The sequence below is a fragment of the Lampetra fluviatilis genome, chromosome 58 (assembly GCF_964198595.1).
Source record: "Lampetra fluviatilis chromosome 58, kcLamFluv1.1, whole genome shotgun sequence".
NCBI classification, from domain to species: Eukaryota; Metazoa; Chordata; class Hyperoartia; order Petromyzontiformes; family Petromyzontidae; genus Lampetra; species Lampetra fluviatilis.
This window is the reverse complement of record NC_136332.1, coordinates 8,711,121-8,855,299: the sequence shown is the minus strand read 5'-3', so window position 1 is coordinate 8,855,299 and position 144,179 is coordinate 8,711,121. Positions and strand designations below refer to the sequence as shown.

General features: G+C 49.1%; 4 protein-coding genes and 1 pseudogene across 5 annotated transcripts; 3 read left to right on the top strand and 2 right to left on the bottom strand.

The window, feature by feature from the left end:
• Positions 1-7,443: 7,443 nt before the first annotated feature.
• On the bottom strand, positions 7,444-15,507 carry NDUFC2 (NADH:ubiquinone oxidoreductase subunit C2). 2 transcript variants are annotated; one of them, XM_078880638.1, is made up of 3 exons: positions 14,832-15,507; positions 10,129-10,302; positions 7,444-7,928 (listed from the first exon to the last, which is right to left on the bottom strand). In XM_078880638.1, exons 1-3 carry the CDS (start codon positions 14,968-14,970, stop codon positions 7,879-7,881), a joined length of 363 nt encoding a protein of 120 aa, XP_078736764.1. In that variant the 5' UTR covers positions 14,971-15,507; the 3' UTR covers positions 7,444-7,878. The 2 variants fall into 2 exon arrangements, with proteins under 2 accessions (XP_078736764.1, XP_078736765.1); XM_078880639.1 differs by having other exon boundaries at positions 10,129-10,272; positions 14,832-15,503.
• A 305-nt stretch (positions 15,508-15,812) lies between these two features.
• Positions 15,813-26,944, top strand: ZNF330 (zinc finger protein 330). Its single transcript, XM_078880637.1, has 9 exons — positions 15,813-16,100; positions 17,624-17,643; positions 18,621-18,691; positions 18,931-19,010; positions 20,345-20,471; positions 21,786-21,890; positions 23,049-23,095; positions 23,552-23,669; positions 24,090-26,944. Exons 1-9 carry the CDS (start codon positions 15,981-15,983, stop codon positions 24,470-24,472), a joined length of 1,071 nt encoding a protein of 356 aa, XP_078736763.1. The 5' UTR covers positions 15,813-15,980; the 3' UTR covers positions 24,473-26,944.
• An 18,308-nt stretch (positions 26,945-45,252) lies between these two features.
• Positions 45,253-96,536, top strand: XPNPEP2 (X-prolyl aminopeptidase 2). The gene is made up of 21 exons (XM_078880636.1): positions 45,253-45,476; positions 51,085-51,203; positions 53,773-53,889; positions 54,719-54,782; positions 68,140-68,241; positions 69,059-69,145; positions 70,902-71,048; positions 74,190-74,291; positions 75,565-75,646; positions 76,230-76,425; positions 77,041-77,130; positions 78,572-78,681; positions 82,127-82,204; positions 83,788-83,859; positions 84,464-84,524; positions 84,851-84,920; positions 85,725-85,829; positions 90,792-90,854; positions 91,005-91,081; positions 93,241-93,339; positions 96,309-96,536. Exons 1-21 carry the CDS (start codon positions 45,419-45,421, stop codon positions 96,534-96,536), a joined length of 2,127 nt encoding a protein of 708 aa, XP_078736762.1. The 5' UTR covers positions 45,253-45,418.
• A 7,271-nt stretch (positions 96,537-103,807) lies between these two features.
• Positions 103,808-108,676, top strand: LOC144950569 (carbohydrate sulfotransferase 9-like). Its single transcript, XM_078880706.1, has 3 exons — positions 103,808-103,985; positions 105,046-105,485; positions 108,245-108,676. The coding sequence occupies exons 1-3, from the start codon at positions 103,808-103,810 to the stop codon at positions 108,674-108,676; spliced, it is 1,050 nt and encodes a 349-aa protein (XP_078736832.1).
• A 2,756-nt stretch (positions 108,677-111,432) lies between these two features.
• LOC144950568 (galactosylceramide sulfotransferase pseudogene) lies at positions 111,433-112,497 on the bottom strand (annotated as a pseudogene).
• Between the last annotated feature and the right edge of the window lie 31,682 nt (positions 112,498-144,179).

Here is a 144,179-nt window from a genome sequence, read left to right as displayed (position 1 = left end):
GAGGTAACTTCTTTATTACAACACAACACTCCAACAGTCCTGATACTCTGTTACAGCCTAGGTACACAGCCTAGGTAAACAGCCTAGATACTCTACTCTGGATATGCTCATGAACTCACCCTCACAAGGTCGTCGAGTCGGGAGTTCCAGAGTCCCACCACTGGCTCTCACATCGTCCCAGGGTCCTCAGATGGCTGGTCTTGGGTCTTGGGTCTTGAGCTACGACTGGCCCTCATCGTCCAGGGAGCTCCGCTTTTATAACTAGTCCCCAACGAGGGGTGGGGCCGTGTGCGCCCCCAGATCTCCCACAGAGCACACACAGCCCCCCCCCTTTGGCGGCGCCAAGGGGATTAAGCGCCTGGGAACCCAACGCCTGACGCCAAGAGGCTTAAGCGTCTGGACCCGCCTGAGAACCCAACGCCTGGTGCCAAGAGGCTTAAGCGTCTGGCCCACCCAGGGTCCCAGAGCCCCCAGCAGCCCCTCCCTTCTTATGTCACTACATTACCCTCCTCTATGTAGCCTCCAGCTGTCCCGGCTGTCAATAATGAGAAAGTTTAAATTAACGAAAGGGAGCGAGAGAAAAAAAATACGTGAGCCTCAACAGGAAAAGAAAAGAGAACAAGAAAGCAACCATAAATACCATAACCAACCTGTACAACTCTACACTATATACAAGCATCAATCAACAAAAAAAGTGAAGCAATGACACGTGAACAAATGACCCGCGGCACACCTAGCCCTCCTCGGGATCCGCGAATTAACAACAAATATACAGATTCCGACGCGTTGGATGCACAACCAACACCGGTAATCGAACCGAAATAACACAATCACCGCATGGATGGCAGGGATCCACACCACCCTGCCACCCTCCCATCCGTCAGGTGGAGAGAAGGCGAAGACCAACATGTCGAGCATCCCTCTACACACACTAATCCGGACGTCTGTCTACATCCCGGGTCGAGAAGTCGTACTTCAGGGTCGACCCATGTACTGGGCAAAGAAGTCGCACTTCAGGGCTGCTCCAGTATCTACATTTTAAAATATATAAAATTTACATGACACAAACAAAATAAATCTGCCTGCTCCTGCCCAGAAATGGTGGCCGCACGCGCGAACCGCATCTCCAAAAGGCATCCCGTGCTTGCGTCCCAGCAGCCCTCAATGAGGACCACCACCGACATTACATGTCAACAGTTAGCACCCCCCGCCTTTCCAACGTGGCGTCTCCATCCTAAAACCGCACACGTCGGCCATATCGGGGGGCTTCAACCCAATCTCTCTCCAAGACTCGCATCGCAGCATATAGCTGTACCGACCGAGCTGAGACCCAATCTCTCTCTACAAGACTCGCATCGCAGCATATAGCTGTACCGACCGAGCTGAGACGACCCAGTCTCTCTCCAAGACTTGCATCGCAGCATATAGCTGTACCGACCGAGCTGAGACTCAATCTCTCTCCAAGACTCGCATCGCAGCATATAGCTGTACCGACCGAGCTAAGATGACCCATCGTTCATTCCCTGCACAACATGCACCCTAACAACTGAGGGATACAGTCCCAACGTAACGGGACAACTACACCTGAACACCACGAATCTCCAGCCCACTGTTTCAACGCGCCTCGGAGTGTTTCAATCTCCGGGCCGTCAGGGCGAGCCTACTGCTCCAGACGCACCACGGAGGGTCTCAACTTCCGGGCCGTCAGGTCAAGCCGTCAGCGATTCCATGACAGGACCACACTCTCCAAGCCATGTGAGCGCACAGCCCACTAGGCTAGACATGCCACGGAGTGTTTCAATCTCCGGGCTGTCACGTCAAGCCGTCAGCCATAGCATGACGGGACCACAACTCTCGTGTTAGACACGCAACACCCGCTGGCCCATCCTGGTCAGGATCTGCACCCCAAGATATTTGAGAGCCAGCCTGACAATTCCAAATCCTTGGCAGCATGTCATCATCTCAAGATAAATGCCCCATACAGTCTATAAATCGTTAACAATGACAGCACAAGCTATACATTAACAATCACGAACAAAGCTCAATACAAACCATACATTGTTAACAATTACAAGCAAAGTTTCGCACACACATTGACAACACTCCCGAGCGAATCTCCACACAGTTTATCCAACAACAGTCACGACTCCCCGACGACAACGAAGAAAATGTCAACAAAAAAATCATTAATCCGGAGCGCGTAAATGTACGAAGTGTCAGGGGCCTGGTCTCCCGACCTCCAACCTTTGGCCAGAGCAGCAAAGGCGGCGACCAGCGTGTCGGTCGATGTGCCGGCCCCGGCGCCGATTACAGTAAGAATGGCGCCCTCACTGTCCGGTCGCAGCGCTGATGACGCGGAATGCTAGGTTGAAGCCAGCTGTCGTCCGGCAGTGAAAGTCGCAGCGCTGATGACGCGGCGTTGCTAGGTTGCAAACAGCTGTCACCCGGCGGTGAGGGACGCAGCGCTGATGACGCGGCGTCGTCGGGTTGGCCCACGCTGGGCCCGGAAGTGACGTCGCTCCCAGCGGTCATTGCTCCCCCGGCAGAAGTGACGCCAAGAGGCTTAAGCGTCTGGACCCGCCTGAGAACCCAACGCCTGGTGCCAAGAGGCTTAAGCGTCTGGCCCACCCAGGGTCCCAGAGCCCCCAGCAGCCCCTCCCTTCTTATGTCACTACACTAGTAAGGAGAAAGTGGCTTGGAACAGCTTTGTCACAGTGGTCCGTGGCTTCCTAGGCAATCACAAGGTCGAAAACTATGTGGCGCTGGTTGAGACTGGTGAAGAACTAGGGCACAATGGCCTGTAAGATGTCCCTAAAAGTCCATATCCTTGATGCCCATCTTGATAAATTCAAGAACATGGGAGCGTACTCGGAGGAGCAAGGCGAGCACTTCCACCAGGATATACTGGACTTTCAACGCTGCTACCAAGGACAGTATAACGAGAACATGATGGGAGACTACATTTGGAGGCTGATTCGTGAAAGTGATTTACAGTATAATTGTGAATCTCGAAAAACGACTCAATTCTAAATCTTTTGTAGTATTTTTTGTATTATTTTAATAAAAATACATGTTAATTTTGATTCATATGTTGTTGTTTTCTGACTTCACGTGAACGAAAAAATACAAATTCGCCCGTTTTCTCATTGAAAATAGGTACATTTCTAAATATCACTATCCTGTTCACAGAAGCAATTTTGTAGAGAATAGCCATTTTCTATACTTTTTAGGAATAAGCAGTTACGAAATAACACTTACTACCCAGGAACAAAAATTGTGTTACAAAGTGTTATCTCACAATTGTGCTGTCGGTGCTGTTTTGTGAGAAACGTTTATTCAAGGTGGTTTTAAAATCGGGTTACAACCCGACTGGGTTTGACACGGACAGCCAGGGAGTTGGCATCCGTGTCTGGGGGTCAGGAATTGATGAGTTGTACCAAGATCTGGCTCATGCCACCACCGCGTTTTCGGACCGCAACGAGGTTGAACCGCGACATATTGTGGAGGTGGCTCATCCTTGTGATATTGCGGATGACCGGTGGGCCGTCGCTTTGTGCGGGGAGAATTTGTCCTTGTCTTCCGAGTAAGGGAACAATTTGTGTTCACTTCTGTGCGAGTTTTTGGATGTCTTCAGTAAGAGTGAATTTGATCTTGGCCGTACATCCCTGTTGTATCACCGTATTGGCACGAATGAGACCGGCCCTATTCGTAAACACTTGTACTGGTTGAGCAACGTGCAGATCCACCACCGCCCCGGTATGCAAAGGATAAATATAATTTAAAACGGCCTTCCATTGTAAATTATATACACAGATCAATATTTATTTATATATAACGCCTTTTTCAATAGGCCGGAATAAGTAACCTAAAATCCATATTTCAGAATTCTAGTGAAACAAACAACTATCAGAGAGCGTGAACGTATGATTACTTCTCATTAAAAACATGGTACGTTTAAGCAAATTTGTGATCTTAAAATACACAGCAACTTTAAACACAGGGACAGCTAAAGGCAATATGCAGTAAGATGACAAGACCTGAACATCAAATAAATAGTCAGAGGTCGTGTGTAAAACTTAAGATAAATAGTAAAAGATGATGCATTGTCTTCAAGTGCGAAAGCAGAATGAAATCTGCGAAACCTGCAGAAGACGGCGATTCGCAACAGCGAATTGTTACAGCTTCAGGGCTCTCGGGCTGAATGCTCTGCCACCAGGATTCTCTGCCAGTGGCACACTTAGCAAACCTGAATTTGACTGCTATGTCCTTGTCTGTCTACACTTTAGTCTTGAAGTCAATTTTGCACACCGGGATTTTATTAACATGAATTTATGTTTGCATAATATTTTCTTATGTTATAATAAGTTATGTTGATCTGATTTCCATTTGTTTCATTGCTTTACTTTATTATATTTGTTTTGCGTTTGTCATTTTGGTAAACCAGGTGAATCACTCTTGCAAATGAGAATATCCTGGTCTCTTGCCTTCTCATCTGTTTAAACAAATAAACGCGACTTGGCTTAATGCTGTGTGACCTTATTGAGCGACTTTGTACATATTGGGTCAATACATTATGTAGGTAAAATGGATCAAAGGGCATTTAGCGCTTTTTAAGTCAAAATAACTTTAAAGTCCACCCGGGGACTGCACAGGAAACCTATGTAAGAACGCTAGCAAAGGAGGGATGTGGTCAGCGGTCTGCACTCTTGTTAGAACTCTGGCAGCAGCATTTTGTATGAGTTGTCACCGAGATGTTAATCCCAGAGAATACATATACAATGTAACAAAAGCGTAACAATAATCTTGGTTTTATACAGTGCAATTTGCATAAGCCCTCAAAGCACTTTACATACAGCTTTGGTTGTGGAGAAAGCCTGCAGTACAAACAGGTGAGTTTTAAGACGAGATTTTTAAAATGTAAGACTCAGATTTCCAAATTTACCGAAGAAGGGAATGATACAATCACGGAGTCAGGCTGCAAAAAGTTCAGTCTCCGATAGAGCAGTCTGGCCTTTGGGATGAGTTCAGACCAGAATCAGCAGATCTTGTATGAGTTTTTCAGCACCTGCCAGTGAAGGAGTACATTGGCAGTACTGCATATCATAAGTGGAAAAATTATGTAATTTAGCTACATTCTTGACGTGAGGCTCGAGTGACTGATGACCACCCAGTTCTCATCTAGTTCCACGAATCAGAGGCAAACGACCTGAGATGAATTCAGAAGGGATTGTAGAAATTCACTCGTTCCAAGCTAACAACATAAACACCTGTTTCTTCCGAGTTTAACATGTAACCATGTCATCCATAGTGCCGAGAAAAATGTTGTAAACCGCAATCATAATGATGGAAATTCCAGTTTTACAATGATAGTCTTCTGGAATCAAAAGCGGTGTTTTCTTAAATATCCAATAGGATTCATATGAACAAATTCCATGTCTGTTGAAACGAAATAATGTATGAATTAAACAATTAGTAATTAAGTAAGTGAACCCTTAATTCATTAGGTGAATTAAGGGAATAATTAGAAACACGTGTTCAAATAATTTAAATGTTTAAATAGATCTTCAGGGGGTGAGTTTGGGAGGCCCCACCCGATATAAAGATAATAAACTTTGTGAGTTAGGTGTTCACCATACAGGTGTGGAAACAAGTCATGCCATGAGCAAAATAAATATCTTGAGGACCTCAGAAAAAGTTTTTGATACTTATCAGTCTGGAATCGGTTACAAACCCATTGATAAGGATTTGGGGCTCCACCAATGCACTGTCAGACAGATATTCTACAAATGGCGAAAGTTCAAGGCCACAGTCACGATTCCCAGGAGCGGTCGTCCTACCAAAAAATCACAAAGCACCCCAAAGAAACATCCAAGGATTTGCAGGCTACTCTTGCCTTGGCGAATTGGAGTGTTCATGACTCAGCAATCAGAAGACTGAATCTAAAGGTTCACATACTTTTTCATACATGGTTATTGAATGTAGAATCATTTGAGGATAAATACATGTTGAAAGAGCATCATTGTTGTGTAATTTGTTTAATCAGGTTATCTTTATTATTAGGACTTAGATTAAGATCTAATAACATTTCAGGTTTTAAATGTCAATTGTGAAAATCCTAAGGGGTTCACAAACTTTTTCTCAGCACTGTATCCTGTCAGCAAGACACAGTCAATGTATGACTGAGGTTTCACCAGACTTATTGGCTAAGTATTTAGTTAGGCTGGGATAAGAGGCCTTTTTTGTCCTAGTGCAGTAATGTCATCAGCAATAATACATTTGGGTGCAGTTTGGTGGCTTATTGAACATTAATCTCAGTAGAAAGATGCATTCAACTGTAATATCCTTGTATGTTTACATTTTCAAACAAGTCACCTAACTTTTCGATTTAAAGCTTTCGTGACTGCAGGGATTCATCTTCTTGGTTCTTTTGGTAAAGTCACGTAGAAGGAAAATAATAAAGTAATAAAAATAAAACATAATAAAATACAATTCTCACAACGTTTCGGCCACAACACAAGCAGCCGTCCTCAGGTGAAATTCCTTTGTCAAGGCGCCCTTCCTCCTCTAACCCAGCTTAAATATACGCTGCCAAGCTTGGTGGTGTTCATTCAGACGCTGTCTTTCCGACAGACCTGTTCTTCACCTGAGGACGGCTGCTTGCGTTGTGGCTGAAACGTCGTGAGAATTGTATTTGATTGTTTTATTTTTATTATTTTATTACTTCCCTTCTATATGACTTTACCGAAAGAACCAAGAAGAAGTCACCCAACATGTTTAATGTTCATTTAACTTAATTTGCAATTATATTATCAGGCCAAAAACATACCTGGCCGACTCGTGTATTTAACATTCGTTTGTGCAACATTTTCAATGCGAGTTAGTTCTCTTCTCCTTTCTATTTGCTTCATTGCCTGTATTGTTATCCTTGATCATATTGGTGACCCAGGTCAGTCTTGCAAATGAAAGGTATCCTGGTCACTGGAATTCTCACCTAATTTTAACAAAATCAACTTGAGTTTGAAGCCCGGGTGGGGAAGTGCTGTCCCCGACTATATGAAGTAGACACCACTTGCTGGGATTTCAAAAGTAGCTGTGATATCCGTTCTACGTGCCCTTCTCCAATACTCAAGGGCTGGACTCTTAATGATGTCAACATGTAATGTGCACTGTATACACTCACTCGTCGAGAGAGAATGACTCAAGGTGTGAGGAGAAACCAGACAAACAGGAAAGCAGCCATGCGGCGAGCCAACACCAACTATTGCCCAAACTCTGCAGTTCTCTATACATTAAGGTGTTATCGGCCAAATTAATAAGAACTTGCACATGCACGTTGCACATCTGCGAGTACCAAATGGATTTCTGTCGTGAAAGATGTCGATAGCACAATCTGGATAAAATATGGGCAAATATATATTTTTAAAAAAGAGCCGATATACGCAGTCTGTTCGAGTTTACTTTTAATTTCGAGCAATTTGTAGAATAACACAACACGCGTGATGGTACGAGCTGCTCGTCAAGGAAGCCACGCAGCGCGGTTTGGGGGCGAGCAGACAAGGACCGCAAATAAGCCTGGTGGATAACGGCCGTCTCAGCCCTGTGGTGCCAACAAGCACACGCCCTGCTAATCACACACAACTGGCAGGTTGTTGGGTCACAATACCACCATGGACTTTCTTCTTCTTCACCAACCTCCTAAGGCAGATGTTAAGTTCATGTTGGGATGGTGTTGGTGGTGATGTTGATTTGACATTGGTGCTGGGTTAATGTTGTACTACTACTTAGTGATGCAGGATGTATGTTGAGTTGATGTGTAGTTGATGTTGAGTTGATGTCACGTCTCGTGCTGGGGGTGCTCCAGGGGGTCGGCTGCTGCGTTTAGTAGATGGGGTGCGCAGGCTCCAGCACCTCCTTAAACTTTCTCTTCTCTGTAGCAAAAAGAACCACGGCACAGCTTGGTCATTTTCCCCTCTCAGCCCGATGAGCGTGCGAGTTCATGCGTACGGGTTCATGCGTGCGGGTTCATGCGTGCGGGTTCATGCATGCGGGTTCATGTGTGCGGGTTCATGTGTGCGAGTTCATGTGTGCGGGTTCAAGCGTGCGGGTTCATGTGTGCGAGTTCATGTGTGCGTGTTCATGTGTGCGGGTTCATGCGTGCGGGTTCATGTGTGCGGGTTCATGTGTGCGTGTTCATGTGTTACGTTAGCGCAAATAGTGAAGCACGGTGAGGTTGCGGATGAATACAGCGGAGCGTGGCGCAAGGTGGTGGGGCCACATTCAGTACAGTTTCTGTTCAATTAGTTTAATCATGGGTAGTGTTAGGGTAGATATTCGATTAAATCAAAGACTCATAGGAAGTACGGGATTTTGTCTTGATTTTGGGGGCAAATTGTGCAGTTTCCGAAATACGGGAAAATCGGGTTACGGATATTTCTTGGGAACCTAACCCTTCCGTAACCCGCGGACTGCCTGTACATTAAACCCCCCACCCCCTCTCGTCTTCGCACCCGATTGGCTCACAAGTGACGACATAACATTTATTCCTCTATTCAGACCGAAACCGGAGGATTTCTCCACAAGCGGCCGCCTGATCAGGCTGGTTGTAATTACCAGCGAAACGTCGTACTCGAATTGGAAATGTTGTGGGTTTACTCGTCAACACACCGGTGTGCTGAACTAGTAACAAAATAGCGCGTTTTGTTTAATTGACAAACATTACTAATTGGCTGTGTCGGTGTTGGTGGCGGGTATAACGATGAATTTATATTTACGTGATCTAACCCAAAAAATATCTTCTGGAAAATATTGGTTGCTAAAGCCTATGTGTTAAACTGACATTCGTCAATACCACTGCACAGTGTACTGAAGTGCCACCTATTGCATATATTTTGTTCACTTAAGGCCACTGTTATTAACGAACATGTTGAGTGAGAATAGATTTTCCCCTTTTTTCTGGCAACAAAACAGGTGTTAAGATGTTAAAACACCAAACTGAAACCTTTCACAAGGAATCATGTCAGCATTAACCACAATACTTGTGATCAGAATGCAAACAAAAAAACATTCTCTGATAATATATGCATTGTCTTTGAAACTGATTGGTCCACACTAGAGACAGCTTTCTTTTGAGCCTAGTCTCAAACGGTGTTAGACCAGAGGATGCCAAAAGGCCAGAAAAAAGGGGAAAACCTATTCTCTTATTTTGGTACTGGCAAAGGAGGTCCCATGATGAACGTGTTGAGTGTTTTTATTATCTGCGCCACTGCCAAAGCAGTAGCAAGCAGCAGAATGATGTTCACTGGATGTTTAACATCCACTGTAATTCAGACGACGTCATTTTATGGTTCGTACACCTGCAACCATATGATGTCAATGTGTTAAGCGCTGCTGCACAGTATTCACGCACTCTTGTTAAGAGAAAACAATTCAAGCGGCGTGAGGAGAAACCACAGAACCAGCGGTCACATGGTGTCAACGATCTGTAATCTACTATATATGAGGGTATTATTGGCCAATTAACGATCGTTTACATGTGAGAGGAAACCAAAGTAACACCCTATCCAATAGAGACACAACAGATGGACCCCAAATCTTTGCTGTACAGCATTCTCATGGGAACGCACGGGAATAGCGCCACCTGGACGCCCACTGGAGGAAGGGCGTTTTACGACATTGGTATGATCCACCAATCCTCGCCTCTACAGTGATGGATTACAGGCCACCGCCTGCCAGGCTAAACGAGTTCATGGCTAAAGAGGTTCATAGGCAAGGACTTTCCATGTTAGATATGGGACCTATATTTTTATTTTACTTTTATTAATTAAAATTTTTTACCTACGTGACTTTACCGAATAACCTAAGAATATGAATCCTTGCAGTCACGAAAGCTTCAAATCTAAAATATGGGACCTAGTTCGACGCCGAGTTACATTATGCAAAACACGAAATTATTATCATGGAAGTTTTACGATCCAGCAACAATTTCGGCTGCCTCAACAGCGCTGAATCACAGGCAGCAGCTGCGTGCAAGCAGCAGTGTAGCCGCCACTACTACCACCTTGGAAGGGGCTTAGACCTGCAAACCTCGCCAACGGTTCGGCCGCCCCTGTGCTCGTGCGCGTGTCTCACCCTCCGGCTTGAAGTCTTGTGGGTGCTGCGCCACGTACAGAGCCACGTCGCGGTTGGCCCTGGCCTGCATGTAGTTTGCGCGCTTCTGCAGGTAGTAGCCGGCCACCCAGCACGCGGTGAACATGAACGCCTGCCGATGAAGGCCTGCCGCACCACAATCGACATCATCCGTTGCTGGATGAAGGCCTCCTACGGCCGTCAACCATCTTTCTCTCTCACACGCGATTCTGGCGATGTGAACAATAGATCTGTAGCTCTTGGACACGTACTCTCATCGCGGACGACAGGAAGGCCCCGTTCTCTGCGTTGGATGCTACTCCTTCGTTAGTCTTGACCACTGTACGTCATCCCTTCTAGCAGTAACACGTCCTGCCCAGGCCCACTCACTTTGCTTGACAATGTTACATCTTTAATTGCCCATACCGGATTCCCCAATACTGTACATGTTTTTGCGTCCTGTCCCTTGATGCACTGTAATTAAAAAAAAAAATTAACCCGTAAAAACAAAGTTTTTCACTATAAATCCTTTATATGCGTGGCGGCTAGAGTCCTCTCGTCCTCTGGCTTGAGATTGCTGCCACCTAGGGGTCAGATGATTGCCTGCCACCATTAAGCAATTGGTAATTAAATATAATTTATTTTTTCCTTAAAAGTGTACAATTTTGGAAAAAAATAATTCACGAAAATAAATTGTCACGCACAACGAGTCTGTGTGCAAAATGTCAGCTCGATTGGATCACGGGAAGTGGGTAAAAAACGACTGAAAGATTTGCACGGTCGTAAGCAAGCAAGCAAGCGCGCAAGCAAGCAAGTGAACTTAATATAAAGGATTTAAAAATGCAGATCTCTATGCTTCTTAGCGTACTTTTCAACTTGTATCCCATTCGCTTTGTTGATGTCCATGCAGATCCATGTCACAGCAGGCGATTTGTACCAATTGCAAACGTTCTGCTTGAGGCACTGCGTCAGTCACGACTTTTTTTTCTCCACCCCCACTAATGTCAAATTAAGAAATCGGCATATTGGCATCACCAGACGAATACATTTCCATTTGGAGGTTTTGGACAACAACGAACCACCATGCACACCTTGAGCATGGCCTCGAAATGTCACTCATCAATGCTTCTCTCTCTAAACTGCACGAACACATGCCCTACAAGGAGTGTTTACCACATGTCCGTCACCCACAAGGGTTTACAACATGGCTACGTGAAAATGCAACATTAAGGAGGTGACGCCTCGATAATAATTTGTCTACATTGGCATTCAAATGAGCCACAGTTCAGTTTCTTCAGCTGTCAGACAAGTACTACTGGGAGAAGTAGGCCTGTGGGAGAGGTGTCACTTGTATGCCACCGTACCCCTGACTGCTAGCTATCATGCAGCTCAGCAGTGAGTCTGACATAGTCTGGCGGCCTGCCCCATGGATTACACATCCTGCAATCTGGCCTCACTGCAGATTGCTGCTGGCTCAAGGTTTTAGCTGCCGCGGTGTTCTCTCTGTTCGTGCAGCTGCTGCCCGGACTTCAGTACTAACACTCGTCTGTACATCGGTCTACTGTTACAGCAGATGTTCAGTCGACACACTTTATATAGAGACTAGTTCACCGAGTTTTAATTGTGTTTTAAGATCATAACAGACGTGTTTTTGAATAACCAGTCAGGATGGATAACACGGTCAAGTATAAATATTGACTTAAAGCTTTTATGACTGCAGGAATTCATATTCTTTGGGTCTTTTGGTAAAGTCACGTAGATAGGTTCAAAGAAAATATTTTTTTTTTTAAAAACTACGACGTTTCCATTGCAACACAAGCGTTCGTCATCAGGATGAAAAAAAGAGGGGGAAAGCTGCTGAGGCAGACTGTTTTAAAGGTTTAAAATGGGTGTAGCCCAAGGGTCATAAACGAAGTGGGCAGGGCTAGTGATGTTAATGTGAGAGATTAGCATATTCTCAGGTTTTTTCGGTAAAGTCACGTAGGTAAAAACATTAAAATTAATGAAAGTAAAATAAAACAAAACAAAATAAAATTCACGACGTTTCGGAGGCAACACAAGTCTCCGTCATCAGGTGGGACCGTCACAGCCGAATTAGCTGCATCAAGTGAAGCAATGATTCAAGATGTAATCCCTTATAAGCAAGTTGAAGGGAGGTGGAGAGGGGGGGGAGCTTATCAGGCTGTGGTAGCCAATGAATGGAAACGTATCGGGAGGGAGGAGGAGCGGTGATCAAAGACTGCACGCAGTGCTCAACACAATGAATGGAGACGTGTCGGGACGGAGGGCGAGCGGCGATCAAAGACTGCACGCAGTGCTCAACACAATGAATGGAGACGCGCCGGGACGGAGGGCGAGCGGTGATCAAAGACATCACGTAGTGCTCAACACAATGAATGGAAACGTGGCGAGCGGTGATCAAAGAACAATGAAGAGATTACTGTTAAACACTGTGGATGTTAACACTCGGTGAAGTAAATTAAAATAGTGCCTGTCAGATAAGATGGTCCAAAAAGTGTAATTAAGTCTTTTTTGCGTGGTTAATAACATCTTTCCAGTGATTACTGAGTTTGTACCCATCATCACGGTTGAAATTATGTCTGTGTTTGTATATTTGTATGGCTTCGTGTACAAACCTTTGATGGTAGCCCGGAGGTTTGCAGAGAACCTTGGTCTCGGAAAAGACAATTTCATGAGAGCCCGCCGAGTTGTAGCAATGATCGGCAACGGCCGAAGAATCAGTTCTGCCGTGTTTCAGATCTGACTTGTGCTCGCGGACACGATCAGCAACATGACGTTTTGTTTCTCCAATGTAGCAATCACCACAAATGCAACTCAATTTGTAGACTCCAGGATACTGTAAGTCAGGAACGACATCCTTCTACCATCAAAGGTTTGTACACGAAGCCATACAAATATACAAACACAGACATAATTTCAACCGTGATGATGGGTACAAACTCAGTAATCACTGGAAAGATGTTATTAACCACGCAAAAAAGACTTAATTACACTTTTTGGACCATCTTATCTGACAGGCACTATTTTAATTTACTTCACCGAGTGTTAACATCCACAGTGTTTAACAGTAATCTCTTCATTGTTCTTTGATCACCGCTCGCCACGTTTCCATTCATTGTGTTGAGCACTACGTGATGTCTTTGATCACCGCTCGCCCTCCGTCCCGGCGCGTCTCCATTCATTGTGTTGAGCACTGCGTGCAGTCTTTGATCGCCGCTCGCCCTCCGTCCCGACACGTCTCCATTCATTGTGTTGAGCACTGCGTGCAGTCTTTGATCACCGCTCCTCCTCCCTCCCGATACGTTTCCATTCATTGGCTACCACAGCCTGATAAGCTCCCCCCCCTCTCCACCTCCCTTCAACTTGCTTATAAGGGATTACATCTTGAATCATTGCTTCACTTGATGCAGCTAATTCGGCTGTGACGGTCCCACCTGATGACGGAGACTTGTGTTGCCTCCGAAACGTCGTGAATTTTATTTTGTTTTATTTTACTTTCATTAATTTTAATGTTTTTACCTACGTGACTTTACCGAAAAAACCTGAGAATATGAATCATTGCAGTCACGAAAGCTTCAAATCTAGAGATTAGCATGTTCATGGCAGATCGCAGAGCAGCAACGGCGAGCGAGGAGGCTGTTAGTGGGAAATTTAACCTGTTAATGTAAAATCAGAGCCGAAAATAATAACTAACATCGGAAGGTGGTAGGATGGGAACATCACAGCCAGTTCTGACTTAAACTGGTTGATAACGTCATTCCAATGACTGTTCAGTTTATACCCAAAGACGAAGGTACTTTGCAAACCCACTGGTTATCAACAAAGATTCGTTCACGAAGCCATCCACATATAGACACAGACACAACTTCAATCGAGAACTAATCTCTCACAGTCACATAGCCACCTCCGCACCCTCCGATCTCACACGAACATCACCAGCCTCGCTCACTTCGTTTATGATCCTTGGGCTACACCCATTTTAAACCTTTAAAACAGTCTGCCTCGGCAGCTTTCCCCCTTTTTTCATTCTTGATGGCGAACGCTTGTGTTGCGATTAAAACGTCGTAGTTTTTTAAACATTTTTATTTTTATTTTCTTTGAACCTATCTACGTGACTTTACCGAAATACTCAAAGAATACGGTCAAGTTTAACTGTACAAAGCTGCGTGTAAAACTAGGCCTCAAGCTAGTAAACAAGAACAAAAATAAACGAATTGGTTGAGAAAGTAAAGCGGGATTAAATCCCTATATGTAGCCTGTCCGACTGGGTTCAGTCGGCGTTTGAACCTAGCGGACACTGTTACACACTCTTTGAACCTAGCGGACACTGTTACACACTTTTTCAAGGCACGACACTTAATTCTTTAATGCAGCTGGCGGTGGACGATCTGTTCGAGGGGGGGGGGGGTCAAGTTTTGACACATGTTTGCGCAAGTACTAAATGGATGGCCCCTTGCCAAACACGAGAAGCTGGTTGGAGCTGCTTGAACCACGCGTGGCCGAACTCAACCTCGACTCTGAGTCAGCACCTGCTACTCCCTACACCTGGACCTCAGCTCGGTTAGGGGGTTCCACACAGCCCTCTCATCCAGCACTTGCAGTAGCTAGTTGGCTAGTGGCTAGGCAGTAATCTCGTCTCACCACATCCACGAGTGAACTGGTGAAAGATGTTCGCAGCAGCTCACCCGAGCGCCACGCGGGCCGGTGCTGGGCCGCGTTGGCCGCCAGCGCGGAGCCCCATCCCGTGAGGCCCAGCACCAGGCTGCTCACGTTCAGCAGCGACGGCGGCTGCAGCGACTTCGCCTCGTCCGGCACCACGATCATCGCGGTATGGCGGAGGGGACGTTAGTGTATGGTGGAGGTGATGTTAGTGTATCGTGGTGATGGTGTATGGTGGAGGGGACGTTAGTGTATGGCGGAGGTGATGTTAGTGTATCGTGGTGATGGTGTATGGTGGAGGGGACGTTAGTGTATGGCGGAGGTGATGTTAGTGTATCGTGGTGATGGTGTATGGTGGAGGGGACGTTAGTGTATGGCGGAGGTGATGTTAGTGTATCGTGGTGATGGTGTATGGTGGAGGGGACGTTAGTGTATGGCGGAGGTGATGTTAGTGTATCGTGGTGATGGTGTATGGTGGAGGGGACGTTAGTGTATGGCGGAGGTGATGTTAGTGTATCGTGGTGATGGTGTATGGTGGAGGTGACGGTGATGTTAGTGTATCGTGATGATGGTGTATGGTGTATAGTGGAGGTGATGTTGATGTTTCTCGCTGGGTCGCGCTCAGAGGCCGCGCCTGCAGTATTCTCAACCTGGGAAGGTCAACATCGATTCCGAACGTCTCACAGTCATCGAGAAGGGGAATCGATTCTTTGTTCGGCTCGCCTCACTGTCCCAGTCTTACCGGAAATGACGATGGTTTAGTCTAGAATCGTAAATAAAGTAAATGGAATCGATCATAGATTCGTATTGTTTATTTACACCTGTTGACAATGTCTAACTTATAACATCGCTACTACCAGTACAGTGTACGCTACACGTTCTGTTCCGTGCCGTGTCGCCAAAGTGAATACAATCTGACGAAGCGAATAATCGAGATGTGACGCACGCTCGCGCGAATCGTGAGCATTGGAATCGATGCGCAGGAATCGACATCGCCGGCTCCTGCCTGTCGCGTGACGTCACGGGGGCCTAGCGTGGAGCGGTGCGGGCCTCGGCTAAAGTTTCTCTGGGAAATAACCACACCAGTGATCCTACTACTAGTAGTACTAATAACGATCATTATACTCGGCAGATGTTCTAACAGTCGTTAGAGATACAGCGGTGACACAGCGGCCATGCCGAAGAAGAAGACGGGAGCGCGGAAGAAGCTGGAGAGCCGCAAGCAGCGGCAGAAGGCGCAAGAACTTGACAAGGGCCGCGTGGACGTGGCGAGGCACCCTTGCAACGCGCCCATGGTAAGTCACCCACCCACCATGTCACCCACTCTAGTCACCCACCCACCCTAGTCACCCACCCTAGTCACCCACCCTAGTCACCCACCCTAGTCACCCACCCACCCTAGTCACCCCTTCCATAGTCACCCACCCTAGTCACCCACCCACCCTAGTCACCCACCCACCATAGTCACCCACCCATAGTCACCCACCCTAGTCACCCACTCCATAGTCACCCACCCTAGTCACCCACCCTAGTCACCCACCCACCCTAGTCACTCCTCCCATAGTCACCCACCCTAGTCACCCACTCCATAGTCACCCACCCACCCTAGTCACCCACCCACCCTAGTCACCCACCCACCATAGTCACCCACCCATAGTCACCCCTCCAATAGTCACCCACTCCATAGTCACCCACCCTAGTCACCCACCATAGTCACCCACTCCATAGTCACCCACCCACCCTAGTCACCCACCCTAGTCACCCACCCTAGTCACCCACCCTGGTCACCCCTCCCATAGTCACCCACCCTAGTCACCCATCCACCCTAGTCACCCACCCTAGTCACCCACCCACCCTAGTCACCCACCCACCCTAGTCACCCACCCACCCTAGTCACCCACCCACCCTAGTCACCCATCCACCCACCCTAGTCACCCATCCCATACTCACCCACTTCATAGTCACCCACCCACCCTAGTCACCCACCCCCAAAGTCACCCACCCGCTAGTCACCCACCCGCTAGTCACCCATCCCGCCAAGGCACCCATCCCATAGTCACCCATCCCATCATCACCCACCCCATAGTCACCCACCCCCATCGTAACCCACCCAAATACCCACCCAGTCACCCACCCCCTAGTAACTCTCCAAGCCACCCACCTAGTCACCCACCCAGTCATCCGTCTAATTACTCTCCCAGTCATTCACATAGTCACCCACCCAGTCACCCACCCAGTCATCCATCTAATTACTCTCCCAGTCATTCACATTGTCACCCACCCAGTTATCCATCTAATTACTGTCCCAGTCATTCACATAGTCACCCACCTAGTCACCACCCAGTCATCCATCTGATTACTCTCCCAGTCACCCACCCAGTCACCACCCCCCAGTCACCCACCTAGTCACCCTAGTCACTCACTATCTAGTCACTCACTATCTAGTCATCCACTCAGTTACCTTGTCACCCACTCATCCATCCACCTAGTCACCCACGTATTCGCCCACCCCATAGCCGTGACCCACCCAGTCACCCACCCAGTGACCCACCCAGTGACCCACCCAGTCACTCACCGAGTCACTCACTTTTCTACTCACTCGCACACTCGTTGATGAACGAATGCTCTCACCCGTACTATGGTGATGCATTCACTCGCGTTGTGACTATATCAGGAGTGGTTTTTAAAGGACCTCAAGCCACATGGGGGCGATTCTGAGGCTTGTAGAGGAGGTGCTTGGGGGTGATCGCGACCTCCTGGTTGCATTGACCACGTTGACCTCCAGACCGACTAACATTACATTTATCTTCTCTTGCAGGAATGCGACAAGTGCCAAAGGTAGGATCCAGACACACGGCCACAAACACTCAAGAGTTGTGTCAAAATCAACATGTCAATTCCACGGCTGGGTGCGGATAGACAGCATCGATGTGGGAGCATAGAAAGTGCAGTATAACAATGCTTGTGGTGGTCAGGGTACACGCTGAATGCTTTTGACGGCACTCGCATCCGCAGCGACCTGTGTAGAAGGATCCGTTGTACCTCACTGCTATGCTCCAACATCTATGCTCCCCACCTGCCAACCCAGCGTGAAGAATGGTCAAATGGTCCGCATGGTATTGGGAGGCCTTCATCTATCAGTGGGTTGAAAAAGGGTTGTACATTTGCACGATCTACACACACCACTCAAGAGGTCTGCACACACCACTCACACCTCACCTATACACCGCATAATAAAGGTTTTGTGGGTTGGATTGCGTAAATATCAATGTGTCGTTAACCGGCCACCACCCGACAGCCAATTAGTGACTACTTCAGCACACCGGTGTGTTGGAGAGTAAACCCACAACATTTACAATTTGAGTACGACGTTTCGCTTCATCATCATTGCCCATCGCATCGCGTCGTACATCACACACGTACCCTGGTAATTGGGAAAGCGTGTAACAATGCGTGAATCAAAATCCATATTAAGCAATGCGATAAATACATCCATAGAATTGTGCATGATAATCTGTTTAGGTCAATAGGACAAACACGCGTGCATTATTGGATCGGCTCATGTCTCGTCATTGAGTTGTGAGGGGGCGGTAGTCGTGCTGTTCTCAGGGTTATGTACGATTTAATCTCCCGAAGGAAACGCCCACGTTGCTGAAGATCCATGTTGCTTTTATAACGAAATGAAACGGCACCATTCAAGTGATTTTGTCCACTCGTCCCTTCCTCCGAACGCAGCTGCGGTGGTGAGACTTGTGTTGCACACGTGTCCTGTGACTAGGCGTGTTGCCTAAGTGTCGCTCTGCTTTCCCTCGAAGGCGACAGAAGAACAGGGCCTTCTGCTACTTCTGCAGCTCAGTGCAGAAGCTGCCCATGTGCGGCCAGTGTGGTAGGTGACTCACCGCCACTCCGCTACACCTAAGCTTTATATGGCTGCAACGGCATAATCTCCCCAATGTCGGTTGTCACGCTGTCAGAGAATTAAAACTATTAAACTATTTTTTATGTTACCAGGTAAGGCCCACGGAGCTATGTAGCTCTTTTTAAAACACGACCTGGCTACAAATGGTATCTCAACGAAGTGGCTTATTGCGTTGAAATCTATAACGTTGTCTCCGTGTCGCTCAGGAAAGACCAAGTGCATGCAGAAAAGCTCGGACTGTGTAGTTCGGCACCCTGGCGTGTTCAGCACGGGCCTCGCCATGGTGGTGAGTGCCTGGCCCGGGTTCTCGCACACACACAACACCGAGCGCTGCGACGTGGGTGTGTATCTGTGTGTGTATCAATGCGTGTGTGTATAATGTGGATGTGGAGAGCGGTGGTGAAGTGGTTAGCGTACTGCGCCAAGAACCATGTGACCCGAATTTGAATATCTTAGCTGGCACTGGACTTCCCCTAGGTCGACTCAGCCTCAAATTAGTACCTGGTGCAATGTATAAACATCACCACTTTGGAGACAAAGGCGGCCGGACGTGGTGCTAGCCACCAACCTTCTCATGTGCTGTGCCAGCCTTCATAGATGCTTGCTAAAAGCACTTTCCTCAACAGTCTGTTAAGGCTATACGGGGGATCTTTGTCTTTGTAACTGCATGCCTGGGTATATTGTATCATGTAACACTCCACCCCTCAACTCCTCATGAGTGATGGGGCAGTTTTGGAGAGAGTGCAAAGATTACATATTTGGGCAGTGTGCTTATGAGCAGCTCGGGTTTGGCAGCAGAGCACTCACTCCGAATCAGTTGCGCAGCATTATCTTCATCAGTTGCATAATGCTCTGTGAAAGCTACCTGGCGTGCCAATCCACACGAAGCTACAGGTGTTCTTGGCCAAAGTTATGCCCTGACCTCCCTTCTGTATACTTGCGAAACATGAACTCCTCTAATGGAGCATTTGCGCCAGTTATAAACATGCGTACAATCAATTTTTGGTTTAACCAGGCTGTAGCTCATAAATCCTTGAAAAATACGGACACGGTTCCGTTGGTGAGCTCCTCCAACAGTCAAGGCTACATTGGCTGGGTCATGTATCCCGCATGCCCAGTCACGGCATGCCCAAACAGTTTGTTTGACCCGGTTCATGGGACTAAACTGGTGGGATGCAGTACAGGAGGATATGGAGCTGAGTGGACTCGCCATAGATTGGTAACAGCGGTGTCAAAATCGGCCTCTGTGGAGGAGGCTCATGAAAGATGCTATTGGGCAGTTGGAGGCAGTCGCCCTCCAACAACAGCGGAGGGCAGAGGAGCGACACAACAACAAGTGGTGCGCCGGGCGGATAAAACGCAGCGAGTTGGCAGTGAGGAGAACTGGTGGTGCCTCTGCCAGTCATCTCAGTCAGTCAACCCATGGCACCTATGATCAGTCCCGTGACCCCCTGCCAGCGAGCCTTTGACATTTCACGTGGGCTCAAAGTGTACCTAGCCTGGCACAAGTGCCGTGATGATGTCATCGCCACTTAGTGGTGGATGGTGGCTGTTGTCGTTGTGCCCCTGTGTGTGTGTGTGGGGAGTGTGTAATGCGTGTGCCCCCACTTCTGCGTGCAGGGTGCCGTGTGCGACTTCTGCGAAGCGTGGATTTGCCACGGGAGGAAGTGCCTGAGCATCCACTCATGCCCGTGTCCTCTGGCTGATGCCGAGTGTGTGGAGTGCGAACGTGGCCTCTGGGACCACGGTGAAGCCCGCCCACGCGCACATGCGCACATACGTACACAACAACAATAACAGCCACCATTCACTACTAAGTGGTAGTGGCATTACCACAGCACATGTGCCAGGCTAAGTGCACTTAGAGGTTACGATAAGTGTGGATGTCTCTCGCTGCGGACACGAGGTCACGGTACAGATCCCCAGGTGTCATGGGTTGACTGACCGACTGACAAATGCAGCACCTTGACTCCCTACTGCCACCTTGCCGCATTTTAGTTGCCCCGGCACTCCGCTCATTGTGAGCATCGCTCTTTCGGCCTCTTCACATGTTCATGCACTGTATGCACACACACATACACTCACGTGTAGCCTACAATGCACTTTTAGCGGACATCTATTAACCCGGGGCCCATCACAGTAGATGTTAGCATGGCCAACACCATTTCTGGCCACCTTTGTCTCCCCAGTGCCAATGTTTTTCCACTGCACCAGGTACTGATTTTAGGCCGAGTCAACCTTGGGGTAGGCCCTTAGACATACACGCACAGAGCTAACCTGGATGTTTGTCATTATCTAGAGATCCTGTTATAGCCTTGTCTGCCAGTCACCTGTCTCAATTGATTGTTAAAGCCCCATCGCCTCCTACTGGCAGACTCATTCCCGCTGGTAAGTTGGTGCTGATGTACTAGTGCTGCACGTATGTATGTTGAACTTCTTTCGCACCGTACATAGCCAATAGTGCTAATAGGAGGTGCGGGGGAAGGACAACAAACTAAATACAAAAAGCGGCTCTCAAGAAATGAGTTTTCAATCTTGATGATTTAAAAGTGCATTGCTCCAGTGGCTTCCTAATATCAAAAGGGAGAGGGTTGGCCGTTATCAGGGGTTCCCATAGGCTAAAGAAAAACTGTGCTCTAAAATGTTCCATTACTTTGTGCAAGTGTTGCTCTTGATGTTGTGGTTATCAGAATCTGTATTTAGACTGGAGGAATCCGATAAGCTATGAGCTCTTTTTCACAGATATCCAGGAGGGGCAGGTCAGCAAGTTATAACAATGAATACAAAAAACGATAGAAGTGCAAAATAGGAAAAAGGTAAGCAAGTCGCTAAAAATAAATACATAAATAAGAATAAAATATATAAATTCCTGGCAATTTTTCAATACGAAATGCAAGCTCGGGCAAGGCAGTGAAACAACAACAAAACAGAGACCACAACAAGACAACACACAGTCCCGAAATAAAATTGCACATAAAAATTGAACTGTCGATACTGCACAGGTAAGAAGCCAGTGAGTAAGTGGCCATGTTCGTCTCGTCCCTCCCCCTGTGTTGTACAGGAGGCCGCATTTTCCGCTGCTCATTCTGCAGCAACTTCCTTTGTGAGGACGATCAGTTTGAACACCAAGCAAGCTGCCAGGTGCTGGAGGCCGAGACCTACAAATGTGAGGCTGTAAAGCAATAATCACAATGATGTTGAAGACTATGATTATTGTGATTTGTTTTGGATAGAGCCGCCCTGCTTTATTCATATAGCGGCGTCACTCATGCAGATCGCATCTCAAAATACTGAAGAATTTGTAATGAACAGTTTTTACAGAGAGGCACGGAAAACCACAGATGAGCGCTTGCGGAGGCAGCCATCAACTGGCGCCACCAATTGCACAAGCTCTGTGGTCCTATATTGGGATGTTGGGCAACTGTTAATGATTGTTTATACATGTGTAGTGGCCTCAAGGGGGCCACCACGGTGCAGAGACAGTGCCGTTTGTGGGGCGGTACTGTAGGGGTGGAGGACGGGTGTCGCCGTGAAGAGGGTCGCACCAGGACGTGACCGCGGGGTGAACCCGGGGGGGGACTTGTGACCGGACGAGAGGGGGCAGGGGGGCCCCAGTCGGGAGTGAGAGGATCACGTGATGGGGGATCCAGAGTCCCCACGAGGGTTCTGGAAGGGAGGCGTGGCCAGGGGCGGAGCCAGCCAGGCCACGGGGGATATAAGCGAGGTCCTGGGAGGGACCCGAGTTCAGCTCCGGGAATGAAGTCGTCGTCCTCGATTCACGGTCCTCGGTCTCCACGTGTGGACCAGGCAGCTCCTTGGCTGTCCGGGTCCGGTTATAGAATAGCGCGCGAGTATTAGTGTAGTTAGCCGTGGTGGTCACCACCCTATGTTATTATCCTGTTAAGAGTTACCCGTTGTGTTAAATACAAGTGTTGCCTCCAAGTACAAGTCTATCTAATTAGCGCACTACACATGTGTTAAAAAAGCGAGATTACCCGGATAAAACCCACGTGTGTGAAGGGGGTAACGGTACTGTACAGATTTAATCCAATTGCTGTACTGCCACCTAACCCTGAATTTCATGGCAGATGCATAATACTTGATTTAAAAATGGAAATGTTTAAAACTCAGATCTAAATGACGGAGGCATAATCACGGCGATACACTCCGCTGCTGACACAATCACCTGGCTGGACCACCTCAATGTTAATTACAGTTCTTGCTCTACATCAACATCTGCCATACGGAGAAGAAGTGCCCAGTGTTTATCTTTGTTATCGTGCTCATTGTATGAATTGTTAACAAGTCCCTGTCCATTGCCCAGGTGTATCCTGCAATCGCCTCGGCCAGCACTCCTGCCTGAGATGCAAGGTATGATCACGATCGGCAGCCTTGTTTATCCACTGCGTTTTTATGTTTGTTTGTGGTGTGTGTGCTTGTGCTGATGTTGTTAAAGACTCAAGAACGTAAGAACACGTGGTGGCATACAGATTTCATTTCTAGCCACAAATATCAGTGGCAAGTGATATCAGAACCGGTCCTGTGTCTTCTCTAGGTTGACTCAGCCTTAAATGAGTAGCTGGTGTGAACGAGAACTAGGGAAACGGGTGGCTAAGCATGGTAGTCGGCACCACTCCATTGTGTGCCATGCCAGCCTTAAAAAGGTGCTCGATATCAGCACTTGCTTTGACAGTTTTGATGGCTGTGCGGGGGATCTTTGTCTTGTCTTCGTGTGTGCTGGATTCAATGAATGTGTGTATATGTATATCTATAAGTGTATGTACATATGTGTGTGTGATGTGCATCATTTGTTCGTGTGTTGTGCAGGCGTGCTACTGTGCGGATCACGTGCGGAGTAAAGTGTTCAAGCAGGAGAAGAACCACAATCCGCCCTGCCCCAAGTGTGGCCACGAGACCCAGCAGACAAAGGACCTCAGCATGTCCAGTATGTTCTTTGTGGACGACACGCACACCATTTATCAAACTTGGACTGCGAGGCTGGCACACGATGGCATACTATTCTTAAAATTACATCACGGGGTTCTCCAACGTCTACTGGGAAGTAAATAGCACGTAATATTTCATGGTTTATATGTCCGTAGTATTAACCAGGATGGCCTGCCAGACCTCTGCAGAAAGTGGCAAACGCACTCCAGCTTAACCCCACCTGAGGACCCGGAGACTCGCGTGCAGATTTGATTGCCCATCATCTCTGCACGGCAGCGGCTTTAAATGTGGACGCCTCGTCAGTCCACAACATGATGTGTTCGGTGATGTTCAGCGGTGGGCGGACCTCCGGTTGACACCTCCGTGTCGCCCCATCCTCCCTCGTCGTGTACCGCCCCACCCCCTCCCCACCCCACAGCGCGGAGCGTGAAGTTTGGCCGCCAGTCGGGGGTGGGCGACGATGGCGGGGAGGACGACGACAGCTACGGCGGCTACGGCGGCTACGGTGGCTACGGGGCCACTGGGACCTCTGCCTGGGGAGGCTGGGGCGGGGCCACCGCCTCCCGCTCCCCTGACGATGACGACGATGAGGAAGATGACGACGACGACGACGATGACGACGAAGAGGAGGAGGAGGAAGAGGAAGAGGAGGGCAAAGCCGGTGACGGCAAGGTGGCCGACAAGGTGAAGGAGGCGATGCCCGCAGGAGGAGAGGAGGTGGAGAGTCCGTTCGGAGCAATGAACCTGGGCCGCACATACGCCAGCGGCTATGCCCACTATGAGGAGGAGCAACCCGAGTAGCAGCGATGACCGCTGTACCTGGGCTCAATTACAGTTGTAATCATGTCGTTAATCATAATGAACTGCAATCGCAGTGGCATCGCGGTCATAATTTGAGCTCACATTGCCACTGTCATTGTAATGATAATTGACCCCTAGGTCTGATTGTGGTGGCGGTCGAGGTGGTGGTGGTGGTGAAGGGGCTTGAGGTTATTCTACACGTAGCAATGTTTACAATGCGAGTCTTGCCCTCCAAGTGTGCGTGTCCTTGCTTGAATTCAGTGATTCTCATGTTGCGTTCCCATCACCAAATGGGAACCAGGCTACCCTGACCCAGGGAATGGCACCAGGAACTGTTCTAGAGCCAGGTCCACACCTGAACGATCAGTTCTGGAACGTGGTCACATCACGCAAATTACGGTCATCCTCGCAGCAGCGGCTTTTGGCTAGCCATCGAACAAAGGTGGTCACTGCATCACGCGCTTTCAGATGTGCTTCTGCGGCTACCTGGAACACTTCCAATTATAGGAAGCCACTGGAGCTACGCACTTCTAAATCTAAATTGAAAACTCATTTCTATCGAACCGCTTTTTGTGTTTAGTATCTTGTCCTTCCCCCGCACCTCCGATTAGCACAGTTAGCTACATATGGTCCGAAATAAATTATTCAACTAAATGTGCACCCACGCATGGTGAATGGTGGGGCTCCCCTTGGCCTCAGCCCTTCTCCCTGTGCTCTACCCGGTCGTTTAATGGTGGTCAGGGAAACGTTTGTTAAAAAAAAGATTCTGACACGCTAATTTAGCTACAGACGAGGTCAGACTAATTTGCATTCAAATTTATTTTTGTTATTTTTCCCCCGTATATCTGAAACGTTCATCTGAAAGGTGTTCAAAGATTTATGGATAGACATACATTCTTTGAAATACACTTGACACAAAGAGGAACGTGGATCGGAGGGAAGAGACACAAATTTGAGACAATATTGACCATTAAGGAAAGTAAATGGGTATCGACAGGACACGTCACTGTAAGGGATAATGACCAACGGACAAGACTGGCGATGGGAACGGCAGGCAAAGAGAATGTGCCTGAGAGACGGAGCAGTGAGGTCAGCAGAGCGAGATGGATTGTGGCATCGCGAGCATGAGGGAGATGGCATGGGGAGGTCTTCATCCAGCAGTGGATAGACCATGGCTGCTGATAATATGAAGCATGTCGCTGGGTTGAACACAAGCGTGTCTCTTCAGAGTTGAACTCGAGACATCACAGCTGAATTCAGGGTCGACTCGAGTCCGAGAGGTCGTGTGGTTAGAAAATGTGGCCCTGCCTCTGTCTTTGGCAACCAGTAGGATTGGTACATCGGAGAAGTTTTTTAGTTCAACAAACGGTTACTGAGCACAGGCCCATTTATGTCAAGCGATCGTCGATAACACGATTAACATAATTGTAATAGGTAAGAGTTCATATGATTCTTCATTTGGAAATACATGTTATCTGGTCAAACGCTGTTCTGGCACGGTTCCCCAGTTCTCGTGGAAATTTGACATCTCCAAGCCTGAATTTTGCCTGGAATGTTTTCGTGAAATTAAAGAAACGTCAAGCGGCGACAGAGCAATGAAATGTAACCTGAAACCAAACTGCCATTGAATGCCATCACTTGCTTAACGTGACCCAACACCTCAAAGTTCCACTTCTTCAAGTAAATTGCCATTAGTTCCTGTGATGTCATTTCTCATGATGTCACTGTCAACTCTCAGTTATCCAGGGTAATGGGAGGGAGGGGTTGCCTAGATGAAACAATACGGATAATGTAAAACAAGAAAATTACTTATTTAAATATTTGTTCACCTACATATAATGGCGGTGAGATCGGATGCCATTCATTTGTATCCAAGTAATCGGTTACTTGCTGACGTATTTACAGTTACGTGAGAACTTAATAATTAACCCGCGGGTGCATGAACATTTTTTTATTTTCTGCAAGGTTAATCTGCAACCTGGATAAGCCACCCTCGGATATCGACAATGTACTATTTCCCATTGTATAATTCCTGTGAAGGCTCTACAGTGTGGAATGAGCACACGGTTGACGGCAGAGCATTGAGACGGCTGCGACACTAAAGTCATCACTGACCAATGACGGACACACCTCCGTTGCACTCCTGTTTGCAGATTGGCACGCGATGTTACGCAGATCAACTCTTGGTGACAGTCGTTCTCTTACCATTCTGTAAACTCGCTCTGTGGTAATGAGCACACGTCAAGTGATATTTTGGGCACGTTCAGTAAAACGCTCGCAATTAACTGTTGGCCAGTGTTGTTATTTGAGCATGAAAGGCGGATATGCTGAGTGTGTCGACGGGGCAAACTGCTGAGTACAAACTAGGATTGTTTAATAAAGTTGTAATTTTGCCCAGCATTACAATAACAAATAAATCCCACCTTGTGTGCAAATGCATGTGCTTCAGTTCAATAAAGTGGATAAAATTGACAGTCATATGTAGTTTGAAATCTATTTTAACCTCATTTAAATCATGCCACTGGCATCTTATGATAAGGCAGACATCTCTTATGATGAGCAGTACACCACATTGTGCCAGAACATGACTGGAAGATGTCAGAACTACTCGCGAATTAACTTCAATACGAATGGAAATATTAACGCAGGATGGCCTCACCCCATTCTTAACGCTTCAATTCTGAAGTAATCTGTAGAAATCCACTGATGCATACAATTGAGAGCACTCAACCTGCAGAGGTCCGAATCCCACCGACCCAGCAGGAGCACGTTGACCAGCAATCGTGATTCTCCAAGCATCCTCGGCCTCTTCCCACGTGTCACCATAACCCTCTCTTGCTGAACAAGAGCAGAATTTACTTTGTGTCGCGTCCATATAATAGCTTGGACAGTTCGTTAATACAGTCGATTAATCAAAAAATTGTATGGTCTACTTATTTTGTAGTCGATTACTCAGGCCCCTTTACAAATGACGTTAATCGTGACCTCTGAAGGCAGGAACCCCTTTCAAATCCACACCTCGCGCGACGTGCTCAATTGTGCAGTGGGTACAGAGGGAGAGCGAGACTTCTTGGAGGCACACGTATTATAACTGCGAGCACAAGGGGTGGCTGCCCCTTTCACTTAGGTAACTGGGAAGATGGTCCCTCCGGGCTAACTTGCCCTAACGCGACTGGGAGAAGGGAGCCGTCAATCCGGATTCCGACTCGAGTCCTGGTCTTCACCCCAGGACTTCTTCGTTTGGAGGACGTCTTCATGACTTCAGATCAGCAACAACCGCCGGACCCGTTTAGGGGTCCGGCTTATATCCCCAGTCCCGGGGCTTCCTCCGCCCCGAGGCACGCCTTCCCTTCTCGACCCTTCCAGAGGCCCCTGGAACCGGTCCCGGGGTCCCAGAGCCCTCCTCTTTGGGGGCCCCACCCCCGGCACATCTGGCCACGAGCCCTCCGGGTTCGTCCGGAGTGCCATGGCCCCCTGTCACCCATGCGCAGCTCCCCGCGCTCTCGCCCCCTTGCCTCCGAGGGCTGACACTGCACATGGAGTGCACGTTGCACAACCGCCGTGCTGCAGGTGGTGTGAGCAGCACGGCCCGTGCTCCACACACGGGCCGGCCTAATGTGGAAAGCAGTGGCATCCCCCGATGCCACTACAATTCTACCGATAGTATCGCCAAGCCTAGCCCAGAAGCACTTCTGTGAACAGAAGTCCGGCTTTTCATCTCATACAATTGATTGAGCAATTAAACTGCTAATCTGTAGAGTATAGATTACTTAAGTGATATGATTGCCCATCTCGACCTTTTAGACATGAATACACTGCATAACGTTGAAATGTGTCGGGTTGGGGATGGATGTGGAAGAAGGGGTGGGTGATGCATAAATTAAGCAATTAACATTTGTATTAGAATTGTATATTATGCTTTTCCGGCATCAACATTGCACATAGTCTATACGACAACAAAACAAGGGCAACAGATGCAATAGAAATTGCAACCAAGCGCATCACATTAAACCCGTGTATTTAGGAGAGTTTATGGTAATTACAACCATACATCGTTACACATCTCTTACACGATGTTGCTGTCGAGAAATAAAAAGATGACAACACGCCGTGCCTTAGTGTGAATTAGGCGAACGTAGCTCTTGATCACGTGGTACACGTTACATTGCACAAAGACCCATAGAATCACATAGGGAGAGAGTAAACACGGGGCCATGACCCACAATGCGCTGAAAAGGTAAAAGCTATAATCATGAAGGTGGATGAGTTATTTTAGAATAAATAAATTACATGAAAGGCAGGTAACACATCTATTTTAAAGTGAGTTACATCAAATTACAATGAGTTTTACGTTGGGCATTAATGCAACAAACATTGGAAGCATAGGAAAGGAAATGGAGTCTCCAAAAAAATACCGAGTTACATTGATTACATTTGCGATTGGCACCGTTCTTCTCGTACAAGGCCCGCAACTGCCCAGTAGAGGGCGACATTGCTTTGTGATTAAGTTACTTGCGTGTAATTTGCACACTGGACCATGTTGTTGGACAGACAGGGCCGACTCTTTTCAAATAACGTCACGGGATCTTTAAACTCGGGCGGCCGTGGGTCTCAAATAATAAACCTCTACAGCGAGCAGTGAGCTGCTTCGGCATGTCACTGCCCCATGCCAGTGGTCCACCTACCAACTGCCTGTAACAAAGCGGATTTGTTGACCCGAGTGTGAATGACCATCATCATCACATCCATGAAAACCCCAAACAGAGCAATCGCCCACCAACGCTTGCCTTTGCCATCGAGAGGAGAAAATGCAGAGGAGTCTCTCATTGATGTTTGTCCAACGGAGTACCCGAGCCACTTCAACCAAACCCGGGCAAGCCCAGGAAAGTCTTACAAATGTAAATAATTATTATATCACGTGATGCAATTAAAAGGAATAAGTTATATTAAAAAATACTTATTTAAAAAAACACGCTTTAATGAAATGTACCGTACGAGTAATGGCAGAACTCCACGACTCCAGGAAGTGGCCAAGAGGCTTGCCATAACGTACGGGACCGTGGTGATATACAGTCAACGTGAGTTGAGCGTGGACAATTAGACCCAAGGCGAAACATAACATATAAAAAAGATGGTTTAAGATTTGTATTTTAATGATAGAATATAGTATTGTCATTAGTATGACATAAGTATACCAAGTTTGCAGTCGATACCATATTGGGAAGTGGGTTAAAATTTAGTTACAAGATTTTAGGATACGACAACAGACAGAGTTAATAGAAAGCGCGTAAAAAGATTGTTTAAAAATATATTTTTATGATAGAATTTCGTATTGTCATTTTAAAGCCACCCCACAGAGACGATCGCCCTCTCTGTACCTGTGTTACTCTCTCTATGTATCTTGGTGATATATGTCTGCTTATATGCCTGTCTATAGTTTTCTGGTTAGATTTTTTGTTGCTATTTCATTTATACCTGATGATGATTGATTGTGTTGCAATCGAAACATCGTATGCTATTATTTAATCTATTATTTTATCTGTATACGTGACTTTACCGAAAGAACCAAAGAATAATTCCTGCAGTCACGAAAGCTCCAAAATTAAGATAAGTATACGAAGTTTGCAGTCGATACCACATTGGGAAGTGGGTTAAAATTGAGATACAAGATTTGAGGATACAACAACGACAACAACGAGAATATGGATTCCTGCAGTCACGAAAGTTTCAAATCAAGATTATACCAATCAATCACTCACAAAACCACCTGCCCACCCTCTCAAGCTCTCTCACACAATAACTCATTCACCAAGCCGTGTTGGCCCTCACATGTGCTTGCTAACAGCACCTGCAGCAACAGTCTGTTAAGGCTGTCGGGGCAGATGCTGCGGGATATGTCTTTGCGTGAGCGTGTAAATGTGGGAAGCGGTAGTGTCGTGATGAACACACTTCGCCACGAAGTCGGCCAATCAGTTAGATTCCCGCTCACGGCAAAGACCAGTGACGATTGTCTGAATCGGTTATTGCCTCGCCTAGGTCGATCAATGTTAAATAGTTTTTATCGCTTTATGTTGGTGATTTTGAAATCGTTTTGGTTTAGCCATGTTTTGTTGTCGTACAGAGTTAGCCTGATAACTTTAATTTAAATTGTCTTATGGTTATTGTTTGACTTGCATCCCACTAGGATTTTGCACAGCGTTGAAATACGGTGTTTTTTTCTGGAAGACTTTGCTGTTTTTTCCTGGATTTTCTGTTGCGTGTAGTCACTTTAAGGCATATCTTTGAGCAAGATCTTCCTTTGAAGCTTTCTCCACAGACTTCTGTGCATTTGGTTGTGATTGACGAAGTGCGGCGGTCTCGCCTTGCTCCCCGCCGTGCTCTGCTTCGGGATCGGAATCCTTAGTGCCACTGTGGTGGAGTAAAATGTGTGCAGAGCAGTTGCCTGTTTGTCACTGCCACATTCCTCGCACTTGATATCTGCCTTGCAATTCCTTGCAAGGTGGTTTGTAGAAGCACAGCATTTGAAACATACTCCAAATTCTTTCAGAATGTTCTTCCACTCTTCCAATGGCTTCCTCTTGAATTCACGGTATTTCTGGAGGGAGTGAGGTTTATTATGCAATGGGCATTGCTTTTCTGGATCATCTATCTTTTTCTTTGTGGTGGTTGCCTGGACAGAGTTTGCGAATGTCATAGGAGAAACCTGAGTCTTGTGTACGGAAATTGGCACTCTTGCTGTTCCTCGTTTCGCCATTGCCCTTTCCATTTTTGGGAGATCTGGACTGGAAACCCCCGTGGTGCCAAACATAAAACTCGGGTCATTTCTGGTCTTAGTCAGGTTGCAGATAAACTTTGAGAAAAAAGAGAATGGGAGGAATGCAACTTGATGCTCAGACTTGTATCTTGAACCCGCTGTTCTCCATTTTTCCTGCACGTCAAATGGCAATTTCTCTAGGATGGGGTTCACGCCATGGTAGGTATTCAAGAAAATGAGACCTGGTAAGTAGGGGTCAGCCTGGGCTGATTTAAGCTCCATCAAAGGATCTCCAAGCTCTCGCAACCTTTTATTGTCTCGATCAGAGATTTTTGGAAAGTTCTGCAACTTCTTGAAGAGAGCCTTCTCAATGGTTTCTAGGCTACCATATCACTCCTCGAGCCTCTCCCACACCGCATGCAGGCTTGAGGCAGGGTCGCCTATGATTGCCGACCGGATCCTCTTTGCGTACTCTGCAGATTCGTTTCCTAACCATTTCACCAACAGGTCGAGTTCTGCACTTGCAGAGATGTCTGCATTTCGGATTGCATTCCTGAAGGTAGATCTCCAGGCTCGATAGTTCTCAGAGTGGTCATCAAACTTAACGAGTCCTGTGTTGATTAGTTCGCGGTGAGTCAGGTATCTAGCAAAGTCCCCTAAGCCTGCTGATCCAGGGTGTGTCCATACTGGCGCTTGTGAGGTGCCATTATTGGCTATATTGCCTTGCATGCCGTCATTCGCGATTGCTTTGGATTGTGGGCCCAAAGGGGTTCGATCATGTTGGTTTGATCCGTTTATGTGACTGTCTGGAATGTGGGTCTGACTTGATGCATGCACGTCTGACCCCACGTGTGCGACGGCGAGTCGACGACTAACTGCCAGGGCAGGATATGCATTTCTATCTAGACAGCATTCATGTTCACTCGGTGTGGAGATGGCGATGCCTGAACGTCCAGCCTTTCTTCAGTATCGTTTGGTGGAGGAGCATTGGTGCATTGTTCAGACCAGTCCAAAATATTTTTTCTGATAAGTTAATCACGGTCCTTGACAGGTATTCGAGTGCCAAACTCACTCCAATTGTCTTCCTTATCCAGATTGGCTGCTGCTTCGAGCACCTTCGCCTGGGCTTTGCAGCAGCTGCTTCCTTTAAGTTGTAGGGTGCTTAGCTTAGCATCCAGCTCAATTTTCTTCCGTGTGGCAGTAGCCACTAATATACTCTCTTGCTCTTCAAGCTCTGCTTTCCTCCGTGCAGCAGCAATTGCTATGCTTGTTTCTTCTTGTATGTGGGCCTTTTCGATTAGCATGGCTTCCTCTTCAGCCATGTAGGCGATACGGGCGTTTGCTGCTTCTGCTGCTGCACGTGCCTGAGCTGCTGCCATACTAGTAGATGATATCTGTGAGTGTGCTGAGCCTTTAGATCTTGTGGTGGAATTGGATGAGACAGAGTGCTGAGATCGTGTCTCTCTTAAGCCCTCCACATGGTCCACTGCGTCTTGTATCACTGCCTGCACATTATCATCGAGCAGTTCAAGGAAGTGCTCTTGCGTGCGCACTCCCTCAATGCCCTTATCTGTTTTCACCTTCATCAGGAGGGAGATGTATTTATTTGCCAGCAGCTTGTAGCTTGAGCTGCTCACCCTCACTCGCTGTATGGCCCGCTGAATTAAGCCCACTGTGTCTGAGGCGCTTGAATCTTCAGATATATCTGCTTCAACCCGTTCCCATGCCCTTTGTATCCTGGCACCAAGGTCTTGCTTCTCAGCATCATAGCTTTGCAAGGCCCGCTGTGTTAACCTGACCTCTCTTTGGGGCCTTGAACTCCCTTGGTCCTCTTGAGGCAGTATGGGAGGTCCTGGATTGCTTAAATCACTTTCATCAGCATTTCTCTCTGCTGAACTGTGGCTTTCCATGCTGCGATGCTTGCAACACAATTTTTAATGTAGACTCGTTGCAAAACTGGTTGCTTCCTGCAGGCTGACTGCTTGAGAGCTCCTTGCTTGCTGCAGGGCTGGCTGCTTGAGAGCTTCAAGAAGAATGTATTTTTACTGTCTTGGCCTCGCTGTGCCCTGCATTGCACTGCTTCCCGAGTAGTTAACCTCGCATCCAATAAACTCTCAGAGCCAGGGTGAACATCCGACTCCAAACGTAATTTATTCAATTGAACGAGGTAAAACTGATGGAAAACACAGCACAGATACACCATCTGTTAATACTTGGAAACATCGACACAATGCATGAACACTACAGCATCACAACATTATCCTAGATAACATATTTCTCAACAATAGATCCTGGATGGACCAGGCACCCACAACAGCACTGAACAGCTATACAAGAGAACAAGCTACTGTGTTAAACAAAGGCACATCGTGCAATCATCACACTGCACCCCAGATGTACAGCACTGCATATAACACTGCACTATGAATGAGACGTTTCGTCATCCTTGCTCTCAAGATCGCAATATAGTTACTTGGGTACAAGTTTGACTCGACTTATTCAATTACGAGTGACATTCACAATAAGGCAAGTTGCAGGCTTCGTTGTTAACTAGGCCTCGTTTTTATCGTAACAATTTAACAGCATTATAAAGACATTTACAGAGATTCGTTCATGAGGCGATCCACATATACAAACACAGAGACAATTTCAACCAAGAAGATGGATTCTGGCTCAGCAATCATTGGAAGGATGTAATAAACCATTTTGGATCTTAACTGATTGTGTTCACGTTTACGGTGACTTTCAGACCGCAGTCCACTCACTGACATTGACTATATATCTTTTATTCTCTGCAGGGAATGGATTCTTTGCTCCGCTGCAAGTCTCCTATCACCACTCTCCCATTGACATATTGCGTTGCTTCCTCTTAGTACCTTTCACGCGACGGTCAATGGTATAGTGTATAGAAGATTGTATAATAATAAATAGTATAAAAGTGTAATGTTTAATATAATGTATAAGGTAATATATAGTATCGTAATTGTATAGTGAATATACAGCATTGTGGTCTACAGTAGGGTGGTACAATAACACATAGTGTAATATTATAATGTATAGTCGAAGGTATAAGGTGGTGTATAGTAATATAGTAGATAATTTAATTTTGGGTTTGTCTATGGCAGTATAGTACGGGGTAGACCCGTGTGATGTAAGAGAAAAAAGTTTAGCTGGAGGCATATTATATTTCTTGCGACATAGAATTATAATGTATGACTTACTGTTAGTATGATAGTAGGTTTTTACCCTTTTAACTGGTACAAAACTGACACCTTTATTCAAGGCATCATGTTTGCAATGACCACAACACAAGTAGTCAAAAAAGCAAACAAAAAGAAGCAACTCTGATAAGGATGATAATATGCACTGTCCTTGAAGTTGATTGGCCCACACCCGAGACGGCTTTAGAGCCTAGTCCCCATTGGTGTAGGGCCAGATGACACCAGAAGGCGTACAACTCAAACACAGTGCAATATCAGAGTATTGAGAGCTCGGGGTAAGCATTTACACTATGAGATCTCTTTTACCAGTGGCAAAATATGATAGTAGGTTTTTACCCTTTTAACTGGTACAAAACTGACACCTTTATTCAAGGCATCATGTTTGCAATGACCACAACACAAGTAGTCAAAAAAGCAAACAAAAAGAAGCAACTCTGATAAGGATGATAATATGCACTGTCCTTGAAGTTGATTGGCCCACACCCGAGACGGCTTTAGAGCCTAGTCCCCATTGGTGTAGGGCCAGATGACACCAGAAGGCGTACAACTCAAACACAGTGCAATATCAGAGTATTGAGAGCTCGGGGTAAGCATTTACACTATGAGATCTCTTTTACCAGTGGCAAAATATGATAGTAGGTTTTTACCCTTTTAACTGGTACAAAACTGACACCTTTATTCAAGGCATCATGTTTGCAATGACCACAACACAAGTAGTCAAAAAAGCAAACAAAAAGAAGCAACTCTGATAAGGATGATAATATGCACTGTCCTTGAAGTTGATTGGCCCACACCCGAGACGGCTTTAGAGCCTAGTCCCCATTGGTGTAGGGCCAGATGACACCAGAAGGCGTACAACTCAAACACAGTGCAATATCAGAGTATTGAGAGCTCGGGGTAAGCATTTACACTATGAGATCTCTTTTACCAGTGGCAAAATATGATAGTAGGTTTTTACCCTTTTAACTGGTACAAAACTGACACCTTTATTCAAGGCATCATGTTTGCAATGACCACAACACAAGTAGTCAAAAAAGCAAACAAAAAGAAGCAACTCTGATAAGGATGATAATATGCACTGTCCTTGAAGTTGATTGGCCCACACCCGAGACGGCTTTAGAGCCTAGTCCCCATTGGTGTAGGGCCAGATGACACCAGAAGGCGTACAACTCAAACACAGTGCAATATCAGAGTATTGAGAGCTCGGGGTAAGCATTTACACTATGAGATCTCTTTTACCAGTGGCAAAATATGATAGTAGGTTTTTACCCTTTTAACTGGTACAAAACTGACACCTTTATTCAAGGCATCATGTTTGCAATGACCACAACACAAGTAGTCAAAAAAGCAAACAAAAAGAAGCAACTCTGATAAGGATGATAATATGCACTGTCCTTGAAGTTGATTGGCCCACACCCGAGACGGCTTTAGAGCCTAGTCCCCATTGGTGTAGGGCCAGATGACACCAGAAGGCGTACAACTCAAACACAGTGCAATATCAGAGTATTGAGAGCTCGGGGTAAGCATTTACACTATGAGATCTCTTTTACCAGTGGCAAAATATGATAGTAGGTTTTTACCCTTTTAACTGGTACAAAACTGACACCTTTATTCAAGGCATCATGTTTGCAATGACCACAACACAAGTAGTCAAAAAAGCAAACAAAAAGAAGCAACTCTGATAAGGATGATAATATGCACTGTCCTTGAAGTTGATTGGCCCACACCCGAGACGGCTTTAGAGCCTAGTCCCCATTGGTGTAGGGCCAGATGACACCAGAAGGCGTACAACTCAAACACAGTGCAATATCAGAGTATTGAGAGCTCGGGGTAAGCATTTACACTATGAGATCTCTTTTACCAGTGGCAAAATATGATAGTAGGTTTTTACCCTTTTAACTGGTACAAAACTGACACCTTTATTCAAGGCATCATGTTTGCAATGACCACAACACAAGTAGTCAAAAAAGCAAACAAAAAGAAGCAACTCTGATAAGGATGATAATATGCACTGTCCTTGAAGTTGATTGGCCCACACCCGAGACGGCTTTAGAGCCTAGTCCCCATTGGTGTAGGGCCAGATGACACCAGAAGGCGTACAACTCAAACACAGTGCAATATCAGAGTATTGAGAGCTCGGGGTAAGCATTTACACTATGAGATCTCTTTTACCAGTGGCAAAATATGATAGTAGGTTTTTACCCTTTTAACTGGTACAAAACTGACACCTTTATTCAAGGCATCATGTTTGCAATGACCACAACACAAGTAGTCAAAAAAGCAAACAAAAAGAAGCAACTCTGATAAGGATGATAATATGCACTGTCCTTGAAGTTGATTGGCCCACACCCGAGACGGCTTTAGAGCCTAGTCCCCATTGGTGTAGGGCCAGATGACACCATCATATTTTGCCACTGGTAAAAGAGATCTCATAGTGTAAATGCTTACCCCGAGCTCTCAATACTCTGATATTGCACTGTGTTTGAGTTGTACGCCTTCTGGTGTCATCTGGCCCTACACCAATGGGGACTAGGCTCTAAAGCCGTCTCGGGTGTGGGCCAATCAACTGCAAGGACAGTGCATATTATCATCCTTATCAGAGTTGCTTCTTTTTGTTTGCTTTTTTGACTACTTGTGTTGTGGTCATTGCAAACATGATGCCTTGAATAAAGGTGTCAGTTTTGTACCAGTTAAAAGGGTAAAAACCTACTATCATATTTTGCCACTGGTAAAAGAGATCTCATAGTGTAAATGCTTACCCCGAGCTCTCAATACTCTGATATTGCACTGTGTTTGAGTTGTACGCCTTCTGGTGTCATCTGGCCCTACACCAATGGGGACTAGGCTCTAAAGCCGTCTCGGGTGTGGGCCAATCAACTTCAAGGACAGTGCATATTATCATCCTTATCAGAGTTGCTTCTTTTTGTTTGCTTTTTTGACTACTTGTGTTGTGGTCATTGCAAACATGATGCCTTGAATAAAGGTGTCAGTTTTGTACCAGTTAAAAGGGTAAAAACCTACTATCATATTTTGCCACTGGTAAAAGAGATCTCATAGTGTTACTGTTAGTAGCTCAGCTTATTGGAGAGTATATTTAGTATATTGATGATACTGAGTTAGTTTATATTTTAGTTTTTTACGTTGTGGTTTAGCTGCTGCAGCTCCTTACTATTAAAATTCCTTCCCTTTATTACTGCTAACCCTACTCCCTCCCTTTGATGCTGTTAATCCTGCATAATGCACGGGCATAATATGACTTTGAACCCCCCCCCCCACCTCCTACGCATTCCACAAGTAGTGACTAATACCATATCTGATATGCAAATTCCTTTGTCAAGGCATTCTTCCCCCTCCAACCCAGCTTAAATATACGCTGCCAGGCTTGGTGGTGCTCATTCAGACGCTGTCTTTTCGACAGACCTGTTCTTCACCTGAGGACGGCTGCTTGCGTTGTGGCCGAAACGTCGTGAGAATTATTTTATTATGTTTTATTTTTATCATTTTATTATTTCCCTTCTACGTGACTTTACCGAAAGAACCAATAAGATGAATCCCTGCAGTCACGAAAGCTTTAAATCGAAATTTACAGCATTATAACGGTCATTATAACATTATAACAGCATTCCCAGTATTCTAAGAACATAAACGAACTTACAGACAATGCTTCTTAAAGTCCCACGACGTACAGTTACAGCTGGCTTCACTGGGACGCGATTTGTGCCGCCATCTTGAACTCTGTGTAATGGCAGACCCCCAGCCTCGTGGCTGAAAGGCTGTCAAATCGAAACTTCCTGGTCACGTGACCAAACTCAGCATCAAAATCAGGAAATTCCTGTGTACACATGCCCCCACTCCTCCCACGGAGCAAAACACCTGCCATACCCTTATCACTTCCCTTACCACTACCCAATCCCTATCATTACCCCTATCACTACCTCAACCCCTATAACTACTCCTATCAATACCATAACCCCTACCTCAACCCCTATCACTACTCCTATCACTATCCCAACTGCTATCACTACCCCTATCACTACCCCTATCACAACCCCTATCACTACCCCGACCACTACCCCTATTACTACCCCTATCACGAACCCTATCACTACCCCTCCTTAACTCAACTACACCACTTTTAACAACCCCAATATTTATATCTCCACCACTATCAGCTTTGTACAATTCTAAGTGTATAAGATAAGATAACACACTAGCAAACCGAGTACACCTCGTTATTTTGACACTCATCAACTCCTGTCTACCTTTAGATCTCCACGAACACCAACATTATTTCTTCACCAAACTAATCGCTTACAGATGTTCTTTAACACACGCCCAACGTGGTCCTGAGTCACTCATGCAAATTTTGACTTGCCTCGTCTCGTGAATTCTCACCTCGTCAAACAAAAGAGACTTGAAAACAGAACGACTGACTGTAAAAATAAAATGATGAACGGGAAGGAAGGAATATACGCGTGCATACTTACAGATGTTATATATCCCACGCAATCTTTGTCCCCATACAGCTTCAGTACGTTCGTGCCAAGGCAAGGCCACTGTAAAAAAATCTACATAACTCATGAACGCACACACACAATACATGTGTAGTAGGTTCAAATTAGGTGCACACACACGCAACTTGGAGGCAACACTATTTATTAAACGGTAAATAATATAACACTCTACATGAGGTGGTGACCACCTTCCTCAACTCACTAACACTCTGGAACACGACACAGACTGGACCAGGCAGGCAACGGCCTGCCTGGCCCAGGACGACGACTCGGGACTTGACGACCGAAGATGTCTTCACCTTGGAGTACAGTACAACAGCCGCCTCGCTCTGCGTTCACACCACGCTTATATTTGGTTTGGCGTGGCTGGCTCCGCCCCAGCGTGGCTGGCTCTCTTCAGGCCACGCCTCCCTTCCCCGGACACGCCTCACTTCCCCCACCTCTGGGAGGGTCCGGATCCCTCCACCACGTGACCCCCCAGGCACCCCCTTGGGGCCCCCAGCCTTTGTACGGGCCGACACAGTAGTGATCTTTCTCTGTCACTACATCACCCCCCCCTGTATAAACACACAGCCGTCCCCGGCTGTAACACAACTGTGAAACATTGAAAAGGTGTGCCTCCGAACCAACAATATCAATAAATGACCGGCGACCGATAAGAAATACAATCACGTAATATATACAGAATCGACGAGGGTAAAAGGGAACCGCATAGAAAACGGGGAATTAACAACAATTATACATGAAAACTGGCTAACCCACTTACGCTCCAGCTAAGCCCCCCCCCCCCCGTTAGAATCACGCATGCAATGACAGTCACCCGTTAGCACCCCCCGCCTTTCCGACGTGGCGTCACAACCAGTAGCACGCGTCGGCCATATCGGGGGGGGAATTTCCATGTTACCACCCCACCGCCTTTCCGACGCGGCGTCACAACCAGTAGCACACGTCGGCCATATCGGGGGGGGAATTTCCATGTTACCACCCCACCGCCTTTCCGACGCGGCGTCACAACCAGTAGCACGCGTCGGCCATATCGGGGGGGGAATTTCCATGTTACCACCCCACCGCCTTTCCGACGCGGCGTCACAACCAGTAGCACGCGTCGGCCATATCGGGGGGGGGGGAATTTCCATGTTACCACCCCACCGCCTTTCCGACGCGGCGTCACAACCAGTAGCACACGTCGGCCATATCAGGGGGGGGAATTTCCATGTTACCACCCCACCGCCTTTCCGACGCGGCGTCACAACCAGCAGCACGCGTCGGCCATATCGGTGGGATTTTAACCCAGTCTCTCTCCAAGACTCGCATCGCAGCATATAGCTGTACCGACCAAGCCGAGACGACCCATCGTTCACTCACTGCACAACATGCACCCTAACAACTGAGGGATACAGTCTCAACGTAACAGGACAACTCCACCTGAACCTTACGAATCTCCAGCCCACTGTTTCAACGCACCTCGGAGTGTCTCACTCTCCGGGCCGTCAGGTCAAGCCATCAGACACAGCATGATGGGACCACACTCTCTGAGCCATGTGAGCGCACAGCCCACTTGGCTAGACAAGCCACGGAGTGTCTCGATCTCCGGGCTGTCAGGTCAAGCTGTCAGACAGCATGACGGGACCACACTCTCTGAGCCATGTGAGCGCACAGCCCACTAGGCTAGACAAGCCACGGAGTGTCTCGATCTCCGGGCTGTCAGGTCAAGCTGTCAGACAGCATGACGGGACCACACTCTCTGAGCCATGTGAGCGCACAGCCCACTAGGCTAGACAAGCCACGGAGTGTCTCGATCTCCGGGCTGTCAGGTCAAGCCGTCAGCCATTGCATGACGGGACCACACTCTCCGAGCCATGTGAGCGCACAGCCCACTAGGCTAGACATGCCACGGAGTGTTTCAATCTCCGGGCTGTCAGGTCAAGCCGTCAGCCATTGCATGACGGGACCACAACGTTCATGTTAGACACGCAACACTCACTGGGCCATCCTGGTCAGGACCTGCGCCCCAAGATAGGTGACAGCCAGCAGCACAATTCCAAATCCCTGGCCGCATGTCACCATCACAATTTAACACCATCACAACACATACAATTTGAATTATGATCCCCCACAGAACTGATCCAATGCCGAACAGGTACGCACAATTTGTGACGATCCCGAATATTCAATGGGTCACAACAATACACCTCACATCCCGTATCCGTACACATCATCTCCGAGACTCGCATTGCAGCATGCAGCTGTACCAACCGAGTGGAGAGCAACGCAATTTGACGGCAATTAACGGAAACGGACCCCCGATCCATGTAGAACACAAGGAGCATTCTCGCACAAAAGACATCATCTGTGCAACAACGGACAGGAACCAACCAGTGAGTTTGAAACGAATCGAACCTGTCATTTCAAAATCTCCTTCAACATTAACCATGGGACTCAGGGCATTCGAATTTTGAGAGCAAAAAAACTATACACAAACCCCAAGAATCGCCAAATTGATTAATACAGTATATGCAGTATATGAAATTCGTACAGTGAATCATTTGGCGCAATGCTCCATCCAGTCCCCACATGGCAACACACACAATCAATACTCCAGACAATCCGTACATAGTAAATAATCACAAGCAAGTACCCAACATTCCATACACTGTTAACAATTCCAAGCAAAGCTCCATACGGTCTGTACCTTGGCAACAATGACGATCAAAGTTTCTTACAGTTACACGTGGCAATCACGAGCGAAACTCCATACAGTATACACGATAACAACGGCGATTTCGCAACAAAACGATGTAACAACACGAGTCATTAACACGGCAACATACAGGATATCAACGGAGCTCGGGACACCAACACGAATTAATCATTAACTACACCCAGAAGATACCGATCTCGACGCCGTATTTAACAACAACACTTGTTACAAGCAGAAACCCGCATGGTCGCTGCGTCACTTTATCACGTACACAACCGGACGAACACGCTCCGCAAACCAGCGAGTTAAAAAAAAACACACGCGATCGCAACCCGGCGCACGTAAGATGGGTGAAGATTATTATTATTTTTCTTGGGGCCGGGTGCTTGTCATGTCACGACTCGCCTGGCAAACTGTGAATAGCGGAGGGCGGCAAGGTGGAGCACTGGAACGGCCCGAAGAATCTTTCATGGTGAACACGGCCTGCTCTTGCGAACCCATCCACCTCTCGCGCTCGAGCAGAAGGCTGGAACTCCCCCTCTGCAGGCGTTGATGTCGGCGGGAGCGGCATTTCGGCAGCAGGAGCGGCGTTTTGGCGGGAACCGCGCCCCGACCAGCCCTCGAGTTGGCGGGAACCGCGCCCCGACCAGCCCTCGAGTTGGCGGGAACCGCGCCCCGACCAGCCCTCGAGTTGGCGGGAGCGGCGTTTTGGCGGGAACCGCGCCCCGACCAGCCCTCGAGTTGGCGGGAGCGGCGTTTTGGCGGGAACCGCGCCACGATCAGCCACCGAGTTGGCGGCCCCACCGCGTGGCCCGCATGCCTGGGCCTCCCCCCGCCAGCCCCCGCAGAGACGACGGTGTCCTCTCCCCGCGGCTCCATCGCTCCGTTCCCGATGGCGGCGAAGCAGCGGTGCGATGACAGTCCCGCCGCTCCGCGTGCAGCGCCATCTCTCTCCCTCTGTCACCGGGGCTGCCATCCCCGGGGCTGTCCGAAGGATGGTCGTCACACCATCCCCGTCGTACGAAGGCGTCCAGATGAGTTTTGTCTTTGTTTTTCGTGTGCCCATTTTACTTCCCTAGGATAACACCTAGCAATATTTATATTTCCACAACTTCTGACGCCAAATGTAGTAGGTTCAAATTAGGTGCACACACACGCAACTTGGAGGCAACACTATTTATTAAACGGTAAATAATATAACACTCTACATGAGGTGGTGACCACCTTCCTCAACTCACTAACACTCTGGAACACGACACAGACTGGACCAGGCAGGCAACGGCCTGCCTGGCCCAGGACGACGACTCGGGACTTGACGACCGAAGATGTCTTCACCTTGGAGTACAGTACAACAGCCGCCTCGCTCTGCGTTCACACCACGCTTATATTTGGTTTGGCGTGGCTGGCTCCGCCCCGGCGTGGCTGGCTCTCTTCAGGCCACGCCTCCCTTCCCCGGACACGCCTCACTTCCCCCACCTCTGGGAGGGTCCGGATCCCTCCACCACGTGACCCCCCAGGCACCCCCTTGGGGCCCCCAGCCTTCGTACGGGCCGACACAGTAGTGACCTTTCTCTGTCACTACACATGCAGCGGTGCCAAAGTCCACGAGGTGGAGTCCACCACCATAGCTCTGCCGTCACACCGTAGAGGCCCAGCCAATTCGAATTCCTTCCCATGACTGAGTAGCTATACGTGTGTATGTTGAACTTCTGCCCATTACTTAGTAGCTGCGTGTGTGTGTTTGTTGAACTTCTGCCAGTCATCTCAGTCAGTCAACCCATGGCACCTGGGTCTGTCCCGTAAGCTCCTGCCAGCAAGCCTTTGACACTTCAAAGTGCACCTAGCCTGGAACAAGCGGTGTGGTGACGTCACCGCCACTTATTGACGAATGGCTGTTATTGTTGTCGTACATGAACCGGGTTCCCCGCGTTCACATTTCTCTCCCTCGATCGCTCACCGTCGACTCCCAGCGCTCCACCGTGAAATATTCTGCCGCTCGCGCCTCTGCCCCCCCCCTGCCTTGGTCCCCCCCCCCTTGGTCCCTCTTCCCCTGGTCCCTCCCTCCATTGTTCCTCCCTCCCTTGGTCTCCCCTTCCATGACCCCCCTTTTCCTGGCCCCCTTTCCCTGGGCCCCCCTTCCCTAGTCCCCGTTTCCTGGCCCCCCCTTCCCTGGTCCCCTTTCCCTGGCACCCCCTTTTCCTGCCCCCCCTTCCCTGCCCCCCTTCTCTGGTCCCTCCTTCCCTTTTGCATCCCTGTGGTGACGACAGCCTGCCCCCCCCCCTCCTCTAGTCGAAAGGGACCGCGCTCTCTGAGTGCCACCAGCCACAGCGCCTTCTTCCTCTGGGCCCTCGCGGCAGCGTCTTCCCCATCCACTGGCCACTCTCACCCTGCGCGTCTAATGCTAGACCCTTGCCAATGAAGCTTCCACTCCCTCTCCTTCTCTGTTCGCTCTGTTTGCTCATACAGTATTCATAAAGAATTCATCCCGAGCGTAACTCTGCAGCATTGATTGCATTTAGTCCGTTGAACGTTGTCTGTCGTCCCACTGTCTTTTTGATTGGATGATGAATTAAAGAGATAAAGGAGAACAATTTAGGAGTGTTCTGAAAATCTGAACTTGATCATGAAAAGCAACTTATCAACGTTCCGAGAGAATTCACATTATTTTGTAATCGGCGCTTAACACCTTCTGCTATGGCAACACATGATGATTCAGAAACATGGTCATTGAGAAATGTAGCAAGATTAACATTAAGCACAGAACAATGGAGAGAAGAAGCGTGCTTAGAATGAGACTGAGAGCCAAAGAGAGCAACGCATGGATTAAAAACATTTGCAAACTAAGAGTCATCATACCGACTGTGCGATGATAGGCTGCTTGACATACTAAGAGTCATCATACCGCCTGTGTGATGATACGCTGCGTGACATACTAAGAGCCATCATACCGACTTGTGATGATAGACTGCGTGATATACTAAGAGCCATCATACCGACTGGGTGATGATAGACTGCGTGACATACTAAGAGCCATCATACCGACTTGTGATGATAGGCTGCGTGACATACTAAGAGCCATCATACCGACTTGGGTGATGATAGGCTGCGTGACATACTAAGAGCCATCATACCGACTGTGCGATGATAGGCTGCGTGACATACTAAGAGCCATCATACCGACTTGTGATGATAGGCTGCGTGACATACTAAGAGCCATCATACCGACTGGGTGATGATAGGCTGCGTGACATACTAAGAGTCATCATACCGACTGTGCGATGATAGGCTGCGTGACATACTAAGAGCCATCATACCGACTTGTGATGATAGGCTGCGTGACATACTAAGAGCCATCATACCGACTGTGTGACGATCGACTGCGTGACATACTAAGAGTTCTCATACCGACTATGTGATGATAGGCTGCGTGACATACTAAGAGTTCTCATACCGACTGTGTGTGACGATAGGCTGCGTGACATACGATGCACACCCCACGCACTGGGCTGAGAATACGATCGCTACCCTTTGACCTCGACCATGTATTCTGCGCGGAAAAAAAAGTCAAAACAACCTCAGCAAGAGTCCAAGGATCCTCCTGTAATCATTTACCCGGTGGGTTCTGAGACGGGGCAGCCAGCCTCCGCGCTGCGACGCGCCTTGACAAGACCGCAGAAGTTCGCACAGGGCCAGCGGCAGTAGCAGCAGCCGCAGCCGCAGCTGAACCTCGACTCCACCACGCTGATCGCGTGCGGGATGGCCGGCCACGCCGCCCTGCGGCGACTCTGCCTGCTCCTCGCCCTTCTCTTGCACGGTGAGCGCATCTGCCGCGTCTCGCACGCGCATCACACTTGTCCACGTGATAAGCCACTTTGTTGAGCTATCATTTGTGGCGTTACCTGGTAAGATCCAACTATTGTTTAGTTTTATTTGTGTAGATATTTTAAACGACGTATTGATCTTGCCTGCATTCTGCACTCCTATCGTGTTTGTATTGTTTGTTGTTGTAACGTTCTGATCCGCCCCGAATGGACATCTGTGAAAAAGAGCTTTACAGCTCATCGGATTCCTCCATTATAAATGAATAATAATGGAGGAATCCGATGATTTTGGTAAAACGCACATCCGTCTCCTCCAGCTCATCTCACCTGTATTTTTTTTTATCAGAACAAAGTTGGGGGTGCGTCTTATCATGCGGTAGGGGAGTGTGTGTGTGTGGGGAGTGGAGGGCAGAGGAGCGACCCTCACAAGAACAAGCAGAGCGTCGAGCGACTAAAACGTCGCAAGGTGGCGCAGGTCATGCAACTGCCATATCAGTCAGTCAACCCATAGCACCTGGGTTGGACCCGTAACTTCCTACCAGCATCATGCCTTCGACACTTCACGTGGCCTCAAAGTGCACCTAGCCTGGCACAAGAGCTGTGGTAGACGTCACCGCTACTTCGTGGCCAATGTCGGTTGTTACTGTTGTCGTGGGGAGTGTAGTGGTTAGCGCGCTGCGCTATGAAGCCAGCGAACAGAGTTCGATTCCCGCTCACGGCGAACGCCAGTGATGATGATCTGAACTGGCCCTGGGCTTCCCCTAGGTAGACTCAGCCGCAAATGAGTACCTGGTGTGATGTGTAAACATCGCCACGAGGAAGGGAAACGCGGTCGGGCGTGGTATTGGCCGGTTCGGTTCTGCAGAGGTGTGGCCGAACAGTACTTGTCCCAAAGGTATCTTTAAGGTTATACGGGGGATATTTATTTTCGTGGTACGATCTGCATAACTTAATCAACAATGGGCATAATTTCAGGGGTGCGTCTTATAATTGAGGTAATTCGGTATATACATATTCTGTATTTGATTGGGTAATATTTGAAAATATAATATTTTATGCTGAGAACTTTCAAAACGTCCTCTTCGTTTAGCAGTGCGCTCTACATCACGTAGGCTGCACGACCCAATTACAACATTCGAACAGCATTCAATTCAATATGTAGTGAGTTCTGACTCGACAGAGATGGCAAAATGGAGGCAACACTGTTTATTATATCACTTTAACGGGCAACGTATACAACTTTTGAAGGGGTAACGGCCCCTTCACACGTACTATACTGGGATACACCCCTCGGCTATCTGCATATCTACCTACGCTCCTAGGTCCTCCACTAAGGGCTCTAGGGGAGGCTACTTGACCTGGCCCAGCCAAGGCTCAGGTCCCGACCACCAGCCACACAGACCCGGCCCTTCGAAGGACGTCGGCTCTGAAGCTCTGGGGTCACACCGCCGGCTTGCTCTGCCCGGCCCTGAGAAGGACTGCGGGTCAGAGGAGTTCCAGGGTCGATCTAGCCGGTCTTCAGTCTTCAACTGGGTCTTCGGCTCGCGAACACTGCACGCTAGCTGTGTGTTTGTCACGTAACACCACTACAGCTGTAACCGATGTGTGTTTGTCCCGTAACACCACTACAAATGGATTTCCCTTTCTGCTCCTAATCAATGCCCTTATATCAATTCACTGTTAACAACTATAAGCCGTGCGGATTATAGGGGTTAGCAGAGGATTGGTTGACCGTACCTCATCGCGTCGTCAAGGTGGGGGGATATGAGTGCAGGAAGACAGAAGAACAGCAAAGCATCATCGAAATTTTTTCTACAATTAATTTCTGCTGTCCACCACGTGACCACCCGAACCCCGATGGTTTCCTCTCTGTGCATTGTGGTCACCCTTCCAAGCACTTTCCAGGCTCAACCTCGAGACCTGACGAGGTTGAACGATTGCTGTTGCGTCACTTTGATCGCAGATATAGCCACTTCCCTTATTTGAAGGCCCCTTGTTGCCATTGTCTTTTTACAAATAATACGACTCGTCGTGTTCATCATCAACGCTGACAACAATGCAGCACATTCCCTGGATTGGTGGTGTCTGCAGCTTTTTTTTCAAATGCATATTTCAACTTTATTTGGGTGCGACTGAGTGTGGTTTACAAAGACCGGGTGCAAGGAGGGCGACTTATATAACAACTGGTTATTATTGTTTATCATGATGCTCATTTACCCAGGAAAGCTTCACTCAGTTTCAAGACTCGTTTTAAGGAGGGTGGCAGTTGGGAGCGATGCTGCTGCTGTCTCATCCCAATTGAATGATTTGCAGCTGATATATTTCAGTATTGGAATGTTTAGGCCAATACCAGGTACATTTGATGGGATTTTATTTTTTCTATAGTAGGAAACTCATGCAGAGCAGGGAGAGAGAATAGCAACTCCACACAGAAATATTTCTCTGAACCAAAATAATGAAAACTGCGCCACATGCAGTCACATGCGAATAAAGTTGAATCAGAATAATACCGCTCGGCATTCCAAGACGCACTTTCTTTGCTGTATTTTAAAGCCAAGCTCGACGCGCGTCTCACAATGTGGTAGATGTGTGTGCGTGGTTATCCCACTGCGCTCACGAACACATTGGTGATAAATATATGAACCTGTCTTGAGTCTCCCCTAAGTCGACTCTGCCTTAAATGAATACCTGGTGTGATGTGTAAACATCAGCATTGGGGGGACAAAGGCGGCCTGGCGTATGTCGTGCCGGCATTAACAGGTTCTCACGCACAGCGCTTGCCACTACAGTCTTGTAAATCCTATATTGGGGAATATGTGTGTGTGTCTTTGAATGTGTAGATGTGTCGGAGTGTGGGTATGTGACCATATTCGTAAAACTGTATGGTCAACGAACTCACGTTTAGGGTTCGTCTTAATGTCGGGGATTCTCAGAGTCTAGAGAATGCGGTATTAGGCCGAGGTTTCCGGTAACGACTCTTTGGAACAATTGCAATACAATTGTTTGTATTGCAATTGTAATACTATTGGGTTGGAAAGCAGAGTAGAGACCCTAAACCAGAGCACGTGCCATGTCCATGGATGACTCGGACAAGATGATTGCCTCAAGCAACTCTGACGTCTTCCTGGCCAGAGCCGTAGGTCTCCACTGGCTTGCTGACCAGAATCCAAAAATTAACGTCCACGATGCAATGCGGTCAGCTGCGTCAATTCCTGCCTGCAAAGCAATTATCATTGTCATGCACGTGACAATTATGCAACCTACGTCAGCTCGGCTGATGAGCGGTAAGAACAATGACACCAGGCCACTTTGGTTAGGTAGCACACTTGACACTTGAATAATAATCACCTTCAAGACGCCTTGATGGAAATGTTGAAAATTATTCTGTCCGTAGTTTGCTTTAAAATATAGTGTGTGCGTGTGTGCAGCTCGTGATAGTTATTTGACCATACTAGACCTCGGTGCTCATCGAGCATAGATGTTGGAGCATAGTAGAGTGCAACAACGGATGTTGCTCCACCGGCATGCGCAACCCACCACGTAGCTCCTCAAGCCACTTAACGACGAGTGTAGGGCATTGAATGTGCCAGCCATCCAAGTAGAGTGCAACAACGGATGTTGCTCCACCGGCATGCGCAACCCACCACGTAGCTCCTCAAGCCACTTAACGACGAGTGTAGGGCATTGAATGTGTCAGCCATCCAAGCACAATCCAGGCCCAAGGTGGCTAAACTTGCGACATCTGACAAAACCTGACTCGCATTCATGTTGATTTGTTTCTAGGCATATGGCCTTATTCAATACGTTCAACATCTTATGCGGCAGGTTATAGATGCACTTCCAGAAGATTGTGTGACCGATGGGATGTGTAAAATTTACTTTATGTGAAGACACAATTATGGGAACGAGGCATTATTCATTTAGTGACAAAATAAATAAACAGACAATTCTCCTACTTCCCCTAGTTGTCCCTCAACAGGAAATATTTTTTTACACATCCCATTGCCCTCGCGGCCCTTCGGGAGTGATTGTTTTTTATGAGCATTTATTTAATACAGTACAGGCAACTCTCTGGACAAGTCTTGAAATTCAAGTGCCTCATCAGCTGAGCCAGGCTCGCTTGAACCAATGCTGGTAAACTGCCAAATGTCCACTGCCAAAGACCCTCTCGCTGTTCGATATGGTTGTTAGTTCCAGGCAAGGCTCTGTATTACACAACGCAAATCACTGAACCACATCAATTCCATACACCCAGTCATCAAATTCACCATGGAGGTATAAAAGGATGGTATGCTACCTTTTTTGGATGTCCTAATCAAAAAGAGACCAGATGGCTCAATGAGCCATTCTGTCTACAGGAAAGCAACCCATACTGATGTCTACCTAAAACCTGACTCCCGCCACCATCCATCCTAGAATAAATCCCTCATGAAAACTCTACACCATAGAGCTTAATGTATCTCTGACCATGAACACCTAACCAGTGAACGCAAACATATACACCAAGCTCTGAAGGCGAATGGATATTCTGACCACACAATCCGCAAAGCCATCACTCCAACCGTGAGGAAGGAGCCATCTGAGGATTCAATCAAAACCATCACCTTGTCATACATAGCAGGGGTAACCAAAAATATTCCAAAATCATGAACAAACACAAGATCCAGGTCCGATTTAACACAGTACATAAAATTCGTGATCTGATCCTATCTGTGAAGGACAAGATCCCTGACATGCAATATCCCGGCATCTACAAACTAAGCTGTATTTTCGGCAGCAGTTACATTGGGGAAAGACAGATTTGAAACACGGTAGGACCAATACTTCTGCCGTGGCTGGTCATTATTTTAATGCGGCTGGATCACACAAAATTGATTTCTTTAAGACGATTGTACTTTGCAAACCCACTGGCTATCAACAAAGATTCGTTCATGAAGCCATCCATATATACAGACACGGACACAATTTCAACCGAGAGGATGGGTACAAACTCAGCAATCATTGGAAAGATGTAATCAACCACTTTGGGTCATGACTTGATTTGTGTTTTCTTGTCAAGGGAGCACAGGTCAAGTCATGACTTGATTTGTGTTTTCTTTTTACCTTACCCCAGGTCACATATGCCGCGCCTACTTCGTTCCGCTACCGGAGCTCTTGTGCCACGCCTATTTTTTAAACCTTTAAAAACGGTTGCCTTCGGTGACCTTCCCCCTCTCTCCTCCTGAAGACGATCGCTTGTGTTGTGATCGAAACGTTGTGGCTTTTATTTTTATTCACTTTATTATTATTATATCTACGTGACTTTACCAAAAGATCCAAAGCATATCACTCTGACCATTGAACAAAGACAGTCACTGCTTCGCGTGCTTTTCAGATGCGCTTCTGCGGCTGTTTGGAACGCTCTTCCAATATTATGAAGCCACTGATGCTAAATCTACATTGAAAACACATTTTTAAGAACAATTTGTTTGTGTTAAGTTTGTTGTCCTTCCCCCGCACCTCCTATTAGCGCCGTTGGCTATGTATGAAAGAAGTTCAACATACACACACATACACTCAGTCACGTATGAGCTCACCATGCTGTGGTGTTCCCACTCACAGCCCTCTTGGGGGACGCGTCTCTGCTGCTGAGACAGCGCAGGGCCAACGAGCAAGTGGAGGCTGTTGCTGCGGCCCCCAGAGACGAACAAGACGTGCGGGACTGCACCGTCAGCCCACCAGTGAGTGAACAGCGGTGGCTCTTAACCCGTCAGTGTACCCGCGGACCCCACATGTACCCCCCCCTCCTTTCCCCATTGGAACGTGGCGCTGACGATCACCTTTAACATTCGAAATTTGCAATGCATGGTATCCATGTTGCAGCCTGCCCCTCCCCTCCAGCCCTTAAGAAGGCAGCACGCTTTGAGAAGCACTGGTGTAGAGTGAGGCTATTCGTTCGACAACCAGAAGTCAATGCAGCTCGGTGAGCACTGGACGGACATGTTCGCATCTTGTAGTATCCGTCACGACACGTGCCAATTCTTTTTTTTACACGCTGCAGTTTGGTAATGTTTTTGGCAAACGTCCGGTAGAGGAATGAGTTGCCATAATCGAGCTTTGTCAATACTACGCTACACGCAACCGTGTTGGCTATGTCACGACTCAATAGTGGTCGAATGTGTCGTAGAGCCCTGATATGAAAATTGCAGGACCTGACTATATTTTGCACATGGTGATCGAACGATATATTCTGGTTGAGTTTGGTGCCAAGATTCGTAAAATACTGAATCCTGGAGTCTGCGACCGCCATACCCAATAATCTCACAAATGTTTCCGCCTGAGCCTGAGTGGCAACCAGCAGGACCACCGATTGAAAAATAAATCGGTGTTGTAAACACTGATTTGAAAAGCCATAACATCCAACCTCGCCTGTGGGAACGTTCTATTAGGCTCTGTTCCACGGCCAATGAGGCCAGGTGGGACATCTGGGAAAGCACAAGGTGTAAACGCGGTCAGGTGTCGACTGTGACTCTATTCAGGAGGATGTCGTGGAGGAGTAGTAGCAAGGAAGTTGATCTCCAAATAAATCAGTTTAACACAAAAAAGGCTTTCGCAACAAATATCTATAATAAAGGTTTTCTTGGGTTAGAGCGCATAGATATAAATGTGTTGTTAAACCACATGACACAGCCAATTAAAGTTGTCCTTAATAGTGCAGATACAGTCCGAAGCCAATCACTTCAGAACTAGTTGTGTCACAGGGTAGTGCACTGCTTGCTTTAGGAGTTCAAACGAGGTTGCTTGCATCTCTTGACATGAACGTTCATAGCACAAAGTGTATAAAGAAAACGAGAAATCCTAATAGCCGTCATAGCCTCTTAACGGGCCTCCTCGCGTGGCCTGGTGCAATGCCAGTTTCACAACTAGTATCGAGTTCAACTCCCGGTCACCGTGTTTTAACAAGAGACTAACTCTTTGCATAATGTTTAATTGGAGCACCGCGCTGGTGAGGAACTGTATCTCCCTCGCCTGCTATGTAGGAGAACGTGGGTTCGATCTCATACCCTGACGATGCCTGTTGTACAGGGTGCCCCAAAAGTCAGGACACAAGGTTATTACATTTATTTTACCACTGGAATTATGACATTTTTATTTTGTATTCTATCTGTTATTGTAAATATAGTATCTATTATTATCGTTCATATTTTATCTATCATTAATATTTATATTTCTACTTGCTGTAGGGTCACCTCAAATCCATCGTTTATGAAACTCGACCAAGAACCATTAATGGAGACAAACAATTGTTGAATGTTATAAGATTACACCTGTAATCTTATAAAAACGTCATAAATTAATTACTAAATAGAGTTCATGCATGAATGTTAATGAAGTCAGTTTGAACATAAACAACCACCATGAAAAAGAGGTGTTATAGACTCTGGGGCTACGTAGTGTGCAGCAGAGGGCAATGAAGAAGACTCCATTTCTGTGTTGTACTATGCACGGAAGGGGGGGGGGGGGACTCATCCAGCAGTGGATTGACAAAAGTCTGTGCAAGGCACTGCACATCAACAGAGGGAATCTTTATTTTATGGAAAGACTTGCCTGCGTGCCAGCCAAAAAAACTCTGTTTTAAATATATAAAATATGAAAGCAGCCGGTTGTAGGCAAATAAAACAATGCATTAAGGTCTTGAGCAGGGGGCATGGAGTCAACAGCACGGAAGGCTGGGGGAGAGCGAGCTCCAGACGTTGTGAAGCAGCGGAGATTGAGCGATCGACTGGTGGAGCGAAGAGGAATTGTCGAGGTGGCTTCCCGTTTATCTTTGGGTAACACAATCACAGGATGCAGTTTAACGGCACAGGAGCACAGCCCAGCAGACACGTGATGTGCATCTGGCTGATGTGCGCCTGTCTCCGAGTTGCATGTGGGGAGCGGTGACGGTGTGGTTCGCACGCTGCGCTACGAACCCGGCGAACCGAGTGCGATTCCCGCTCGCGGCCAATACCATTGATGATTACCTGAACCGGTCCTGGGCCTCCCCTAGGTAGACTCAACCTCAAATTAGTACTGGTGCGGTGAGTTAAAGGTGGCCGGGCATGGTGCTGGGCACCCACTTCCTCGTGTGCCATGCTAGCCTTCGTAGGCGCTACTCGCACCTCCGATTAGCATGCTTGACTACGTACGGTGGAAAAGAAGTTCAACTTACATACAAATCTTTGCCTCAACAGTCTTCAGGCTATGCGGGGTGTCCGTGTCTTTGTGCGAGTGATGATGCCTGCTCTTCCCCCTGCCTGTGCCGCGCAGTTCCTGCCCCCCACCGTTACCATCACCCAGCAGCGCCTCCTGGGTCTGCGTCAGCTGATGAGCAATGTCTCCTACAACCTGGACGTTTACATCATCCCAGCCTCCGACTCTCACATGGTGCCAACGCTCGCGGTGTTAACCACACACACACGCGCTCACATACACACAACAACAACCGCCATTCTCCACTAAGTGGCGGTGACGTCACCACGACGCTTGTGCCAGGCTATGTGCATCTTGAGGCCACGTGAAGTGTCGAACGCCCGCTGGCAGGAGGTCACGGGGCAGACCCAGGTGCCACGGGTCGACTGACCGAGATGCATGTGTACAGTCTGAAAAGTACCCACATGGCAAATTTCAAGTTTATGGCATGTCGGGAAGTACGCTAAACATTTTGAACAGACACACATAATCACAACTTTGCCTTTTATATATATGGAAATAACCTTGTGAGCCATGCGGCTCTTGACTCGGGTGCAACCGCACCAAAACAAAACATGAACAAGAAACATCTTAAAGTGACTATACGCAACAGAAACATTCTGGAAAAAAGAGCAAAGTCTTCCAGAATAAACATTGCATTTCAACGTTGTGTGCAAAAATCCCAGTGGGATGCAATTCAAACAGTAACAACCATAAGACAATTTAAATTAAAGTTATCAGGCCAACTCTGTACTACAACAAACAAACATGGCCAGACCAAACCGTCCTCAAAAACATCGTCAGAAATGTCTGACCCCCCCCACTAGGTGCGTGACGTCATTTATGGACGGCCCCTAAGTCGACTCGCCCTAAAATGAGTACCTGGTGTGATGTGTAGACATCAGCATTGGGGAAACAAAGGCGGCCGGGCGCAATGACAGCCTTCATAGGTGCTACTCGCTAACAGCACTTGCCTCAGCCTGTTAAAAGCTACATGGGGGATCTTTGTGTTTATCTTTGACAGAGTGAATACATCGCTACCCGTGACGCACGCATGGCGTGGATTACTGGGTTCACTGGCTCCTCGGGTGAGTTCAGGACATTCATCTATGCAGCAAAGAGCTTCAATGGCACTTCTGGCACAATCCTAAACACAATTGACAATCGGCGATACATTTTTCTCCATCGATATTTTGCAGGACACCACTAGTGTGGTCGATCCCTACCACATCCAGCTCACCGAGAGAGACTCGATATGAACCTCTCGTGTGTTAATCCCTGTGATGTATCATGGGACCACTGGAGCACAGATGGCCTTCAATTATCTTCTCCATGGTAGTCTGCCACATACCAGAGGTCTCTCCAACAACACGATTCAACTTTCACAGCAATCTAGCTTGCCTATACAGGAACTTATTAAGCTATAACACACTAGCACTGGCCGCGCATTTGCATGAGATATAACCTAAGTGAGCTTCAGTTTAAATTGGCCTAGAAATGTAAAGTTCTTAGCGTTGCTATTGTTTGAGAAATATAATTTGGTGCGAATGTTTTCACCACAAATATTCGCTCTCAAATCCTGTATTGAATGCATGCTACTTAGCTGGACATGGCTTTAATTCGGGGATTTATTCAATTCGGTGAACCATGATTGTTTTTTTTAATCCTTGAAGAAGATTTGTAAAGTTAAATCGTTCATAGCAAATGGTACACGTCATAAGATCTGAATCGGAAAATAAAAAAATAGAAGGAATTCATACATTTGACACGTTCTCTATTATTTCAACCCAAATACAAATACATTGCTCCAAGGCAAATTAAATCTGACATTCTGCACAGGAATATGAAATGCAAGCTGCTATCCGTTCTAGCAGCTAGTAATCACATCACGTCCATAACAATGCACGTCTGCCTCAGTCATTCAAGCCGCAATCCGTTACACACTGCACAGCGGCGGATGAAATCTGACATGCCACGCAGAAATGTGGAATCGAAGCTGATGGTCCGTTTCCCAGTGATGCTCGCTGGCCTCAGACTTGCAAAGCACCCACGAGCGATTCCATCCGGTTTGAGAGATGCAGCGCAAGGTGCGCTCCAAGTGATATCATCGTTTATCTGCACAACTTTGATCTGCTAAGAAAACCGCGGTGGCTGCATGAGCCGCTTCACGACGGCGCCTGCACGGTCACTGGGCCCGCCACGAGCCGGACATTGAATGACGAGCCGCGGCGCGGTGACCGCGGCCACCCAAACCCACACAATGGAGCGGATTGCAAACAACCGCATTGTACTCCCGCTCTCTGGCAGACTGGACAATGTTGGTCGCGCTACTCCCTAAGCTAACGCATGGCTCACAAACTTAAACCTTGATGTAAATGTAGTGGTGGTATTGACGTGCGCCGACTGTGACAGTGATGGATCACGGGGCGGCGCGGGGTGCGGGGTTGGGCACGCGTTGTGGGCGTGGTGTGGACGCGCGCGCCGGGAGTGACAGATGACGGGGCGGCGCGGCGTGAGTGGTGAGGCACGATGAGATGTGGGAAAAGAGGATCGTAGCCAGCGCCCGGCGATTGGTCGAATAAGTGGGTGCTCGCAGCGACGTCCGCAGGTGGGGTATAAAGGGGGACGCGCGATAGCACTCGGGGAGAGTTACCCAGTTGAAGACCCGAAGACGGAGCTGAAGACTTAGTCGCTAAGTGGATGTTGGTCATCCGAGTAGTTCAGTGGCGTTAGTCGCCGAGTAGCTAAGTGGATGTTAGTCATCCGAGTAGCTCAGTGGCGTTAGTCGCCGAGTAGCTAAGTGGATGTTAGTCATCCGAGTAGCTCAGTGGCGTTAGTCGCCGAGTAGCTAAGTGGATGTTGGTCATCCGAGTAGCTCAGTGGGCGTTAGTCGCCAAGTAGCTAAGTGGGTGGTTGTCACCCGAGTACTAAGTGGATGTTGGTCATCCGAGTAGCCCAGTGGCGTTAGTCGCCGAGTAGCTAAGTGGATGTTGGTCATCCGAGTAGCTCAGTGGGCGTTAGTCGCCAAGTAGCTAAGTGGGTGTTTGTCACCCGAGTACTAAGTGGATGTTGGTCATCCGAGTAGCTCAGTGGGCGTTAGTCGCCAAGTAGCTAAGTGGGTGTTTGTCACCCGAGATACAAGTAGGTGTTAGTCACCTGTAACCAAGTTTGATAAAATAAAGAGTGTGTTACCCGTGAAGTCGTCTCCCGCCGAGTTACTACATTACAACTGGCGTCAGAAGTAAACCTGTCTTCAAGAAGTATGGACACAAGGAAGACTACCCGTACCCACGAGCGAGGTCGGGATGACGACGGCGTACCGGGGACACCGACCTCGGGAGTAGAGGACGAGGAGTTGCCGCCGATGCAGCACTTCGCGGTGATGGCCGACGCTCCGCTTGCCTCCGACACCGGCCTCCAGGACGCGCACGCCCGGTTGGCGGAGTTGCTACTCGCCGCCGCCGCTGTCTTGGCCGACATCTCCGTTCCGGCGAGCGGAAAAACGGCTGCGGGGGTCGTGGAGGAAGCGACGGTGGAGGATTCCCGCCAAAGGGCGCTTCGCGCCAAAAGTCTGGAAGTTGCCGCCGTTTTTGGGGGGCCGCCACCGATTGGCGGGAAAGACGGACGCCACGTGGCCGGACACCTCCGCGCAGCGCAGCCCACGTCATCGGCGCGCGCCGGAGCCCTCTATTTTGCGCCTGACGACCGAGCCGACATTTTACACAACTCCAGCGGAGCGCGGGAAAATCTCTCCGACGTCGACGACGATCGGGTCCTCCAGCAAAGATTGCCCGCGCTGTCGGCGTTCAAGGCGGATGGGGGCGACTGGGGAGCCTTCCAACGAAGGTTCCTCGCTCATCAGGAGATGTCGGGGTGGTCCGACACCACTGCCCTGCGTGCGTTGCCAGCGATGCTTGACGACGACGCGCTTGCAGCCTTCACATCTGCTGCAAGGTCGTCCCGCTCTACGCTCCAGGCCGCACTACACCTGATGGCGAAGGTGTTCGGGCCGCCCTCCACGTGCCGCCACCAGTTCTACGATCGGCGGAAGGTGGCTGGGGAAACGACGCTAGCCTACCGCACGGCACTGCTCGCCTTGGCGGACGCGGCTTTTCCCCGCATGGATAAGGAGGGGAAGGACGCCATGGTGACGGAGCAGCTGCTGGTGTTGGCCCACGAGTTGGGGGTCCCCATCAACGTGGCAGACGAGATGGAGATCTGCTCCCTGGCGATCGCCACGAGCATTCACGCGTACGAGGTCCTCAAACGCAAGCCGGGGGTCGTCTGCAAATGGCCGGGGAATGCGGCACTGGCCGCCACGATCGCCGAACCTCAGCCAGCTGCGGTGCAGGAGCGGGGCTTCGCTGCATCGTGTCCGGGGGAGTGGAGAACGGGAGGTCGTTCGCCCACACGTTCGCCCCGCAAGCTGGAGCAACCGAAACCTACGACGTCCGTCGTCTGCTACAACTGCGGCCTTCGGGGTCACGTCGCAGCCGGGTGCCGGGCCCCGCGTCCGCGCGCCGCAGGACCACGTCGGGACGACGACCAGGGCCACAAGTCATCCCAACAAAACCCGGCAAGTCGCGGCACCTCACACGTTCGGTCCACAAACACGGCACATTCGGGTCGCTGCTTCGCGGTGGGGGGTTCGCGGCTGGGTGCCGGGGGTTCAATTCGGCGAGGGGGGTCCGTACGCGGCCCGCAAGCAGTCGAGTGGTCCGAATTGGCCCACAGGATCGTGGCTGCGTCAGCCGGGTCGTCCGTGGTAACGGGGTTCATTGACGGGGTTGAGGTCCGGGTGCTTGTTGACACGGGTGCGTCGGCCACCATCATCTCGGACCTTATTTATAACATTCTTCCCGTCCAAAGTAGACCCCTTCTGCCAGTAGACGTGCCATTTTATGCGGCGAATGGGGGATCCCTGGGGATCATCGGCCAGATTCGGGCGACTATTTGCATTGGGGACATTAAATTAGCGGGCCCTATTTTTGTATCATCATCGCTGGCCGTTCCCTGTTTGCTAGGTACGGACTTTTTGTCAAAAATGCCCATCAAAATTCTTATTGATCAGGCCTGCATAGAGCTTCCGTCAGGTCGGCGGGTTGCCTTCTTGTCGAGCCCTATCAAAGTGCGCACGGTTTGTGCGACGGTGCAGGCGCTGGCGACTCACACTGTACGGGTACCCCCGGGATCGCAAATGTTAGTACCCCTTCGGTTCAGGAAGCCACTCGAGGTGGGTGCGGAGGCACAGGGGGTGCTGTTGGGGCCGTCAAACAGAGCCAGTAAGGGCCTCGACTTAGCGGTTGCTCAAACCGTGGTGAGAGGGGACAGTGAGCCGTTCGTAATGGTCCTGAATACGGGGTCGCGGCCGGCCGTAATTGCGCAGGGAACGGTGCTGGCTCACGCCGCGCCGCTGCCCGTTGAGGAACGGCTCGTGGCTCAAGCAGATTTTACTGTCGAGTCGCATCCTCAAAGTGATGAGGGGACTGAGTGGTTGGACTCGCTGTGTGCGGGTTCTGCTAACTTGTCCGGGGTGCAATTGGGAGCATTGAGGGGTTTGCTCATCGAGTTTGCTGACGTGTTCAGCAAACATAAGTACGATATCGGCTGCACTGACCTGTTGCGCCACCACATAGCTACAGGGGACGCGGCCCCTATTCGCCAGAATCCCTTCCGGCTCAGCCCGGCCGAGAAGGAACATGTGCAATCGGCGGTTAATGATATGTTGGCGGCCGATATCATTTCGCCCTCTTCTAGTCCGTGGGGTGCTCCTATTGTCCTAGTAAAGAAACAGGACGGGTCCTTGCGGTTTTGTGTCGATTTCCGCCGCTTAAACAAAATCTCGATGGCGGATGCGTATCCGCTCCCCAGGATGGATGAGTCGCTGGATGCCTTGGCGGGAGCGCAGTTTTTTTCCACACTCGATCTGCTTTCTGGATTTTGGCAATTGCCACTCGATAACGAGTCTAAACCTAAAACTGCTTTCCGGACACCTGGGGGCCTTTTTGAATTCAACCGTTTGCCCATGGGCTTACATTCCGCTCCCGCCACGTTCCAGAGACTCATGGAATTGGTTTTGTCGGGCCTCCAATGGGATACCTGTTTGATTTATCTTGACGATATTATCGTCTTTAGTCGGACTTTCGAGGAGCACCTCCAGCGACTGAGAGCGGTGTTCCTCAGGATGCGTTCCGCTAAGCTTAAATTTAAACCGGCTAAATGTTTTCTGCTTCGGGAATCGGTCAGGTATTTGGGCCATATCGTGAGTCGTTCAGGGATCTCGACGGACCCTGCTAAGACGCATTGCGTCAGCTCATGGCCAACGCCAACCTCGGTCACGGAGGTTCGTAGTTTCATTGGTTTTGCCTCCTATTACCGTCGTTTTGTCAAGCAATTTGCCACCATAGCCAAGCCCCTGCACGCTTTGACGGCTAAGGGTGTGAGGTTTCACTGGGGGGCAGAGGAGGAGGATGCGTTCTGCTCCCTCCGTGACGCTTTGGTGCAGGCTCCCCCCTTGTGTTACCCCGATTTCACACAACCGTTTTTGCTTGACACGGACGCCAGCAATACGGGTATCGGGGGGGTGCTCTCACAGTTGGTCGGGGGGGTTGAACGGGTGGTCGCCTACGGTAGTAGGGTTCTTTCCCCCGCGGAACAACGCTATTGCGTAACTCGTCGTGAATTGTTAGCCATTGTGTTTTTTACACAGCAATTCAGGCCGTATCTTTACGGCCGTCATTTTACGGTCCGGACGGACCATGCGGCTCTACAATACGCTATGCGCGTGGCGCAGCCATCGGGCCAATTGTCCCGATGGTTGGAGGTCCTTCAAGACTACCAATTCACGACGATTTACCGCAAGGGGTTGCGGCACTCAAACGCGGACGCCTTGTCGCGGTTGCCGCCGTGCACGGACTGCACATGTTTGTTGGGATCAACCCCCGGTCGCCGGCACCCCGGGAGTTGCGCTCGCCGCCACTGACACCCCGGGAGAGGACGCCCCCACGGGGAGGGATTCGCTGTTGTCGTTGCCCCTCATTGAGTGGGGCCGCCTCCAGATGTCCGACAGCTCCCTACTTACGCTGCGTCGGAAAGTTGGCGCTCCCGAACAAGGGGAGGCGCGGGTCGGTTCCTGGGTATGCAGACAGGGCCTGTTGATGAGGTGGGACAACATGTCCCGGCGTCACGTGCTCGTTGTGCCTGTTGCTATGCGGGGTAGGGTTGTTCTGGCAGCTCATGAACGGCTCATGCATCTGGGTTTTCACAAAACGCTCGCCCTAATCCAGCGAGACTATTATTGGCCGGGGATGGGTAACGACGTGGCGAATATTCTTAAGGGATGCGTAGGGTGCGCCAAAAGGAAACCGCCACCATTGGCAGCTAATCCACCGCTGCAATCCATTCAGGTTTCGCGTATAAACGAATTGGTAGCGTTGGACATCTTGGGGCCCTTTCCGGTTACACCAAGGGGAAATAGGTTCCTGCTGGTTGGCGTGGAATACTTCACCCGATGGCCTATGGCATGGCCGCTCGCCAACCAGTCGGCTGCGGCGGTGGCGGACGCCTTTGTCCAGGGTTATGTGTTGGACAAGGGCGCCCCCGAACGCTTGCTGACGGATCAAGGGAAGAATTTTTCGAGCGTTTTGTTGCGCGAGGTGTGCGACCTGTTGGGTACAAAGAAAGTGCGTACTTCCCCCTACCACCCGCAGACTGACGGGATGGTTGAGCGTCTGAACAGAACGATTACGTCTATGTTGTGCCAACAGGTCTGCGACGATCAGGTTGATTGGGACTTACAGGTGCCGGGGGTACTCGCGGCCTATCGAATGGCCCCTCATGCGGCGACAGGGTTTTCCCCATTTTTTCTTATGTATGGGCGGGAGGCCGATCCGGCCATGGACGTCCAACTGGGGATTTCCCAGCCACGTGCAAAATCTAAATTGGCAGACCACATCAAATTTAATATCGCCAAATTGACTGAAGCGCGGGAGGGGGCAAGGTTGAATTCGTGGTCGCGGCAAATTGCAAACGAGAAATTGCATGAGCGGAGGGTGCATACGCATGATTGGAAACCAGGCGATAAGGCCTGGCTGCATTGTCCACATGCACCGTTGGCTACGTCCCCCAAGTTGTTGAGACCTTGGAGGGGACCGGTGGAAATTGTGCGGGTTGCACGGCCCCAGAGTATACAGATTAAATGGGGGAAACGCCGTTGGTATGTGCACCCCTCCCGACTGAAGCCCTATGCGGCACCGTGTGACCCCGTTCTGTGCCGTGACGACCGGGCGTGTGATGTGACCGTCGACTCGGGGAGGGAGGTGTCGCAGGCTGATCCTCACGTGTCTCCACCTGACCCACCCCCAGGTGCCTCGGGCTTGACGGCTGCTGACCGTCGAGAGCCTGAACCCCGGGGCACGCACGAGTCCTCGATGCCTGGCCGATGTCTTCCTGAACCGCCGGCACCACCGGACGTTCAACCGCGTCTGGTGCCGTACGACGGACCGGCAAGGCGGACTCGGGCTAGGTCTCAACAATTTTCATGAGGACGGTTTTTTTGTGCTCTACACCGAGCTCGCCCGGTGTTCCCCTCTGCCGGGGTAATGTCCCGTTGTAGGGACGCTCGGGAGAAAAGGGGACACTGCACGAGTCGAAAGAAAAAAAAAAAAATTCCATTTATTTTTTTTGTATACACATTGCTATTGTCACTCGCCGGTTTGTATATATTGTTCTATTGTCGCGGTGGCATTGGTTGAGGGTTGCGGATGGTGGTGTTCGCGTCGTGTTGTGTTGTTAGCTTAGTTGTTGTTCTTGTTGTTGTGTTGTGTTACGGGGCACACAGGGAGGTGTTGTATATGTTGGGTGTGAAAATTTTGATATGTTGTATGCGTGCGTGGGTGAAATTATTATGTTGTATATGTGGGTTATGAATATTCAGTGAAAATAATAATAATCAATTGAAATTTGGCCAAATGTGTAATTATCCGGAAATATGTTAATTTATGTAATTATGCACATTTAATTATGCCAATGCGAGAGGTAATTGTAGTAATTATGCGAGTGGGTGTAATTATGATAATGCAAGTCGTTATGATAACCAGACCCCGCCTCGGTGACGAGGGTGGGTTATCGATCGGAATAAGGCAATTAATCGTATGCAGTTATGCAGGTGTGGTGTAAGTATACAAGATTAACTTAGATTAACTCGGCCTCGTTGTCTAGGTTCGTCTCATTCTCGCTTATTTAGGTCCCCGGTTCGCCCCGTTATCGCTTTAACATTTACTGAGTATGTGTTAGTGTGTTTATTAAGGTCACCAAGTTCAGATCTCAACGCAGAAGCAGATCTTATGCATAGACTTCAGGAAAGAATCACACAACCACTTCTGTATTAATCAATTTATTATTAATTCAACCTCAACTATGATATAGTATGCGAACTCTCAATCCCGGAACGTCAACACGGCATCAATACAGTATCATCAATGATTGTCTGATTTCACTTGACAACGGCACATGGATCCCGCGTAACGCGATGGTTGTTAGTGAGAGAGAGTCGTTAAAACATGCAAATACTATGCTAAGAAAACCTTAACGTTAATGAATGATTATACTTGAAAGATTATACGGCGATAAAACACAATCAAAAACAGTTATTATTCTTAAAGGCACCAATCTCAACAGATACATCGGCAGGTTATCTGACAACAGAATGCTCGGAGTAAAGGCCTGCAACGGCGCTCCTTTTCCGAAGATCTGCTGGGAATTTAAGCGATTAAGAGTACAGTCCACTAAATATTAAAGATAATACTCTTATAAATGACGGATGGCCATCACTCGGTCTCGAGTTTTTCTTCACAGCCACGGATGGCTTATGGGTTCGAGTGGGTTTGAGTGGTAAGAGTTGTCTTCAATAGTCAGTGTTCGGAGTCGGTTCTTTATGTCAAACAGACGCCGGGTGGTCGTGTGGTGAGGGGGCGGTGCGCGTCATACGTATTAGTCGCTCCTCTGTCGCCGTGGTGAATTTGGTTCGGATGTCCGTTGACACGCTGTCGTAATTCGGAACCCGGTCGGTAGGTGGCGCCCACAGCTCGCTCGCAGCGTCGTCGCCAAACCGCGATTCTCGCGGCAGCAGGGAAACCGCCGACTCGGCAGAGGTTGGCTGTCGCGGCCGAGTTGAGCTGTCAAGCGGGTCTTGCCCGCCTGCAGAGGAGATGGGGAGCCGCTTGAGTCGAGCCCCGAGAGCCGTCTGAACTCGGCTGAGTCCCAGAAGCTGAAGAGTCGAGCCGACCCGTTAGTCGCAGCTCGCCCTTGAGTCGACCCGCTCGGTCGAGCTGAAGATGAGTCGAGCCGACCCGCTCGGTCGAGCTCGCTCCGGAGCCGACCCGCTGGTCGAACTCGTGATGAGTTGACTCCTGGTCGAACTCGGCTGATGAGTCGAGCCGACCCTTCCGGTCGAGCTCGCTCCAGAGCCGACCCGCTCGGTCGAGCTCGTGATGAGTTGACTCCTGGTCGAACTGGTTTCCAATGCTCAGGGTCCTTTCTTTTATGCCGAAAAATCCCTTTGGGTCCTGCCCACAAGGCGGGGTTTTCTTTTGATTTACTGTGTCAGGATCTGTCCGTGTGTAGGTGTGTTCATGTGTGTGTCCGTACGTCCGTGTGTCCTTGTGTGCATCACCCATGGTATTTCCGTTGTCATACTCCCTCCATAAAATCCATGAGCAAACAATCAGATGTTACAAATTGCCTCGAAGTCGTCTCTCTGTCTGGGTGCAATATTATCTCTTGTCTGGCCTCCTTCATGAACCAAAACACAGACGTTACAAATCGTCTCACAGGCGGGTCTGTCCGTGTTGCACGACCTGGAGGGAGGGGCACACTCCCTCCGATCCTCACAGCACACAAAGACATGGTTAAAAAGTTTTAAATTAACACTTGTCCCTTACCATTTCCCAGTTATGATTCTGTATGTAGCCTAAGGTGTGTCGTTTCCCATCGTGGTGCTTGACCCAAGTGGAGGTGCCTCCCCGAGCACATACACACTCCCATCCCGCGCTGCGGGGATACAAAGACGGCCGGGATCTCCCTTTCTCTCCGACCCTGGGTTTAACATCGCTATTTTATTATGTATTTTATTTCGACCTAGTGGTGATTTATCCCGCTATCCTGGCTTTTCATAAGTTTTACTTTTGTCTTTCATGCATAGGCTTATTATTATTAATTTCTTTCCGATATCTTAGGTTAAGGGGTAAGTTTCTTGATCCTAGGAATTCGTATTCCTTGGTGTCTGCATGGTTATATAAGCGGAATATAGTTGACGGTGAATAGCGTTAACATTGATGTTATGTACGATATTATGTATCGTGATGTTTTTAACTTAACTTGGTCAGGGCTTTACTGACATGAAGTTGTATTTCATAGACTGGCAGTCTTTGCCTCACTCTGTCTCTGCTCGCCGGTGTTGTTGCTGTCCAGCTGACGCCGTTAACTCAAGGCCTCATTAATTTCCGTCACTCCTTGTAGGTGAGGGCGGTTGAACCTTGGAGTCAGTTCTGGTTTTTGTCTGCTTGCTTTTTCTGATGTCCCCTGACCCCGACAGTTATTATTCCTACTTTTATGGCCTGTCGAAGCCCGACTCGCTGTTGCTGGCTGGTGTCGCTGGGTTGGTGTCGTTCCCGGCTTTTGCTTACGTTTGCAGTTCGCCGCGCTCTTATTGTTCATACCCTCTTCAACCTTATATCGACTATTCGCTCCTGTCTGGGTGCGATTCAATTTTGACTTAGGAAGGTTCTGATTGTCATATGCTTTGGGTCGAGTTGTATTTTAAAGTATGGAAATAACATTTCATATTGACTTAATGATGGTGATGGTTCAGTAGGCGTAACTTGTGGCCTGGTTTAATTGGAGTGGGTGTGAATATCAATAACTTTAGCCTACCCTGTTGTTAAATTCTGATTTTAACGTTGCTTTAATAGCAATACAGAATAATTGAGCTTTTCGACTTAACTAGGCGAACACGAACTCCTGGTAACCTCCGCAGCCTTGTTATTCAGCTGAGTCTGCATCCTTGATATACAACGCTCTTATTCGTCTCACTGTGGTCATCCAACCTTCTGCTCTGGGAGTGTTATTCTTAATTTCAGGTCAAAGGCCCCCTCACAGTTCAGCCGGGCAGGGTTGTTAATCAGCTCCCTCCCCTGTGCACACAGCGTTGCTGACCCACTTCATTTGACCACTCACCCTGGATTTAATAATTTAATTCCTTAAAACCATGCAGGATGGTTGGCTTTTTGCCTTAATTATGTCTGGCGGACTCTCCCACTGTCTCTGCCGCCTGCACGGGTGACATATGCCCGTTCATCAGGCCCCCTCCTTCCTTGAAGCAAGGTTGCAAATTCTGTCATCCTAGCCCTCCTCCAGTTCATTACTTAACAACACCTGGTTTTTGCAGCCTGCTGCTTTTTGGGGTGTTTTCATTCATTATATATCAAGTAAAAAGATAATATATAAAAATATCAAGTTTGGAAGAAGGCTTAGGATACAACAGAGGGTTTGTATATTTTTGTAGCAGCCGGGGCGGCTGCGAGCTATGTGGTAGGGGGTGATGTAGTGGTGGTATTGACGTGCGCCGACTGTGACAGTGATGGATCACGGGGCGGCGCGGGGTGCGGGGTTGGGCACGCGTTGTGGGCGTGGTGTGGACGCGCGCGCCGGGAGTGACAGATGACGGGGCGGCGCGGCGTGAGTGGTGAGGCACGATGAGATGTGGGAAAAGAGGATCGTAGCCAGCGCCCGGCGATTGGTCGAATAAGTGGGTGCTCGCAGCGACGTCCGCAGGTGGGGTATAAAGGGGGACGCGCGAGAGCACTCGGGGAGAGTTACCCAGTTGAAGACCCGAAGACGGAGCTGAAGACTTAGTCGCTAAGTGGATGTTGGTCATCCGAGTAGCTCAGTGGCGTTAGTCGCCGAGTAGCTAAGTGGATGTTAGTCATCCGAGTAGCTCAGTGGCGTTAGTCGCCGAGTAGCTAAGTGGATGTTAGTCATCCGAGTAGCTCAGTGGCGTTAGTCGCCGAGTAGCTAAGTGGATGTTGGTCATCCGAGTAGCTCAGTGGGCGTTAGTCGCCAAGTAGCTAAGTGGGTGGTTGTCACCCGAGTACTAAGTGGATGTTGGTCATCCGAGTAGCCCAGTGGCGTTAGTCGCCGAGTAGCTAAGTGGATGTTGGTCATCCGAGTAGCTCAGTGGGCGTTAGTCGCCAAGTAGCTAAGTGGGTGTTTGTCACCCGAGTACTAAGTGGATGTTGGTCATCCGAGTAGCTCAGTGGGCGTTAGTCGCCAAGTAGCTAAGTGGGTGTTTGTCACCCGAGATACAAGTAGGTGTTAGTCACCTGTAACCAAGTTTGATAAAATAAAGAGTGTGTTACCCGTGAAGTCGTCTCCCGCCGAGTTACTACATTACATAAATATAAACATACACACACTTGCTGTACGCCAGAAGAATTAGGGGGCCTCTTGGATGGTCCGTGGTGATGGGTTTTTTTCTTCAAAATGTCAGGGGTCAAAAACCCGAAGTTGACATTTTGTGAAACCAAGCTACTGGAAAGGAGGCACAATGAACAATATTCCAAAACGTTACACTATCAACTTAGAAAAAACTTTTGCCTCCCAAATTTACAGGGCCCAACGGTCAAAAACTTAGATTTCATTTTTTTCTATGTGGAAGCAAAGATGTGGCTTTACTTGAAACAAATTTCATCAATTTGGCTAAGCTAAAACATCCTGATCAGTCCGTCCACCATGACTGGCCATATCTGGCACAAGGCAAACATCTAAATGCTGAAACATTTCAATGCTGAAACATTAACTGGAAATTACTTAATTGGGATTATACACACACATCAGCACTACCTCCTGCTGCTAAAATGTGGCAGGACCCTCCTGAAAGAGTCTTGAGACTCAGTGAGGCTTGCCTGGGTAAATGAGCAATATACTGCAGGAACTGATGATCCCTGTTGACTCTCCAACGAGGTCCCTGAGATCTTCGGATTTCCTTCTAAGAACTCCAAGGTCAAGGCTCCGTTCCTGGGCTGATCACGATTCTGCCACTGTGCAGTTCCTGAAATTTGGAACACGCTTTGCCTTTGCTAATAAGGCAATCAGAGTCGCTCAATAAATATTTTTCGGTCATAAAAACTCACATTTTTAAATTGGCATTTAGCCCACACCTCGTTCTGTCCATTTACCCTACTTCTGTTTATTTCCTGCGTTCTATAGACGCCACATTGGGATCAATAGATAAAATGTGCCTTACAAATGTAAATGATTATTAATATTATTAATAAAATACACATATAAAGAGCATTTATGCCCATAATGATGCAGCGATAAACGCATTTTCCATTGAACCGAGTGAGCGCGGTGCTGTCTCTGCTTCCTCCCTGGTTCCTCGAGCAGGGATAGCCGTGGTGGCCAAGACAAAAGCCGGACTGTGGACCGACAGCCGGTACTGGATTCAAGCCGAGAGGCAGATGGACTGTAACTGGCAACTGCACAAAGGTAGAACACCAACAGCAACAACAGCAGCAGCAACAACAGCAACAATAGTAATGCAAAGTTATGTCAGGTCACTGCTGGATGAAAACCTCCTCATGCCTAATTGTCTGTTATGGCCGTTGCTTGTGCATGCTTCACCATGCTGGTCTGTGCGGCTTGGTGAAGGCACGAAGCGTTCATGTGGAGGCAGTGTAGACGAGAGCAATATGTACTGAACACCACTGAGCCCCACATCCCTTTGGCAACTTGTTTTGTAGTAGTATGGTGGTGATGCTGAAATGCAACACCTCTTGCAAGACATCAAAAGGTGTCTCGCGAGCAATCGCACCAATCTCTACCCGAACCCTGGGTCAGGTCACGCCACCTCATTCGAGAAACATTCATTTTGTGAAGGATTTTTTGTGTGTGCATATTTTTGATGCGCTGCTCAACATGGTCCTGATTTAGATTCTCGATTTATACACAACATGACCAACACACGGTTCGATTGCTCCTATTGCTGCTGGGTGCACAATGGTAACCACCGGGGAGGCACACCATAGCCCCGCACCTCCGATTAGCATGGTTGGCTTATTTTATTGCATGTATATCCTCAATAGAATATAGAATGACCCCGAAAACCGCAATCCAATTCTGGAACGCACAATACATTTGTGCAGAAAGTGCTGTTCAGCACGATACATTGTGCAGTGTTTGGCGTTTTTGGTCCTTTGGGGCTGTATTCAGCAACCGTGATATATCATTATTGCAAGCAACTCAACAAATGCAAGGCTGTGAGGGAGTAGGTGGGAGCGCATCTGCGCACTCTCTTGAATTTCAGGTGGAACCTCCGACGTCGTGAAGTGGATCCTCGAGTTGACGACGAAGGGAGGCCGTGTGGGAGTGGACCCATTCGTCCTCTCCATCAGTGAGTCGCGCTGCGTGGAGGATCCGTCCTCAAGAGCTCGCTGGGCCTGCTGCCGGGTGTGGTGACCTCGCTGCTGTGTTCCGCCAGCAGTCGAGTCGACATGAATCATTCCCCCCTCCTTAATCTCATTCCGTTCCTCTTGTGAAGCATCACCTCTTATCTCCTGCTCATTCCCCTCCTCTTCCCTCCCCTCGCCTCTCCACTCCTTACCGTCCCTCCCCTACCCTTGCATGATCCCTAACTACCCTCTTTCGCTCTCGCTCATTCCTCAGTCCTTGTAGTACGCCCCTGCCATATAAACCAATCTATTGTTCTCTCACCCTTTTCTGGGCTATGTCAACCACCTTGAGTGAAGGTGCTCTATACATATAGTTTACATTAGATAGTAAACCACTGCAGTCTGCGCTCCTTCAAAGGTGGAGGACAAACAGCAACACAACACGAACTCTCGCTCTGCTGCAGCCCCTCTCATCGTGGCTAGCAGCAGCGAACCTCGACATTGGCATCATCGTGCTGCTGAACATAATGCTGCTGCTGCCATCATCGTGTGCAATATCAGAATAGAAACCAGTAGATTTGACAACACACAGAGGTGTGTAGCATCGCATGATTATAAACACCACAGTGCAATGGGGGCCCCTGGCCTATCCCCATCCCGTGACTTCATCGCCTGGCTTCTGAGCTGCTCTGGACAGCACCGCCCCGTCATTACCCTGGATAATTGAGAGGAGCCAGTTGGTTATTTTGTTATATTCTCTACGACGACGCTTATTATGATTGCGGTGTATATACAGTAATATAATAAAGTTTGTGAACCAAGATCCACATCTAACAGAGAGGGTTCTTACCAATTAACATCTGCCAGATTAGGGAAGCCCACCTCCGATGCAGAATTTTCTTGTACTCAACCAGGAGTCGCCAACCTGCGGCTCTGTACGCGCATGCGGTGGCTCTTTCAGGACTGCTTAGTGGCGTTATGTATTAAGGACCACCATCTTGTATCCACATGCATTGCGGCTCTTGAAATATTGTGGGGTTTTTGTTACCGAATTCGAAAAAAAAGCTCTTCTGGCTATTTTGGTTGCCGACCCTAGTACTAAAACAATGCTGCTCAATAAATGCACTGCCAGATGGCCGTGATGCTGATGGAATGTGTAAACAAATGTTTGTACTTCTTCTAATGGAGAGGCTGATATAGGAAGGCGTTTGTGTTGTTTGCTTATTTTGATCTCTTACTCGAGTCACTTAACCTCGCTCTGTGAGGTCGGCCCCACGGAGCAACGGCAGACATCTCTCACAACACGAGGATTCGTGCAGGCCGGAACATTGCGGTCTCCCGTGCTTTACGCGGTCGATGTGATTCCAAATTAGGGGCGCACAAAGCGAAATTGCATAAAACGAACCGAGGCACCTACCCACAATGTACCACACGAGAGCTGCCTGCTGAGAAACGCACACAGCACACAATTCACGCACAGTCTACGCACAGTACAAGCACAGTTCATGCACAGCACACGTACGCACAGTACACGCGCACAGTACACATGCAATGTTGTCCCTCGTCCGACCGCATAGTAGAGCGAATCTTGGATGGAAATAGGTTAGCCGCATATACACCATGATATCGCACAAACCGAACCCACATAAAGCGAGAGAAACCTGTTATTTTATTTGATAACAGTGATATGTACTGCACGAAGAACAGCTCTCAGCCTTGCCCACACCACTAGCATTATAACTGAATGTGTGAACACAGACCAGTGGAACAGCTTCAATACTCCGCTGTCTGAAGCCGGCCGACTGCTCATCCCTGTGGACACCAACCTGGTGGACGTGGTGTGGGGCGCCGAGCGGCCAGCAACATCCAGCACCTTAATCTACTACCTACCTGACAAGTTCACCGGTAAAGCTACCTCGTGACCCTTTTTGAGGTGAAGTAAATTGTACGCTTTATTTATAGTTCTGCCACCCCACAGCTGCATTCCGATTGTGCTTCGTGTTAGAGAACGGCCCGCAGAAGAGAGCATTGAAGAACTGCTTCTGAGATGTCGTAAAGTGAGCTCCGCTCCACACAGCAGGGGGCAGCACTTCCCCACATTCCCTGCCACTGAGAGTCAAGCGGCTGAACCGATGTTGACAATGAAACCAATATCTTAGAATATTTGTAATTTAAGAAATGTATTCAACTCAACAAAACCCCATAGAGGCAGCAGATGCAGCTTTTATATGATAAGTGAAAACTTGAGGTTTGACATTTTTAAGATTGTATGTATGTTGAACTTACGTCGTACTGTACGTAGCCAATTGTGCTAAGCAGAGATGCCGGGAAAGGACAACAAACTAAACACAAAAAGCAGTTCTAAACAAAACAGCAGATTTGTGGTGGCTATCCGGGATTTGGCCACCTAAGTGGTCATTTCTAATTTATTTTAGACAGTCCCCGAAGCCCATCCTTTTTCATCAGCCGTTACTCATTAAAAAAAAAAAACTTCTTCAAACTTCTGTTCGTCCTAAATTGGTCACGGACTGCTATTCTTCTTCCTCTACTAGGCCTAGTGATGCCGCACTAAATTCTGTCGAGCCAAGAATTTTGTGGAAACTGTACCGTGTTTTAACTCTCCCGTTTTAGAGCCGTGAATTCTGCCTAAATACGAGCCTGCCCAGGCCCAGATGTAAATCGTATACATTAACACGCTTAGTCTATTTGTGATGAGATAGTGATATCTACTGGTTGGTAAAGGGAAACACGGGTACAGGCACCATTATAAACATTATCCAATCCCCAAAGGGGAAAGTATCTACAGGGCCGGCCGAGAAACTCCGAGAACCGGCTAGAAAGTTCCACAAGAGGGCGTGGCCGGAGGCGGAGCCTAGCAGCGCCTGCGGCAATATAAGCGGAGGCGGAGGAGGACTCGGGGTTGGTGTGGGGAGTCTTGGATTCGGACTGCGTCGCTGCTCGCCGTCATCTCTCTCCGTCATTCGGCCACGTGGCGGATCTCCGGCGGAGCTCCACCGCCCTCCCCGGCATGCCGTCAGCCAGCGGCGAGACTGGGAGCGGGCGGGCAGAACCCGCCGTGTGATCGACTGTGTGTGTAGTCTGTAGAATGTAATATCTAAGTGTGTACTTGGAGAGGAAGCCGATAACGTTGGCCTGTGCTGTGCCGTACGCAGAATAAAGACGAGTACCCTCTACACATTTATAATTATTGAGTCGCTGCCAAACATAACAGAGACATTTATGCACACACAGGCACATGGCACGAACAGACAACAACATCAACAACCGCCATTCGCCACTAAGTGGCGGTGACGTCACCACGACGCTTGTGCCAGGCCATGTGCACCTTGAGTTCACGTGAAGTGTCGAACGCCCGCTGGCAGGAGGTCACGGGGCAGACCCAGGAGTGGCAGCCTCTCCTCCGCAGTGAGCATTTGAACATTCCACGTGGCCATCCGTAGTGGCTTTTCGTTGTTTCTGGAGGAGCCCCGAGGGTGAAGATTCAATCTTCTGGCTCCGCCAATTGGGGTTTGGCCAGGAGACGTCATAGACGGCTGTCCCCCCGGGGCCTCCGGCACAAGCTTATTTATTACATATTTATGTTTAATTCGTAGTTTCGTGGTAATAAATTGAGGGTGGAGGGGTTACCAGCCCCTCGCACCCATCCAGAGCCCCCGTTTAGCCACTGTGGTGGTCACAGACACCATGAGGGGAGAGGCCAATGGGCATTGGCCCTCTCCCCATAGCATTGTCCACGACAGTGTTGCCCATCTGGCACCGCGAGGAAGTAGGGGGTTGTTTTGCCGGACACGAACAGACACACAGGCATGTACACACATGGGAGCATGGACACATACACAAATGCAGACATACACACTATTATTATTGATTGTTATGACTATAATATTTGTTTTATTATAACGAATGCTATGGTGATGATTATTATGATTACGATTGTTATGATGACAATAATGAATGTGTAGTGCTCGTACCGACGCGACAGCTTCTTTGTCTTTTCTCGGTTCTTTATTCAATCATACAGTTCCACATCTCTCCCGTCGACACCGCTCAACGTTCCGCTGTACACTCCAACCCACAACTCCCCGTCAACATCACTCAATGTCCCTCCGCTCGCTCGCTGCGCTCTGCTGGCCTCGCTCGCTCTCCCCTGCTCCTCCAGCGACTCTCCTCTCCGCTCTCTCCAGCTCGGCTGCTCTTTATTAACTCCGTCATCCCACTCCGTTGTAACTCTCCGTCGTCTCTCTCTCCACTGATGCTTCCGTTACTCTGCTGCTACCCTACGATGTACTCACTCTATCCACTGCTACCCTATACTGTACTCTCTCTATCCACTGCTACATTATACTGTACTCTATCCACTGCTACCCTACGCTATACTCACTCTATCCGCTGCTCCGTCTCTCCATCCGTTCGTCTCTCGTCCCAGGCACCAACTCCCGTTTAATTCCACCATCTCACTCTTTATCCCCGAACCAATTACCCTTAATTAATTAGGTCATCCCCTGCGACGCCACTCGCCCCCAGCCCCTGGTGCCACGTGGCGTTGTTGTTCCAGACACGCCGGCGCCAATGTCAGACAACAGTCCCTCTCATCCAATCAGCGCCCTGCATCCTCAATTACTCCCGGCCACCTGCGGCCCCCTTAACTATCACGCCACCTTAATTTGTACAACAACAACGGCTAGCCAATCAGCGCCCTGTGTCCTCGTTCGCCCTCACTGTCCGCCACATGTGCGCATATCGACCCAGCGCGTGACACTTGTTTCAAGCTCTACAAATGTAAAGTCACGTAGGTAAAAATAAGGGAAAATAAATGAAATGATTTAATTTAGTTTGAATTTTTTTTTTACCTACGTGACTTTACCAAAAAAACCAAAGCGTATGAATCCTTCCAGCCATGAAAGCTACAAATCTAGAAATAATTAATGTGATGATGATTATAGTGGTAAACATGGTGATGGTGGTGATCGTGGTCTTGATCGTGGTGGTGATCGTGGTTGTGATGGTGATGACCGGCGCGTGTAGGCAGCACGTGGGTGCAGAAGGTGGAGAAGACGCGCTCACTAATGCGGGAGCACTCGCTCAAGCCCACAGCTCTCATCCTGTCCGCACTTGATGAGTGTGCCTGTGAGTGACGCACCATCATCGGCATCATCATCATAAATAACACAATCATAATTAGCATCATCAATAACACAATCACCATCATCGCTAACCAAAAATGTACACAATTATCAGCATCACTGTCATCACCATCACCACTATAATTATATTATCATCATCATCATAACCAACACCATCAACATAATTTGCATTATCATATTATCATGGTAATTAATGTAATATTTTGTCACAAAACTCATAATCATTTTTCACACAAAACAAATATTGATTGTCGATGCAACCAAGCCATTGTCAAATTTCCAGAGCAAGAACTCCAGCAGTAATGGTATGGGATGATCTCCAACAAGAACCTCCTTATCACGGAACAAAATACCAATCGATTTCCAATGGTACAGTACTGGTACATCATACCCGTGACATGTTTGTCAGATGCCACTCTCATGGCCTGGACGTTTCCGTGACCAGATCCTTTTCTCTCGAGCGCTTGCCATTTGTTGTTTGTGCCGCGAGCCTGAACAGCTTTAGGCTCGTGTGTGGAGGGCACAGGGTGATCCGGCAGTAACCACCTAGAGCTATCCACGGACATCTCCACCAGCTCGGGAAACCTGGGCTTCCTGCCCCAGCAGAGGGGTCATCGGGATCACTTGCACCCAGTCCAAGCAGATCCTGCCCAGGACCCTGAGATCAAAGGGAAGTGAGGAGGGGGGAGGAATTGCCCAGGAGATATTGGCTCCAGGAGGCTGCTGAAGTATACTTCCTCCACCTACTGGTTTTCGAACCTGGCCTAGGAGTTGGTTAACTGCATCACAAACAGGTCACTCGTGGACATCACAAACTTCTCCACAACCCGGGTTAAACATCCCCGGCTAACATTATTGGTGATTATCGGGATCGGTCATAGGCCTTCGCTAGGTTGACTTAGCCTTCACTGAGTACCCGGTGTTGTATGTAAACATCGGCAGAGGGGAAACAAATGTGGTTAGGCATGGTACTGGCTACACTACCTGCGCCATGTCATTCTTTATACGTGCTCGCCAACAAAAGTGTGTGCGTGTATGTGCATGTGTGTGCGTGTGTGTGTGGCGTGTGTGTGTGGCGTGTGTGCTTGTCTGTGTGTGTGTGCGTGCGTGTGTGCGTGTGTGTGTGCCTGTGTGTGTGGCGTGTGTGTGTCTGTGTGTGTGTGCGTGCGTGTATGTGTGTGTGTGCGTGTGTGTGTGTGTGCGTGTGTGTGTGTGTGCGTGTGTGTGTGCGTGTGCTTATCATTTTCCACAAGCAGGGCTGTTCAACCTCCGTTGCAATGACATCCCCTACAATCCGTTCTTCTTCGCTTACGCCTTCCTCACGCTCAACGAAACCAGGTAGCCACACACCGTCCTGGGTCATGATCAATCCACTGCTGGATGAAGCCCTCGCAAAGCCGTGTGTTGCTATTCGCTATGAGTGGTGCAACAAACAACGCAAACCGATTTCATGGCTTCATCTCTGCGGTGGACGAGCTCTTGGTCGCGTTCCCTCCTTTAGCTGTCGCTCTGTCGTTAGTCTCCAACGCCGACCGTCGTCAATTTTGGCTGTGCACGTCCAGCCCAAGCCCAATCAATATAATATCACTGATGTGCATTAGTTCGTGAATACTACATAATCGTATTTACGTAGTGACTAAATGGGTAAAGATAGGAAGTGCCTGATCTAATGTGCTTGTACATATTGTACGTTGAACTTATTTCGAACCGTACGTAGCCAACAACGCGAATCGGAGGTGCGGATGAAGGGCAACAAACTAAACGATTTCGGTGTCAAACTCGTAGCCTTCTCGCCGAGTACGGAGGCAGTCGTAAGCTTGAGCGCAGAAGCCACCCCAACAGTGCCACAAGTCCTGGCTTATTTTGATCGCAGTGACTCACCTCGCGTCTCCTCCTCCTCCTGCCCCCCTGCTCCCTCCAGGCTGTACCTGGACCTCCACAAGGTGGGCGACGAGCTGCATGCGATCTTCAACGACACGGAGTCTCCCGTGGGGCCGCTGAGCCTGCGGGACTACGGCGCGGTGCGCTCGGACCTGCTCACCTACGGCAAGGGCGACGTGCGCGTGTGGGCCGGGGAGGAGTTCACCACCTACGGCATCTACCGCCTGCTGCCCAAGGTCAGAGCCCACGCCGGCGTCGGGAGCGTCCAACGATCGCGCCGCTCTTCGGTCCGCTGAATGAGAACGCTTCTACGGTTCTCCTCCCCCGGAGTAAAGGTCCCACACAGGCGGAGCGGTCTCCCCAGGCAACGTCAAAGAAGTTACCAATCTCAGCTAATTTATATACTGAATTGAAACTCACTTGCACAACATTTGAAACTTTTCGGGCTACGGTGCTTCATACAAAAAAGGCAGTGTGTGCAATAAAATAAATATACGCATTTATTTATGTATTTGTTAGGTGCAATATTAATTATGAAAGTTACAGAGTTAACGTGTTTATATATGTGTCATTATGTGTTTGCTATGTGTGTGTATCAGTCTGTCAACCCATGGCACCTGGTTCTGTCCCGTGAACTCCTGCCAAAGAGCGATTGACACTTCACATGGCCTAAATGTGCACCTAGCCTTAGTAGTGAACTCACAAAATGTGGGACTTTTAATTATAGGACTAGCTGGTAACCCACACACGTGGACAACGCTGCAGCGAGACCGTCTGGGCGTGCCCTGCTGGTGATTGTGGCGTGTGCGCTGAGTCCGCCATCTCCCGTCCCTCCGGCCGTGGCACTGCAGGAGAAGCTGGTGATGGAGCAGTTCTCCCCCGTGCAGCTCACCAAGGCCGTCAAGAACCCGCACGAGCGGGAGGCTCTCAAGTCATCGCATGTGAGTCGCGGCGCCGCACAGCCGCACGCGGCGGGGTCGATGGCGCCTGCAGTTGACAACACGACGTCCAAGTGACGGAGGCCCTGCTTACATGAGCATTGGAACGGTGGTCATCTCCCCCGTTCACAACCCTAAGCCGGCGGTGGAAATTCCTCTTTCCGATGCCTGGGGCGAGTCTATCCATACAACAACCACTGTTGGCTCCCTCACCAAGTGGTACTTATTTTATCGTTCCGAGATGGACGATGGCACTGAATCAACCCCTGAATCAACGACCTCCCGATTGCGAGCCACTCGCTCTGCCGCTCATTCACGTGGCTGTATTTTATTGAGCCTCTCGGATGTCAACGCCATCGACAGCAGGGTAGGGGGACGCTGGGTAATCTGTCGTTTACTTCACAACCACTGCATCATCATCATCGTCAGCCATGATTTGTTCACTGCTGGATGAAGGCATCACCAAGCCGTCGCCATCTCTCACTGTTTGGAACTGGTCACTCAATCTCCACGGTGGACATCCTTCCGAGTTTTTCCCCGACTTTGGCTGCTGCTCCATCACTAGTCTCGACCACCAACCACCATGCCCTCGAGTGATGTCTTCTACCCACTCTCTTTTCTTAACAGTCAAGATGATGTGTTTGCTTTTGGATTTGTTCTCTGATCCACATGGTTTCTTCTGTCTCCAGTATTCTTTGTGTCCATACTGCCACGTGTATTAATTGGCGTCTTTAGTTAGCTTGGCACGATATCTCAAGTGTCATATTCAGTAATGGCTATGTTACCGATATGGCTAAAATGGCATCAACGCATTGGTCTAACTCTAGACAATGGGCAATTATCACTGCTGTACAAGACACATTAGACTGAAGTCATATCTGGGGTAGATTGTCCAGTTCCTACCTCTCTGCACTTAACATAATTCAAGGTAAAGCAGCAGTCATGCTGATTGATGATGCAACACTCACTGACTCGCTAAACTCACTCGCTCACGGGTGGATAGCCACATCCTTATCACTCTTATATTGCTACTACAATGGTTCATGACTCAGTCTAGCAGACTCTGTTTCATCTGATCTATCCTAAAGCACATGAACATGTATGCGTGTGTGCACGTGCGTGTTACAGATGCATGGGGAGCGGTAGTGTAGTGGTTATTGCCTTGCACTACAAACGCAGCAGTCTGAGTGTGATTTCCATTCATGGCCACCAACACTAGTGACGAATATCTGAAACAATCGTCAGCATCCCTAGGTCGACTCGGCCTCAAATGAGTTCCTGGTGCGGTGTGTAAATGTCGTCACTTAAGAGACGATGGCAGCAGGGCGTGGTGCTGTCCACCCACCACCTCATGCTCCGTACCGGCCTCAATAGGTGCTCACTAACAGCACTTGCCACAGCAGTCTGTTGAAGGCGACGGGGGGGATCTTGGTCTGTGTTACAGATACGCGATGCTGTGGCGGTGATCCAGTACATGGTGTGGCTGGAGGAGAACGTGCCCAAGGGGACGGTGACAGAGCTGTCGGGCCAGCTGCACCTGGACCTCCTGCGCGGGTCCAGACTCCTCCCGCGCCATCCAGACCCATCCCCAGCCCACCATCGCCACCCCCTCCACTAGCTTTTGATACGATCCTGTATCCATAGCACTGCCAGGCTGGCCTCATATTCTTACTCGGTGGGATCCAGAACGCTGCTTGGCTTGGAGTAGGGATGGTCGGCATAAGGCACTACCACAAGAATACACGGAATGCCTCATCCATTATAGTCCTGTATTATTGTATCCATATTTAGGCTGCTGTGGGCTGCATTGACAGCAAAGGGCAGGGCAACACGATCCTATGCACAGGTTTATACAGATGAGATGCTTGGACGCACCTCTGTCATCAGTATGGCTTTAGATCACGATATCTGAAATAAGTGAGGCGAGACGGAATCAGAATCAATAAAATCCCGGCACAACGGTTTGAACTATTCCAGATTAAAACGAAGCCCAGTGGCTAGAGAACCACACCCATTACCCATCAGCCACGGCCACACTCCCTCATTCAGTCTCCTCACACGCACCCACTCGCGACGAGCCAATATTGTTCAAGCGATGGAAGCCACGCAGTGCACTTCTGGTGGACGAGGACCTCCCCGTAGTACCCAGACTTTACCTCACCACGCGCGAAATGCCGATCGTAGACTAACTGTGGTGTGCCAATGTACACTGCTGGGTGGACATCGGTGCAGAAGGGGGGGGGGATTTTATAATTAAAAAAGCTTGAACCGGAATTTAAACTGCCAGGAGATGGTATCGAACCGGCGAACTCTGGGTTGCAAGTCCGGTGTGCTGATGATTACAGCACGCCAGCCTCCCGACAACATTCTTCATGTCACTGGGTTCGACGCTGCCTCTCCTCCCGGCCCGTGGTCAACTGTGAGAGGCAGGGGGCCCGAGGTAGCACGTACGGGTATCTATAGCTGATGGTAAATGCTTCGTGTTTCAGATTTACATTCTTGTGTATTGAACTCAACGTGCAGTGCCGGCCCGAGCCTCTTGGGGGCCCTAAGCAGAATTTGATTTGGGGGCCCCCCTCCCACCACGCAGACTCATCTGTGCTAGAAGATTATTGACACAAATGTCACACTATAATGTTATAGCGAATATTATAAACGAATACAGTGAGGTTATGTATTAATAAAAAATAAAAACAACACTTAAAATACTTCACTCTTTTATTAAAACTTCTGAATACAAACGGTCACAAAAAACATATTAAATAAATTATTTGCAAATGTGCATTAAATGTGCAATCTTTTAAATAAAACCAAAATAGACAAACATTAATCTAATCAAAAATAGAATGTTACAAAAAAAAAGATACTTAAATAATGAAAGCAAACATAAGAACAGCAAGGGTTCAACAATGTCAACTGTACAACAATGACCTCAAAATCGTTCCTTCCTAGCTTTTCTGGAGGCAAAGTCACTAATGACATCATTGTATGGTATTGCTTGGCCAACTTTGTTATTAATACTAATGACTGCAAGTCCACTTAGTCTTTCCTGGGCCATTGATGATCTCAAATATGTTTTTATCAATTTGAGCTTGGAAAAGCTCCTCTCTGCTGAGGCAACTGACACAGGCAGAGTGCAGGCTATCCTGAGAGCTACCCAAAGATTTGGGTAAAGCTCACACATCTCATTTTGTGAGAGGTATGTGAGAAGCTCAAAGGCAGTCATCATAGTTTGGGGAAGTTCAGGAAGACTCTCTATCTCTACTGCCAGTGCGCTACCATCAATATCAGCCTCCTCTCCACAAGAGAGTTTTTCCCCAAGAAGCTCACATTGTTCCCTCCGGACCTTTTGATCTAGCTCCCTAAAATTGAGCAGCACTCCAAAGTTCTCTTTAACCTCACTTAGAGACTTAAATCTATCCTCCAATGACAGAATACTACGGTCCACTACAGCATTAAAAAATGACACTTCCAGCCTCTTCATAGCGTCCACTATCGGCTCATCTGCAGCCTCATAGGCAAAGTGCCTTTTTGTAGAACGCAATCGCTTCTCTTTCAGCACTGCTTCTGTGTTCATCCGCTCACAAATTTCTTTAGCAGATGTCTGTGCATCACAGAAGCCTGTTTTTCGGTAACTGATAAGTTCGCCTTTGTTCTTTTTCACAAGGTTAACCGCTACATCAAGCTGCATGTTGGTTGACTGTAGAAGCTTGCTCGTGATGTTAATTTTAGACAAAATGTCACACCAGACAACACAACAAATCTGAAACCTAAATGAACCTATCTCTTCCGCAAGGGAGTTGGCTTCAACAGCCACTACAGGGTCAGTCGCTTTACTTCTCAGTTCTAGCAGGGCTTCCCTCACCTTCTCTGACTGGTAGCGCAAAGCTTCAATACTTTTTATCCGGCTTTCCCAGCGTGTCTCACTCCAGGACTTGAGGGTGATGTCAACAAACTTCCGTAAGATGGCCCACCTTTGAGTGGACCCAGCGAACAAATTGTACAGCTTCTCCACATTTCCAAAAAAACAAGAAGCATCCGTTGATGCTTTAGCCGCATCTGAAACGGTCAGATTTAGTGTATGAGAACTGCAAGGCACATAAAAAGCTCTTGGATTCTTAACTAATAGCCTAGCCTGCACACCTTTGTTTTTTCCCTTCATATTAGCCCCATTGTCATAGGACTGCCCCCGACAATCCTGAAAAGGGATGTTCAATTCCTCAAGCCTGTTAAGGATTAGATTGGACAATTATCGTGACGTACAATTGCGCGCACCTGCCCGCGCCCGCGCCCGCGCCCACGCGAATTGTCAATGAGCCGTGACATCCGTGAGCCGTGACAAAGCAGCAGTTGTCGACAGAATTTTCTTGTCTTGAATCATTTATTCATTCATTCATTAATTCATTTATATCACTTGTTTAAGTTATTTAATTGTAAAAAAAAAAACGATTCGGGGGCCCCCTGGTGGCCAGGGGGCCCCAAGCAGCCGCTTAGTTCGCTTATGCCTCGGGCCGGCCCTGTCAACGTGGAACCTCTGGAGACACGTCGTCAATCGCAGTTCCAGCAGAAAGGTCGTCATGACCACCAGGGGACCCGTTCACAACGACCACGTGGCCTGTCGCCAGTCCTCGGATGGCTAGAGATATCCACCCTTTAAGCAAAGCCTGAGTTGAACTTTGGAATACGACAAAGACAAAGATCCCCCTTATAGCCTAAGCAGACTTTTGGGACAAGTGCGCATGAAGGGAGTGGATGACCAACAATACGCCCGGCCACCTTTGTCTCCCCAGTGGCGATGTTTTTTATACCGCAGTACGTAGTCATTTGAGGCTGAGTCGAGCTAGGGGAGGCTCAGGACTGGTTAAGATAACCGTTACTGGTGTTGGTCTTAGGTCACTGCTGCACAGTAACCACAGAAGGACACAATCTCAATGTGGGGTTCCATGAGCAAGAGAACGCCGTGTTACGCTAACCGACGTGTGTTGTCATTTTGTTTCAGGAATCAAGCGTTTTCCGAGGGTCCCAGTTTTGAAACCATCTCTGCAAGTGGACTCAACGGCGCGCTGGCGCACTACAGGTGCCATTGAGGGCCAATGCTGTGCACTGCATCACCTATGGAATGGGTCACAGTAGACACGTGCAGGTAGGGAGAGTGCAGTAGGCTGTGCAGAAACACACCATCAGCGACGGGAGCACCACCGTGCAGCTAAAGTCGCAAGGTTGCATAGCCGGGTCTATGCGACGTTAACGATTGCATAGGGCTCTGGCTGGCGCCAATGCAGAGGCAGGCGGTGGGCACTGCACCTCGAGGAAATCGTCGAGGCCCCCGCGAGGGCGAGTTGGAGGAGGCTTCAAGGGCCAGGGTCTAACCAGAGGCGCGCGCAGGGGGAGCGTGGCAATGGATTGGGACAGACGCTGAAGCAGGGGAAGGGGAGAGCCCTGGGGCTGGTGGCGCGAGGCAGGTGCGGGTCCCTTCCGACTTGGAGAGGTGGGGGGAGGGGGCAGGATGGGGGGTAGACTAGAAGGGGGGGACCACGGGGAGGGGAGATCCCTAATAATAATGAAACGGGTCAACTTGTTGTGTATACTATTGCTGTTGTCAGTCGGGTACATTTGACATTTGCTCAACTCTTTTGATGGTGGCTTCAGAGGAGATGAGCCACAGTGCAGTGCTTCAGGAGCTCTGTGCATCTGTTGGTCTGTAACAGGGAGTAGAGACGATTCAATATAAAGCAGCTCTCGGCCTCTTGAGAACCGGCCACATCGATCAAAGCATTTGCTCAATTCTTGGACGTGCAGAGCACAGCACATAGGACCATGTGTAATTATACCTTGACAGCTGTCGGATTTCACACCACGAATGAAATTCTTATGAACACGTGTTGTACAGCGATACATCATTCTTGTGGGTGGCATGGTGGCAGCCGCGTAGTGGTAATAGTTTCACGTCACAGTGAAAAGGGTTCGATTCTCGCCTGGGGCACCTCCGTGTGGAGTTCGTTCTGCCCCTGTTTGACACGGGGATCCTGTGGTTTCTCCAGTTGCTTCCCATCGCTCAGCATCACGCAAGGTCACTGTGTCGGCAAAACAAATATCTCAATGCTGAAAAATCACGTTGTAAAATGACTCAATTGGGATCACAGCAGCAACAGTCGCATAAACATCGCCCCCTACTGCGACAGCTTGGCAGTACCGTCCTGCAAGAGAGTCCTGAGACTGAGCGAGGCGTTTTCAGGTAAACAAACGTCGTGCTGGTCATTGTGGTGGTGGTGGGATACAGTCGTGTCGCGGTTTTTCAGCGGGGAGCGGTAGTATAGGAGTTAGCACGCTGCGCTATGAACCTGGTGACCCGAGTTTGATTCTCGCTCATGGCCAACACCAGTGACGATTATTTAAACCGGTCCTGGGCCTCCCCTAGGTTGACTCAGCCTCAAATGAGTACCTGCTGCGGTGCGTAAAACATCGCCACTGGTGAGACAAAGGCGGCTGGGCGTGGTGCTGGCCACCCCACCCCCTTATGTGTCGTTCCGGCCTTCATAGGTGCTCGCTAACAGCACTTGCCCCGACTGTCTATAAAGGCTATACGGGGGATCTTTGTTGTTTGGTGGGGTGCACGAGTTGCCGTGACGTGTTTCAGTACCACGCGCCGTTTCATTTCAGTGCCAGCAATGAGACGAACCGGAAACTGACCGCCAGCGAGATGTACCTGTTCGACTCTGGAGGTCAATACCGGTGGGTTGTCGCTAGTGGCGTCGCTAGGCCTATGCAAACCTCAGGGGCCCCAAGCAGCCCAAGGGGTCCCAGAATTCATGAGAAATGTATAAGTGAACTAAACGTAAGCTTGAATTAAAATTCTAATCCACACAACAGATGTATCTCTCTCGTGGCTATCTTGACTATTTTCTCTCGTCACTTCATCTGTCCCCTGTCGACATATCTCATCGCACTGCATCAACTTTTGTCGACATTCCTCACTCTCGTTTATTTATTCCCCTCTGTCACCTCACTAGGAGTTTATACATCAAAAATCGAATCATTTGATTTATCCTAGCAGCACCACTGGCTAAATGGTCAGAGTAGCCGCCTGAATACAAGCGAGTTCGGGTGACCAGGAGAGAGGCCACAAGAACGTGGAAATTCCACCACTGGCTCAGAGTTGTAAGACAGGAGATACGTGCCACGCTCACTGTTCAATTGGAAAATCATCTCTCACGCTGTGGACAGCTATTCAACCACAGCTCTGACGAGCCGCCCCACCATCTTACTGCTGGCGGCCCAAAGGCCCGAGTTCTCACGTGCCCTGTGCCACACGTGTATCCCTCACACTCCCCTGCAGAGATGGAACAACGGACATCACTCGCACCCTGCACTGGGGAGTCCCGACGGACTTCATGAAGGTGGGTGCTGCCATCACCTGGTAATCCCAAGCAGCCACTCAAGCACTAAGCTCCTACTCAAGCACTCACCAGGCTCAACCCTGGCAATGTAAATACAAAATCTGTTATCAGGGGGAGGGATGAATGTATCCCACTTGAAGATAAAAACTAAAGATGCAGTCTCAGAGATAATAAAAAATAAAAATCAGAGCCAGGGAAACCCCCCAATCAAATCAAACCCCGCTTGTTAGATATACATACAAATCCACATCGAGATGTAGGCACTGCCTGCGTCTCTATCCACACGGTTTCTGTCTTAACGGTTGTGGCGCTCCACCCCGGCACAGGAAGCGTACACGCGAGTGCTGATGGGGAGCATCGACCTCAGCCAGGCCATCTTTCCCGACAACACGCTCGGTGAGTCGCCCCTTCCACACTCGCGGCCCGTCCCACTGCCGCATTCGAGCCAGCACGAGGCCCATCTCGCCACGGGTGGTTTCTCCACTGGGGCTTTTTGCCATGCCAAGCCAGCACCAAGCCGTGCAGCGCTGTTGGCCTCACAAGAAGTCTGAATCTGGCTCGGGGCCAAGCAGGGCCAGGGGCGGGGCTAATGACCTATTCGTTGCCTGTGACGTCAGTCAGTACGTGGTGAGGACGTGGTGTCACAGCACCACTTACACGAATCTCCACTCGTTAACTGCGTGCACGTTAGTAGTTCGGCTTCGCTTCTGCGGTGGAAAAACAACCTGTCGCCTCATCAGCCACCCCAGGCTGGCTCGGCACGGTTTGGTTGTACAGTGGAAAAGCGGTATAATATTGCTATTTTAGATACCACAGTGCATGACAACGAAGGGAGAGTAGTACGAGTCCTGTTTGATTTGCGAGAATGAGTTCAAAAAACCCTCTCAGCAGTGCATGAGATCAGCGCAGTGCGTGCTCACAGCCACAGGGGAAGAAGCCACCACGAAAGTCATTCAGCACGAGCCACTCACTCCACCTGTTGTTTCCCCTGGCACCGTATTCTCAGATTTTCATTCAACTCAAGTTGCCCACATTTATTTTTAGAGCCAGAATCCGTCAAGGGTTGGCAGGGCCATCTGCATCTGTCTGTATGTGCCACTACATCTCTGTGTCTGTTTCTCTGTATATCTGTATTCTCTTCATCTCTCTGTTTCTGTATATATGTGTCTGTGTGTGCCACTCTGTGTCTTTGTGCCCCAGGGGCCCGGTTGGACACGTGGGCGAGGCATGCGCTGTGGGAGGTTGGACTCAACTATGGCCACGGCACCGGCCATGGCATCGGCAACTTCCTCAGCGTGCACGAGTGTAAGAGTGTGTGTGCGAGTGTATGAGCGTGTGTGTAAGAGTGATCTGTAAGATGCCGGGTAAGGTCCTGGCAAGGATTATTCAACATCGCCTTGCTAGGCACGCTGAGGAGAGGCTTGCGGAGCCCCAATGCGGTTTCAGGAAAGGGCGGTCCTGCACAGATGCCATATTTTCTGTCCGTCTGCTACAGCAGAGGTGTAGGGAATTCCAAAAAGACCTACATCTCTGCTTTATTGACCTGGTCAAGACCTATGATACCATCAGTAGGACTGGGCTCTGGGTTGTTCTTCGTGCTTTCGGAGTCCCTGACCCTCTGCTCACGATCATTAAGGACCTTCATGATGGTGAGCGGGCCCGGGTAAAACTACGTGGCCGGGAGTCGGAGCCTTTCCCTGTACACCTTGGGGTGCGACAGGGATGTCCTCTGGCTCCCACATTATTTAACATCTATTTCGACTGCGTAGTTCGTGAAGCCTTCAATAGCTGTACCGGGGGAATTACCATTTGGTACAGATATAATGGGAGGCTGATCGACGCCCGGGTGCGATCAAGGGATGGCTCCCTATTGGTCAACCACGTTATGTATGCCGATGATTTGGTAATAGCTGCTCATTCAGAAGAGGAGTTGGAGACGCTGCTGCTGAGACTGGAGTGTGCCACTAAGAGGTGGGGCCTTACCATCAGCCCCACCAAAACTAAGCACCTGCCTGGGTATTTTGTACCATCGGGCACTCCACCCCCACAACTCCCAATCGGTGATGGGGCAGTTGTGGAGAGAGTGGAGAGTTTCCCATACCTGGGCAATGTGCTTATGACCGGCTCCAGTTTATCAGCAGAGGTCTCACTCCGAATCAGTCGAGCGGCAATATCTTTTCATCGGTTGCGTAACGCTGTGTGGAAGCTACCTGGTCTGTCGCTCCGCACGAAGCTTCAGGTCTTCTTGGCCACGGTCATTCCCTCCCTTCTCTACGCTTGCGAAACGTGGACCCCCCTAGTGGAGCATCTTCGCCGGTTGGAAACATTTAGGCTGGCCTGCCTACGATCCATCCTGGGTTTAACCAGGCTGGATTGTGTGAGGAGCTCACAAGTCCTTGAAAGATCTGGGCAAAGTCCCATCAGTGAGCTCCTCCGGCAGGCAAGGCTGCGTTGGCTGGGTCATGTAGCCCGCATGCCCAGCCACCGCATGCCTAAACAGCTTTTGTTCGGCCGGATCGAGGGGGCTAAACGGGCGCGGCACGGGCTAGAGAAGAGATGGAGTGATGTGGTACAGGAGGACGTGGAGCTGAGTGGACTTGCCGATGACTGGTACCAGCGGTGTCAAGATCGGCCTCAGTGGAGGAGGCTCGTGAAGGACGCTACTGGGCAGTTGGAGGCAGTCGCCCTCCAACAACAACGGAGGGCGGAGGAGCGACGCTCACAACAACGAGCGGAGCGCCGGGTGGCTAAAGCACAGCAAGTTGGCACAGTAGGGGGCACAGGTGGTGCATCAGCCAGTCATCTCGGTCATCTCGGTTAGTCGACCCGTGGCACCTGGGTCTGCCCCGTGACCTCCTGCCAGCGGGCGTTCGACACTTCACGTGGCCTCAGGGTGCACATGGCCTGGCACAAGCGTCGTGGTGACGTCACCGCCACTTAGTGGCGAATGGCGGTTGTTGTTGTTGTTGTTGTTGTAAGATGCGCCTGCCATTCTTCCACTCCGGTGGTGGGTGTACACCCAGAACCCCATTCAAACCCACAGTGGCCTGGTCTCAGCTAGCTGATGAAAGTTGCAAGCGAGAATTTCATCATCACTTACAGCTCCTCCTGATGCCGAGGGTAAATGTGCGAGATTTAGGACTGTGGCTCATGCAACTACAATGGCTGCTTTGGGTACACGGTCCAGACCTCCCCAGAGACCCTGGCTGACAGAGGAGGTGTTCAGGCTGGCTGAGATAAGCGACAGGCCCACTCTCACTGTCTACAGCATCCCATATCAGCCTTCGCTCGGAGGTTCGGAGAGCCGTGAGGTGCTGCAAGGATGGGTGGTGGTTGCGGTTTGCTGAGGAGATGGGGTCTGCCTCAGTAGCCCGTGATCACAAATCACTCTTTAACTCCCTTCAAAAAAGTGACTTGCAGTGCCACACCTATCACCATTATTAGGGGGGGAAAAAGTGATCCGATCTCTGGCCCCAAGGAACAGGTTTGCAGATTTGCTGAGCATTTCTGGGAGGTCTGGAGGAGGGGAAATCCCTCAGCCTGGAAAACATGGGGAAAAGTGGGCATGACCCTGGTGAGGCTGTCGTGCCCCCCTGTGAATGGCTGGTTGAGGTGCCATTTGTTGAGGAAATACAGAAGGCGATCCATAGTCTGAGACCAGGTTAAGCACCAGGCAGAAATGATCTCCCAAGCGAAATGCTGAGGGAGGGTGTGCACAGACTGCCTTACATGACATCACAATAACAGTGTGGACCACTGGATGTGTTCTGCAGGATTAGAAGGATGCCCTGGTGAGTCCCCCTCCTTTAAGAAGGGGGACTGCACAGACTGTAACAACTACAGGGGCATCTCCCTCCTCAGTGTGCCGGGAAAAGTCCTGGCAAGGATCATTCAACATCGCCTTGCCAGGCACGCTAAGGAAAGGCTTGCGGAGCCCCAATGTGGTTTCAGGAAGGAGCAGTCCTGGACCGATGCCATATTTTCTGTCCATCTGCTACAGCAGAGGTGTAGGGAATTCCAACAAGACCTACATCTCTGCTTTATTGACCTGGTCAAGGCCTATGACACCATCAGTAGGCCTGGGCTCTGGGTTGTTCTTCGTGCTTACTGAGCCCCTGACTCTCTGCTCACGATCATTAAGGACCTTCATGATGGTGAGCGGGCCCAGCTAAAACTACGTGGCCGGGAGTCAGAGCCTTTCCCTGTACACTTTGGGGTGCGACAGGGATGTCTTCTGGCTCCCACATTATTTTACATCTCTTTTGACCACGTAGTTCGTGAAGCCTTCGATGGCTGTACTGGAAGGAATTACCATTTTGTGCAGATACAACGGGAGGCTAATTTATGCCCGGGGTGCGGTCAAGGGATGGCTCCTTATTGGTCAACCATGTTACGTATGCCGATGATCTAGTGATTTCTGCTCACTCAGAGGAGGAGTTGAATGCGCTGCTGCTCAACTTTTGGAGCATGCCACTAAGCGGTGGGGCCTTACCATCAGCTCCACCAAAACTAAGCACCTGCTTGGGTATATTGTACCATTAGTCACTCCACCCCCACAACTCCCAATTGGTGATGGGGCAGTTGTGGAGAGTTTTCCATACCTGGACAGTGCTCATGACAGCAGAGGTCTCACTCCGAATAAGTCGAGCAGCATTATCTTTTCATTGGCTACGTAATGCGGTGTGGAAACTACCTGGTCTGTCGCTCCACATGAAGCTTCGGGTTTTCTCGGCCAGTCATGCTCTCCCTTTTCTACGCTTGCGAAACGTGGACCCCCCTAATGGCACGACTTCGCTGATTAGAAACATTTAGGCTGGCTTACCTACGATCCATCCTGGGCTTAACCAGGCTGTATTGTGTGAGGAGCCCACAAATACTTGAAAGATCTGGACAAAGTCCCATCGGTGAGCTCCTTCGGCAGGCAAGGCTGCGTTGGCTGGGTCATGTAACCTGCATGCCCAACCACCGCATGCCTAAACAGCTTTTGTTCGGCCGGATAGAAAGGGCTAAACGGGAGCAGCACGGGCTAGAGAAGAGATGGAGTGATGTAGTACAGGAAGATGTGGAGCTGAGTGGACTTGCTAATGACTGGTACCAGCAGTGTCAAGATCAGTCTCTGTGGAGGAGGCTCGTGAAGGACGCTGCTGGGCAGTTGGAGGCAGTTGCCCTCCATTAACAACGGAGGGCCGAGGAGCAACGCTCACAACAACGAACAGAACGCGGGTGGCTAAAACACAGCAAGTTGGTACAGTAGGGGCACAGGTGGTGCATCGGCCAGTAATCTCTGTCAGTCGACCCATGGCACCTGGGTCTGTCCCGTGACCTCCTGCCAGCGAGCGTTCGACACTTCACGTGGCCTTAACATGCACATAGCCTGGCACAAGCGCCGTGGTGATGTCACCGCCACTTAGTGGCGAATGTCGGTTGTTGTTGGGAGCGGTAGTGTAGCGGTTAGCGTGCTGCAATCAAAACCCGGTCACCTGGGCTCGATTCCTGCTCACAGTCGACACCAGCGACGATTACCTGAACTGATGCTTTGCCTCCCCAAGGTCAACTCGGCCTCAAATGAGTACTTGGTGCAGTGTATTAACATGCTCACGGGGGAGACAAATGCGGCCGGGCGTGGTGTTGGCCACCCATTCCCTTGTGTGCTCTGCTGGCCTTTCGTAGGTGCTCGCCAAACAGCACTTGCGCGAACAGTCTGTTAAGACTAATACAGGGATCTTCATCTCTGTGTGCACAGACACAGACACGAGTGTGGGTGAGAGCTTGAGAGAGCAGAACTGCTCTGCAGTTGGGCCATCACCATACAAAGTGATTTCCTTATGAAATTAGATGGTGCTTATCTCATGGTTACAGCCTTGAGCCAGTGATGGAAATTCCACATTCCTATGGCAGGGAAAGTATATCTATAGAACAAACACTGTTAACTCCCCCATAAATGGGTAGCTGTTTTATCGACCCTTGGGAGGGATGATGGGCTGAATCAACACCTCAAACAGGATTTGAACTCTCGACCTTCCAATTGGGCGCCTCTCACTTAATCGCCGAGCCACCTAAAACGGTGGGATAATGTTGTTGTTGTTTGTCTTAGGCCAGGGCTCTTGAGGAATGTATCCTATATTATTTTGCGATTTGTCTTTGTGCAACACTCCGAGGGCAGCGTCTCAATGTAGTTGGTTGTTGCTCCGTTGAGGCTGTGCCGGTGGATGTCCCCACTCGCGTGTGGCGTGCGGCTGTCGGATGTTCGGCGCTCTCTCCACACAGGGCCTGTGGGAATCGGGACATCCTACGACATTGGTCTGCACGAAGGGATGTTCACCTCCATAGGTAAGAATCACAGCGTCATTTCTTTCACGATATTGCCTGGAACGCCACTATAGGCTAGCTTGGCACACGGTACTACCCAATACACAGCAGATACTGTAGGTGATTATTAATGTTGACACTGCTCCGTGTGTGTTTGTGTTCCATGGCCAGAACCTGGCTACTACCAGGACAACGAGTTTGGAATTCGTCTGGAGAACATTGCGATGGTCGTAAAAGCAGATACAGTGGTGTGTATGCGTGCCACTCACGTGTGTGTGTGACCGTGCCTTTGTGGTGCGGTCGTGTGGCGGTGATCGGACTGCGCTGCGAACACCAAAACCAAATACGATTCTCTCTCATGGCCAATACCCGGAAGTCATTCCTCACGCCTCTGAACAGATACTGCGTGTGTTACAAGTGTAGTACCGTTGAGGACGCGTGGACACCCGAGTAGAGGCACACGTATTTATTTCACAACAGTCACTGGGGACATACAGTACTGGAGGGGGTATCGGCCCCCTCACTCGGATAGCTGGGAACACACGGCTAGCTACCCCTAGCCTGCCTCGTAATCCTCCAAATACTGGGCTAGGGGAGGCTGTCTGGCCCGACACTGGTCAGTCGGGCTACGGTACCCGGAGTCCCAGAGTCCTGGCTCTGGTTCACGGGACCACGCCGCTGGCTCGGTCCTGCGCGGCCCTGACAAGGGCGGCGTCCCAGGGGAGTCCAGGGCTCTAGCTAGGCAGTCTTCGGTCTTCAAGAGTTTACTTAAACGTTCTGCCCTGAGCTCTCCGGCTCATCCCCTTATATCCCGAACCCCCCCGCTGGGGTCAGCCCCCCCCCGGCTGCCCTGTGCGGACGTCGTTGCGAGCACCCTCCCGTGTGCTCACGAAGCCCCGCCCACTGTGCTAGTTTCCCGTGTGATCCCATACATACAGCTCCTCCGTAACACCCCTACACAAGTATAAATGATACATTATGACAAAAAACCCCATCAATTATGCACGCTAACATCGTCATAGCACCGCTAATGGTAAGGATGTGGTGGCATTGTCACGTGGGTCCCCCACCAGTCTCCCTCTCTGGATGCTCGGATGAGCCCCAACAAGATTTCAACCATGTCCAAATAGGATAAGAAAGTTATTGGTAATACTTGCATGAATGTTATGAAATATTCTTTGGGTCTTTTGGTAATGTCACGTAGATAGGTTGAAAGAAAATAACAACAAACTACGACGTTTCGATCACAACACAAGCGATCGTCATCAAGAGGAGAAAAGAGGAAAGCTGCTGAGGCAGACGGTTTTAAAGGTTTAAAATGGGTGTAGCCCAAGGGTCATAAACGAAGTGGGCAGGGCGAGTGATGTCAATGTGAGAGATTAGCATGTTCATGTAAGATCGGCGAGATTTGCGATAGGTGCAAAAACAGGTTTCTTGCGAGGAAAATTAAACAGCTGCTCATTTGGAAAGGTTATCACATATTATTTTACTTCTGTTGGTGTAACAAATAAAATGGCACCATTGAAGTTTTGCCACCTTGCGTGGTACCGATATCTGGTCTGGCCCAAGGGCTAACTCTCCTCCCCCACACTCCTCTAGCGTCTTGATAATTATCCGATTGCATGTGTATGTATGTTGAACCTCTTTCGCACCATACATATCCAACCTTGCTAATCGGAGGTGTAGGGGAAGGAGAACAAACTAAACACAAAAATAATTTCTAAAGTCTTTAGTTTTCAATCTAGATTTAAAAGTGCATAGCTGCAGTGGCCTCCGAATATGGAACTCCAGTGGCTACCTAATATGCTATATGCAGTACAACATCACATGTCCCACTCGCTGGAGACTGTGGAATAGGCAGATGTCGGGAGGAGGTGGCGGCGGCTACGCTGCTGCACGTGGCTGCTGCCCGTGATCCAGCGTGTCGAGGCAGCAGCGAGGGTTGGTGGATCACCGCACGAACATCGTGAAACTCCTTCTTCCCATCGGCGTTCAGGAGGAGCCCGTAGCCTGTCTAGCCAAGAGAAAGCGGTACAGACAATGTGGACTTCACAACTGTTCCGTCTGTATGGGATTGAGTGTTTCCCCCTCTCGTGCATTGCTTTCCTCCCACGTGTGAACACTCATTAATTTACCAATAACACTTTATACAGGACCGCAGAGCTTGGGAAATTGCAGAGAGTGAGCAAACATTGTGCGGCAATGGCGTGTTGCAAGTTGAAATTCTTATTCTATTAAAAAGTCGTATTTGTGAAAATCCATATAAAACGACAGCGAAACCGTGCAAAAACACTGGACTGGGCTGGGCGGTTCATTGGTTTACAGCAAACGCGATAACCCGCATTGCCCCGTTGTTTTGATGACCTCTTGATCAACCTCGTGTGTGTGCGCCGACTGACCGCTGCAGTACACGTTTGGAGTGAAAACATACCTGACCTTCGAGACCGTGACCCTTGTTCCGTACGAGAAGAAGCTGATCAAGTTGTCACTGCTGTCCGATAAGCAGGTAGGGGGTACGAGGAGGCCACGCGTCTCCCTCTTGACCACGACGGAACGATCGTATTACAGCGACACTTGGTTCGCGTGTCTTCTTCTCGACCCCTGGACTTTTGATCTGTTGAGACTTGACCGTTTCTCTCGCTGATATCTTCTCGTCGTGGTCACTTCTCTTCTCTCTGTTTTTTTCAACTCGGACGGTTTCCATCCTGTCCCGTGCTCGATGTCTAACGTTCATTCAGAACGTGGTCGACTCTTCCCCAGCACCTTTTCGTCGTCCTTCCATCATCACCGCCCTCTGCATCCGGGTCAAGTGTATGAAATATTTAGTGTCCTGTACAACGTTGTGTGAAAGTCAACAACGCTTGCACAATGGACAGACTCGCCCCTGTCATAGGAATGTGGCATTTCCACAACTGGCTCAGAGCTGTAAACAAGACGTGATGTCTGCCTCAATGATAATTATTTGAGCAGGAAATCACCTTGACATTTTTAGTTGATTTGATGTTATGAGTCACGATTCTTTGTTTGTTCTTTCAAGGAGTTGATTGTACATCGCATTTAATAAGAACATTTAACAAATGATGCATGTGTGGCATCGTTTTACGAGTATTAACGCGGATTTAAAGGTATGCATCTATTCCTGAGTACAGTAATGAATGCACAATCAGGTGAAAGCTGCCTTGACGGTGGGGATGCTGGGAGTATTACCTTGAGAGCCCACAGCACACGCCCAGGGTACCCGAGCGAGATTACGTAACGCACCATCGTAGGTTTGCCCAGAAGTGCAACTGACAGGTGATGCCAGCCCTTCCTGCCATAACATTTTGAAATTTTACATCTATTATATATATATTTTTTTCTCTCGCCCATTCATTTTTTTATTATACAGGGTGACCCAAAAAAAACGGGCCCCAACTCTAATTAGGCCCCGTTTCTTAGTGTTTTGTCCGAATGAAATGAAACTTTGGTCATAACTAGTTTATTATATTCAAAACATCAAATCAAAACACTAGGGTCTTTGGCCTTTTTTTCTCCGTTCTACAGCATGTGTTCTAGATGGCCTCCATTTAGCCCCGTGCATTTCTTGAGGCGCAGCACGAAGTTGTCCATGACGTTCTTACAGACTGAATTGGTAATGGCTCTCATCTCCTCCCTGATGGTTTCCTTGAGTTCCGTGATGGTTCTGGGTTTCCCTGCGTAGACTCTGTCCTTAAGATATCCCCAAAGAAAAAAATCTGGGGGGCTTAGGTCCGGGCTCTGGGGTGCCCACTCAAAATCAGTCTTGAGACTGATCACTCGGCCTCCGAAGTTCTCTTTCAGCCAATCTCGGGACAAGTTTGAGGTGTGAGAACTTGCTCCGTCTTGCTGGAACCAGAACTTGCTCATGAGCGACGGGTAGAGGGTCTGGAGCTCACTCTTGAAGGTTTTGAGGACCTCCACATACCGCTCCTTGGTGACTGTCACTGCTGCGCCAGATTCTTCGATGAAGATTGGTCCGATGATGCCTCTGGCCGAGATTGCAGCCCACACCGTGCACTTAGGAGAGTGCAAGGGCTTGGTGGCTACTTCATTGGGTCTGGAGGACCCCCAGAAGACATTTGTCTTGGAGTTCGCCTTTCCGTCAAGATGGAAGTGGGCTTTATCTGAGGTCCAAAGGAGGTTAAGGAAACTTGGTGTCTCCTCGATCTTCTCGAGCATCTTGACTGCCATAGCGCTCCTCTGCTTCTTGTCTGAGGCTGTAAGGGTCTGCAGCGTCTGTATTTTGTATGGGTAAGCCCTGATATCGTTCACCAGCACTCTCCTGCAAGTCTCACGGGACATACCGAGGGACTGACTTCGCTTACGCACAGAGCGTTTCGGACTCTGCTGGAGAGACTCTCTCACACTTTCGACCAGCTCGGCTGTTCGCTTCTTGGGACGTCCCGAGTGGCTTGGACGGTTCTCACTGGCAGCGTTGAGGTTCTCCACGGTCCCATACTTCTCGAAGTGGGCCACCCAGTTCTGAATTCTGCTTTTGGATGGAGCCTTTTCACATTCGAACTGACGCATGAAACTGTCCTGGGTTTTCTTAAACGAGCCTGTCTTGTAGTAAAATTTAACACAGTGTATTCTTTGTCCCAGCTCCCACTGGGGTCTTGGTGTACTCACGGTCGTTGATTCTGCCATGTTCTGTAAAATAAGGGCAATCGGTGAATAAATAAAGGAGATATCACATAAAGTGTACACGGGGCCCGTTTTTTTTGGGTCACCCTGGTACTAATGGTGTCACGGCACGGAAGTTGCGTAGTGAGCAGTGTGAATTCACATCGTGTCATAAAATCTCCCCAGAAGATGACGGAACTTTATTCGGCCTTAGACTCCGCTGAGATGCACCGATCGTGCCCTCCTCCTCGCCCTCACCGCGCTGCAGGCTTCAAAGCCGGGCTGACCGCTGGGCTCCGGAGTTCCTTGCCCCTGGAAGTAGTCGGCAACTTGCAGTTGATGGAGACTTCTAAGTCCCGGCTGAAGACCACGCCAACTGTTTAACGCGGCTCTGTCTCTCCCTAGTTCTCTATCTGCCTCTTGAGACTTTCTCTCCCTGGTTATAGTAATACCTCGATATATGAACGAGATGCGTTCATGGAGCTTCATCCACGAGGCATTGACAGGGGTCGCCAGCATCAAGAAGCCATGCCAGGCATCTGATGGAATATTTTTTATTTTTTTATTTTTCGTGACGCTCTCAAAGTGTGCTGTTGTCTATTTACAAATTCAGTTAAAGCGACCTCACTACACACGAGAACCCACGTTAATCACGGGTGGCTTCAAACCAAATTCGAATCCAGGACATTCAGCTGCGCTGGCCCGGGTGCTCTGGCACGGCCACCAGCCGGCTCGGCCCGCCAGGCAGTCCCGGCGAACTCCACCGTCACGGCTTCTGTTTTGATCAGCGACGGGTCCCACCGATTGCCGTGCGTGGCGCGTTGCGTTCCCCAGGTGGAGTGGCTGAACCGGTACAACGCTGCCATATCTCGCGAGGTGGGCGCCGAGCTGATGAAGCAGAACCTGAGGAAGGAGCACGAATGGCTGCGCAGAGCGACCGAGCCGTTCGGTGGCGAGGCAGGCCGAGGCGCAGCTGCGGTGGGGGCGGTGGGGGCCTCGGCGCGCCTCGCTCTGCTCGCCGCACTCTGCACCGCGCTCCTCGTGCCTCGCGCCCTCCACTGAGCTGGGGGGGGGGGGGCGCAGGGGGGGGGGGCGGGGATCACGTCATCTCTCTCTCATTGCTTAACGGACGTGCAACCGGTGCTCGTCTTCGTAAATAAATTAATCGATAACTAGATGATTTAGCAATTCTTTTTCTTTATTTGCGTCGTCGTTCATGCAGATTGCATCTCGCAATCGTCGCTGAGTAGGCATGAGCTGGAAGGCAGCAGCAGCAGGCAGTCGGTCAGCTGGCGCTGCCAACAATTGTTCTGACATTCTCTCTATGAAGATGTTTTCCGCGAATTAGTAAGTGTTTATTATACATGTGGGAGGAAATCGGACCACCCAGAGAAAACCCACCCGTGCGAGGGGGCAACATTCTATCTCATACAGAAGAGGGAGATTATATGAGTCCACACTTTTTTCTGTCCTGCGTTCTGCTGGTGAGCCAAGGTGTTGCACATCAATGGCCACGGAAAGGGAGCCTCGCAAAATTGAGCAATTTGCAAGATCCACCGACCCTCGCTGGCTCCCTCACTGTCTGGATTACAAGCCACGTGCTTGGCCACCACCACGCGGCTGGTCCACAGTTTGGGTTGCATGACCACAGTCGCACTCCTCTGGCTTGTCGTTAAATGAAGGAGATGTGCGCATCGGCCTGTTGACGTTCTCATGCGATTAATGGTTACACTGCCGGTGTCTTCGAGGTAAAATACCAATGCCAGGAGGTGGTGCAATGTTTGCGTTTCGATTGAGATGTTTATTCTGGACGTCTGCGTTGTTCCACTGCAGACTACAACATCAGTAAATTAAGTCCACAACAATCATCAAGCTAAGATAGACACTCAACTTGGTTTAGATGTGGCCAAGAGACACCCATACATTTTTTAAAACAAAATTTGCGGATATTTTTCTCCCCCAACCTAGGTGACACAGACGCGGATTATGCTGATGACAAATTTCTTTGCATATGCACAAGCACATTTTATAATTTCCCTCCACTGCCATCTTCTGGCCACGTCGCAGCCCGGCATGTTTGGGGAGTTTCACACAAATCTGTGTGATCACATCCAGATAATGATTAGTGTCGTTAGCCAGGCAAAGATGCATCGAATCGTTCATCCAAAGTTATGCCTATGCTAACGATACATCCGTCCAATTGTGGATGTGAGAATCAATTACGCACATTGTATGATAATCGTGTGCTACGCTCGTGTGCCATGTGGGCACGTGGAGTGAACAAAGTGCAACAAACCGAGACCAAGAAAGTATGAAGCAGGGTAAATGAGACGGCAATACCAAGCCCTAACAATAACGGATTCTTGAATTGAATTACGATCCTAAGTCGTGAAGGTGCTGTGGCGTTCCACGTGCAAACACAACTCACAAAGCAATCGGTTTAATGTTTCACGGCAGGACCCTGCTGCAAAAAGAGTGGAGACTGAATCGCATCGGCCTTACACCAATGTAACCTTTTTACAATCCCACATAACAGCAGGGCCGTCTGCCACTCTGTGGAAAGACCTGGCAGTTCTACATGAACTCTGGACCTGATGTCCTCCTGGAGTAACCATGAGGCGGTGCGTGAGCTGTCCAACTGATTGAATTATTCACCCTCTGTTTGTAAGCCGCGCATATCGTAATCTCACCGTCAACTGTGAAAACAATAAATTTTTTCACTGCACATGCCTTTTTCCTGATTGTCTAAAGACAAAGGCAATTTCACTTTGGATTCTCACGATGTGATCATTCTTGCAATCAATAATTATTGTCTTAAAGTAACATTTTGGAAACCGTCCCTTCATCAACCGAAGGAGAGACATTACCATCGTATTCTCCTGATAAGAAATTTCCCCCCACATATTTAAAGCTAAAGTTTGGCGTGCATCTGATAATCCATTATGTGTGTGTGGCCAGATTTGCCTCACGACATGTCCCTATATATTGATACTGGACATATTTCGATTTAAAGCTTTCGTGACTGCATGGATTCATATTATTGGTTCTTTCGGTAAAACCACGTAGAAGGGAAATAAAGTAATAAAATGAAAACATGAAATGAAATTATCACGACGTTTCGGCCACAACGCAAGCAGCCGTCCTCAGGTGAAGAAACAGAGCTGTCAGAAAGACAGCGTCTTATTATTTTATTATTTCCCTTCTACGTGACTTTACCGAAAGAACCAAGAATATACTGGACATATTGTCCAAAATCGAGTTTTTTTGGGTTAGATCGCATAAATATAAATGTGTCGTTAAACCCGCCACCACCCGACACACACAATTAGTAAGGTTTGTCACGTAAACAGAACATGCCAATTCGTTACTAATACAGCACACCTGTGTGTTGGAGAAAACCTCTAATGGGCAATATTGGTCGCGAAAGCCGACGTGTTAAACTGACTGGACACATTGTCCTGGTGCGTTCCACTTTAGTCATCATCCAGAGAATAGTCACGGAAATTCCGTGGAGGTCGTCGGTTGGCGTGATGTTCATGGGACGTTAATTGTGAATGCTAAAACATAAAGGACACGTGCTAATTGTCGGGTAATGCAACTTTTAAGTCTGTGGAGAGTCAAACTCCACGACAGATCTTTGATACCTCCAGAGCTTAAGTTAAGCTCTAGACACTTTTCTGTTATTCAATCTGTACTTGTAACATCGTTAACTTTACTTTTGTTTGATATGTTATACTCTTTAAATTACATCTGATATATTATGATATATTATGTTACCTCATTTAATTATTAAAATAATACAAGAACATTGGATGTCGTTGAATGGGTGATTTGTGTGATGTAATGTTTACGTGTGGATCGTTTGAAAGAATGAAAGTGTGTCCCTAGTACATTAATTCAGGGACATCGTTAAAAATCGTGCAACTTTACACCGAGATAGGCGTCGATAAAACGAGATACCACCAAATATAATGGTAGGTTTTTACCCTTTTAACTGGTACAAAACTGACACCTTTATTCAAGACATCATGTTTGCAATGACCACAACACAAGTAGTCAATGAAGCAAACAAAAAGAAGCAACTCTGATAAGGATAATAATATGCACTGTCCTTGAAGTTGATTGGCCCACACCCGAGACGGCTTTCTTTAGAGCCTAGTCCCCATTGGTGTAGGGCCAGATGACACCAGAAGGCGTACAACTCAAAAACAGTGCAATATCAGAGTATTGAGAGTTCGGGGTAAACATTTACACTATGAGATCTCTTTTACCAGTGGCAAAATATAATGGTAGGTTTTTACCCTTTTAACTGGTACAAAACTGACACCTTTATTTAAGGCATCATGTTTTGAATAAAGGTGTCAGTTTTGTACCAGTTAAAAGGGTAAAAACCTACCATTATATTTTGCCACTGGTAAAAGAGATCTCATAGTGTGAGATACCACCACTTACTCCCCAGACACCTAAAACAATTCTCTGAACGCCACGCATGCTCATCGTGACATCGCATCAACATGAGACACAATGTACGGAGCTGCATTCAATTCAAGGCTTTGTCATACCTGGTCACACTTTACTGCATGGCCGAGAGGGGACGTTTCCACGCTCAGGTGCGTTATTCTCTTTGCACAGGGGGATAAGGGCCGCGTATTTTTCAAAAGAAACACTCCCAGAGCAAGGCACTTGCAAAGTTCCTTTACGTCAATTCCATAAACCAATGTTTGCACAGATTGACATGAGAGCATTCTTTTCATGACTTGTGAATGACCAGGATTAGAGTTCAGATCAACATTTAAGTGTCCACGTGCTTACGTGAGCAAGGGAACTAGCCATTAGTGCTGGGAATTACACATTCTTATCACGGGTATTCACTAAAAAAACTACAATAAGCGGAGATTGTCCCAGTTATCAAATATTAAACTGATAAGAACATAAATGAAGGTAGTTCTGTGGTTAGCGCGCTGGTGCGGTGTGAAACATCACCACTAGGAAGACAAAGGTGGCGGGGCGTGGTGCTGGCCACCCACCCCTGCATGTGCCGTGCCGGCCTTCATAGGTGCTACTCGCTAACAGCACTTCTCCCTCAGATAAGGGAATGATGCAAAGCTTTGGATTGTGATTCTGACTATGCATCAACATGTTAGTTGGATGCTGCAATTGTTTATTCCACAGACAAGAATGTGAAGCTGCGTTCCAGAGGATAATTAATGTTTGTAAAAACAAGAATAACAAACGTTACAGGCCATCTTTACACAATAAACATGGAAAATAAAGACGACTCTTTAATAGCTGTGCTGTCAGGTCCTCTCGTGTGGCAACTGGAGCTCGACAGTTCACGTCTACAATTATAGATCACATGTCAGATAGGATGTGGGCAAATATTGGTGTCTATCTTACTACCGTTTGTGTCAAGTGCGAAGAAAACTTCAGTTTCACTCAGTCGATTATGAGAAGCAAACGTGATTTAACAGATACCTTTAAATAACAACAATTGCCCAGGGTATTTCTTATGGGCGAGGGTTCTGTAGTTCTCTGATGGTTGATATCTATCTGCACTTTAAGGATGATCATTATTATCAATGCCATATGCTTGTGGAGGATGATGTGCTAGGAAACCAATTCTGATGTGATTTGTGATGCAGTGAGAAAGCGCAGTCGGTGGTAAGCTGAGATAAGGGTCGGGAGCTGAGTTACATGGCTCAGCATTTCCAAACACTTGGGCCTACGTATCTGACATTCTCATAATTCCCCTCCACTGCCATCTACTGGGCACATCGCAGCCCGGCCAGTTTCACAAAAATCTGCGTGATCCACCAACCCTTGCCTCTCGCGCGTTGGATCACAGGCGAACGCCATCATACCCGGCTAATGTTTAGTGTTGTTGCATGGTCAGGTGATCTCAACACTAAACTAACGTTCAATGTTGTTGCATGGTCAGGTGATCTCAACACTAAACTAACGTTCAATGTTGTTGCATGGTCAGGTGATCTCAACACTAAACTAACGTTCAGTGTTGTTGCATGGTCAGGTGATCTCAACACTAAACTAATGTTCAGTGTTTTGCATGGTCAGGTGATCTCAACACTAAACTAACGTTCAGTGTTCTAGATTTGAAGCTTTCGTGACTGCAAGGATTCATACTCTTAGTTCTTTCGGTAAAGTCACGTAGGTAAAAAATGAAATTAAAATTAAGAAAAATAAAACAATAAAAAATACAAAATCACGACGTTTCGGAGGCAACACAAGTCTCCGTCATCAGGTGGGACCGTCACAGCCAGATTTGCTGCATCAAGTGAGGCAATGATTCAAGATGTAAGCCCTTAAATGCAAGTTGAGGGGGGAGGAGAGGGGGGGGGAGCTTATCAGATACGTTCATTGGCTACCACATTCTGATAAGCTCCCCCCCCTCTCCTTCCCCCTCAACTTGCATTTAAGGGCTTACATCTTGAATCCTTGCCTCACTTGATGCAGCAAATCTGGCTGTGACGGTCCCACCTGATGACGGAGACTTGTGTTGCCTCCGAAACGTCGTGATTTTGTATTTTTTTATTGTTTTATTTTTCTTAATTTTAATTTCATTTTTTACCTACGTGACTTTACCGAAAGAACTAAGAGTATAACGTTCAGTGTTGTTGTGTGGTCAGGTGATCTAGCCAGGCAAAGATGCATCAAATACTCCACCCAATCCTATGCCTATGCTCACGATACGTGAAGTTATGTTGCTAAAGTGCGATAACGTCATCTTAACGTATTTAAATACCCTCATAGGGTGTTCATTATTTGCTTAGTTACGAACGTCACCACCAAAACAGTATTTACATTATATCTAGATTTGTATTTGCTAATAGGCTATGAATCCACTCCCCCTCCCCCCAGTCTTTTGTCAGCAATAAATAGAGCATGCAGAGACACAACATCTCATAGCTTGGTGACGCATCGGTCCAGTCGCAAGCATCACAGTGCGTGTGCTGGTGGCTATCACAATCTGCCTGCAACCTCTCGTCCAGGGACCGCAGAGGTGAGAAACCCATCGCATTGAACACAATGTTTCTGGGATCTCGTTGGTATTTGTGTAGGTGAAGGCATGGCCGTCCGTAGGAAGGGTGCGGGGCCTTCAAAGTAAAGCCGAGTCTTGTCTGACACCGTGACGTCAAAGCGCGGGTCCCCCCAAAGCGCGGGCCCGGGGCGGGCACCCTGACTCGCCGTGCCCTAGGGACGGCTCTGGGTAGACGTAAAGGCGCTGCTATTGCCTGCTCACGTCCCTGCTTGGAACACTAACGCTGAAGGGAGCGCTAAAGAAACTCGAGTGGGTGTTTTGGCCGACTCTTCCTCGTTGGCAAGATGACATTCATGGAGGTGAGAGTACCCACACTTTACCCCACCACACGCGACCTTTCGGTCGATGATCGAGTACCCATTATATATTCATGCTGCTCTGTACACAGAGGCGGTGGGGATTTGATAAACTTCCTCCCATTGTCTCAACTGCGAGATGGAATCATACCGTAGTCTTCTGGATCGCAAGTCCAATGCTAAATGACTTTATCTACTAGAATGTGTTATCCTGACCTCATATGCGTTGCGTTGGATGTACCATACAGGACCGACCATTGTGACCTCTACGTAAAATCCAATCTCACATCCTGCTTGACAAGTTTGCGCTGTACTTTTCTTATTCATTAACCCCATTGTCAAACCCAAGAAACCCTAGACGTCCATCTCACTGTCTTTTAATTATGCCCAGAACAAGAATTGGAACAGGTGACAAAGACGTTGCCGCTGCTGCACCAACGTTTTGGAGCAACCTTGTTTACTCCCTGAACATCGTAAGTCTTCCTTCAAAAAATATTTTGAAGCAGAAGATTCGTGCCAGATACAGACACATTTGTCACTTTGAACCTGAGCTGTGTATCCAAGTTTGATTTCAATATGAACTGTAATTGGGGGTCTGTGGTTGTTGTGTTTCTGCCTTGTCAAAACTTGCATTTAGTGTTGACAAATCGGGAGGAATGTATGTGCCTGTTCAATTTGTACTTCACTCGCATTTATTTATTTTAGTGACTTGCTTCCCTTTTCTCTATCGTGCACTCATATCGTCGTTTGCGTTGTTTGTTGATGTAACTCGCTGACCCCGCGCCCCTACTCGACATCTGTGAAAAAGAGCTTCATAGCTCATCGGATTCCTCCTCCTGTCTAAATAAAGATTCTGGTTCTGAATAGCATAGCGGACAGTTTCCACTTTCAGATGTCGTATTCTGTTGTCCCTCTGTCTTGCATTATTCTCCACCATAAGCGCATGTGCTCCCCTGTAGCTGTGACCCGAACACTTTATAATGGAGCTAGCTTGTCATGCCACGTCTCTATCAATTCCACACCACGTTTCAAGCAGGTGGAGGTGCGCGACCAGCGCTATGGATATGAAGGAGTGCACGATTCTCCTGTTGGTCACGGCTATGGGGAGTGGCATCTTGGTGCCCTTTCTCTTCATGGACGTCCACCCACTCCAAGTTGGTATGAGAGCTCTTACGAGCCACGGTGCGTGGATGCTGGTGTTGGAGAAAGCTGTGTCAGCAAAACAAAACATTAAACACATTTTAATTCTCAAGTGCGTATTCAGGTTGTGCCGCGTGCTGTTTCGCAATGACGAAGGTTGGCCCAGATAATGCGCAAGAGCCACCACATCGAAGTAGCTAGCCGCTGTGAGCGAGTGGCTGGCAAAAATGCCATCTGCTGGATAGGTGCGGAGATAGATCCTACACAATCTAACCATGTAAAGCGCTGAAGTGAGATAGATCAACTCCCATGTGAATTTCTGAGGGACGGTGGCGATTGTGTGTATACTGCCTTCCATGACTGCTTGAAAAGCACATCGTGGATGAGCACTCGTATTTAAGCTGGATACAGTTCCCCAAAGAAGGCACTACGAATGCCTCACTCGTACTTAAAATAAAGAAACTGTTGCAAAAAATTGTTCGTATTTGATGTATCTCTATAAAATGCATCGGTTTTCAGAAAATAGTATCTTCCTCGATAAAATGATACAGTATCTGTCAAGATGGATCACAGATTGTTGAATCCGTCACTGAGCCATCACAAGTGCTTCGTGTCGCATTCACGACAACTGCTCGCCCATTGCTTTTGCCGGATTCCTGATTGGTGTCATTCTCTTTACGGGACCAGACCAAACCTCTTCTTCGTCTCCCACGCGTTCGTCCCACCCACGTGGGGGCCGCTGTGTCCTTGCCAACCTTCCCCACGCTGCCCTGTCCTGCGCCATTTCTCTTTCCGCTCCTCGGACCAGACCAGACCTATCTAAATCTATTGTGGTTCATTCTAGCCTAAAGTTATTTCCATTGTCTTCATTCATGATGCTATCTAACCTTGCTACTCTAAAACATGGAAAGGAAGTTATTTCCATCATTGAGGGCACCACAGGACAGTTGCCCTTTATCTGTTCAACAGATTATATGTTTCTGCCATAAGGCAGCCGTTTAAGCATCACATCACATTTGCTCTTATTTCATTTTGTATGTGTGCATTTGCGCGCCTGAAATCCGGAAAACACCCTCAGGGCTAACACTGAAGGCGACGGACTTGCAAGAATCACAGCAGCAGAGGCTCGCGACTCTAAACAAAGTGTGCAGAAAACACGAGGCGAGCCACAGGACGAGGTTGCCACCATTGTACACAGACCTGCACAAAAACACGTTGTACCGCATCTTCGTGGTTGACCGCTACTCGCTGCTCTATTGCGAAGTGCCCAAAGTCGGCTGCACCAATTGGAAAAGGATTATCCTGGCGCTGTCGCGAGGGGACAACCAATCAATGACGATACCGTCGAGTCAGGTGCACGAGGAGAACCAGAACTACACGAGGCTGCAACAGTTCGACGCCGCCGGTCAGCGTTCGCGGCTGGATGGCTACACAACGGCGCTGTTTGTGAGGGAGCCCATGGAGCGACTCGTGTCTGCCTACCGGGACAAGTTTCTGATGAAAAACGACTACTACCAGGTCCGTGTTACGGTGGGACAGCATTTTCGCGACAGAAATTGACCCAGAGTTGTCCAGGATTGATTATGTAAGTGTCCATTGCTATGTTTATGAGCATACAGGAACTGATTTTTATTTTTGTTCGAACTTGTCAGATAATTTATAAGCAGCAGATCATGATATTGTGATGATAGCAGGTGATCAAGAGCGAATGTCAATGCACTACCAGGGCACACTGGAAGAGAGACGTCCCACGTCCTCCCCACTAATGGGCTCATTATTGTCATCAGGGATTCGTTTCTCCGAAAATATTTTTAGCGGCCCCCAAAACAAATTCGCCTTGAACGCATCTCTCTCTTGAACGCGCCTCTCTCTTGAACGCATCTCTCTCTTGAACGCGCCTCTCTTGAACGCATCTCTCTCTTGAACGCATCTCTCTCTTGAACGCATCTCTCTCTTGAACGCATCTCTCTCTTGAACGCATCTCTCTCTTGAACGCGCCTCTCTTGAACGCGCCTCTCTCCCTTCCCACAGTGAGGAGGGGGAGTGAGCTCTGCTCCGTTTACACTTCGGACAAAATATACTACCCTAAATCAATCTACACAAAAGTGCCACATTACAGTAGTATTTGTTACGTGTGATTATCAAACGACACACGAAGCATTCTTGGGCTTCATACTCTTTGTTTTTTTCGGTAAAGTCACGTTGGTTAAAAAAGAAAACAAATAAATTAAATCACGACGTTTCAGAGGCAACACAAGCTTTCGTATCAAGTGAAGAGAAGTCCCAAGAGGCACGACCTTATATACAGCTTCTTTTTTACTTTGGTTACCTGCTTTGAATTTTACCCACCCAGCAGCATAACAAAAGGCGGCTTAATCCTAGCTTGCTTATCTACTTCTGCCATCTACATTACAAAGGCTCAGTTCCAGCAGCAGTACTGACCATCTCACAACTCCTCCTCTCCCGCGCCCATCCTGGCTCCTCCCCCCTTAACCAGTATTTAAGGTCGTGCCTCTTGGGACTTCTCTTCACTTGATACAGCAATTTTGCTGTGACGGTTTCACCTGAAGACGAACGCTTGTGTTGCCTCCGAAACGTCGTGATTTAATTTATTTGTTTACTTTTTTAACCTACGTCACTTTACCGAAATAAACAAAGAGTATGAATCCTTGCAGTCACGAAAGCTTCAAATCCATTGTTGGGCTCACAAAGTCGAGTAAAGGACATCTAGATATGTAGCTGCGAGCAGAGAATGTGCTGCGAGCAGAATAATGAATGCTGCTTGTACCGCATCTCAAATGCCGCTGTAGAATTTGTAACGCGGCACAAAGTAATCGCACGCAGGTACGGGGACCCACATACAAGCGGGAAGACAGCCAGTGGTGGGCGCCAACAATTGTCTCACCTCTCTAGTACTATACTGGCATATTTGGCCAGCTCCATGAATGGGGGAAATTTAATATTTACCTTGTTATGTGTTCACTTGAGCAACGATAATAACGAGACGCACGTGCAAGTCCTTTGTTAATCCACTACTGGATGAGGGCCTCCCCATGAAGTGTAGATTGTGGGGGCTATTTGACCATACGTCCCAATGCTGGTCAGTCCGCATTGGTGAAGGCGGTGGGCTTCTCCGTGTATTTGTGTTGAACTTGTGTGTGTGTGTTGAACTTGTGTGTGTGTGTGTGTTGCACTTGTGTGTGTGTGTTGAACTTGTGTGTGTTGAACTTGTGTGTGTGTGTGTTGAACTTGTGTGTGTGTGTTGAACTTGTGTGTGTGTGTTGAACTTGTGTGTGTGTGTTGAACTTGTGTGTGTGTGTTGTACTTCTTTTGCACGTAGCCAACCGTCCTAATCGGAGTTGCGGGGGAAGGACAGCAAACTAAACACAAAAAGCAGTTCTAACGAAGTGCCGTACAACACTGTTTTTTTATGTACTGAAATCTCCTGCTCTATACATGTGTAGTAGGTTCCAGGAGACTTGGACGACGTAGTTGGAGGCACACTTATTTATTAAGCACAGAGTACATAACAGGCCGACATGTACAACGCCCCTTCACCCGTCTAACAGGGAGATCAACACTCTATGTCACAGCTAGCCTTACTCCTAGGTCCTCCACTACAGGGCTAGGGGAGGCTAGCTAACCCAGCTCTGGTTAAGCTGGGATTACGGCACCCTGAGTCCCCAGACCGGCTCTTACAAGAGCATGGGCTCTGGGCTCTTGGGGCCACGCCACTGGCTTGCCCTGGTCGGTCCTGAGAAGGACAGCGATCCAGGGGAGTCCCAGGGCCTATCTAGCAGGTCTTCTTGCTTCGCTGGTTAAGGCTAAACACTGAACCCCGAGCCCTCCGGCTCACCGCTTTATATAGCAACTCCCCCCTGAGGGGTGGGGCCGTGGGGGATCCCAGCTCCGTGTTAGCCCCCCAGGCTCAACGGTGCGGACGTGGATGTAAGCACCTCTCGGTGTACGGGCATAACCACGCCCAGTGTGTTTGTTTGCCCTCCGTAACACCTCTATACATGTAGCCCTGCATCAGCCCGTTACAACCTGGCTGTGCATGGCGGTGGTCAACAATTCATGAACTATCCAGGATCAATGCGGCTAAAGCTCGGGGTTAATTGATCTTAGGTGCAAACGAGATAAATCGACCAATTATAAATGTGTCTTCGTGATCTTGTGCTACAGCACAGTCGTGCATCACTGAAGCAAGTCTGTCTTTCCATCGCTAAAATTGCTCCCCCCCCCCCCCATTCCTCCACGTGTGTGCGTGAAAGTAGAGAGTTTACGGACGGTACATCATTACCTGCTACCGGAAAAACCCGAGCAGAGAGTCTCTGCTTCAGGGCCACGACGTCACCTTTTCCGAGTTTGTGAGCTTCATTCTGGACCCTCGTTGGGCCCTCTACCAGGACGTGCACTGGCTGCCCGTCCACAAGCTGTGCCAGCCCTGCCTGCTGCACTTCAACTTCATCGGCAAGCTGGAGACCATGCAGCGCGACGCGGCCGCCTTGCTGGCGAAGATCGGGGCGCCCAGCTGGATATCTTACTCCCACCCAAAGAACAAGCGCTCTTCGGCCAACGTGACTCACAGCTACCTGGCACAGCTCAGCACTGAAGCGAGGTGGAAGCTGTACCGGTTTTATTACGAAGACTACAAGCTCTTCAACTATTCTCCGCCCCACGGCATCAACATCAAGCAACGTGCATAGTCATATTTGTTTTCCAGCTAAGCTATCAGCGTGCGCGTCAGTTGGATGTCACTCTCCGTCCCTCCAGCCAGCCAGTCAAACGTTGTTCTAATATATTGTAGTATGATACACAGATATGCTTTCAGATATACTGTATATGGATATCCAGAATTACGCGTGAAAAAAGAGACAAACACCCCCTCCCCTATTTAGAATTCAATCATTTATGTTGGGTTACTTCGTGAGATGACCACAGTGAGCAGACCAATACTTTCAGTAGAAGTCCTTTGTACCATCCGACACAGCGAAATAAGTTGTCACGTGGTGTACACAAATATAAACACACCAATTACTATTGATTCAGCTCACTCACCAATAAGTTGAAGAATAATTCTCAGCTTAATTTACTCAATAGATTCCACGTTTCCCTTGAGACTACGTCAAGCACCTTCAGGACAAGATTGAGAAGGTCAAAGCAATGATCCAGAATGTTTGAGCCACTCAATGGACGTCATTATCTCACGTAAACAACCAATCAGATTTTACTCGATGATTACCGTTACAAATGTATAATTTCAAATGTTGTTATAATTTAGCACGGTTGGCTACATACAGTGCGAAAAAATTAAACATACAGTGTAAATGTTATTCATTTATAACTCTTCGCGAATCTACTCGCTCATTGCAGGATAGCATTATGTTGGCTGAAGCTTAAACCAGTACAGAAATGGTATAATGTTTGATTGTTGAATTTAACACCCACGTTCTACAAATATCTCCAAGTCTCAATGAATGTATGGCTCTCAGCCTATCGCGACAGCTCGCCCCCTCGTGTGGCTCAGGAGGTGCTTAACAATCTGCAGCATGTTCAGAATGCGGCTGCTCGTATCACAACAAGAACACCTTCAGATCGCCTTACGCCCCTGTTGGTTTCTCTACACTGGCTTGCAGTGTCGTAGAGGATTCAGTTTAACATCCTATTACTTACTAAGCTCTGAACCACCTTGCCCAGCTTGCGTCAGAGACACAATGCGCCCATACGCCCCCGGAAGGCTTTTTAACTTTCCACTTGTGCATCAGGTATCTGCATCTACTGCCATGCTTTGTGTGCAGTGTATGCGGTTTAGGGTGGACCATGAGCTTCGTGGAAGATCAAACCACTCACAACAACAAACGCACGAGCCCACAACGGCCACCAGGGGGCAGCAGAACATGAGAAATGTAGATTGTCGCGACAGGACAGAGATGAACACCGCCAAACAGAACGACAACACGCTCAGGGCAAACCTGACTCAAACCTGACACTCATCCGATCCAAGGAGCGGGAGAACGTCACGACTACATAGATCCTGCAAGCTTCGGGCCTAGCAGTCTACATGAGCTTTTGATTTAATCGTCCTTAACGTGAATAAAAACAACAATAATTGTCCAAACAATTAGCACGGTTGGCTACGTACGGTGCGAAAGCAGTTATACATATATACAAACAAGTAAAGTCTGTTAACAAACTATAAATATCCTGATCAATGTCATCCTTATGGAAGAACGCCACATGTTAAAACAAGATATTGGAATTAAACATTTGGCCTAAATAGTGAAATTATACCTAAAAGTAAAGTAGATTTGTGAATATTTAAATACAGAAAACCCTTTCCTTCTCGCAGGTTTAGCGATCGCGGTTTTGCGGTTTCACGCCAAATTCAGAGGCCCAGTTCGCTGATCGCGCCTCTGTGTGAGGCACTGGTTGACCGCGAGATTGCTAGACGCATCGTAACTGCGCTGCTCGTGATGCTGCGGCTGCTGCTGCTGCCGCGGAAGACCGCACGGGGCACCCTCTCGGCTCCATCTCGCCTCCCAAACGGCCCATCGCGGGTCCCAGGTCACGCGGTGCTCCCAGCCTCCGGTCAGGAGGCAGTGTGAGGTTCAGCCACACACGTTATCTCCCATTATCACGTGTTTCGTTCTAACCATTCACCGGACAAGTTTTATTTAACACTAGAAAATATTAATCAAATGTTACATTCAAACTACTTCCAGCTAAATTATTGGGTTGATGTAGGGTAACATAAAGGAAAAGGAGGGTTGGCTGTTACATTACAAACTGTGAATCAAACTCGAGTTTTCCCATTTGCTTTTGAGTTTGCGGATCGTGGATTTGCCGATTGCGGCTATTTGTATTTTCTAGAACGTGACCCCCACGATGGGCAAGGATTTGCTCAGGGCCACAGCGACCTGCTTCAGCGGGGCGGGGGGGAGATGGGGGGGGGCTATGCAAGATCGGACTGTGGGCCCCCCTACTTTCTCCCGACACACTTGTACTGAAACAGCTCCAGATGTTTTTACCCGTATACAGTAATATCTTAGGCTATAACTATATGTACATTATTGTAGTTGCACCATGTATTTGGTGACAGTAGTAATACAAAGATTTAAAGGTACAATACATACATTTAAGTTATCGTGCGTCTTGCTTTCATGTGAATGTCAGCAAAAAATCCTGGTGTTCAGTAATTGTTGGAATCGTTTTTTGAATAAATGTTCTTAACATTGTTGCTACTTGTTCATCCGTTAATTCGGGGCTCCCCATGTGGCCGACTCGGCCCCGATGCGTCGCACACCGCTGCCACGTCATAGCCCCAACCACAGTTGCGCTCCTGGGTTTGCTGTAGAATGTACAAACATCACGGTGCAATGAAGAATGCCGCGTGCATGTACAGCAAATGGTGTCAGTGGCACAATGTGAAGATGTGGACATTGAGGGCAAAGTGAGCTTCTCATCATCTCCCTTCATGGCTCTGTTGCTTCGCGAAGAGCATTTCGTGGAATTTGAGCTCAGGCATCAACAGTCGGAGGCACTGCTCCCGTGTGTCTTGATCTAATCCCCCCTTTATTCTGTAGCCCAGGATTTTTACTACCTCGGGCATGTATGGCTTCAGCATTTTCTCGTTTATCTTACTCGCTTCCACCTCATCCTCCACACACAGCTCTCGCCAGATATTACACATCTTTTTCAGGGTATCCACTTCACTGCGCATGCGTTCCTTGCCAAAGGCATCTACGTGGCGTTGAAAGCGATTGTTAAAGTGATCGTATAGGGCGACATCTAATGCGTTCCAACGCCTTATTAATTTTGATAACGTGGGGTCAGTCCCCTGGAGTGTGCTGTTGCCAGTTTTTCTGGATACTTGTCGCTTGTTTAAGGACAAGTAGACGACATCATCCATATCCCAATGCAACATCTCCTTCGCTAAAATAACCGACTCATCGAATCGATCAGCGATCATCACGAGATGAAAAATGGCGTCCACTCGTTCTAACGCCGCGCGGAATGTGTCACTTGACACATCAACGTTCGCGTCCAATCCGAAATCAAATGCAATAGGATTCTTCACATAGGCTGCGGACTGCTTTGATGCAACATAAAACCTCTCAGGATTCTCAAGAAAAGTCCTCAATGGGTCTTTTCCCTTGCTCTTGTGTGCTGCTGCTATGAAAGCTTGCGCATAGTTCTGGTAGTAGTAGAACCCGGACTCAAAACTTTTCTCTGGTTGACGTACAATTGACAGGTACATAGCATTCGGTTTTACAACGCTGGCCACCTCTTCCGCCAGAAAGCGCATGTGGTTGCAGACTATGTCATAGCAAACATGATTGCCGTGGAGATGCTGGGCCACAAATGTGCGTTTGAAGAGTTCTGGGTAGCTGAAATGATTTTCCTGGGTGGGGAAGGCGAACGTTAGGTTGTGCTTCTCGCCAAAGCGGTAGATGATGTTCTGGAAGGTGGAGCTTGCAGTCTTGTGCGTCTTGAGGAAGACCACTGTCGTCTGGGCTGGCTGGGGCATCCACACTTCTTTGGTGGTGCGTGGTGGTGTGGTGGGGGTTGAAGCCAGTTCCACTGACTCTGGTTTGGTTGCCATGAACCACAAGATGTAGGATCTCTGGAATGTCCAGCGACGCCATCCTGAGCTGTTTATGGGGAAAGGAGGCAGTGAAAGTGAAAATGAAGATTATTGAACACAAGGGGACATTGCTTAGATCTAAGGGTTTTTTGTAATTCAAGATTATGTCAAAGTCAATCGTAATCGTGTCTTAAATTGTAATGCAGTGTATTTGGTAGGGATAATAACACGTGTGTATATTGGACTCATTTCGCACCGCACATTGCCAACCCTGCTAATCGGAGGTGCCCCGTTATATTACACTACGCCTTGTGTGAAGGCATCTTACAAGGCTCCATCCTTGCCCCCCTGCTCTTATCACGCGAACTCCACTCATTCTCGCAGCGGCTTCTGGCTCACCATTGAACAAAGACGGTCACCGCATCGCGTCTTTCAGATGCGCTTCTGCTGCCATCTGGAACGCTCTTCTTTCCGATATTAGGAAGCCACTGGAGCTACGCGCTTTAAAAGAATCTACATTTGACAACGAATTTCTTTAGAAATACGTGTTGTGCTTAGTTTGTTGTATTTCACCTACACCTCTGATTACCACGGCTGACAACATACGGTGTGAAATAAGTTGAACATACATACAGACATTTCGTGGCTCGAGTAATACTTAATGGACAAAATTCTGCTGAAGCTAAAATTTTTAGCAATTAGTGTCTACACTGCGATAAATTTCGCCTCACTACATCGGCTTTCAGATCTCTTTGTGAGCTTCCCAACGTCCTGAATTGACCGAGGCCGTCTCGATTTCAGGAAGACTGTCTCCGATTTCCAAAGCTTTTGTGTAAATCGAATATATTGTTGCCGTTTTATATTTTTTCGCCTTTTGCTCGACTCAGGACAAGGGCTATACCCCAGCAGTCGACACGGTTGTTGGCACGAAGACCATCAGTTGGAGATTCATTGAAATTAATACATTGTTCCGCATCCGCTGAGTTCAATCTGCAACGCAGTGAAAGGCATAATAACATATCTTTTGTACGAACGATTATTTTAAAAATATATAATAAAATACAGCAGTGTGTTTTATTGAATAAATCAAAACTACAAAGCAGATTAAAGGTGTGATTCGATTCAAGCGTTGATTAATTATAATAGCGGCCACTAGCGGCTGCAGTTGTTGTCACATGAGCCTCTTGCAGCCACTATATCTTATTTGGAAAAGGCATACAAATCAGGGCCGATTATCCTCGTAGCACAAGTAGCTACATATGTAGCTACGGGCCCCGCGCCTTCAAGGGCCCCACGCGAAATGCTTTCAAGCTATCAATTCCGGTTCAGCGAATCTGCACTTGCTCTATTACTATAGTACTATACTGCCTTCAACTTGTTTGAACGACTAGGTGTTTAAGGTTAGCGATTTGTCATATTATCTGGCTGTATAACAAATTAAAAAATAAATTTATTTTACTATGCAAGTTCAAAAATGTTGCTTTAATATTTGTGTTTTTGTATTTAGGACCCCTTTATAACATATGCTACAGACCCCACACTAGCTTAATCTGGCACTGATACAAATTACAGATTATTACACACGTGATTCGATGCATGTAGCATGAGCTTAATACTCTATACATCGATTGATACCATTTATCTGGAGTAAAGCGATGGCTCAGTGATAAGCATCAGTGGCGAGTTACATCTCAAAACGACCCTGTACGCCGCGCTGACTTGCGTGGTGAAGTATGGCCAAACAACCATCGTGGGCGACACGCGGCATGGCGGAGTCCTTCGTCCAGCAGTTGCTTGACAGTGGACTTTAAAGGCGTCCTAAATCACAATGAATCTGAATACGATAACAGACTCGGTGACACTTCAACTCCTCACTCCGATCGGTTTGCGTGCGCGTCAAGCCCCTATGCCGTTGAACACACGGCCCTGCTGCATGTCCATGCGGCTGCAGCAAAGCGCGGCTCACTGACCTTGCCAACTCTTGGTACACCAAAATGGTGAAGGCGCAAACCACCAAGAGAGCCGTGAAGAACAAAACGATGGTGCGAGGGTTGCCCATGGTGAGCGCCGTGAGTCCCAACCCCGCTCTCTCGAGAGAGAGAGCACCGCGGAGTCAATGGTGGGTGACTGGCTTGGCCGTGCATTTATTTGGATGCTCGTTCATTACACCTGAGCCGATACCTATACGATGTAGTCAGAGCCATAACGTTAATCTTGTAGTTTCAAAGTTCATTTAGTTCAGTTATCGTTGCGCTCAGCGGGCTGACACCATAAATCAACAACACATGAGAACCGGGTTTAATCGCAAGCGATGGAAACCAGAATTCGAACCCAGGCTATCAACGGTGTCGAGTCCAATAATGCACTCTGAACCACTCGGTCACTTCAGGAACCAGTGTATTTTGAAATCGTACGTGTTTTATGTGGTTGGTTCGCATGACCTACTTTGGCCGCACCTCCGATTAGCACGGTTGGCTACGTACGGTATGAAAGAAGCAAACATACATACACGGCTGGGAAAACTAATGTGCCCCATCCAGCAACTCACAGATAACATGCAGCACAGTGCTACGAACCCAACAACCTGAGTTCAATTCATGGCCACCGTCAACATCAGTGGCGAGCGATATCTGCTGCATCGGCAGTCGTACACAAACAACACAAACAACACAAACAGCACAAATAGCGAATCACTCAACACGTTTGTCAATTATACCTTCAAAAGGCAACAAAAATCGGCAAAGTTTTTGAGCAATGGTTTATGGATATGAACTCTGCACGTATATGTTGTATGTAATACGCTTTGCATATATTTGTTAGCATATGTTCCCCAATGCACAACATTCACTTTTGGTAGGTTATGTGATCAACAGATTGCTGTTCGCCACAAGCTCGGTGATTGTGTCAGATCATCAATGAGTTCTTCGGGCCACGAATCACTGGCGTCCTTCGTAGTCATCACGAGTGTTTCTACATTAGTCCAAAGAGGTTTGTGGAACTTCGTTTGGTTCCCGGGGCGCGTGTTTGATGTCCTGGTTTATTTATAGTCGTGGGTCGGCCATGATATGATTGCCATCTCAGATAACAGCGGAATCTCACCTCATGTTGGATGGCATGATGTTGGTAACATTGGTAGCCATTGTCGAGGTGTGGACTTAAGTGAGTTGTTGTCATTGCGGCACTGATCTGTCATTGAGCCTCATATAGATATATATGGACCGTAAAACCCTAATTATCACACCCTAATGGAACTATCTATACACGGGTAAGCGATTTATATTGAAGGTTACACCCAGACGTGAGAGCAGCGTTCATCTGCCAAGAGAACCAGTGCTTGGGACAGTTTTGAACCAGCTGAAAGTCACTGCGTGTCCGGGTCTGGAGAAAGAAAGTTGGGATGAGGGAGTTTTCTCCAAGAAACATTCACTCGCAATGCTCCATTCACTCGCTTTGAGTGCGTACAGGAGCATTTCCATGCAGAATTAAAACAGACTACGGCTCCACTCTTTCCACGGAGATCATCAAAATCATTATCTTTGTGAATGGTATGTCTTTTATAATATAGGTTTTTGGGTTAGGTCGCGTAAATATAAATGTGTAGTTAAACCAGCCACCACCCGACACACACATTTAGTAAGCTTTGTCATGTAAACAGAACATGCAAATTCGTTTCGAGTAAAGCACACCGGTGTGTTGGAGAGAAAATCCACATCATTTACAATCTGAGTACGACGTTTGGCCAGTAATAACAACTAGCATCAGGTGACAAATATTTCGCGATCTCACCCAAACACCTCTATTACGGATGATATTGTTCGCGAAAGCCTCTGTGTTAAACTTTATTTTTTGCATCATGATCTTCCTGCAATACCTAAAGCATAAACCGCGAATAAATCTCGAATGGAGACAATACACCCATCACAATCTAATGTCTCTGGTGATGTCGTCTTACACTGCACTACTCTCGTAAACATCTAACAAACACCGAACTCATCCAATAGCACTCCCCTTAGGTGCCCTGGTCAATAAATGTCACAACTGACGTTGCCACAATTACAACAACAAACATGGTTATCTGTAAATGTTACTCATGTTTTGGTGCAGCGTAATATCTGTGCTCTCTGTCCTTTGGTCTTTTATGTATTCAAGAGCTGTATCTTAACAATGTCAACCCTCTATTTCAGGTTCGTTTCTCGCTCGTGGAAATTTCGGTCAATTAGGGATTTTACAAGCGCCAAATTGTGGTTGTAAAGTGAAATGGCACGCACGAACAGTCTGTTGTGGCGTCACTCGTTTGCCAGTTCAGGTTTATTGCCTTTGAGAGGAAAGCCGCATCCTGTTCGCAACGCCATAAAACTCAGCTCGTGTGGCCATTACCTCGACATAAACACTTCATGCGCATAGACAGTTCTTTGAATCCGCTGCTAGATGAGGGCCTCCCTATCCAGTGCTGTGGTTCATAGGATTTTGTTGTTGTGAACATACTTTGCAATGCTGTTGAGTGCGGATTGGTGAAGGCCAGGAGAAGAAACGTTGGAGCAAAGTTGAAGGGGTAACGGTCGAGGCACGAGAGACGCCTGTCGTCTAATAAGTCGTCGCCTACATCCCATGTCCTTTCATCTGCAGCCCGTAGAGCTTCCCGAGCAATTGCCCCCTCAAGTCCCTTTGATTTCTATTTAGCCCTTGTCCCTGCCCTCGACACCTGCGTCTCCACGCCACGCCACCCAATGTCGCGTTTGCCAGTCCATGATCTCGAGTTGCACGGCCAAGAAGCGACGGGAGTTGTCGTCTTGTTACTCGCCTTTCAGTATTGGTTCATTGTGATTACTGAGCGAACGGACTTGTCTGTGAGGCGTGCCGTACACGACGTGTGCGCAATAGATGCCGAACAGACGTAATGTCAAGATTTTGTATTGGTCTTGCAGCGTCTGCTGCTAACCTCCGAGACTCACAGCCTCATGGTGCTGCTGTTGGTGATAGCAGCAGTTCACAGTAAGTAGACAAGTGCGCCCTGAGCGATTACATCGCTACGAGTGCGCGTGTTGCAATTTCTGGTCTCGCTTTCACTTTGGTGTCTGGTGGACCAGTCCGTCTTCTGCAATGACGGTGCCCCAGAGACACATGAAGTGTTACACACACGCCCCAGAGACACGTGCAGGGTTACACACATGCCCCAGAGACACATGAAGTGTTACACACACGCCCCAGTGACACATGAAGTGTCACACACACGCCCCAGAGACACATGAAGTGTTACACACACGCCCCAGAGACACGTGAAGTGTCACACACACGCCCCAGAGACACATGAAGTGTTACACACACGCCCCAGAGACACGTGAAGTGTTACACACACACCCCAGAGACACTTGAAGTGTTACACACACGCCCCAGAGACACTACAAGTGTTACACACACGCCCCAGAGACACGTGAAGTGTTACACACACGCCCCAGAGACACTTGAAGTGTTACACACATGCCCCAGAGACACTTGAAGTATTACACACACGCCCCAGAGACACACGAAGTGTTACACACACGCCCCAGAGACAATTGAAGTGTTACACACATGCCCCAGAGACACTACAAGTGTTACACACACGCCCCAGAGACACTTGAAGTGTTACACACATGCCCCAGAGACACTACAAGTGTTACACACACGCCCCAGAGACACTTGAAGTGTTACACACACGCCCCAGAGACACTTGAAGTGTTACACACACGCCCCAGAGACACGAGAAGTGTCACACACACGCCCCAGAGACACATGAAGTGTTACACACACGCCCCAGTGACACATGAAATGTCACACACACGCCCCAGAGACACTTGAAGTGTTACACACACGCCCCAGAGACACGAGAAGTGTCACACACACGCCCCAGAGACACATGAAGTGTTACACACACGCCCCAGAGACACTACAAGTGTTACACACACGCCCCAGAGACACATGAAGTGTTACACACACGCCCCAGAGACACGTGAAGTGTTACACACATGCCCCAGAGACACTACAAGTGTTACACACACGCCCCAGAGACACTTGAAGTGTTACACACACGCCCCAGAGACACGAGAAGTGTCACACACACGCCCCAGAGACACATGAAGTGTTACACACACGCCCCAGAGACACTACAAGTGTTACACACACGCCCCAGAGACACATGAAGTGTTACACACACGCCCCAGTGACACATGAAGTGTCACACACACGCCCCAGAGACACTTGGAGTGTTACACACACGCCCCAGAGACACATGAAGTGTTACACACACGCCCCAGAGACACATGAAGTGTTACACACACGCCCCAGAGACACACGAAGTGTTACACACACGCCCCAGAGACACTACAAGTGTTACACACACGCCCCAGAGACACATGAAGTGTTACACTCACGCCCCAGAGACACTACAAGTGTTACACACACGCCCCAGAGACACTTGAAGTGTTACACACATGCCCCAGAGACACTTGAAGTGTTACACTCATGCCCCAGAGACACTACAAGTGTTACACACACGCCCCAGAGACACGTGAAGTGTTACACACACGCCCCAGAGACACTTGAAGTGTTACACACACGCCCCAGAGACACGAGAAGTGTCACACACACGCCCCAGAGACACATGAAGTGTTACACACACGCCCCAGAGACACTACAAGTGTTACACACACGCCCCAGAGACACATGAAGTGTTACACACACGCCCCAGAGACACATGGAGTGTTACACACACGCCCCAGAGACACATGAAGTGTTAAACACACGCCCCAGAGACACACGAAGTGTTACACACACGCCCCAGAGACACATGAAGTGTTACACACACGCCCCAAAGACACACGAAGTGTTACACACACGCCCCAGAGACACTACAAGTGTTACACACACGCCCCAGAGACACATGAAGTGTTACACTCACGCCCCAGAGACACTACAAGTGTTACACACACGCCCCAGAGACACTTGAAGTGTTACACACATGCCCCAGAGACACTTGAAGTGTTACACTCATGCCCCAGAGACACTACAAGTGTTACACACACGCCCCAGAGACACTTGAAGTGTTACACACACGCCCCAGAGACACGAGAAGTGTCACACACACGCCCCAGAGACACATGAAGTGTTACACACACGCCCCAGAGACACTACAAGTGTTACACACACGCCCCAGAGACACATGAAGTGTTACACACACGCCCCAGAGACACGTGAAGTGTTACACACATGCCCCAGAGACACTACAAGTGTTACACACACGCCCCAGAGACACTTGAAGTGTTACACACACGCCCCAGAGACACGAGAAGTGTCACACACACGCCCCAGAGACACATGAAGTGTTACACACACGCCCCAGAGACACTACAAGTGTTACACACACGCCCCAGAGACACATGAAGTGTTACACACACGCCCCAGTGACACATGAAGTGTCACACACACGCCCCAGAGACACTTGGAGTGTTACACACACGCCCCAGAGACACATGAAGTGTTACACACACGCCCCAGAGACACATGAAGTGTTACACACACGCCCCAGAGACACACGAAGTGTTACACACACGCCCCAGAGACACTACAAGTGTTACACACACGCCCCAGAGACACATGAAGTGTTACACTCACGCCCCAGAGACACTACAAGTGTTACACACACGCCCCAGAGACACTTGAAGTGTTACACACATGCCCCAGAGACACTTGAAGTGTTACACTCATGCCCCAGAGACACTACAAGTGTTACACACACGCCCCAGAGACACGTGAAGTGTTACACACACGCCCCAGAGACACTTGAAGTGTTACACACACGCCCCAGAGACACGAGAAGTGTCACACACACGCCCCAGAGACACATGAAGTGTTACACACACGCCCCAGAGACACTACAAGTGTTACACACACGCCCCAGAGACACATGAAGTGTTACACACACGCCCCAGAGACACATGGAGTGTTACACACACGCCCCAGAGACACATGAAGTGTTAAACACACGCCCCAGAGACACACGAAGTGTTACACACACGCCCCAGAGACACATGAAGTGTTACACACACGCCCCAAAGACACACGAAGTGTTACACACACGCCCCAGAGACACTACAAGTGTTACACACACGCCCCAGAGACACATGAAGTGTTACACTCACGCCCCAGAGACACTACAAGTGTTACACACACGCCCCAGAGACACTTGAAGTGTTACACACATGCCCCAGAGACACTTGAAGTGTTACACTCATGCCCCAGAGACACTACAAGTGTTACACACATGCCCCAGAGACACGTGAAGTGTTACACACACGCCCCAGAGACACTTGAAGTGTTACACACACGCCCCAGAGACACGAGAAGTGTCACACACACGCCCCAGAGACACATGAAGTGTTACACACACGCCCCAGAGACACTACAAGTGTTACACACACGCCCCAGAGACACATGAAGTGTTACACACACGCCCCAGAGACACATGAAGTGTTACACACACGCCCCAGAGTCACATGAAGTGTTACACACACGCCCCAGAGACACTTGAAGTGTCACACACACGCCCCAGAGACACTTGAAGTGTTACACACACGCCCCAGAGTCACATGCAGTGTTACACACATGCCCCAGAGACACATGAAGTGTCACACACACGCCCCAGAGACACTTGAAGTGTCACACACACGCCCCAGAGACACTTGAAGTGTTACACACACGCCCCAGAGTCACATGCAGTGTTACACACACGCCCCAGAGACACATGAAGTGTCACACACACGCCCCAGAGTCACATGCAGTGTTACACACACGCCCCAGAGACACTTGAAGTGTTACACACACGCCCCAGAGCCACTTGAAGTGTCACACACACGCCCCAGAGACACTTGAAGTGTTACACACACGCCCCAGAGACACTTGAAGTGTCACACACACGCCCCAGAGACACATGAAGTGTTACACACACGCCCCAGAGACACTTGAAGTGTCACACACACGCCCCAGAGACACTTGAAGTGTTACACACACGCCCCAGAGTCACATGCAGTGTTACACACACGCCCCAGAGACACTTGAAGTGTTACACACACGCCCCAGAGTCACATGCAGTGTTACACACACGCCCCAGAGACACTTGAAGTGTTACACACACGCCCCAGAGACACTTGAAGTGTCACACGCCCCAGAGACACTTGAAGTGTTACACACACGCCCCAGAGTCACATGCAGTGTTACACACACGCCCCAAAGACACGTGAAGTGTCACACATACGCCCCAGAGACACTTGAAGTGTTACACACACGCCCCAGAGACACTACAAGTGTTACACACACGCCCCAGAGACACGTGAAGTGTTACACACACGCCCCAGAGACACGTGAAGTGTTACACACACGCCCCAGAGACACGTGAAGTGTTACACACACGCCCCAGAGACACGTTAAGTGTTACACACACGCCCCAGAGACACATGATGTGTTACACACACGTCCCAGAGACACATGAAGTGTTACACACACGCCCCAGAGACACATGATGTGTTACACACACGCCCCAGAGACACGAGAAGTGTTACACACACGCCCCAGAGACACATGATGTGTTACACACACGCCCCAGAGACACATGAAGTGTTACACACACGCCCCAGAGACACGTTAAGTGTTACACACACGCCCCAGAGACACATGATGTGTTACACACACGCCCCAGAGACACATGAAGTGTTACACACACGCCCCAGAGACACGTGATGTGTTACACACACGCCCCAGAGACACGTGAAGTGTTACACACACGCCCCAGAGACACGTGAAGTGTTACACACACGCCCCAGAGACACATGAAGTGTTGCACACACGCCCCAGAGACACATGAAGTGTTACACACACGCCCCAGAGACACGTGAAGTGTTACACACACGCCCCAGAGACACGAGAAGTGTTACACACACGCCCCAGAGACACGAGAAGTGTTACACACACGCCCCAGAGACACGAGAAGTGTTACACACACGCCCCAGAGACACATGAAGTGTTACACACACGCCCCAGAGACACGTGAAGTGTTACACACAAGCCCCAGAGACACATGAAGTGTTGCACACACGCCCCAGAGACACGTGAAGTGTTACACACACGCCCCAGAGACACGTGAAGTGTTACACACACGCCCCAGAGACACGAGAAGTGTTACACACACGCCCCAGAGACACATGAAGTGTTACACACACGCCCCAGAGACACGAGAAGTGTTACACACATGCCCCAGAGACACATGAAGTGTTACACACATGCCCCAGAGACACATGAAGTGTTGCACACACGCCCCAGAGACACGTGAAGTGTTACACACACGCCCCAGAGACACATGAAGTGTTACACACACGCCCCAGAGACACGAGAAGTGTTACACACACGCCCCAGAGACACATGAAGTGTTACACACACGCCCCAGAGACACTTGAAGTGTTACACACACGCCCCAGAGTCACATGCAGTGTTACACACACGCCCCAGAGACACTTGAAGTGTTACACACACGCCCCAGAGTCACATGCAGTGTTACACACACGCCCCAGAGACACTTGAAGTGTTACACACACGCCCCAGAGACACTTGAAGTGTCACACACACGCCCCAGAGACACTTGAAGTGTTACACACACGCCCCAGAGTCACATGCAGTGTTACACACACGCCCCAGAGACACGTGAAGTGTCACACACACGCCCCAGAGACACTTGAAGTGTTACACACACGCCCCAGAGACACGTGAAGTGTTACACACACGCCCCAGAGACACGTTAAGTGTTACACACACGCCCCAGAGACACATGATGTGTTACACACACGCCCCAGAGACACATGATGTGTTACACACACGCCCCAGAGACACGAGAAGTGTTACACACACGCCCCAGAGACACGAGAAGTGTTACACACACGCCCCAGAGACACTTGAAGTGTTACACACACGCCCCAGAGACACGAGAAGTGTCACACACACGCCCCAGAGACACATGAAGTGTTACACACACGCCCCAGAGACACTACAAGTGTTACACACACGCCCCAGAGACACATGAAGTGTTACACACACGCCCCAGAGACACATGAAGTGTTACACACACGCCCCAGAGTCACATGAAGTGTTACACACACGCCCCAGAGACACTTGAAGTGTCACACACACGCCCCAGAGACACTTGAAGTGTTACACACACGCCCCAGAGTCACATGCAGTGTTACACACATGCCCCAGAGACACATGAAGTGTCACACACACGCCCCAGAGACACTTGAAGTGTCACACACACGCCCCAGAGACACTTGAAGTGTTACACACACGCCCCAGAGTCACATGCAGTGTTACACACACGCCCCAGAGACACATGAAGTGTCACACACACGCCCCAGAGTCACATGCAGTGTTACACACACGCCCCAGAGACACTTGAAGTGTTACACACACGCCCCAGAGCCACTTGAAGTGTCACACACACGCCCCAGAGACACTTGAAGTGTTACACACACGCCCCAGAGACACTTGAAGTGTCACACACACGCCCCAGAGACACATGAAGTGTTACACACACGCCCCAGAGACACTTGAAGTGTCACACACACGCCCCAGAGACACTTGAAGTGTTACACACACGCCCCAGAGTCACATGCAGTGTTACACACACGCCCCAGAGACACTTGAAGTGTTACACACACGCCCCAGAGTCACATGCAGTGTTACACACACGCCCCAGAGACACTTGAAGTGTTACACACACGCCCCAGAGACACTTGAAGTGTCACACGCCCCAGAGACACTTGAAGTGTTACACACACGCCCCAGAGTCACATGCAGTGTTACACACACGCCCCAGAGACACGTGAAGTGTCACACACACGCCCCAGAGACACTTGAAGTGTTACACTCACGCCCCAGAGACACTACAAGTGTTACACACACGCCCCAGAGACACTTGAAGTGTTACACACATGCCCCAGAGACACTTGAAGTGTTACACTCATGCCCCAGAGACACTACAAGTGTTACACACACGCCCCAGAGACACGTGAAGTGTTACACACACGCCCCAGAGACACTTGAAGTGTTACACACACGCCCCAGAGACACGAGAAGTGTCACACACACGCCCCAGAGACACATGAAGTGTTACACACACGCCCCAGAGACACTACAAGTGTTACACACACGCCCCAGAGACACATGAAGTGTTACACACACGCCCCAGAGACACATGAAGTGTTACACACACGCCCCAGAGTCACATGAAGTGTTACACACACGCCCCAGAGACACTTGAAGTGTCACACACACGCCCCAGAGACACTTGAAGTGTTACACACACGCCCCAGAGTCACATGCAGTGTTACACACATGCCCCAGAGACACATGAAGTGTCACACACACGCCCCAGAGACACTTGAAGTGTCACACACACGCCCCAGAGACACTTGAAGTGTTACACACACGCCCCAGAGTCACATGCAGTGTTACACACACGCCCCAGAGACACATGAAGTGTCACACACACGCCCCAGAGTCACATGCAGTGTTACACACACGCCCCAGAGACACTTGAAGTGTTACACACACGCCCCAGAGCCACTTGAAGTGTCACACACACGCCCCAGAGACACTTGAAGTGTTACACACACGCCCCAGAGACACTTGAAGTGTCACACACACGCCCCAGAGACACATGAAGTGTTACACACACGCCCCAGAGACACTTGAAGTGTCACACACACGCCCCAGAGACACTTGAAGTGTTACACACACGCCCCAGAGTCACATGCAGTGTTACACACACGCCCCAGAGACACTTGAAGTGTTACACACACGCCCCAGAGTCACATGCAGTGTTACACACACGCCCCAGAGACACTTGAAGTGTTACACACACGCCCCAGAGACACTTGAAGTGTCACACGCCCCAGAGACACTTGAAGTGTTACACACACACCCCAGAGTCACATGCAGTGTTACACACACGCCCCAAAGACACGTGAAGTGTCACACATACGCCCCAGAGACACTTGAAGTGTTACACACACGCCCCAGAGACACTACAAGTGTTACACACACGCCCCAGAGACACGTGAAGTGTTACACACACGCCCCAGAGACACGTGAAGTGTTACACACACGCCCCAGAGACACGTGAAGTGTTACACACACGCCCCAGAGACACGTTAAGTGTTACACACACGCCCCAGAGACACATGATGTGTTACACACACGTCCCAGAGACACATGAAGTGTTACACACACGCCCCAGAGACACATGATGTGTTACACACACGCCCCAGAGACACGAGAAGTGTTACACACACGCCCCAGAGACACATGATGTGTTACACACACGCCCCAGAGACACATGAAGTGTTACACACACGCCCCAGAGACACGTTAAGTGTTACACACACGCCCCAGAGACACATGATGTGTTACACACACGCCCCAGAGACACATGAAGTGTTACACACACGCCCCAGAGACACGTGATGTGTTACACACACGCCCCAGAGACACGTGAAGTGTTACACACACGCCCCAGAGACACGTGAAGTGTTACACACACGCCCCAGAGACACATGAAGTGTTGCACACACGCCCCAGAGACACATGAAGTGTTACACACACGCCCCAGAGACACGTGAAGTGTTACACACACGCCCCAGAGACACGAGAAGTGTTACACACACGCCCCAGAGACACGAGAAGTGTTACACACACGCCCCAGAGACACGAGAAGTGTTACACACACGCCCCAGAGACACATGAAGTGTTACACACACGCCCCAGAGACACGTGAAGTGTTACACACAAGCCCCAGAGACACATGAAGTGTTGCACACACGCCCCAGAGACACGTGAAGTGTTACACACACGCCCCAGAGACACGTGAAGTGTTACACACACGCCCCAGAGACACGAGAAGTGTTACACACACGCCCCAGAGACACATGAAGTGTTACACACACGCCCCAGAGACACGAGAAGTGTTACACACATGCCCCAGAGACACATGAAGTGTTACACACATGCCCCAGAGACACATGAAGTGTTGCACACACGCCCCAGAGACACGTGAAGTGTTACACACACGCCCCAGAGACACATGAAGTGTTACACACACGCCCCAGAGACACGAGAAGTGTTACACACACGCCCCAGAGACACATGAAGTGTTACACACACGCCCCAGAGACACTTGAAGTGTTACACACACGCCCCAGAGTCACATGCAGTGTTACACACACGCCCCAGAGACACTTGAAGTGTTACACACACGCCCCAGAGTCACATGCAGTGTTACACACACGCCCCAGAGACACTTGAAGTGTTACACACACGCCCCAGAGACACTTGAAGTGTCACACACACGCCCCAGAGACACTTGAAGTGTTACACACACGCCCCAGAGTCACATGCAGTGTTACACACACGCCCCAGAGACACGTGAAGTGTCACACACACGCCCCAGAGACACTTGAAGTGTTACACACACGCCCCAGAGACACGTGAAGTGTTACACACACGCCCCAGAGACACGTTAAGTGTTACACACACGCCCCAGAGACACATGATGTGTTACACACACGCCCCAGAGACACATGATGTGTTACACACACGCCCCAGAGACACGAGAAGTGTTACACACACGCCCCAGAGACACGAGAAGTGTTACACACACGCCCCAGAGACACTTGAAGTGTTACACACACGCCCCAGAGACACGAGAAGTGTCACACACACGCCCCAGAGACACATGAAGTGTTACACACACGCCCCAGAGACACTACAAGTGTTACACACACGCCCCAGAGACACATGAAGTGTTACACACACGCCCCAGAGACACATGAAGTGTTACACACACGCCCCAGAGTCACATGAAGTGTTACACACACGCCCCAGAGACACTTGAAGTGTCACACACACGCCCCAGAGACACTTGAAGTGTTACACACACGCCCCAGAGTCACATGCAGTGTTACACACATGCCCCAGAGACACATGAAGTGTCACACACACGCCCCAGAGACACTTGAAGTGTCACACACACGCCCCAGAGACACTTGAAGTGTTACACACACGCCCCAGAGTCACATGCAGTGTTACACACACGCCCCAGAGACACATGAAGTGTCACACACACGCCCCAGAGTCACATGCAGTGTTACACACACGCCCCAGAGACACTTGAAGTGTTACACACACGCCCCAGAGCCACTTGAAGTGTCACACACACGCCCCAGAGACACTTGAAGTGTTACACACACGCCCCAGAGACACTTGAAGTGTCACACACACGCCCCAGAGACACATGAAGTGTTACACACACGCCCCAGAGACACTTGAAGTGTCACACACACGCCCCAGAGACACTTGAAGTGTTACACACACGCCCCAGAGTCACATGCAGTGTTACACACACGCCCCAGAGACACTTGAAGTGTTACACACACGCCCCAGAGTCACATGCAGTGTTACACACACGCCCCAGAGACACTTGAAGTGTTACACACACGCCCCAGAGACACTTGAAGTGTCACACGCCCCAGAGACACTTGAAGTGTTACACACACGCCCCAGAGTCACATGCAGTGTTACACACACGCCCCAAAGACACGTGAAGTGTCACACATACGCCCCAGAGACACTTGAAGTGTTACACACACGCCCCAGAGACACTACAAGTGTTACACACACGCCCCAGAGACACGTGAAGTGTTACACACACGCCCCAGAGACACGTGAAGTGTTACACACACGCCCCAGAGACACGTGAAGTGTTACACACACGCCCCAGAGACACGTTAAGTGTTACACACACGCCCCAGAGACACATGATGTGTTACACACACGTCCCAGAGACACATGAAGTGTTACACACACGCCCCAGAGACACATGATGTGTTACACACACGCCCCAGAGACACGAGAAGTGTTACACACACGCCCCAGAGACACATGATGTGTTACACACACGCCCCAGAGACACATGAAGTGTTACACACACGCCCCAGAGACACGTTAAGTGTTACACACACGCCCCAGAGACACATGATGTGTTACACACACGCCCCAGAGACACATGAAGTGTTACACACACGCCCCAGAGACACGTGATGTGTTACACACACGCCCCAGAGACACGTGAAGTGTTACACACACGCCCCAGAGACACGTGAAGTGTTACACACACGCCCCAGAGACACATGAAGTGTTGCACACACGCCCCAGAGACACATGAAGTGTTACACACACGCCCCAGAGACACGTGAAGTGTTACACACACGCCCCAGAGACACGAGAAGTGTTACACACACGCCCCAGAGACACGAGAAGTGTTACACACACGCCCCAGAGACACGAGAAGTGTTACACACACGCCCCAGAGACACATGAAGTGTTACACACACGCCCCAGAGACACGTGAAGTGTTACACACAAGCCCCAGAGACACATGAAGTGTTGCACACACGCCCCAGAGACACGTGAAGTGTTACACACACGCCCCAGAGACACGTGAAGTGTTACACACACGCCCCAGAGACACGAGAAGTGTTACACACACGCCCCAGAGACACATGAAGTGTTACACACACGCCCCAGAGACACGAGAAGTGTTACACACATGCCCCAGAGACACATGAAGTGTTACACACATGCCCCAGAGACACATGAAGTGTTGCACACACGCCCCAGAGACACGTGAAGTGTTACACACACGCCCCAGAGACACATGAAGTGTTACACACACGCCCCAGAGACACGAGAAGTGTTACACACACGCCCCAGAGACACATGAAGTGTTACACACACGCCCCAGAGACACTTGAAGTGTTACACACACGCCCCAGAGTCACATGCAGTGTTACACACACGCCCCAGAGACACGAGAAGTGTTACACACACGCCCCAGAGACACATGAAGTGTTACACACACGCCCCAGAGACACTTGAAGTGTTACACACACGCCCCAGAGACACGTGAAGTGTTACACACACGCCCCAGAGACACTTGAAGTGTTACACACACGCCCCAGAGACACGTGAAGTGTTACACACACGCCCCAGAGACACGTTAAGTGTTACACACACGCCCCAGAGACACATGATGTGTTACACACACGCCCCAGAGACACATGATGTGTTACACACACGCCCCAGAGACACGAGAAGTGTTACACACACGCCCCAGAGACACGAGAAGTGTTACACACACGCCCCAGAGACACTTGAAGTGTTACACACACGCCCCAGAGACACGAGAAGTGTCACACACACGCCCCAGAGACACATGAAGTGTTACACACACGCCCCAGAGACACTACAAGTGTTACACACACGCCCCAGAGACACATGAAGTGTTACACACACGCCCCAGAGACACATGAAGTGTTACACACACGCCCCAGAGTCACATGAAGTGTTACACACACGCCCCAGAGACACTTGAAGTGTCACACACACGCCCCAGAGACACTTGAAGTGTTACACACACGCCCCAGAGTCACATGCAGTGTTACACACATGCCCCAGAGACACATGAAGTGTCACACACACGCCCCAGAGACACTTGAAGTGTCACACACACGCCCCAGAGACACTTGAAGTGTTACACACACGCCCCAGAGTCACATGCAGTGTTACACACACGCCCCAGAGACACATGAAGTGTCACACACACGCCCCAGAGTCACATGCAGTGTTACACACACGCCCCAGAGACACTTGAAGTGTTACACACACGCCCCAGAGCCACTTGAAGTGTCACACACACGCCCCAGAGACACTTGAAGTGTTACACACACGCCCCAGAGACACTTGAAGTGTCACACACACGCCCCAGAGACACATGAAGTGTTACACACACGCCCCAGAGACACTTGAAGTGTCACACACACGCCCCAGAGACACTTGAAGTGTTACACACACGCCCCAGAGTCACATGCAGTGTTACACACACGCCCCAGAGACACTTGAAGTGTTACACACACGCCCCAGAGTCACATGCAGTGTTACACACACGCCCCAGAGACACTTGAAGTGTTACACACACGCCCCAGAGACACTTGAAGTGTCACACGCCCCAGAGACACTTGAAGTGTTACACACACGCCCCAGAGTCACATGCAGTGTTACACACACGCCCCAGAGACACGTGAAGTGTCACACACACGCCCCAGAGACACTTGAAGTGTTACACTCACGCCCCAGAGACACTACAAGTGTTACACACACGCCCCAGAGACACTTGAAGTGTTACACACATGCCCCAGAGACACTTGAAGTGTTACACTCATGCCCCAGAGACACTACAAGTGTTACACACACGCCCCAGAGACACGTGAAGTGTTACACACACGCCCCAGAGACACTTGAAGTGTTACACACACGCCCCAGAGACACGAGAAGTGTCACACACACGCCCCAGAGACACATGAAGTGTTACACACACGCCCCAGAGACACTACAAGTGTTACACACACGCCCCAGAGACACATGAAGTGTTACACACACGCCCCAGAGACACATGAAGTGTTACACACACGCCCCAGAGTCACATGAAGTGTTACACACACGCCCCAGAGACACTTGAAGTGTCACACACACGCCCCAGAGACACTTGAAGTGTTACACACACGCCCCAGAGTCACATGCAGTGTTACACACATGCCCCAGAGACACATGAAGTGTCACACACACGCCCCAGAGACACTTGAAGTGTCACACACACGCCCCAGAGACACTTGAAGTGTTACACACACGCCCCAGAGTCACATGCAGTGTTACACACACGCCCCAGAGACACATGAAGTGTCACACACACGCCCCAGAGTCACATGCAGTGTTACACACACGCCCCAGAGACACTTGAAGTGTTACACACACGCCCCAGAGCCACTTGAAGTGTCACACACACGCCCCAGAGACACTTGAAGTGTTACACACACGCCCCAGAGACACTTGAAGTGTCACACACACGCCCCAGAGACACATGAAGTGTTACACACACGCCCCAGAGACACTTGAAGTGTCACACACACGCCCCAGAGACACTTGAAGTGTTACACACACGCCCCAGAGTCACATGCAGTGTTACACACACGCCCCAGAGACACTTGAAGTGTTACACACACGCCCCAGAGTCACATGCAGTGTTACACACACGCCCCAGAGACACTTGAAGTGTTACACACACGCCCCAGAGACACTTGAAGTGTCACACGCCCCAGAGACACTTGAAGTGTTACACACACGCCCCAGAGTCACATGCAGTGTTACACACACGCCCCAAAGACACGTGAAGTGTCACACATACGCCCCAGAGACACTTGAAGTGTTACACACACGCCCCAGAGACACTACAAGTGTTACACACACGCCCCAGAGACACGTGAAGTGTTACACACACGCCCCAGAGACACGTGAAGTGTTACACACACGCCCCAGAGACACGTGAAGTGTTACACACACGCCCCAGAGACACGTTAAGTGTTACACACACGCCCCAGAGACACATGATGTGTTACACACACGTCCCAGAGACACATGAAGTGTTACACACACGCCCCAGAGACACATGATGTGTTACACACACGCCCCAGAGACACGAGAAGTGTTACACACACGCCCCAGAGACACATGATGTGTTACACACACGCCCCAGAGACACATGAAGTGTTACACACACGCCCCAGAGACACGTTAAGTGTTACACACACGCCCCAGAGACACATGATGTGTTACACACACGCCCCAGAGACACATGAAGTGTTACACACACGCCCCAGAGACACGTGATGTGTTACACACACGCCCCAGAGACACGTGAAGTGTTACACACACGCCCCAGAGACACGTGAAGTGTTACACACACGCCCCAGAGACACATGAAGTGTTGCACACACGCCCCAGAGACACATGAAGTGTTACACACACGCCCCAGAGACACGTGAAGTGTTACACACACGCCCCAGAGACACGAGAAGTGTTACACACACGCCCCAGAGACACGAGAAGTGTTACACACACGCCCCAGAGACACGAGAAGTGTTACACACACGCCCCAGAGACACATGAAGTGTTACACACACGCCCCAGAGACACGTGAAGTGTTACACACAAGCCCCAGAGACACATGAAGTGTTGCACACACGCCCCAGAGACACGTGAAGTGTTACACACACGCCCCAGAGACACGTGAAGTGTTACACACACGCCCCAGAGACACGAGAAGTGTTACACACACGCCCCAGAGACACATGAAGTGTTACACACACGCCCCAGAGACACGAGAAGTGTTACACACATGCCCCAGAGACACATGAAGTGTTACACACATGCCCCAGAGACACATGAAGTGTTGCACACACGCCCCAGAGACACGTGAAGTGTTACACACACGCCCCAGAGACACATGAAGTGTTACACACACGCCCCAGAGACACGAGAAGTGTTACACACACGCCCCAGAGACACATGAAGTGTTACACACACGCCCCAGAGACACTTGAAGTGTTACACACACGCCCCAGAGTCACATGCAGTGTTACACACACGCCCCAGAGACACTTGAAGTGTTACACACACGCCCCAGAGTCACATGCAGTGTTACACACACGCCCCAGAGACACTTGAAGTGTTACACACACGCCCCAGAGACACTTGAAGTGTCACACACACGCCCCAGAGACACTTGAAGTGTTACACACACGCCCCAGAGTCACATGCAGTGTTACACACACGCCCCAGAGACACGTGAAGTGTCACACACACGCCCCAGAGACACTTGAAGTGTTACACACACGCCCCAGAGACACGTGAAGTGTTACACACACGCCCCAGAGACACGTTAAGTGTTACACACACGCCCCAGAGACACATGATGTGTTACACACACGCCCCAGAGACACATGATGTGTTACACACACGCCCCAGAGACACGAGAAGTGTTACACACACGCCCCAGAGACACGAGAAGTGTTACACACACGCCCCAGAGACACTTGAAGTGTTACACACACGCCCCAGAGACACGAGAAGTGTCACACACACGCCCCAGAGACACATGAAGTGTTACACACACGCCCCAGAGACACTACAAGTGTTACACACACGCCCCAGAGACACATGAAGTGTTACACACACGCCCCAGAGACACATGAAGTGTTACACACACGCCCCAGAGTCACATGAAGTGTTACACACACGCCCCAGAGACACTTGAAGTGTCACACACACGCCCCAGAGACACTTGAAGTGTTACACACACGCCCCAGAGTCACATGCAGTGTTACACACATGCCCCAGAGACACATGAAGTGTCACACACACGCCCCAGAGACACTTGAAGTGTCACACACACGCCCCAGAGACACTTGAAGTGTTACACACACGCCCCAGAGTCACATGCAGTGTTACACACACGCCCCAGAGACACATGAAGTGTCACACACACGCCCCAGAGTCACATGCAGTGTTACACACACGCCCCAGAGACACTTGAAGTGTTACACACACGCCCCAGAGCCACTTGAAGTGTCACACACACGCCCCAGAGACACTTGAAGTGTTACACACACGCCCCAGAGACACTTGAAGTGTCACACACACGCCCCAGAGACACATGAAGTGTTACACACACGCCCCAGAGACACTTGAAGTGTCACACACACGCCCCAGAGACACTTGAAGTGTTACACACACGCCCCAGAGTCACATGCAGTGTTACACACACGCCCCAGAGACACTTGAAGTGTTACACACACGCCCCAGAGTCACATGCAGTGTTACACACACGCCCCAGAGACACTTGAAGTGTTACACACACGCCCCAGAGACACTTGAAGTGTCACACGCCCCAGAGACACTTGAAGTGTTACACACACGCCCCAGAGTCACATGCAGTGTTACACACACGCCCCAAAGACACGTGAAGTGTCACACATACGCCCCAGAGACACTTGAAGTGTTACACACACGCCCCAGAGACACTACAAGTGTTACACACACGCCCCAGAGACACGTGAAGTGTTACACACACGCCCCAGAGACACGTGAAGTGTTACACACACGCCCCAGAGACACGTGAAGTGTTACACACACGCCCCAGAGACACGTTAAGTGTTACACACACGCCCCAGAGACACATGATGTGTTACACACACGTCCCAGAGACACATGAAGTGTTACACACACGCCCCAGAGACACATGATGTGTTACACACACGCCCCAGAGACACGAGAAGTGTTACACACACGCCCCAGAGACACATGATGTGTTACACACACGCCCCAGAGACACATGAAGTGTTACACACACGCCCCAGAGACACGTTAAGTGTTACACACACGCCCCAGAGACACATGATGTGTTACACACACGCCCCAGAGACACATGAAGTGTTACACACACGCCCCAGAGACACGTGATGTGTTACACACACGCCCCAGAGACACGTGAAGTGTTACACACACGCCCCAGAGACACGTGAAGTGTTACACACACGCCCCAGAGACACATGAAGTGTTGCACACACGCCCCAGAGACACATGAAGTGTTACACACACGCCCCAGAGACACGTGAAGTGTTACACACACGCCCCAGAGACACGAGAAGTGTTACACACACGCCCCAGAGACACGAGAAGTGTTACACACACGCCCCAGAGACACGAGAAGTGTTACACACACGCCCCAGAGACACATGAAGTGTTACACACACGCCCCAGAGACACGTGAAGTGTTACACACAAGCCCCAGAGACACATGAAGTGTTGCACACACGCCCCAGAGACACGTGAAGTGTTACACACACGCCCCAGAGACACGTGAAGTGTTACACACACGCCCCAGAGACACGAGAAGTGTTACACACACGCCCCAGAGACACATGAAGTGTTACACACACGCCCCAGAGACACGAGAAGTGTTACACACATGCCCCAGAGACACATGAAGTGTTACACACATGCCCCAGAGACACATGAAGTGTTGCACACACGCCCCAGAGACACGTGAAGTGTTACACACACGCCCCAGAGACACATGAAGTGTTACACACACGCCCCAGAGACACGAGAAGTGTTACACACACGCCCCAAAGACACATGAAGTGTTACACACACGCCCCAGAGACACTTGAAGTGTTACACACACGCCCCAGAGTCACATGCAGTGTTACACACACGCCCCAGAGACACTTGAAGTGTTACACACACGCCCCAGAGTCACATGCAGTGTTACACACACGCCCCAGAGACACTTGAAGTGTTACACACACGCCCCAGAGACACTTGAAGTGTCACACACACGCCCCAGAGACACTTGAAGTGTTACACACACGCCCCAGAGTCACATGCAGTGTTACACACACGCCCCAGAGACACGTGAAGTGTCACACACACGCCCCAGAGACACTTGAAGTGTTACACACACGCCCCAGAGACACTACAAGTGTTACACACACGCCCCAGAGACACGTGAAGTGTTACACACACGCCCCAGAGACACGTGAAGTGTTACACACACGCCCCAGAGACACGTGAAGTGTTACACACACGCCCCAGAGACACGTTAAGTGTTACACACACGCCCCAGAGACACATGATGTGTTACACACACGCCCCAGAGACACATGATGTGTTACACACACGCCCCAGAGACACGAGAAGTGTTACACACACGCCCCAGAGACACGAGAAGTGTTACACACACGCCCCAGAGACACATGAAGTGTTACACACACGCCCCAGAGACACGTGAAGTGTTACACACAAGCCCCAGAGACACATGAAGTGTTGCACACACGCCCCAGAGACACGTGAAGTGTTACAGACACGCCCCAGAGACACGTGAAGTGTTACACACACGCCCCAGAGACACGAGAAGTGTTACACACACGCCCCAAAGACACATGAAGTGTTACACACACGCCCCAGAGACACGAGAAGTGTTACACACACGCCCCAGAGACACATGAAGTGTTACACACATGCCCCAGAGACACATGAAGTGTTGCACACACGCCCCAGAGACACGTGAAGTGTTACACACACGCCCCAGAGACACATGAAGTGTTACACACACGCCCCAGAGACACGAGAAGTGTTACACACACGCCCCAGAGACACATGAAGTGTTACACACACGCCCCAGAGACACATGAAGTGTTACACACACGCCCCAGAGTCACATGCAGTGTTACACACACGCCCCAGAGACACTTGAAGTGTTACACACACGCCCCAGAGTCACATGCAGTGTTACACACACGCCCCAGAGACACTTGAAGTGTTACACACACGCCCCAGAGTCACATGCAGTGTTACACACACGCCCCAGAGACACTTGAAGTGTTACACACACGCCCCAGAGTCACATGCAGTGTTACACACACGCCCCAGAGACACTTGAAGTGTTACACACACGCCCCAGAGACACTTGAAGTGTCACACACACGCCCCAGAGACACTTGAAGTGTTACACACACGCCCCAGAGTCACATGCAGTGTTACACACACGCCCCAGAGACACGTGAAGTGTCACACACACGCCCCAGAGACACTTGAAGTGTTACACACACGCCCCAGAGACACTACAAGTGTTACACACACGCCCCAGAGACACGTGAAGTGTTACACACACGCCCCAGAGACACGTGAAGTGTTACACACACGCCCCAGAGACACGTTAAGTGTTACACACACGCCCCAGAGACACATGATGTGTTACACACACGCCCCAGAGACACATGAAGTGTTACACACACGCCCCAGAGACACATGATGTGTTACACACACGCCCCAGAGACACGTTAAGTGTTACACACACGCCCCAGAGACACATGATGTGTTACACACACGCCCCAGAGACACATGAAGTGTTACACACACGCCCCAGAGACACATGATGTGTTACACACACGCCCCAGAGACACGTGAAGTGTTACACACACGCCCCAGAGACACGTGAAGTGTTACACACACGCCCCAGAGACACATGAAGTGTTGCACACACGCCCCAGAGACACATGAAGTGTTACACACACGCCCCAGAGACACATGATGTGTTACACACACGCCCCAGAGACACGTGAAGTGTTACACACACGCCCCAGAGACACGAGAAGTGTTACACACACGCCCCAGAGACACGAGAAGTGTTACACACACGCCCCAGAGACACATGAAGTGTTGCACACACGCCCCAAAGACACATGAAGTGTTGCACACACGCCCCAGAGACACGTGAAGTGTTACACACACGCCCCAGAGACACGAGAAGTGTTACACACACGCCCCAGAGACACGTGAAGTGTTAAACACACGCCCCAGAGACACATGAAGTGTTGCACACACGCCCCAGAGACACATGAAGTGTTACACACACGCCCCAGAGACACGTGAAGTGTTACACACACGCCCCAGAGACACGAGAAGTGTTACACACACGCCCCAGAGACACGAGAAGTGTTACACACACGCCCCAGAGACACGAGAAGTGTTACACACACGCCCCAGAGACACATGAAGTGTTACACACACGCCCCAGAGACACGTGAAGTGTTACACACAAGCCCCAGAGACACATGAAGTGTTGCACACACGCCCCAGAGACACGTGAAGTGTTACACACACGCCCCAGAGACACGTGAAGTGTTACACACACGCCCCAGAGACACGAGAAGTGTTACACACACGCCCCAGAGACACATGAAGTGTTACACACACGCCCCAGAGACACATGAAGTGTTACACACACGCCCCAGAGACACGAGAAGTGTTACACACACGCCCCAGAGACACATGAAGTGTTACACACATGCCCCAGAGACACATGAAGTGTTGCACACACGCCCCAGAGACACGTGAAGTGTTACACACACGCCCCAGAGACACATGAAGTGTTACACACACGCCCCAGAGACACGAGAAGTGTTACACACACGCCCCAGAGACACATGAAATGTTACACACACGCCCCAGAGACACGTGAAGTGTTACACTCACGCCCCAGAGACACTTGAAGTGTTGCACAAATTTGTAAACATGGAAAGTCGTATCGAGGACAGGCGTCTGGGTGAACCTGCTCTAAACATATTCATCATCGACCATGGTCAATCCACTGCTGGATGAAGGCCTTTTCAAGCCACCGCCGCTTCTCAACATCCCGCAAATTTAATAATCCACCCAGCACCAGCATCACATAAACTGATCTCATCGCTTCCATCTCCTTGGTGCACGTCCTCTCAGATACGTTCCATATGTACAGTTACTGAATATATATTTGTTTTAAAATGAAGTTTAATAATGCCCCCTCCCCTCCCATGCGTTCGTGAGCTCTCCCTCCCTCTCTGCCTCCTCCCTCCCCTCGCGTGTTGAGTTTAAGAAGAGTCCGGCTACAGCTGAAGATGTAACATCCTCACGGTGATCTCTGTGAGTGAGGACGCGTGTGACCTGTGGGCCTGAGCGGGGTGTTTATCGCTGGACTGTACCATGCGTCGGAAAAACACGAATGATAAAAACAATTAAAATTTATTTATATGAAAGTTCTACCATTTTTTAGTTGTATACCGTCTGTATTACATGGGGTCCGTAGTTAAAACAAATGGGTAGATTTTTAACATTATGGTGAACCATTGAACATGTGATTTTTGTTCATAGCAACATCCATTTGTTTTACAGGGAAATAATATTCGGTGTTTAAGTCACACTGCCTGAAAATTCAAGTCACATTGCTTGGAAATTACACTCGGAATGGCTGGAATTCGGACAGCCTGCACGAAGTGTAACTCGATCACAAAGCAGCCGCCTACACGTCAGTGGGACAGCGCACCACACAACGAACCTGGCGACTTAAGTTCGATTCCCGGCAGGAGTTAATGGTATTTAGGTCACCCACCCTCCCCGCAACAATCCGCAAAGACCAGAGTGGTGAAATATGGTCAAACAATTTTCCCTCACACGGCAGCACAATTGATCTTCATCCAGTAGTGGATTGAGAAAGGGCTACACATATTTGTATTGTTATCGTCAAGGATAAAACAACAACCTCTTATCTATGGAATGTAGTATTGTGTCATATATAACGTACTTACAACGTACATTTGTGTATAGGGTTTGCATATAGCAGCTACCACAGCTTGTTCTGTAGACGTGCTTTATGACTAATTGTAACTCTGGATCTGGAACAGAATCAGTTGCAGAGTGTTCCTCAAGGAGCATTTGACCGACGTCACAGCCTCACGGTTTGTTCTCTCGCCGGCAATATCAACCTCGCATGGGTACGCCGCTGTGTTCCACGGCGATGCTAAACGCGAGACGGGGGCCTGGGTGGCACATCATAGGCAGGACTTTTCTCACTCGATATTTACCGGAACTCGGCTATAGCGGCTGGCTTGGAGTATGGATTGTCGGCGTAAGGCACTACCACTCAATATACGACTATCCATAATAATTCTATATTATTGTATCCTATATGAATATATATGTATTACAAACAAGAGATGCACATCACAGCACACATCACCGAGAGATGGATGTGGCTTGCCGTCAAAGGTTTCCAGTAAAGCCTTCCGGACTATTCTGGCTGCAGTTAAGTATGTCCAGTATATTGAACTTTGTTCGCACCGTACGTAGCCCACCGTGATAATCGGAGGTGCTGGGGAAGGACAACCAACTAAAGACAAAAAGCAGTTCTAAAGAATGTATTTTTCAATCTAGATGATGATCTAAAAGTATATAGCTCCAGTGGCTTCCTAATATCGGAAGGAAGAGCGTTCCAGACGGCCGCAAAAGCGCTTTTGAAAGCGCTTGATGCGGCGCCCGTCTTTGTTCGATAGTGAGCTAAAAACCAATGCGAAGATGACCGGAGTTCGCATGATGGTTTATGCACCTTGCCGTGATCACCAAGGCATTGTGGTTAATTTGTGGTAAGCACTTTGTGTGTAATGAGCGCGACATTATAATGCATTCGTTTGGCGACCGGAAGCCAATGCAGCTCGGCGAGCCACTGGACGGACGTGATTGGATCTTGCAGTAGCCATCACGACACGTGGTTGGATCTTGCAGTAGCCATCACGACACGTGGTTGGATCTTGCAGTAGCCATCACGACACGTGCCAGAAAATGCTGTACACGCCTCAGCGAAGCACTGCGCATAGCCAAAGATGGTGCCAGAGAAACGGAGAGACGAATCCTGGTGTCAGTCTCCCGTCATTCGTCCCGCTCGTTGTCTGTGCACATGAGCAAGCCTCGGTCACGTGCGGGTCATGCGGGGATGTATTCCACAGCGCTGGTCAGTGAGGATTGTTGAAGGCAGAGAGCATGGAGGTGAGAACATACAAGTAAAGTACAACAATTGATTTTCTCTACGTCCATCTGCATAAAACACTTAGACCCCCCCCCCCCCACACCGGCAGCCTACAGCACCTGTCATGCATGGTGGTCGCCCATCCAAGTGTTATCCAGTCCTCTACCCTGCTGAGCGTCTGACGAGGTGGTGTTGGCGGATTCCAGGTGATTGGGTCATAGGAATGTATAATGTATTTCAGTACTTAAAACATAAACAATGAATATAAATGCGTGTAAAATACCTTTATACGCAGATATAATATGTTTTCAATAGATGATTGTGTGCGTAAAGTATATATTTTTTTAAATCATCTGCATCGAAATTGCCCCTTCAGTCTCGCGGTGGTGAAGCGTTCACAGCGCTTCCCGCGATGTCAAACGCCTTCACTCCGTGGGACAGAGTGATCCCCGGCCATACAATCGTGGAATTGTCACGACTGCCTTATGACCGACTTGTGACTGTGACGCAGATGAGAAGCGACTCGACGCGAGTGTTGTGAGTGGGAGAGACGCCAGCTGGTTCCCGCTCAGGCCCAAGTTTCCCAGCTCAGTGAGGTGAGCGAACACTCCCTCGGGGAGAGTCTGCAACTGGTTGTACTCCAGGGCTAGAATCACACACGCCTGTTCTATATATACACGTCTAGAGACACATCTCACGTCTATATTTACTACTTGTATATACGAATTATTCACATACATCAAAACGTATAAACATTTGCATGTAAATTGTGATATAGTTATTCATATGCTATAATAAAGAAAACACATTTGTTTACAGAGGATAGCGTTAGACACAAGCCACATTAACTACGTCTGTATAGATACAAACAATTCGCCCAGCCCCTGCCCATTGGATTGCAAAACCAATTGTTTGTCAACATTGTCGTGAGTGTCGCGGCCATGAGCGGCTGCAGGAGCCACGTGACCCTATCTACACGCAACATCAACAAAACGAAACGTCTATCGGTGCTGCTATGGATCAATGCTATCGCCTGGTGTCCCAGTCGCGATTATTCCGTCAGGACAAAATATCTTCCGCTTCCGTCTCACTAAGTCTCATCAGCAAGGTGTGGCCACTTAAGGAATTAATGCACGGTAGCAACATTTGAAAGCGGACCACGGGTTCTCAAATGATTGGGTAATCTTGACCTTTAAAAATTAGATTTTCCAGTTTAATTTTATTATCTTTTATTGCCCACAATTCTGCGCGCATCAATGCACGCCGAGGGTGGTAGGAATGTGTTGGCAGGATGGGCGAAGAGAGGAGGTCGTAATGGATGGGACAGGTGTGCGCGATGGAGGAGGAGAATAGGGAAATCAATTTGGAGGTTGGAGGAGGGCAGGTGACCCAGACAGGCATTGGGGTGCCACCCAGAGATCGACGAGCCAAAGGGAAGAGAAGACCTCAAGCCAGACAGTCTGGTGGTGGTGGTGGCGGTGGCAGTGGCGGTGGAAGGTGGTGGTGGCGGAGGCGAAGCAATAACAAGTATTGGACGTGCAGTGTCAACCTCTCGCAGTTACCACGTGTTATACACCTCTTGACGATAACATTTACCCATTATTCTGCTCGGCGGTGCATAAACTGTGTTGGTCGTTCTGACGGTGGAGGCTGTAGGTGACACGACCCACCACGTGTGTTCATGGGAGCGACTTCAGCTGATTCGTCCCAAGTGGCAGAGTCCCCAGCCCAGGGAGATGATCAAACACTCCAACCGAGAGAGTCTGCAGCTGGTTTCTGTCTCAGAAGGTCTGGTCGTCTCTTATTCACGCTTAAAAATCAGAACGCGATCATCGTTCAGAGAACGTAGACATCATCTTGTACACGAGTGCACACGTGGGTGGTGATGTGGCCCAGCGGGAGCGCATTTGCCATTGGGTGCAGATGTCCAAGGTTCGAATCAAGCCGCCGCCGTGATTAATTATTATGATTATAGACCCCGTGACGTCATTGTATGGCGGCATCCAAATGTTTCTAAATAAAATAAAAACTCGATTGAGATCTTCCCCTCGTGAGAACTGGGCAGGGCCCTCCTGAAAAAGACCCATGAGACTCGGTGACGTTTTGCTGGCTATCCAAGAGTGATAACCTCGCAATAATGATAACAGATTCCATTATATTTATTGCATACATACAAACATGCAATCCGTATAAATAAAATTTGTTTTCAAAGAAAGAAATTTTCAAAAATCTAATGATTGCATGCGATGAATGTGAATGATACGGCTTGTACTGGAGATGCACTTGAATTACAATCAGCTGCAGAGTATCCCCGAGGGCATATTCAACAAGCTCGCCAGCCTACAGACGCTGTACCTGAGTAACAATCAGCTACAGAGGGTTCCTGCTGGCGTGCCGACTCATGCAGCCACGCACACAGCAGCAAGAGGCCTCGCATTTAAGGGTCACGCTCCACAGAGATGGCCCTTGACATTAATCACGACTTTGTGAACGTGACCTCCGTAGTAATAAGAGTCACATTGGAGGTACCAGTGTGTGTGATTATACAAGAGGTGTAACGTTATAACAGCCGAGTTCTACCAGGGCTTTAAGAGTAACGTGGTGTGGCAGTGGAGCAGCATGGGGGCCCCTCTGCCTGCACACTGGACATCTGCGCTCCTGATGCATGTGATCGATTGATTTGCTGCCTCTCTTCTTCTCGAGAGAGAAATGCATTTGGTGAGAAACGCGGAGAAGCATGCAGAGTGAGAGAAAAGACACGGAGAGAGACGCGGGGAGATGCAGAAAGACACGCGAGACGTGCATGGATCAGACGCAGACACGGAGACACGCGCACAGAGCGAGGGAGAGGGCTGCTGTGAGAGACGCTGCTGTCGCGCCACTGTCTCTGAATGGAGCCAACAGATGACGGGGGGGGGGGGGCCGTTTGGAGGGGGCGGAGGGGTTCAGCTTCGTTATCAATGTTGAAATATCAAACTCCTGTAAAACAAAATCTCTGCCTCGAGATTCCTGGCGGGCTGCTGGCTCGGCTCCTGCCCACCCACAGACGCTCTGTTGGCTGCTGCGGCCTGTTGTCAGCGAAACGAGTTGGTGAGCTGCCTACGCCGGATTTGTCGCGTAACAAATAAACATTGAAATGATTTGAATTGAAACGGCGGAAGAAATTCAGGGGACATAATAGCGACACTAAAGAGATGGGAGGAACAAATACAGAGGACTGACGCGGTTTCTTTAACATTGCTGTACTTTTCGAAGT

Coding starts and splice junctions, on each gene's coding strand:
- LOC144950569 (XM_078880706.1), top strand. CDS start 103,808: ATGGAGCTAGCTTGTCATGCCACGTCTCTATCAATTCCACACCACGTT. Junction 103,986..105,045: donor CGTCCACCCACTCCAAGTTG/GTATGAGAGCTC, acceptor AAACACCCTCAG/GGCTAACACTGAAGGCGACG. Junction 105,486..108,244: donor TGAAAAACGACTACTACCAG/GTCCGTGTTACG, acceptor GCGTGAAAGTAG/AGAGTTTACGGACGGTACAT.
- NDUFC2 (XM_078880638.1), bottom strand. CDS start 14,970: ATGATCGTGGTGCCGGACGAGGCGAAGTCGCTGCAGCCGCCGTCGCTG. Junction 10,303..14,831: donor CCGGCCCGCGTGGCGCTCGG/GTGAGCTGCTGC, acceptor GCCTTCATCCAG/CAACGGATGATGTCGATTGT. Junction 7,929..10,128: donor ACAAGACTTCAAGCCGGAGG/GTGAGACACGCG, acceptor TTTTTGCTACAG/AGAAGAGAAAGTTTAAGGAG.
- XPNPEP2 (XM_078880636.1), top strand. CDS start 45,419: ATGGCCGGCCACGCCGCCCTGCGGCGACTCTGCCTGCTCCTCGCCCTT. Junction 51,204..53,772: donor ACTGCACCGTCAGCCCACCA/GTGAGTGAACAG, acceptor TGTGCCGCGCAG/TTCCTGCCCCCCACCGTTAC. Junction 53,890..54,718: donor CAGCCTCCGACTCTCACATG/GTGCCAACGCTC, acceptor TATCTTTGACAG/AGTGAATACATCGCTACCCG.
- ZNF330 (XM_078880637.1), top strand. CDS start 15,981: ATGCCGAAGAAGAAGACGGGAGCGCGGAAGAAGCTGGAGAGCCGCAAG. Junction 16,101..17,623: donor ACCCTTGCAACGCGCCCATG/GTAAGTCACCCA, acceptor CTTCTCTTGCAG/GAATGCGACAAGTGCCAAAG. Junction 20,472..21,785: donor ACGTGGCCTCTGGGACCACG/GTGAAGCCCGCC, acceptor TGTGTTGTACAG/GAGGCCGCATTTTCCGCTGC.